We start from the raw sequence: 144,179 nt of genomic DNA, 5'->3' as shown, positions 1-144,179 counted from the left end.
GGTGGAGGCTGCCCCTGGTGGCTGGGGGGTGGGGGTGGTGGTAGACATGGGTGGGGGCCTGGTGGAGGCTGCCCCTGCACTGCTGGGGGGTGGGGGTGCAGGGGGACATGAGTGGGGGCCTGGTGGAGGCTGCCCCTGCACTGCTGGGGGGTCGGGGTGGTGGGAGACATGAGTGGGGGCCTGGCGGAATTTGCCCCTGGTGGCTGGGGGATGGGGTGGTGGTAGACATGAGTGGGGGCCTGGTGGAGGGTGCCCCTGACTGCTGGTGGGTAGGGGGTGGTGGGAGACATGGGTGGGGGCCTGGTGGAGGGTGCCCCTGCACTGCTTGGGGGTGGGGGGTGGGAGACATGGGTGGGGGCCTGCTGGCAGGTGCCCCACAGTGCTGGGGGGTGGGGGGGTGGGAGACATGGGTGGGGGCCTGGTGGAGGGTGCCCCTGCACTGCTGGGGGTGGGGGGGTGGGAGACATGGGTGGGGGCCTGCTGGCAGGTGCCCCACAGTGCTGGGGGGTGGGGGGGGTGGGGAACATGAGTTGGACATGGTGGCTGGGGGATGGGGTGGTGGTAGACATGAGTGGGGGGCCTGGTGGAGGGTGCCCCTGACTGCTGGGGGGTAGGGGGTGGTGGGAGACATGGGTGGGGGCCTGGTGGAGGCTGCCCCTGGTGGCTGGGGGGTGGGGGTGGTGGTAGACATGGGTGGGGGCCTGGTGGAGGCTGCCCCTGCACTGCTGGGGGGTGGGGGGGTGGGAGACATGGGTGGGGGCCTGGTGGAGGGTGCCCCTGCACTGCTGGGGGGTGGGGGTGGTGGGAGACATGAGTGGGGGCCTGGTGGAATCTGCCCCTGGTGGCTGGGGGATGGGGGTGGTGGGAGACATGGGTGGGGGCCTGCTGGCAGGTGCCCCACAGTGCTGGGGGGTGGGGGGTGGGAGACATGGGTGGGGGCCTGGTGGAGGCTGCCCCTGGTGGCTGGGGGGTGGGGGGGTGGGAGACATGCATTGTTGATCAGTAGTGCAAGGTGACATGTGGGTTGGCTGGGGGGCATGCCCATGGTGGATGGGCTGCCTGCGGGACATGAGCAGGGGTGCATGGTAGTCCCCAGTGGTGTGGGCTGCCTGCAGGGGCCGTGGAGGTTGTAGAGCGAACACCTGGGAGGACCCACACGGCCAATTCACGTGTAGTACTCCCCAGAACCCCTGAAATATACGTACCCTGCTGAAATCGCATGTGGAACTTCCCGCGCACCCATGGAATACACGTACCCTGCTCGCACTGGGCCAATCGCGTGTGGAACTTCCCGCGTACCCCTGGAATACACGTAACCTGCTGAAATCGCGTGTGGAACTTCCCGCGCACCCCTGAAATACACGTACCCTGATGGAATCGCGTGTGGGACTTCCCGCGCACACCTGAAATACACGTACCCTGCTGAAATCGCGTGTGGAACTTCCCGCGCACCCCTGAAATACACGTACCCTGCTCGCATGGGGCCAATCGCGTGTGGGACTTCCCGCGCACCCCTGAAATACACGTACCCTGCTGAAATCGCGTGTGGAACTTCCCGCGCACCCCTGATGCACACGTACACAGGACAATCGCGTGTGGAACTTCCCGCGAACCACTGAAATACACGTTCCCCGCTTGGCGTTTGCTGTTTGCCAGCCCTGTGAACTGGTCCAGGGTTAGCGCAGCCCTTTGTGATTATTTGGGGATTTTGAAGGCTTTTCCTTGCGCAAGGGCGTTCTTGGGGGCGTAACTGGCGCTGCTGCAGGGTCGCTGCGCCACGCTGCACCACGGCTGGTTTTGGATGCGAAAATCCATGAATACGCTGTGCGCGGAAATCGATTTTAGCGCACGCGGCTGGCGCAGACATTCGCACGGGCATGCTGTGCGCCAGTCGCGTGCGCCACTTTTGAGCGAATTTCTATGAATTACCCTGATAGTGTTAAAGGTAAGTCACCTAAAAATACATATTACATAAAAAGAAAAGAAGAAGAAAAATCTATCAATGATTACAATGCAATCATTGCCCACTTATGGAATGCAAACATAGATGTGCAGTACATTGCAAGCAATTCTACTGCAGTTGCACGATATGTCACAGCATACTTAACCAAAGCAGAAAAGACAGAGCTGCAAGACCTCTGGAATGACCTGTCATCAGATAAAACAGTGTCTCAAAAATTATACAGCTTGGGCATAAAAATGCTGTCCCATAGAGAATGTGGATCCTATGAAGCAGCTGATCGTTTAACTGGTACTGCACTGTATGGTAAATCTGAAAATATAGTATGGCTAAATCTTGGTCCAGCTAAATCTAGAAAAAGAGTTCTAAAATCATACGAAGATATAGAAACAATAGCCAAACATGATCCCAACAGCCAAGACATTTTGAAAAACAATTTATTGGACACATACTACCCAAACAGGAGTACCACTTTGGAAACCATGTGTCTATACCACATAGCCCAAAACTACACATACAAAAATAATATAAAACCTGATGAAAAAAACGGTAAATACAGAGTGACAAACTGTGAAGGCAGCTTAGTAAAACTCACCAAACCAAATTTAATTAATCATATCAATTTGTCATTAAAGACTCCTCAACATAAAGAATATTACATGTCCCTGCTACAACTCTTTAAACCATGGAGAAAAGAAGAAGAAATACTAGAGAACTATGACTCATATGAAGACGCTTTCAAAGCAAATGAAAGCACTATAACTGATGTAAACTTTACACAGTACAAAACAATGTTGCACAATGAAGAACTCCAGGCCCAACTAGATAAGGACACTCCTGACAGTAGTCAACCTTCTGTAATAGGAAGACAAGAACCACTGGGAGAGCCACCAATAACAAATGAGGCAGAATTAGCTATGATAGAAGTAGAAAACACCATGTGTCAGTATGAAGATAAAGAAGACTTAACTATACTACAATCAAAACTAAACAATGAGCAACGTAGCATTTTTCAAGAAGTAACAAAAGAAATTGCACATGGTGTACAACATGAAAACAAAGAATGCACCTGCCAAAATTACAAACCTATACTATTGAACGTCAGTGGTGAAGCTGGTTCTGGCAAAACACTCCTAATCAAAATCATCAGTAAGTTCCTTCAGCAATTGACAAACAACAAACTGTCAGCTGTTGTCACTGCCCCCACAGGTTTAGCTGCCTACAACATAGGTGGTGTCACTTTACACCGATTACTACTCCTGCCAGTAGAACACCAAAACAAATTAGACTATTACAAGCTTTCTACAGAAGCTGCAATGGAACTACGCAGAGTATTGAAACATATGAAAATGCTTCTAATAGATGAAGTGAGCATGGTGTCCAACCTAATGTTGGCTTTGATTCACCTCAGATTACAAGAAGTACTCAAAACAAACTATGATGAGCTCTTTGCAGGAAAACACATTATTGTTTTCGGAGATCTTCTTCAATTGACACCAGTAAAAGGTGAGCCTATTTTTAAAACATTAGGACACAAACTCTGCCGTAAAACTGTTGGCAGCATTGGAAATGTCAACCTTTGGCAACATTTCCAATACAGAGAATTAACAGAAAACATGCGGCAATCTGCAGATCTCACTTATGCCAACATCTTAAAAAGTATCAGAGTTGGTATACTTTCTAAAGAAGCAGAAGCAATATTAAAAACCCAGCACATTCATGCACTTTATGGTGATAATGCATGTCCTACAGATGTTATGGAACAATTAGCCCACAAAAATGTCAATTGTATGGCCTTAATGCCAACTCTTGCAAGCTGTTTCAAATTCAATGAAATAATGTTAAGTAAAGAAATGCAACCAATAATGGAAATTAGCGCCACAGACAAACTAGATGTACATGGTATGACACTACCCATGTGTGACCAAGCCACAACAAGACTAAATAGTTTAGAAAAATCAATCACAAACAGAGCAGGATTGGAAAAGATATTAAAATTATCCTTAAATTGCAGAGTAATGCTTAAACGTAACCTTGACGTAGACCAAGGATTAGTTAATGGAGCACTGGGTACAGTTGTTGGCTTTCAAACAAACCCATGTGACAACAAAATTCAGTTTGTCAATATTCTCTTTGACAAACTTTCAGAAGTAAAAAGGATAGGACGCTCAACAGCTCGATTCCTTCTCTTCCAAGACATGTATATATGCAGAGAACAATTTTCTCTAACTCTTACGTACGCAGTCACCATTCATAAATCACAAGGTCTTACCCTAGACAAAGCAATGATAGACATTGGTAACACAGTCTTTAAAGAAGGCATGAGCTACGTAGCACTATCACGCTTATGTATACTTGACGATCTATTTCTAATCAACTTTCATGCAAGTAAAGTAAACGCTGATATTCCTTGCATTTTAGAACACAATAGACTTCGCTCACTATACACCCCCCATCTAAACACATATTCTGTACCACAAAAAGTAAAACGTTGTAAAAGAAAACTAAATCAAACAGAAATGCAACAGGATGTCACTGCAAATCCTCCAAAGAGAGTAAAAGAAACTAAAACTTCATCAAGTACCACAAACATAAAAGAACCCATTAGGGAAAGTAAACCAGGTACTTCATCAAAGAAGGAAGACAAACTAAAAAAAAATCAATCAGATACAGAACTACCTGGTCCATTTAAACTCTCATATATAGTTGGAGTAAGTTGCTACGCAAATGTAGCAATGAATATTCTATTTCAATTGCCACCAATTGTTGACAACATTTACTTACACAGTAAAGACCAATTGTGTTTGCAAATGTTAGTACTTCACAGAAATGCAACAAATAATCCTGATAACACGTATAGTGTTTATGGAATAAGACAACAATTGGACTACTGTGCTGGAATGGTTAAATTCACTATAAACTCACAGGAAGATCCACAAGAATTTCTAATGTACTTACTACAAGTACTGGAAAATAAAAACATACCTGTAAATGAAATCTTCCAGATTGTATACATGTGGAAACATACATGCACTCTCTGCAACAATGTGACGCAAGAACAAATCCCCAATGAAAGCTTTGTATATATATCAATACCTAATTGTGAATCCATTCCATTTCAGCAACTTGTACAAAATGCAAACCATGGTAGATTATGTACTACCTGCAATTTGGATAATCGCTCCACGTTAGTAATACAAACACATAGTAAATACGTAATACTAATGCTTCTACGTTACAATGCAGATGGTACCAAAAACAACTGCAAGCTGACTGGATTCACACATGGTCAAATATCACTTGGTAAGAAAACCTTCACAACAATAGGTATAATCTACCACGCAGGAGCCACAACCAATTCAGGGCACTACACTGCATATATAAAAAAGAAATGTGGATGGTTTGAATGTAATGATAGTATCATTACTCTAAAGCAGAGATTACCAGCAAATCTTACAAACACTTATTTAATGTTCTTAAAACCAAAATTTGATAACTAAACTGTACTTAAACTTTAAGTAAACTTATAGTAAAAAAATATAAACTGTTAGAATATTCCAAAAGCTATCTAACGGCCCAAAGATTCTATAATAACTAATCAGATAAACGAATACCACTAAATTAGAGCAAAAAATAGACAGTTAGAATACACCAATTGGTATCAAACTGTCCCAAAATTTAACAATATCCAAACAGATAAATCAATACCACTAAAATATATAAAAAAATAGACAGTTTGAATACACCTACTGGTATCTAACTGCTCCAAAATTTTACAATATCCAAACAAATAAATAATATGTTACTGCTCCAAAAAACTGCAACAAGCCAATGTATAAAGCATTAGCCAGAAACAACAAGTGAACACTGAAAACAAACAAACAAATAAACTGTAGCATAACAGAAAAAGGGTTTATTTTAAATCCAACATGGATTTTTTTTTCTCCCACAAACCCAATGATTTTAGCAACAAACACAGAAACTGAGCAAATTGCACAGTACTCTGGTTTGTAATCTACTAAATATGAGGGTCCAAAAAAATGTGTTGATTATACAATGTAATAAGTCATTACAAAATACTAATACTAACATGCTATTTTCTTTTATCACAGAAATGAACAAGAAATACATGTACTCCAGTTACTAAACCAAACAGTAAGTATATTATAATAAGTACAACCATCGCAGCATATCACACCCATAGTGGCTTATAACTTTGTTCCTTATACATTTTTTTTGACTCAAAGTTATAAGCCACTATGAGTGTGATATGCTGCGGTGGTTGTGGCCAGGGCATAGAGTGTTGGGTGAATGGCCAAATGGCCATGCACCCAACACTCTATGCCCTGGCCACAACCACCGCAGCATATCACACCCATAGAGTCAAACATTTCAACTATGGCCTATGGAAACTTTTAATGTCCACGGACATTATAAGTGTTCTTAGAACACTTTAAACTTGCCAGCGAACAATACGGACAGCGTCCTCAGAACACCCCCATTTTTTATTTGCAAACATTTCAGGACACCGCGAGTGTTCTTAGAACACATTCAATTTGCCAGCGAACAATACAGACAGCGTCTTCAGGACACCCCCTACGAACATTTCAGGACACTGACAGTTCTTAGAACACTTTCAACTTGACAACGAACAATACGGACAGCGTCCTCAGAACACCCCCATTTCGTTTATTTAAGAACATTTCAGGACACCGCGATTGTTCTTAGAACACATTCAACTTGCAATGGAACAATATGGACAGCGTCCTTAGGACATCCCCATTTTGTTTATTTACGAACATTTCAGGACACCACGGGTGTTCTTAGAACACATTAAACTTGCCAGCGAACAATACGGACAGCGTCTTCAGGACACCCCCATTTTCTTTATTTGCGAACATTTCAGGACACCGCGTCCTAAGAACACCACCATTTTTTTATTTGCGAACATTTCAGGACACCGCGAGTGTTCTTAGAACACATTAAACTTGCCAGCGAACAATACGGACAGCGTCTTCAGGACACCCCCTACGAACATTTCAGGACACCGCAAGTGTTCTTAGAACACTTTCAACTTGACAACGAACAATACGGACAGCGTCCTCAGGACACCCCATTTTGTTTATTTGCGAACATTTCAGGACACCACAATTGTTCTTAGAACACATTCAAATTGCCAGAAAACAATACGGACAGCGTCCTCAGGACACCCCCATTTTGTTTATTTGCGAACATTTCACGACACCCCGAGTGTTCTTAGAACACTTTCAACTTGCCAGAGAACAATACGGACAGCTGCCTCAGGACACTCCCATTTGGTTTATTTACGAACATTTCAGAACACTGCGAGTGTTCTTAGAACACATTCAACTTCCCATCGAACAATACAGACAGCGTCCTCAGGACACCCCCATTTTGTTTATTTACGAACATTTCAGGACACCCCAAGTGTTCTTAGAACACATTCAACTTGCAAGAGAACAATATGGACAGCGTCCTCAGAACACCCCCATTTTTTTATTTGCAAACATTTCAGGACACCGCGAGTGTTCTTAGAACACATTCAACTTGCCAGCGAACAATACGGACAGCGTCTTCAGGACACCCCCTACGAACATTTCAAGACACCGCAAGTGTTCTTAGAACACTTTCAACTTGACAAGGAACAATACGGACAGCGTCCTCAGGACACCCCCATTTTGTTTATTTGCAAACATTTCAGGACACTGCGAGTGTTCTTAGAACACATTCAACTTGCCACCGAACAATACGGACAGCGTCCTCAGGACACCCCCATTTTGTTTATTTACAAACATTTCAGGACACCACGAGTGTTCTTAGAACAAATTCAAATTGTCAGAGAACAATACGGACAGCGTCCTCAGGACACCCCATTTTGTTTATTTACGAACATTTCAGAACACCGCGAGTGTTCTTAGAACACATTCAACTTCCCATCGAACAATACGGACAGCGTCCTCAGGACACTCCCTACGAACATTTCAGGACACCGCGAGTGTTCTTAGAACACTTTAAACTTCACAACGAACAATACGGACAGCGTCCTGAGAACACCCCCATTTTGTTTTTTTACGAACATTTCAGGACACCGCAAGTGTTCTTAGAACACTTTCAATTTACCAGAGAACAATACGGACAGCGTCCTCAGGACACCCCATTTTCTTTATTTACGAACATTTCAGGACATCGCGAGTGTTCTTAGAACAGTTTCAGCTTGCTTGCGAACAAAATGGACACATATTGCATCCTCAGAACACCCCCCCCATTTAGTTTATTTAGAACATTTCGGAACAGCCGTGGTGTCCGCAGACAAATCGAACACAAGAGCGTCCACCACATAAAAAAACACAACATTTAACCTATCTCATACTCTCCCACCCTCCCCAAACACTCTTACACACCAACACACTCTACTAAATACAAATTTTAAACCAAGTTTCACCGCGCTGTCCACAGACGTCCGCGAATCCAAGATGGCGGGCGCTACCAAAAATCTGACACGCTTCACACTGTCCAATCAGCGAACACGTTGCATGTCCGGGGACATCACGCAAGCCGATTGGCCAATCAGGACACTGTCCGCGGAGCGAACAGGGAAGTGTTTCCGCGGACCGAACACAGATATCACTAATTCTTTATGACCTACTTTTTGGTTATTTTAAAAAAAACTACTGGACGGATTTTCACCAAATCTGCAAAAGCACGCTTTCGGGACCAAGCCGCTACTCCTGGTCCAAATTTGGTGAAAATCCGTCCAGCGGTTTGGGCTGTAGGCGCGAGCAAAGTTTCTTCCCCATTCAGTGTATGGGAAAAAAAAAGTTCTGGGACCCCCCCTATAACTTTGCCCCCCCTGGACGAATCCTCACCAAACTTTGCAAAAAAATTCAGAGTGGGCCATATACTTTTTTTTGCAAAGTTTGGTGAGGATTCGTCCAGGGGGAGCGAAGTTATAAGCCACCCAAAAAGTGCTCTTCCTATGGAAACACAACTTAACCATAAGGACCTGCTCCTGAACCTCGATTCCAACACTCCCTGTGTTCTCATTCTGCTCAATCTCTCCTCTGCCTTTGACACTGTCAACCATGCCATCCTGCTCAACTGTCTCCGTGATAACCTGGGTATCACTGGTCAGGCTCTGGCTTGGCTGACTTCTTTCCTCTCCGGTCGACCCTCCCAGGTCCAAATGGGCTCCTTCCTCTCTGACATCTTTTTCTCCACCTGTGGTGTCCCCCAGGGATCCAACCTCTCTCCCTGGCTTTTCAACCAGTATCTGGCACTCCTTGCTCACCGCATCGCCGCTCTCTGCCCCTACTTCCAGTGCTATGCAGACGATACCCAGCTCATTTTCAGGCTACCCTCGGCCTCCTCCTCTCCTTCCCTCATCTCCGACTGTCTGTCTGCTATCCAGGAATGGTGTGCCGCCAATGACCTCTGCCTCAACGCCAGTAAGACTGAGATTCTACTCATCGGCACACCCACTCCCTCCTTCCCTGCAGCTCTCTGGCCGGCCTCCCTTGGCCCCCTTCCTGCCCCTACCTGCAAGGCTAAAAACCTCGGGGTCATCTTCGACTCCACACTCTCCTTCTCTCCTCATATATCTGACGTCTCTAAGAAGTCACACTACCAGCTGCACCTCCTCAGAGGTATTCTTCCCTTCCTCTCCTTCCCCCAGAAGCTCACTGTCTCCCGAGCCCTGGTTCTCTCAAGGCTGGACTACTGTAACAGCCTCTATCTTAATCTGCCTGCCTCCACTCTCCGCCCTCTGCAACTTATCCAGAACAGAACTGCGAGACTTGTCCTTGGCCTCAAGCCCAGGGACCGTATCTCTCCAGGACTGAAATCTCTTCACTGGCTCCCAGTGGCTGCGAGGATTAAGTTCAAAACCCTCTGCATTGTCCACAAGGCCTTCTGGGGCCTGGGACCTAAATACCTTCAACTCTCTCTTCCTAAATATCTTCCTTCACGAGCCCTTCGCTCATCCGTCTCCAACTCCCTCATGGTCAGCCGCTTCTCGAAGCAACGAGCTGGGGGTAGATCTCTCTCCGCAGCAGGGGCCTCCCTCTGGAACAGCCTTCCTGCCTCCCTGAAACTTGAGGAGAACCATCTCCGGTTCCGGAAGCACCTCAAAACCTTCCTCTTCGCTTCTGCCTTCTCTCTCCCTCTCCCCTGCTAATCCTGCTTAACTCCCCACTGAATTCAGCACTAAACCTGCATCTGGGCCACTCTCAGCAACCTCGGTCCAGGGCCCAGCCACTCTCCACTTGCACTGCCTCCCTGGCTCCCCCTGCACTGTGGGACTGTCACTGTATCCCTACAGCCCCCTTCCCAGCACTTGCTCTGCACTTACCTCGCACTTGCCACCAGCTGGCCCTTTTTATTTATTATTTATTATTTTTGACGCTACTTGTACTGCACTTCCCTCCCACCTCCTCCCCCTGCACTTCCTCCTTTTCCCCTTACCTCTGCACTTACGCGATCTGAATGACACCTGGCCTAGTAGGATCGTTTGTCTGTCTTCCCCTTGTTTCCCTCCCTCCCTGCCTCGTCGCGCCTTGAAACACTTGTGTATAGGCGCGTTACAAATACCATATCATATCATAACTACATGGCCACTAACGTGGCCATGTAATATATATATATATATATATATATATATATATATATATATATATATATATATATATATATATATGTATATATATATATATGGGACATTTGTGGATATGTGTGTGCGTCTCTTCGAAATGTTTGGCGTACTTCCCATCCTGCTACAAACCTGAAATTAGACATGTGGGTAGGTTCCATGGTGTAGACAATGGAAAAGTATAAAATATACTTTTTTCAAATATTCTTTTTTTAAGCAGTCTGCAATGCTTGGATAGGTGTGTGTGTCCGTTCGAAAAGTTCATCATACTTTCCAACATGCTACAAACCAGAAATGTGTCATGTGGATAGGTTCCATGGTGTAGAAAATGTAACAAGTATAAAATAAATCCTTTTCTGTTGTTTTTTTAAAAGCGGTCTGCAATGCCTAACCCTGCTATATGGCTCTTCGCGCTGTAGTTCTGCCATAGTTCTATGTTCGTTGTTCCTAAAATTCAGCAGTTCATGAAAACGTCAGCAGTTCAATGTTCCTACACTTTCCACACTATCAGCATTCTAGATGACATTGGTGGCACACACTTTTGAAGTCATGTGGGTGACACAAAACAGTGCTTTTGTAGTAATGTGGGTGACAGGAAACGGTGCATGTCTCTTCAATAGTGTCTGCAATGGCGTTGTCCCTCACATCGTGACCAATCTCTCATGATAATTACAGGAACTTCATTTCCCACGGAAGTTGATGAATGTATACCATCTCAATTGTACGAAGCTTACATGCTTCAACCGTACACGCCGCGTACAGCACTTCAAGCTTACAAGCTTCAGCCCTAGGAATTACTGTGCAAAGCACAGTTACAACTGGTACTTGGTTATAAAACCAAAGCAGCTTAAGCGGGTGATGGGTTCTCCTGCCTTAATTATAAACGTTGAACTAAGAAACCAGGACTCAAGTCCCAGCTCCCCACTAGAAAAATTAAGTGACCCCGGAGAAACCCATACACTTGACTGTGCCCTATTTTCAGTGACTTTTAACATTTCTAACACATAGCAGTGGTTTAGTGCAGTGTGTGCTATTGGAAAAGGGCTCACTCGTAAAATAGACTATATTTTCTGCCAAATATGTAGTGTCAATTAACAACTGGTGGTATAACTTGCACTTCAAAATGAATCATAGCGACAACAAAAATAATAATTATGATAATTTGTGAGGGGTTCCTCTCACTGCTAACCACTGCATTAATAAGCGTTATTATTACCCGATATAATGCTACTGAAGGTATCATCCTAGGAAGGATGACGGGCTGAATCGGCCCAGTGGCAGGATTCAAAGTCGTGAAGTGCAGGCTGGCCTCATGTCTTAGGCAATGTGCATTTACTTGTGCCTGATGGAGTTGGTGCAAGTAAATGGAGGGTCGTGAAATGTGTGCCAAGCCAGTATATCCCTTTGGGAATATGGGCTGTGCTGCAATAACTAAATGTCACTTTTGTGAATTTCAAGATGTAAATGTTCTGAAGCAAATCCAGTAATGCGGTTTGTGAATCGCTAAATATTTACACGTGTGTGCCAACATTAATTTGTGCTTCACAAAGGAAGCAGAACGTTTTTTAGTTGGCATGCAGTGTTTCAGTGTTATTGTTTTGTGGCAGGATGTGGTGACGCTTACGGTGGGAGGCTGAATGGTAAGTTGGTAGTTCATATTGGCAGGGGCGCCTCCAAGGGGTCGAAAAGGGCGGCCACGGCCACCCTTATAAAAACACTGGCCCCCCCCACTGGCCCATTCAGTTATGTGTGTTTGTTTTGGTGTGCCACCCCAAGATTACAAGTGTGGCCACCCCTATGAAAAATGTCTGGGGGCGCCACTGCATATTGGGTTTATGTGAGGCTATGCCCCTTCCTCCACCGCACTGCCAACGCGGGCCTTCCAACTTCCTTGTCCACCAGAGCACAATGATAAGTGGCAGTGAGGAAGAGAAGTGCAGAATGGTCAGCATTTGGGTAACATGATATTGTTTGCAAACACCAATTCCTTAACACCATCCCAAGAGGAAGGCTGAAAGAGCTGCCGCAGCGCCACACACAGAAAGTAGATCTCTGCAGAAACAGATGGCCGACTCACCGAGAGACTAACATGGCGGCCAGCTTCCAGCCCCACCGCCGCTTAATCTGGCGCGGGCACGCACATGAAAGGAGGAAGTGACTCAGACCAACATTAAAGAGAGCGGGCCTTGGAAATACAAACACGGCCTTAATCTTCCTGCTGGAAGGAAAAGACACATTACTTAATTATAGCATGACTACATTCATAAAGGACATTCTAATTATAAAGCCAAGCAAGCGGCAACTTAAATAATAGCAATCAATCACCTCAATGAGATTAAGCTTTTCACAGGCTCAGGCAGAGCACTCGGTACTCTATATTCTATTTTATCCAAGCCTTGCACGGACTAATGCATAATGAAATATACGCTGTATGGCGCTGTAACACAAGGAGGGCATCCAAGCGCTAAGTAGACAGGAACACACGTTTGGGGCTGTACCATTTATTTTGTCTATTGCTTATGTAAGAGGGCATGATTTGGCTGCGACTCTGCTCTGCCATCCTCTGGATCCAAGTAGATGATTTCAAAGGTCTGTGGGCATATGAAGGACACTACCCGCACGAGGGGAACACTAGTTTTAATATTTGCATTTTTACTCCTTGGCTGGCAGTGATGGTGCTACAGCTGAACAATTCTAGATGCACATTTCCAGGTGGTGGTCTAAAGTGTGGCAATTATGCCTGAAAAACCTCAAAAGGATGCAGGGTGACAAAAGAGCACTTTGCCAGAGGTAGTTTACGTCTGTCTTGCACCTAGATGATTCACAAGCCACGTTTGAATGTGCAATGCATTTACATACAAAAATGTATTGATATGATATGATAGTTTATTTATATAGTGCCTATAAACAATGTGTTTCAAAGCGCTTCAAGGCAAGGGAGGGAACAAGAGAAAATACAATGACATTCTTACAGGCCATGAACAGTAAGGATGTGAAATTAACTATCGTACCGGCCTGACGACAATTCAGATAGTGCAAGAGTTAAGACATAGATAAGGAAGGGAGGGGGAGAGTGGGAAGGAAATGGAAACAGACAGGTGACTACCGTACTAGGCCTGAGGACATTTCTGGTAGAGCTGGAGAAAAACAAAAGGTGAGGGAGAGGGGTGCAGAAAGGGAGGGGAGGAACAAAACAAGCGACTATCGTACTAGGCCTGACGACATTTCAGATAGTGCTGGAGGCGCGGGGGGGGGACAAAGGGGTGGGGGAAGGACACTGACGAGGTCGCTATCATACTAGGTCCAGGGAAAATTCTGAGTAAGTGCATAGAAGAAAGTAAGGGGAGGAGGGGAGGAGATAGGAAAACGGAGAGGAGGGGAGAACAGAGAGTAAGTAGTCAAAAAGAGTGGAGAAGCAAGAGGGGTGAGCGAATACAATTCCAGAAGTCAGTAGTAACACATAATGTTGCAAGCCTGGATACAAGATGTAGATGGGAACAGCATGATTCAGGGCCACCATGAGAAAGTGTGACGCACCGTGAATCAATGAAGTCCATAAAAGTCAAATCCAGCATTGGCCACAAGACGATGATGGTGAAACCGGAATGTATCAGGACAGACTCCTGCAGAAAGTAGGCTGGAGGTGGGCAGGGGGAGCAGGGTAGAAGAATCAATTAAAACAGGCAACGCCTGTGTGCGAGAAGGGGGGGGCACAAGGGAACATCACAGGAGGAGCAGAGAGGTGGGGAAGGCCTGCGAGGATAGCATTACCTGCTGTCTGAGCAGGTGTTCGGGCCCTGGATCCTCCTGGTCCGAACAGGTCCAAACAGGAATGACCCTTTTCTTTGTCTGCCCTTCGCTTTGGGTGCCCAGACGAGAGATGCTCTTGATCTAAGAGTTAAGAGCAGGAAGGAAGAGGCAGGGGGGCTAAGAAAGTGGGTGGTGCTTGATCCACTTGCACCTGTTCCACATCTGTAAAGGAAAAGAGGCTCGAGTGCTCCTTAAGTGGGGAAAAGAGCAGCAACCAGGTGGGCGGGCCTTGCGAAGTGGGGAAAAAAGCAGCAACCAGGAAGGCACCAGGTGGGCGCAGCTTAGGCCAGGTGTTCAAGATCCACTTGAACCTGCTCCCCATCTGTAAAGGAAAAGAGGCTGGAGGGCTCCTTAAGTAGGGAAAAAGAGCAGCAACCAGGAACGCACCAGGTGGGCGGGCACCACAACCACAAAGCATATAGCATGCATGCATGAACCAGAATAGGTGACTGGGACAAATTGACTTCTGCCCTGCACAAGTATATGGATGAGTAGAGTCTAAAACACCCACTCAGCCCTCACACTTCTACGAACCAAGAACCAACAAAATCATATAGGTAAAACAGGCACAGTCAAGAGGTGTACCTCCTTTAGTGGTTCCGTGGGATGAGGGAAGGCTATACTCTTAAGAGCGCAGTGAATGGGATTCAGTAGCAACCCAAACTGTGAAGTATAACTGTCCAAAATAAAGGAATGTTCAATCAAGGTCCTATAAAAATATATACACTTTAATTAAACACACCATGTACAATAATAACTAACTAGAAAAATACCACACTAAACCCACCCATGAGGAAATAACACAGAATAAGGTGTGAGGCCTGGCTCTTTTTGAATGAGTGTGCTCTTTGATTCCTGTTCCCATGCCAGCATCCTGAGGAGTGGCTGTCCCTGGGATAAGGGTGTTACCTGCCCTTACAAAGGAACAATGAGAGGCAATCCTACCAGGCTAGCTTCTTGCCAGAGGACAGCTTCTCGACTGTCAAGAGAAATACACATAACCCTTGATATGATATGGCATTTATAACGTGCCTGTACACAAGTGTTTCTAGGTGCGACAATACAAGGAGGGGGAAACAGAGGGAGGACAAAACAACAATCTTACTAGGCCTTGCGTCATTCAGATCGTGCAAGTGCAGGGAAGTGGAAGGGGAGAAATGTCGAGAGGGGGAGAAGTGCAGTTAACTCAATAAGTGCAGCCAACCAGTGGCTCATAAGTGCAGAGAGAAGGGACTGTAGGGTTACAGATACAGACCATAAGTGCTGGAGGAGCCCGGGGGCAGTGCAAGGGCAACTGGACATGCCGGACCCTGGGCCCGAGTTCAGAGGGTATCCAGGTGACCAGTGCATGGAGCAGTTGGGACACCAGCAGGGGAGAGGAATTGAGAAAGTGGAAGCGAAAAGCAAGGTCTTGAGTTGCTTCCAGAACCGGAGGTGGTTCTGTTCAAGTTTGAGAGAGGCAGGGAGGCTGTTCCAGATGGAGGCTCTGGCCGAAGAGAGAGATCTGCCCCCACCTGTCTGCTTGGAAAAGCATCTGACCCTCAGAGAGTTGGAGGTGGATGAGCAGAGAGCTCGAGAAGGGAGATGTTTAGGAAGAGAGAGTTGGAGTAAGTGCTGGCCCAGGCCGCAGAAAGCCTTGTGGACGATGCAAAGGGTCTTGAATTCATCCTTGCCGCCACATGGAGCTAGTGAAGAGATTTCAGAGCTGGAGAGATAGGATCCCGGGGCTTGAGACAAAGAACACGTCTTGCAGTCCTGTTCTGGATATGTTGAAGAGGTCAGAGAGTAGAGGCAGGAAGATTTAGAGAGAGGCTGTTGCAGTAGTCCAGCCTAGAGAGAACCAGAGCTCTGGAGACAGTGACCTTCTGGGGGAAAGTGAGTAAAGGAAGAATATCTTTGAGGAGGTGCAGCTGATGGTTTGACTTCTTAGAGATGTCTAAGGATGTTATTCGTTTTCATTTGAAGGACTAATTCAAAGCCAAGGAAGTATACTATAATATTATTTCGAAAAAATCACTATTAGAACAATGTTTCATGAAGATAAATAACAATGAAGAAGGAAGGAGACAAAAGAACAATTTCAAAGCACAAAAATAACTTGTGTCATACTCGGTTGAAGTTCAAACATATTTTCAAACGGCCGATCTGGGCGTGGGAACGGCCTCATTTTAAAATCTACAATTGACATTTTCGTAATGTATTTTGCTTCGCTGACTGTTGCTCAAACATTACTTGAAAAAGAAACTGTAGAGTTATTGGCTGATGTGCCAGGGGTTTTGTGTCAACTCTTTCAATTCCCTCTGCTTATCTCTGCATTAGAAGCAAGCAGCAGGGGGCATTCCTAGTTTTAAACAAGGTGAAGGTTAACTCTAGCTAGGGGTCTGCAATCTGCAGCTCGCTAGATGCTTTGCACTACAACTCAAATGATCCCTCAGCATTGATTATGCTCTATAGGGCTAACTCGACATTATTCCGAGAGATCTGGGAAGCCAAAGATTGCAGGCATGTGCCCAAGGGCTATACTCCATGCTATACCATTGCCTCCGCAAGCAGATACTGAGGAGTAGTGGCGGCGAGGAAATCTGTCCGATTTCACACCATACATTTGCCTGGCAGAATCAACACAATGTGCACAATTTTGGTTCGCTCCAGCTTTCCGCTTGTGCTGCGGGGCGCAGTGGAATCGTGGACTGAGATTTGATGAAACGCAGCGAGCGTGTGAAATTCCACCCGGCGTGTGCGCATGAACCCTTTTTGGCTTACTGCACAAAAACCCAGACTCATTTAAAAGTGGAAAAGGTTGCTTTAATGTGACAGGCCAAAGCTTACAATTAAACGTTTATCTGGCTCCATGGCCTTACAGACTAAAGAAATATTTTAAACAACCAATTAAATAATTAAACATTTTCATTTCCCCCCAACAATTAAATAATTAAATAAAGCCACTTCCTCCCTAACTATCCCTTGGACCCTACCGTCTCCTTACCCCTTTTCCAGGCGTCCCGCTTTCACCCCGGGGCCATGCCCCTCCAGGCTCAATACCTGTTCCCCCGGGGTGGCCCACTTGTGCAAACAGCACCACCCCATCCTTTCCCGTGCCATTCCCCCATTGTGCTTCCCTCCCCCCACATCTAAAGAGGCCATGCCCCCGGAGACCATAACCACTTCAAGACCCCTCAAACTCCCCTCTACACCAATCTCCCCCTTCCTATGACCTGCAGCCAGTCTGACCTGCCACATCAGCAACAGAAATTTTACATTACAACTTAACTAATGCCCAGACTTGTCACACAAAACTACCAGACAATAGCTCCTTTACAGACACCAAAAAACCCGTAAAAACTTGACATGGGAAATAAAAACCCCGCAGAACCCAAGTACAATGTCCCCCCCCTTTTTAATAATCAGATAGCAGACCTAACCCAAAAGAAAGGGGTGGGAGGGCGGGACAACCACCAAGTCCAACCGTCGCCTGCCTCCCGAACCTTCCCTGGACCCTTAAATACCCTGAGGAGGCGCTCTGCCCCCCACAGCCACTCGCTGGCCGTGTGCAGCGCCAAAATTATCCCCGGGGGAAACGCTTTGCGTTCCCCCCAGGCCCCCCCTTAGCACGTAGGTTTTCCCAAAGCGTGCATGGCGTTTCTATTTTGTATTCATGCACCTAATGGCATCCCTCATATTTCTCTTGTAGGCACTCACGCTTTGTTATGCTTCAGGCGAAGCGTCTCATTTTCCTTTTGTGTGTGTCTTACACTTCGTCTGATGTTAGGCATTCTTTTATCTTGCGTGATTATACATCGGATGCCACACTTCAGTTCCACTGACACAGCATGCATTTTTCTTGCGCATGCATGGGCCTTGAGTTTCACTTTGAGGGGACGTGTTTCATATGTTTCTCTTGCATGCGCATGCGCCTTACGCCACGCTTTGGTTGGGGGCGACGCATGCATATGGTTGTGTTACGTGCACACGTGCCTCAAGCCGTGCTTTGCTTTGGGTGATGCAAAGCTTATGTTTTTCTTGCGTGCACATGCACCTTAGGTAACACTTCACGTCAGGTGATGCAAAGCCTGTTTCTCTTCTGCATAAAAGCGCAACACTAAGTGAAGCAATTGGCTAGCTTCTTTAGGGGTTGCAGGTCATTTGGTCGAAAACCAAATGATCGAATGCCATTTGATCGAGAGTCAAATGGTCGAAAAAATTGTCGAATTTTCCTTTGTTTTAATTTTTTTTTATGGGGGGGTTCCCTCCCAACCCCCCGTTTTCTATATTAATTTTTTTTTACCCGACAAAACTAAATATATACATAAATAAATAAATAAAAAAATTTGACCATTTTGTTTCGACCATTTGACTTTCGATCAAATGGTCATTTGATCTTTTATTTTCGACCATTTGACCGGACACCTCTTTAGGGCTATGCCCAGATCATTGAGCCTTACCTTGTCCAGTGCACACCAACTACCGACATCCCATCACGGCGAAGACCCTGTGAAGCCAGCCTCACTGTGACAAGTCCACACAGACCATGAAGGAATCCATACCCACGACTACACACTCAACCCGAGAGGATGGAGTAATGAGGCTCACGCCTTGGTATCCAATAATCACCACAGATGGATGAAATCTGTCAGCAAGAAGGAGAAAGAAGCCATGCAGCGAGTGCCCACAACACTACTACATACGGGGAGAGGAGCCACCGCTTCCACAGCAGGAACAGGAGCAGGGGCTGCAACAGCAGGAGCAGAAGCAGGAACTTCAGCAGTAATACCATTAGCACCACCACCACAGCACGACACCAATGTCTCTGTTCTCTTCCTGTTCCCTTTCCCTCTCTGCTTTTCCAGCCCCTCTCTTCTCCCACGTTCCTCCCTCCATTCACCCTGCTTTCCCCGCCTTTTCGGTCTACGCTCATTTTTTGTATTCGTTTGCCTAGGGCTAGAGATGGCAAGGAGGATGTGATTCCCCACTGTACGCACCCAGCAGTGGGTGCAGCGAACCACCTGGAAAGGAGGACAACCTGATGCCACCTCCATGCAGTGTGCCACAAGCAGCAGATGAAAGCCTTTGGGTTCCAGTTTTTAGATGTTGGAATCAGCGGGAGCATGTTCAACACCAGCACAGCAGTGCCTGCATTCCCCTCTATGGCCACCAAATGGGACTCAGAGGAAGCCACCATCAATTGCCAGGAGGACGAGAATGAGGAGGAAGGGGCATACCAGGGCACCATTCCTTCTACATCATACTTTGTAGAGCTTGATCTTCAGTCAACAGTCATGGGTCATGCAAGCAGAGTCTGCATCACTGCCAGGATCAGGAGGAGGAGGAATACCCACCACCAGCACGTAAGTGGAGGATGTAAGCAGACACCACCCGATCAACAGCAGCATCGACTGCGGAACCAGCAGCAGCCGTCCCCCAGAACAGCAGAAGAGAACATGGGGTAAGTTGCAGGAGCAGTCACAGTTGCACATTGAGGAAATGAGATAATCAAGCAAATGTTTGAGTTCGGCCGAAATTACATGGAGGGTGCCTGTTACTTTAACACTTTTGTGCTGGCGCGTCCCTTTGCATAATTTTTCACTTTTCCACAGCACAGTGCAAAGTGGAATGGAATGAGGGGGCTTGCTCGCGTATACGCCTCCCTTTTACACTCGTACCCTGCCATGAAAAATTAGTAAATGCTGTATGCCGTTTATGTATGGCTGGCAGCGTTTACAAAGGATTCCTGCACTCTGCCTGTTTTTTGCTGGTGTAAAATGCAGGCAGAGTCCATAGGAATCCACAGCACTTGCGACAACAGGAAAATATATGAGGGCTCACGTTTTATGATCACGTAGCGCAAATGGATGGCATGAAAGCCTTCGGTAAGGCTTTGAGGCCATTCATTTACATTAAGGCTCACATTGAGTCATTTGTAAGGCAGAGAGGAGGGACAGAAAGAAACTTGCATTTCCGCCCCCACCCTTCCTGTCCACCATACAAATGCTGCAGCATCTGTGCTGGCATTGATTTTCATCCTGGTGCAAATGCTGGTGATCCCTATGTGGTCTACTTGCTTGATGCACCAGCATAAAGTAGGCAGAGGCCATAGGGATCCATATTACATGCTCTGCAGCATGTACCCTTGCATGTCGGGAAGGGTTTAATTGTATTTGTGAACACTGCTTACCATGCATGCATGGTGAGCAGTTTTCACAACTAAAATTAAAATGCTCTCTGAAGCATTTGATTGCAATTGTGAGCACTGCTTGCCATGCTTGATTGGCAAGTGGTGTTCACAATCAAAAGTAAACGCTGCCTGGCATGCCAGGCAGCGTTTACTCACTTTTAACTGCTGAGGGCAAATTTGACATGCAGAAGGCGGCATGCTCACTTGTATGCCGCCTTTTAACCTTTACATTTGCACTCTGCAGTGCAAATGATGAAAGTCTGGCAGCGGGGAGCCGTTTACCTCACAGTGCAAACATAATGGCTCTGCGCCTCCAAATTATGGGGAACTCAAACATGAGCCCCATCCTGATACAAATGCTGGAGTATTTGTATGGTAGAGAGGAAGGGTGAGGCAGCTTTTTAACTTAGGATCTGGACCTTCCCTCTGCCAGTCAAATGATTGAAAATGAGGTCTAACTTAAATCTAATGTGGTGACTACAGGCAGGCACTGACAGGCTAACAGTTCCTAACATTATTTTGAAGGGGTGGACCACCAATTCTCAATAGACCTCTTATAATTTTATGGAATTCGACTAATATGTCAAGGCTGTTATAATTTTAATTGTGACGTTGCCAGCACTTCTCAAAAGAGCTAATTGAACGATATTGCTTCATCTCAGCAAGGATGCTATGCTCTACTACTTAGGAGAACTGCTATACATTTAAAGGGATAGAGTCAGCGCTTCTCATTAGGACTGGTGTGCGTCTTATGGGACATTGCCAGCAGTACACAATAGAGATGCTACACTGTTAATACGTTGATACTGCAGTTTTTCAAAAGGGCCCCTATACATTTGAGAGAAAAGTATGAGCTCCTCTCAAAAAGACCTGCTTCCCTTGTCATGAATTATTACCAGTCATTTTCAGCAGAACTGCTATACTTTTGATGTAACCTTGCTGACACTTACTTGCGGTGGCATAGCACAACATTTGGGGGCACCCCTGCGAGCCATGCTGAGGTGGCCCCCTTGCTCTCTAGCTCGGAAACAAATCACGGGTCGCGCCACACTCTGGGCCAGCCTAGATGACCACACTTGCGCAATGCGCACAAACGTGCTGCTGCAGGGGCACGCTGCACACTGCACACTGCACTAGGAGAAAGATATACATATGTGTTTTTATGCATTATACAGCACACTTTCTGGAAAAAAAAATAGCTAAAAAGCCAGAGCGTTTGCAATTGTTTTGTAGGGTAACACCAATCCAAAAATCCAATACATGCAAGTCACCAACAGTGCACAGGAACATTAATACTTCCATTAATGTAATGCTTTGCTATTAAAAATGCCATGCCACAATGAAAACATGTCCAACTGACTGCACAATGTAGACCAGCCTAGACATGTAATAACATATTACAGTAAAGCATGCCAGGCTACATTTAGACATACCTAGACTGGTTGCACCAAAATGCTAGTTGAAGCAATAACACTTATCAAGTTTATTTAATCACAAATGCCCAGAAAAATATATTATGCCACAGTAAGAAATGGCTGGACTGGCAGCACTCAAATAAATGCCAGTCTAGCCAGGTAATGACACTTAGCAGGACTGCTTTATCAAAGATGCCAAATAAAAAAAAAAAGTCAAGCCAAACTAAGGCATGACTAGACTGGCTGCACCAAAATGCCTCTCTAGCCACTAACGTCACATACCATGCCCGCTTAGCCTGGACATGGATGACATTAGGATTTATTACACAATCCACGCCCCACCCTAACTGCCCACACATCCCCTCTGCCTCTCAACCCCTCCCCCAATTCGCCACACATCCCATCTCCCTCCCACCCCCAGTCCCAAACCCCAAAATTAGCTCCTCTGCCCAGAATTACCTCTTCCTTGCCCCAGTGCTTACGTATGTGGCACCTTGCTTCATAGGTACGCACTGGTATGAGGAAGAGTGGGACTAGGAGTAATGAAGATTACAGGTAACTAAGCCGAGCATTACCTCCATGTCCCTCTACCTCATCACAATACTTGTGTATGAGTCAAAGTGCCTCATACAGAAGTACTTGAACGAGGAATATTAGGGCTGGGAGTAATGAAGAATACCAATAAGTCACAAAGGCCCAGCAATTACTAACGTAAAGCATTTCACTGTTAGTACATGCATTGAAATGCTTAATTTTTAGGCAATTGAAATTGTGATGTGGGTTTAGTACTTGCATACCAGGGGAGTGATTCGAAGAGTAGAGAGGGGACAGTAGACTGCTCGTTCTCACAGCAGTCTATAAGGTGGGGTGCTTTCATACTTAAAGGAGAGAGTTAACTGCTTGTAATATTGAAGCTGCACTAAGTCTCATTAGAATGCGTAAATAAGTTAGATGCCCCCACACAAATAAATATGTCCTTCCCCTACCATCTGTGAAGTTAGCGCCTCTCCCTACATTTGAAGGGTTAGCCCCCCGAAATATAGGTTTTGTTGCGCCCCTGAACACAAGCACACACACCATTCACCATATACACCCAGACACACCCAGCACCCATACATTTAAGTGTGTATCCTTTCACCATACAGGCACACCCAGGAAGCCACCCATACATCTAAGTGTGCACTGTTTCACCATACAGGCACACACACAAAGGCCACATTTAAGTGTGCACCCTTTTAACAAACAGACACAAATGCGCACCCAGTCAACCATACATTTAAGTGTGCACCCTTTCACCATACACTCGCACACACACACAGCCTCCCATACATTTAAGTGTGTGCCCTTTCACCATACACTCACACAGGCACACCCAGGCAGCCACCCATACATCATGCACTCACTCATTCATGCACATTACATCATATACATAAATACACACATTTAAAGAAAATACATTTTCTTACCTTTAATCCTTTGGTCCAGGGAACGAGGCCTTCAGCTCCATGCACCAGCCATCATCTGCAGACGATCTTGAGGCCTCCATGTCTTGGGGCGAAGGGGAGCCCTATTACTTCAAAAAGAAATAGTTTCTTTCTGAAATCACTGTGAATTATTTTCGTTAAAGGACCGAACCGCAACGGAAATAATTTCTTTATGAAGGCAGAGTGACTGCAAAAAGGAACTATTTCCTCTTTTTGAAAACATTTTTTGGCATTTTTTCTTTTGCATTTTTTCAGGGGTTCTTCCCAGGACATATTCTGGCAGGGCCCCCTGCACTGCAAGGGCTGCAGGGGCCCCCACTATGCCAGTGCTTACTTGTAAAGGTCACGTATGCTTAATAAGCACTCTCCCACACTTATGACCAGTACTGCTATATTTCATGTGCCAGCATTGGAAAATCTCAGATGCTCTGTAATGGCTTGAGTGATAACAAATGTGCACTTTTTTTTCTTTTATTTTTTTGCCTTGCCCGCTTTTCTTTTGACTGGAGAGTTCTAAGATTTCAAAGTGCTACTGCCATACTTTCAATGAGGCCATACCAGCACTTCTTTTCACAAGCTAGTACAGGCACTTCAAAGAAGGCTTAACTTCTGGCAATTGCCCAGCACCGCTATCATTTCCACCAGGGCTGTTTCATTTTTAATGGGGCAATGTTTGCTTTTATTAGCAATACTATTAAGCTTTTATTGGGATAAGCTTCTATTTACAGCACATTACAAGGGCTACAGGATACAGCTCTACCTCTAATTTCCAATCAAACCTGGCAATTTTATTGTTAGGTGAATCAAGTATGCTCAGTTCCAAGGCAGCTTAATTATAAGGAGTTTGATAAAAGGAACATCGCATGTGCTTTATCTTTTTATCGCTTTATTTCCTACTTGTAATTTTTTAGAGAGAGTGATAGTGCCAGAAACATTGTTCTTGAAAAGCAGATTGCACACATTGCTATGTAAGGAACATCAAATGTGCTTTGTCTTTTTATCTTTTCTTTTTCTATTTGTATTTTTTAGAGAAAAAGAAAGTGCCAGAAGCACTGTTCTTGATTAAGCGCTTTACTGTACAAGGGACATCTAATGTGCTTTGTCTTTTTATCTTTTTTTCTATTTGTATTTTTTAGAGACAGGGGTAGTGCCAGAAGCACTTGCCTTGATTGAACGTATTACTTTAAAAGGAACATAAAATGTGCTTTGTATTTTCTATTTGTATTTTTTAGAGAAAGGCATAACCAGCAGTACTGTTCTTGAAAAACAGATGGTACGCGCTACTATACTTGTTATCTATTTATTTCAATTTTTTTAGAGAAAGGGATAGTGCCGGAAGAACTGTTCTTGATTTAAAACATTGCTACATAAGGAACACCAAAGGCGCTTTTTCTTTTTAATTTCTATTTGTATATTTTAGAGAAAATGATAGTGCCAGAAGTGCTGTTCTTGGTTGAACACATTACTATATAAGCAACATTAAATGTGTTTTGTCTTTTTATCTTTTCTTTTTCTATTTGTATTTTTTTTAGAGAAAAAGAAAGTGCCCGAAACACTGTTCTTGATTAAACGCATTACTGTATAAGGGACATCAAATGTGCTTTGTCTTTTCATCTTTTCATTTTCTATTTGTATTTGGTAGAGAAAGGGATGGTGGCAGCAGCACTACGTGGTAGGAGGCATACAGAGAACAGAGCATTTCCATAATTAGATACTCCACAATGGTGGGGGTGTGATTGGATCAGGTGAGGGAGGAGGCACCTAGATGTGTGAAAGTACAGACGGCCACATTGTTGGTCATTATTTAAAGTTATGCCCAATATTTACAGAGCTATACCAGGGAAAACATCAAGTATCAATGGGGGTCGGGGAGAGAACCCACATGGCAACGGTTCCATGTGTTAAAATCACACCAAAAATGGCTGTTTACACAAAAAAATCGCAGCAAAAAGGCTGTGGTTTTGCTGCCGCAATCCATGTAAAGCATGCGGGGGACACCCCCGCAACCCCCAGACCCATTATACTATTGCCCCCACTCCCCTTAAATGGTATAATGGGGTACACCTTTACTGGGTCAAACCACAGCATTTTTGCCGCAATTTTTTGTAAAGGCAACATTTTTGCCGCAATTTTATTACTGCATACCCATGGCAACAGGGTCATGGACAGTAGTATTATTTTCAGAGCCTTTAAATCCTTGGATTGTGCTAATGTTTTATTTTCTGGGGGGAGCAAGTTCCAGTTTTGTTTTGAAACAATAAGATAGGGACGGGTAAAGGGTGCTGTCACATTTTAATCAAAGTATATTGCACATTTCCCTTGTACTCAGTAACAAAATATTTAAAAAAAAACACTTATTGGTAGGTCTGCTGTCAATTTGATAGGTCCCTATAACAGCACTTCGCAGCAGGTGTGACTAATATAATTTAATAGGGCATGACGTGGGGCGGCAGTGAGGGTGTTGCAGCTCTCGCCTTCCTGCTATCAAAGTAACATACACACATTTGCACAGAAGGGGGGAGAGGAGATTAAAGCAGAAGCTTTAATGCGTATGTGTAATTTACAATCCTTATTTCAATTACTGTGCACAGACACACAAAATAACAAATAATAAACACACAGAGCTGCCTTGCTAGGGTTGAGCCTGAAGTTTGTTTGTAGAAAGTGCTGCTTTCTCAGCTGACTAATTGAGTGCTCTGGCATCTGTCTTAGATCTGTCTTACAGTTAGACAAGCCTTTTGTAATTCACTGTGGGCCAGGTCCAAAAAGCTTCATGCTGTCTCGGGTTCTTCCTTACACCCTGGGGAGGGGGTCTGGTTCCAATCCCGGTATTCTTTGTCCTCCCAGAGAAGCCCTGAGAAAAAATAGAGATGAGCAATTTTATGCGTGGCAGTCCTGCTAGCCAGGGCTTGTGCAAAGATGTATGCTGCCTCAAGAAAATGCCATTTTGCCCACACTCATGTTGCAATGAGGCCAGATTTGATATTTCAACTGTCAAAATGGTGACAGTATGCTGGTTGCGCAAAAGACTGCTGATTTAGTGTAGCACCCTCTCCCTCTGCCTAATTTTGCTGCGATCTAGTACCTGGGACCCAGAGGTGTTTGATTAATGGAGAATGTGTCATCACCATGTAGGTGTATGTGAGAGCACTGAGTAGAAGCGTGGAGGGAGCGCTGCGCGTCCCGCCTGTGCGCAGACCTCCAGCATACAGACACTCACGCGGTGATGCACTGAGGCGTCACTGCACCCAATAAAGGCCCTTATTCACAGAACATTTTCCAATGGGGTTTTGCCATTATAAAACACTTCTGTGAATTAGGCCCAAAGAGTGGATCTGGTGTGCCCGCCGTGAAGACCACACTCTCCAGCTCGCATGTGCTTATTGTACCGGAGCAGCCAACATCTATCATGCTGCTGGGCCTAGCTCCTGGGACTGCCATAGTCACCAACCCTGGCACTTGCTTGCCAGCCTCAGCAAGAAGGCTGCACACTCGACTACAGGGTTGCTCCACAACGCTGCAGAGAGACCTGCAAGGTAGGGCCCAAAAGTTTGCCAGACAGAGAGCCCTTTCTCAAAATGGGTTCTTGTTTCAACTCTCGTGCTAAAATATTCCAAATGCAGATTCCAGAGAATGCGTGCCAGGATATAGCCCTACCTTACATCATAGCTCATTAGACATGGACCTCTGGTCTTCTTTGCTGCATCTCACCACACTCTGGACGCTGCATATGGACTACTCAACATGTTCACCTTAAAGACACAAGTCGACCTGGATGTCACATAATCACCTCCCCCCTTAACCCATTAGTTCCCCTACACCAGTGGTCTTCAAACCTTTTTATGCTGAGCCCCCCCTTTGACTAAAAGTATTGACCCCCCAACAAGCCATTCATGCTTATATTTTCTATTAAATGCTCATATTTTCTATTAAAAATACTCATCATAATTTTGTTTTAAAAAGTGCGTGCTCCCCCATGGCATCATTCAGGCACCCCTAAGGCGGCCAGCCCCACAGTTTGAAAACCACTGCCCTGCACCCTTCCACACAACTCTAATTTATGTGTTGGTCCTCAAACAAAGATTTTAGGCTTTTTTGTATTGTGGGTCACCTCGGAACCCACTTCTCGACTAGCTCAATGCGCTGCACTCCGGGCGCTCCCCATTTACCATTTCTTTTTACATTTTTTAACAGAGATCCGTCTATGGCATATTTTGAGGAAGTCCCCCTGAAGCTTCCTTACTGGCCTGCTCACTCCCCTGCCCCTAATGCAACCTCAACTTACCATTCCTTTTTTTCTCTTTTAATAGATTTCCCATCTCTCTCTTCTAGTCCTCTCTCTTCTTATCTGCGCATCCATCAGGCCCACCAGCCCCACCAGCTCCTAAAACCCTGAATTTGTCCTTAGCTGGTTCGGCAGGACTGCAGGGCAAATCATGCCTGCGTGGCCTCCTGTGGATACACAGGTTGTGCTGTGTGTTCCCGGCAACGCCCTCCGAGTCAAAGAGCACACCAGCATATTCATCATCCTGGTAGCCAGTGAGCCAGTACAAAGTACCGGCTTCAGATTGTATTATCCTCATTAAAACCACCAAGTTTGACCAAACACTTCTACTGGAAATGTTAATGCAAAATTACACTTCATCAGGTGCATTGCTCAGCAGTTGCATATGTTTTCTAGTGACACGTGTTGAAAAAGATAAGGTGGGGACCAGAATTGGCCAACCAGGAGGCAGCATCGATCAGTTGCTTGCTACTAATTAGACCCAATGTGTCTTCGTCTTCATCGTCAACACCATTCCTACAACCTAAGGGGCATTCCCATTGGGTAGCTCCAGTGGTATTACCTATAGAAGTCCCATATATTAGTCATCCCATTGGTCTACCATGTCATGAGGCTTCGCCTGAGACTTCTCCAAAAATGAAATGATCTATTACTTTGTTGCAGGGTCACACGATGACTATGGGCCCATGCAACATTCTACAACACCCCATGATATCAGCATCTGGATTAGCTGGAGCAAGTGCCCTGAGACCTGGGACCCTGTTCTGTTCACAGCGCTCAATGTACCTTTTCAAGGTAATGAGAAAGACAATGTGTCCTTATTGTTGCCACTGGTCTGATCACCTAGCCTGGGAGAGTGCCTGCAGGTTGCAGTGTTTGGTGGACAACGCAGGTATCACTCTCGTCTGCTTCGCTGGGAACATCTCCTCTTCCCACCATGAGTAAATAGCCATTGTTTGGCTCTGCTGGGTCACGTATGCGAGGACCACAAAACGGAGCCTTTCTGTCTACAATTATGAGGATTTTATTCTGTATTTTGCAGGTGGATCACCGCCTCCGGAATTTGGAATCTTCCACCCACCCTTTGTCCTTGGCTGCGAACACAGTCTCTGTGATTTGTGCTGCAGGGACAGCACCTTTTACTCCATGTATTTGAGGCCTGTGGTTTTATTTGTATTCACTACAGTCATTCTAAGGTTTCCCGACATGTCCTAATATCTTCTTAGAGGTTAGTCGAGATAGCACTCTATAGGTCCCTTATACCTTCCCGTAGCTCCTTATGTTTAGTTGCAGTAAAGCGGTTGCAAGCTCAGTCCATGTGTGCTTGGCTTCCTTGTGTTTCTGCATTTGGCTAATGAAAAGGAAAAGCTCTTGACAGTATGTACATGCATCTGTCCTCTATAGAAGGTGTAAGCATGTTCTTCATGTATGTGCGTGTGCGTGTGTCTGCGTATCTTCGTGCAGGAATGCGAGCTTGCTTCGTGACTAATGCTGCTATGTCGTGCTGTCTCTGGTGAAATAATCACAGCTGGATCTTGTCATCGGTCAACCTGATCTATCGATGAAGCACCTGTGTCTTTGAAACTGTCAACTGGATATGGCTTAAAGGGTCGTCTGAGTGAATATCTCTTTGTATATGTGGGATACACTGGCGCACCTGCTGATTGGCCGAACAGTGAGTTGCATCATTCGTTTCTGATCCTTCGGGGTGACATTCGCATAGGGGACATAAGGGCCATTCCAGGGAGCCCCTCTTCAGTCCCCACTCTGGTCAACCTGTCGACCACTTCTCCAAACATGTTCACCTTCAGTTTCAGGAGCCAAATCTTCGTTACTTCCTCTAGGTGTCCATAGAATCTTGCATGGTCATCCAAGCTCCATGCCTGGTAACAGCAATCTCCTCCAGGGTTGACTAAACCCATTTTCCCCAATAGTCTCTGCAATCATTAGGGTCGTCAAACACTACTCCAGTCTGGAACAGAGGACAACCAGATATCTGGGCTCTCAGGGTATCTCGAGTTACTATTATCTTGTCGTCTTCGGAAGTAGTTTCCATGAGTACTGTCATCTTTCGGCATTGTGTGATGCATATTCTGATGATGCTGAATGTCAGCAACACTAGTGCTAATGATGCTAGTAATACCTTCAGTCCCATCCATGTTGGCATCCATGAGAAGATATATGACAGCCAGCCTTCATCTTTTCCCATGATCTTTTGCTTCTGCCTCCATTTTGGCATGCTCTTCTGATAGTCTGGTAATTGCTTCAGTGAGGGCCCTGTTGTCTTTGTCATTTGCTGGGCTGACTGTACAGCAAGAAGACCCGATCTTGGTGTACACTCCTTCCTCCGTGGCTGTCAGGAGGTCCAAAACATATCTATTCTGGAGATCCATCAACCTTACTGCTCGGAGCTCTTCTTTTATAGCATTGTCATGAGCATGGGTCATGCCCCTAGATTAGCCTCTAAGAATTCGTGGACCACGGCTTATCATGCTTGGTCTGTAACAAGGAAAAAACCATGTCTAGGCTATATGGCAGAAGACACTTCCTCATTACCTAAGATGGCGGCCTAGTGGTCCTATGGGAAGTGATAGTGATGGTCTAGTGCTTTACACTCGCTGCATATATAAGCCCCTCCCTGCTCCTGCTTCGCGCTTCATGTCGTCTGCTTCGCAGTGTACGCTTACCGCGGTGCCAGTTCCAGTCACAGTTTTCCTCAGCCCATTCTTGAAATATCCTTTACCGTAGTTTCCATTGTTCCCTCTGAAGTTAGCCTTGTAACTTCCCAGTCATCACCACATTATTCCATAGTGTTCGTTTTTTAGTCAGCATTATCGGAAGTTGCCTTCACGTCTGCCGCAGCACTGTTGCCGCGATCATTCCTGTCAGCGGAATATTTTCGTTGAATCTCCTTCAGCTGTTTGAAGTTCGTTGTCTTGTCAACCTACATTTATCGCAAGTATTGGCTGTTAATGTTGTGTGCGCACTTGTTTTAGCGTGCATTTTCCAGTCAGTTGAGTTACCTTGTTTTTGTGTCAGCTGTAAGAAGTTATTCCCCTGTCAGTCAGCCATTTATACACACTATGGGGTACTGCAATCCTGTGACAAAGTTTTGAGTTATCATATATCGGGTGCTAAAATTTTTCCAGTCAGTGGAACTAACTAGGGTCATATTAGTTAGCTGTTGGAAGTTGTCTCCTCTAGTTAGCATAGAGCACATTACGCACGAAGCTAGTGTTTCATGTAAAAAAGGGCAAGCACATTATTGAGAGTGTAAAGGTGTGGTTCGCCTTGGTTATTGATGTCCAGAGGGGAATCATAATACATTTTCTCAGCAGTTGACATTGTCTGGTCACTTGTTCACACGCACATATAGTCGTTCCTCATTTTTTGGTTTAGGAAGGTTAGGAGTTCCTGTTCTTGCACATTCAATTGTTAATGGAACGGCTCTAATTGTGCTATTCTTGTCAGGGATAGTTTCTAACGCCTACCTTCTCCCAATAGCTCTCTCTCTCATATCACGCACACTAGTGGTCCTTACTCCCTTCAGAAAATTACATTTCATCTCCATTCTTCAGAACAAGCCCCCCTGCGTAGAAGCAGGATGGAGAGCTCACCAACAATTAACAAAAGGTAAAGACCCTGGAGAGTTAGAGAAGTAATTACTGAATTGGTGCATTTGACTAGCATATTGAGGATTGCTGAATGTTTTTTCTTAGATAACCTGACTACATAGATTAACAACGCACACTAAGATTAGTACAACCAGATTTTCCAGAGAAGTGCTCCCGCAGAGTTTATGAGGTAAGCGTTACAAACATTGAAGCCCTTGACGGTGGAGTTTATTGTCTGTACCCGCTCCCACCTCGTGATCTAGAGTAATTTAGTGTTTGTGTAGGCCTGTACTGCAGGAACAATAGATGCAAAGAACATTTCTGTCCTGCCGAACAATCTACTCTCGGGTGGTAGGGAATACTCCATTGCAGATGATATATAGTTTCCCTTTTCACCCTTCTTAGTTCTACATACCTTGTCTTCCTTCTGTTAGAATCCATTTTAGGAAATATGTCAATTTCGATGTCATTCTGTGGCACTACTAATGCTGGTGTGTTGATGTGCAGCAGTTAGCACACCCCTCCCCAGTTGGGTGGTAACTTCTCATACGCCTTTGATCGCAGACCCAATAATGATCCATTAATACCGCTGTTCCAACCTTCATTCCTGAAGTTTTTATTGTCTGCTTGCACTCTTTGTTTTCACCAAGCTTTATTGCACCGTTGTTCTGGAAACATAATGCTGCTCCTTTGAGTGGTACTATGGGCAGGGGCCCAGTCTCGTTCTCTACCCATGTTAGTAGCTTCGCACTAGCTTCCCATTCTTTAAGACATTTGTCAACAATACAACTCATCATTATCACACTTTTAATAATGGAACCCATAACTAACTCCGCTTCGAAGACTTGTGTAGTTCCAGATGTAATGATGAACTTCCTGCCGGAAATTCACTAGAAATGCATTATTATGTTGTTAATACATATTAGCTCAAGCTCTGCTGGCATAATATTGTGCGAGTGCGATGAAAAATAATCAATCCCAGACAATGATTATTCAAGGGTCACAAAGTATCTCAATTACTGAGGGACTTCCTCAACAAAGTCGTGAGTATTGCGAGAAACCTGAGGGTATTGCCCCAAGTAGACATTGAAAATCCCTTATTCACCTGACCAGGGAAGGGCTGGTGCTCTCAGACCCCAAATCTGTAGGCAGACGAGTGAGGAGGATCACCTGGGTAGGGGAGCCCGGGGTTATGCTCAGGGGAATATCCCAGGTGAGACGCAATATTATACTAGAGGCAAAGGCGAGAAGGACAAAGTCCCTGAGGAATTTGTAGGTTGTTCTACATCTACCCCCCTTTTACCCAGAGAATCTCCCTTATCTATAGCCAACAACCCTTCCACATCTGGTGCATCTCCTAGAAGCCCAAACCCTGTTGCATTCAGAATCCACATCCCCTAGAATCCCTGTTTTCCTGTTTTCTACCCAAAGACTCCCAGTCATTCTTCTCTATGTCCCACTGATTATTATTTCCAAAATTCCTAGTTTGCTGTGACGAAACACTACCATTCCCACAATTCCCTTTGTTCATTTCACGCTAACAGTCCCGGTTATTCCTGCTTGTTTCACCAACCCTACCCGTAGAATGTTTAGAAACTATAAACCCCCCTTTCCGACACAAACACTTTCTAACACCGTGACAGACAACGGGCTAATAACAAATTCGCTCACCTGACTTGTACCAACACAGGGGTCAGGCAGAGTCAGGAAATTGACAGTAACCACACACACCTGACGACACTTTCCTTTCCCCACAGGGATAAAAGGCAGAGAACGAGAGCACATTATGAGCTAGGCTGAACGCACAAGGAAACAGCTATACCAGACCGGCAGTTCAAGCGGAGAAGAAAGGCGGCGAAACGTGAAAGGACGATGACGACGAGGGGATTGCCCTTGCCCTTTCCAGCTCAAGCCCCCGAAACCTCAGAAAAGGGAAATCATACGAGTGGGAGTTACAGGTGGTGTGTGGAGGAATAGATGTTAATGGTGCACGGGGGCCTCCCGCATTGATAGCGCAGGCGAGGAGGCTCACTGGTTACTGTGTTGAGCGCAAGGTTGCAAGTGGCAACATTATATGAATGTAAGGAACTTGAGAAGAAAGAACTTGTGTGTTTGAACTTTGGGGAAAGCCCAGATAAGGGCCAGCTGAAGAGTGGTCAGGCGCTGCAGGTGTGCTCATTCGAAGGATTCTCGCTGGCCCCTTGTAACGCTTACCTAGACTCCTCAGGAGCGTAATGCCTTCTCAGCCAGTGGATCTGTTAGTTGGGCACTTTTAGGATTATTTTTCTGTGTAAACGACAATAATAACAATAGAACAACTATAATATCTATTTTCTGGGAAATTACTGTATAGCAGTGTGCCTTTGGTAATCCCCCCCTTCTCACCTGTGTTTATGTTTTGTGGAGCTCTCCATCCTGTATTCTACAGGGGCGCATTGGTATGAAGAACTTTTAACCTGGAAGGCTGCAGTGTTCAATAGACTCTTGTCTTTATAATGTCCTTGCTTTCCTAGAGTTGTCTTGGGTAAGTATTTGGTGAAACTATTATAGTTCGTTAGATTTTGAATAATCCCTACGTTGGAGAGATCTCTCTTTCTAATATTTTCCCTTAATCTTGCAGGTTCTTGGATTTCGGAAAGGTTAATGGCTGTGGAATGGCTATGGCATCACTCGGAATGACAAAACGTTTAACAAACGTAAGTTCGTCTATACAGAGTAATTGCAGCCTTCAGGCAAGAGCGCGGTAATAACTAAGTGGCGAAAACCTGAAGAAACTTCAGGTACGTAACTTATTTAAACTTCTTCTTTCTTATTTCAGTTAATGTTTGTTTGTTAATGAAATACCTTTTGTTTGCAGGTTTTCGGAAAGCTGTAGAAGAAATACCTTCGGAAGATGCAGAGTCTGCTGAGGAAAACCTCTGAATGAAGGTACTGCGAATGAAGACTGCTGCGAAGAAGATGGTGCGGCTGTGAGGGAAGTTGTGACAGAAGATGCTGCAGCTACGGACAAAACAGCTGACTGAAGAAACGCTTCGGAAATACTTTGGTTTGGTAAGTCTTTTTAATAACTATGGAATTCTGTTGTTTTTTTGTGAAAACTAATGTCTCTGGGCCTCATTAGACGGTAGGCGGTAACAGCTAATAGCGCCATGGTTGCCTCCGGTATTTTACTGTGTCCGCCTTGGTGGATAGCGGAATTACCGCCCTACTCCAAGGTGAGCGGGGGCGGTAATTCCCCATTCACCAAGGCACTTCCCCATTCCCATTTTTGTCCCCATAGGGCATAATGGGAATGGGGAAGGCACTAATTACGGTAACGCAAATTGCGGTACCGTAATTAGCACCAAGGTCCCTTTGCGGCACCCTACTTTAACGGCTGGTAAAACCAGCCGTTAAGGTCGGGTCCCGCAAAGGGAACTCGTAGTAAGGCGGTAAGGGTTTGCCGGTACCGGTGCCCTTACCGGTACCGGTAAACCCTTACCGCCTACCATGTAATGAAGCCCTCTGTCTTTTCTCCTTTGACAGGTTCTGTGAGGAGAGACGCTAGTATCGTTACCCGCTGTCAGCGGAGCAGACGCGAAGCGAGCGCTCCAGCTCAGGCGGGGCTTAAGTAGCTCCCTCTCCAATGGGTATAGAAGGGTGCTGTAAGTTTTCAATGGACCTAGCGGCGGCCATGTTTAGTGTATGAAAACCACTGTAAGCACTATGAGAGCCTATAGTCCCAATGCTATGAATGGTACAAATGCCATTTGTGCCAGGCTTGTCCCCACTGTTGACCTGCTGACTGATGTGCTGTCCCTTGCTTCTCCTGTATGCCTGAATGGGAATTATGTTCATTTACTGGGATCATGACACCCCTTTTTTTGTATTGTGTTGAAACTGTAAATACCAGAAGGCCCTAGGAAAGTGTGGCGTGAGACGTCAGAGTGGTCCTACAAAGGGTCACGTTAAATCCCTTGTACAATCGAAGGTCTCTGACCCATTGCCGAAAGAAAGCAAGGAGATGGGAACCCACGCTTTCTGATCAAAATGAGCAAATCATGAACTGTTTTTGAAATTCATCACCTGTGTTAAAGATGCCTATGTGAACCCGATGGTGGGATACGAAGGGGAAAGCTACTGAGAGTGAATTCTGCATTGAGATAAAGCAAAGTTAACTGTATTTTTGGCAAATGTGAAGCTGACAGAGATGCCTGAGAGTTGGGGTGAAGAGTAATACACCCGTGAACATAGTGTCGGCAAGAATGAACCCGGCTGAGGGTGGTCCACAGTAATGGTTGTTTAAAAAAGACATTAAGGCTGTTGAATGTTGCAAGCTGTATTTGAAAGGACGTAGTGAACCCGACGGAGGCCCTTTTTGCAAAGAGTATCCGACCCCAGCGGAGGGAGATCCTAAGGGCGAAGAGCAGTTGCCCAAGGTGTAAAACCACCAAAGGAACCTTTGTTTGTTTGTTTGTTGTTTTGATCCAACAGGCATTCTATGGCAAGAGACTTTAGAGAAAAGAGACTTGGCCCTTGAAGGTTCTGGTATCATGGAATGGACTTGTGAGCCTCGTGCTGGAAAAGCCCAGAAGTGGGCTGTGCTCAGGAGTTCCGCCTTGTCCCATGCTTAAAACATGGGGAAGGGAGACCCAGCCATAGCATCCTGACATATCATTTTGCGAGCACTTCTTTCTTTTCTGGTGAACATTATCCCACACTCTTTTGTAACTTAGTGGTAAGGATTGGCAATATTTTTATTTTAGTATAGGCCCTTTTTTATTTGACAAGACGGTACTAGGACTGCCTTATTATTATTTGGTGGTCATAGCTTGCTTCCATTTTAGCTTTAGGTTTATATTAGGCTTTTTTCTCACCCATGCATACAGTTTAATAAACACCCTTTAAATGTGACCACTTGTGTCTGTCTTTACTGTTGCCACCATGAGTTCCTTAAAGTATGTTTTTGTCAAGTGAATTAGGAAAGCACGAAAGAATAAACTGGGAGATGATTTTCTTGCTCGCTCCGACCTTCTATCAAAATGGACAAATTGGCCTTCATGGGTCCTGGGTAATCATGGGACAGTAGAGAAATTACAGTCGCAACTTTCACTATGAATACCTGGGTGAAAAGACAGGAAAAAACAAATGTCCTCACTCTGGATGTGTAGGAAGTCCTTTCCCTAACTCTTTTGCGTGTAATCATTGCTTGGCCCTTGCTGGGCTGGGCCAATCCTTGCTGATCTCCTTGTTTTTCTTCTTGAACGAAGTTGGCCCCGTCCTTGTCACTGCTGGGAGAGCCACTGCTCAACAGGGCTTCACATCCCCAAGAAAGTTCCAGGCCTTCTTCCCTCGTATTTTAACAGATTGTTCAATTACTTCTACGACCGTGTGGGGTTCTGTGAACCTGGGCTTGTTTCAGGTCTGGGTAAAATTCTGTAAGAGCACTGAGTCACCCGGGTAGAGCAGTGGCTGCGTGAGTCTATTTTCACCGTTCTCTGTATCGTTATCTTCCCCGTTCCTTTTGGGTCTCTCCCGTCGTGCCTGCATTTGGCGAGAAAAGATGCACTAGCCATCAAGGCAGCAGTGAAATCATACATTTCTTTCCCCAATACATTAGATACTGCCTCTGTTAAAGCTCCCCTAGTGGGAGGAGCCAGGTGAAGTCGCACGAGCCACCCGGTTACCACCTCATGTGGGGTTAAGTGGTGGTCGGATCCTAGTTTATTGCGCAATGCGAACAAGGCTAAAGGCAGGTAGTGGAGCCAACTCTTATTCAGGGTTACTTTTATTTTGGCGATAGTCTCCTTGAGCAGCCTGTTGATGCGCTCGCACATTCCGTCTACTTGCGGGTGATCCCACAGCAATATTTGTGTTGAATTCCTAGCAAAGTGGTGATATGCTGAAACATCTCGTTGGTGAAGTGAGGGCCATTGTCAGACCACAGGACCTCACACACACCCCATCTTGGGAACATTTCTGTAACCAGGAATTTTGCCACTATAAGGGCATTGGGATGGGAGCAGGTATCGGCATGATCCATCAGGAAAATGGGCACACAACCACTATCATGTAGCGCTAGCCCTGGCATACTTGGAGCATGTCAACATAGTCGACATGAAGGTGTTGGCATTGAGCAAGTGGATGAGGTATGGCTCCTCTCGCTACCTTCAATGTATGGCATGCTGTGAAACTCTTACAGACAATGCAATTGGTCATAAATTCTGCCACACGTTCCGCCAGGTTGGAACGAAACCAATCTTCTCCAATGTGAGCAGAAAGAGCATCCTTCCACATATGAGTAGGATGGTGTAGTTGTGTTAGTGCTGCGTGTAACAATTATAGTGGCATCACGACCTCACCTGTGTTTCTTGTCACCTTAGGGCAGTGGTCTTCAAACTTTTTATGCCATGGCCCCCCTGAGCAGAAAATAAATTGTTCGGGACCCCCCCTGCCCCGCCCCTCTGTGTTGGTGTTATTTTTTTTTTTTATAGAGAGGGCTGCAGAATGTGTGGTGCCATAATTATGAAGGGATATGCTGTTGGGGAGACATTCCAAGACACTAGGACAATCACATCCAATCCAAACATAGAAACCGTGCAAGTAAACACAAAATTCTCCAGTAGGGCTTTTATTTTCTCAAAATACATTCCTATTAGAATATTCAGCAGAAGGCAATTTGATTTTACAGAGCAAGCACTAATGGGAAGGGTGGGCCTGTCTCTCTGCAGAAAGTGAGTCAATGTGTGGCTTTATTTTTGAGACCGCCACTCTGAGGTTGTCCTCCACTTCCAGCCTTGTGCGGTATTTAGTTTTCAGTACAGCCAATGCTGAAAAGCCTATTTCGCACAAGTAGGAAGACCCAAAGGGTAAGAGAGACTGTATAGCAGACCTTGCCAATGTAGGATACTCCAGGATTACCTTCAGCCAAAAGTCACCCACTGCAATGTTCCTAAATTCAGATTGCAGAATAGTGTCCGACTGAACCTCAATCAGCTCCTCCAGGGCATCAAATGGAAGATGCACCACCTCCTCTGCCAGAAAAGGCTGCATCACCCAGTCATTAATGCCAGCATTTTCTTCAGGGAAGTATTTATCAAAGCTGGACCTTAATGTTGTTAGGTGACTTGTGATTGGTTCTAGGACATGCAGCAGGTTGTACTCTGTTTCCTCAATTGCTTCTGCAAGCAATGGGAACTGAACTGCTACCCCAGCTCCAATTGTTCGTTTCCAGAGGTCTAGCTTCCTCTTGAAGGCAAATACTTTTTTATTCATTGTAAATGAGTTGGCATTGGCTCCTTGCAAAGACATATTGAGGGTATTTAGCTTATCGAAAATATCAGCAAGGTATGCCAAGAGCACAAGCCAGCGGGGATCACACAGATGGTTTGCTTTGCCAGTGTCCACATCCAAAAGGAATTGCCGCACTTCATTTTGGAGTTCAAACACACGTTGCAGCACTCTTCCCCTGGACAGCCATCTGACTTCTGTGTGAAAGAGCAAACCATCATGTTCTGTCCCCATTTCTGCACACAGAATTGCAAAGAGACGTGCTCTTGTTGGCTGTGCTTTGATGGCATTAACTATTTTTACAGCTGAACTGAGTACATCAGAAAGTTCATTGTCCATATTCCGAGCAGCAAGCGCTTCACGGTGAATTATGCAGTGTGTCCATACAACATGTGGAGCGACTGCCAACACTTTGGCCTTCAATCCCGATCTATCTCCACACATTGAAGGGGCACCATCTGTGCAGATTCCTACGCAGGCTTCCCATCTCAAACAGTGGCTGCTCATAAAATCATTTAAAATGTCAAACAGTTCTGATGCTGTTGCCCTGGTTTTAATGGCCTTACAAAACAAAAAGTCTTCCAATATTGTAGTTGCCCCACAGTACCTTACATAGGCTATTAAATGAGCCTCTCTGGATATATCTGTTGCCTCATCCAACTGTAATGCAAAGAGACTCGTTTGCAGCTGTGTGATTAACTGAGCAGTGATATTGTCTGCCATCTCAGACACACGTCGGCTGATGGTGGTGTCTGACAGAGGAATCATTTTTAGCTTGTCCGCTACACTTTCAGCACCCATTCTCCTGCACATTGCGATGGCTGCTGGTAGAACGACTTTCTCGGCATCGGTGAACGGTTTTTTATTTTTGGCAAGGAGGTAGGCAACATCATAAGATGCCTTCAGTGCACTGGCTGGAGTAGAAGCAATATTTTGCACTGTACTTTTCTGCTGACTGATGACTTGTAACTTGCGAGCAAAGAAGTCTCTGCTCTTGCCAATGAGCTCCCCATGTTTTGTTTCCAAGTGGCGTCTTAATTTGGCTGGTTTCATGCTCTCATTGGCTAAAATTGCTCCACACACCACACACTGAGGCCTCGTTTCACCTCTGATCACAACGGAAGTAAATCAAAGGTCTAAATATGTGCCATCAAACTTTCTGGCTTTTGCAGGTTTTTTTCCTGTGTCAATGTCTGCGTCTGCCTTCCTTTTCACACTACCGTTTTTGGGCAAAAAGAAGTGCTCCATTTCAAAATGGGTTCCTCACCTATGAAAAAATGTAAACTCCCATATTAATGCCTTTTCATATGCTTTGTTGATAACCTCATTTACGTACCGAATGAGGTACAGTAGGATTTGAAAACGATAATTCAAAAACAAAAATGCAAAACATGTAGCTGTGACAAAATCACACATGCACTAGAAGGCTTTTGAGCAAAAATGAGGGGCTGAAAAAAACATGGTCCTCCAATAGTGCACCACATGTTTTGTGGTGTTCTACATGTACTATGGGTCCCGACTTGAAGATCTGGTTAGTTTGTAGAATCCAAAGAAAGGCAAGGGACATTGCTAACTGCTTGTGCTGGCCACAATCCATTGGGGCATTATGTGGTGGTCCTCCAAGAAAGAAATTGTACCTTTGCCTCCAATAAGCCTTGAGACAACCATAGCCGCTTCACCCACCCCTTCACAATTCACTATTCACTTGTACAGAGACCTCATTTCTCACCCGCTTAGAGTGGAACCAGTCTGCGGCATACAGCTTGTAATGCAAAGCGCACATATTAAGCAGCATCACAAAAAAACAGGACTGAATACATCACTGAGCTAAATGAATTCTGACTGGCAACATGGGGGCAGTTGCTCCCCCTCCCCGAAGACTTAGTGAAGGCCCCTCTCATGTGAAAAGTTTGAAATGCCCTGGCGACTGTAATTTGAAACGGATGAAATGCCCTGGCGCCTGTAATTTGAAACGGCTGAAATGCCCTGGCGCCTTCCCTGGCCACTGGTGCTGCAAGAGACATGAGGACCATGGGGTCTTTTTTCTATTCACTTGTACGGAGTCCCCACAGACCTCTTTTCTCCCCTGCTTAGAGTGGAACCAGTCAGCGGTATACAGCTTGTAATGCAAAGCGCACATTTTAAGCACCAGCACACAAAAAAAACAGAGCACTGAATATATCACTGAGCTAAATGAATTCTGACTGGAAACATGGGGGCAGTTGCTCCTCCTGCCCCCAAGACTCAGTGAAGGCCCCTCTCATGTGAAAGGTTTGAAATGCCCTGGCGCCTCCAATTCGAAAGGGATATAATGCCCTGGCGCTGTCCCTGGACACTGCTGCTGCAGGAGAAATAAGGACCGTGGGGACCTCTGTTCTATCAACTAGAACAGAGGCCCCCACGCCTCGATTTTCCTTGTGTTTCTGGTCACTTTATTTATTGGTCATGTATGTAAATGCCACTTACCTTTTTGAAAGTAAAAAGAATAGAAAAGCAGGAACCTCGTGACAGCATTTAACTCCGGAGTTGATGGACGCAATCTGAAGCAGGATCACTGAAGCTGCAGGTGAGTACTATTTATTGTTGGAAGACGTGGCGCCTTCCATCCTCATTGGCTGTCAGTCAGCCAGATTGAGCTAGCAGCACAGCTTGAGGCCCTTGCCAAATGCAAGTTTAGAGAAGCTGGCTGTCATGGATTGGCTCACTCTCCCTACCACCCCTCCCATCTGAAAGTAGGGCAGTTTGTCACTAATGTGCCATCATTAGTGGTTTCCTGCTCTGCATTCATATGGGAGGGGCTGGTCATCCCTGCAAAACAAGGTGTGCGCTTTACCTTGTTTCATGAATAGGCTCCTAATGGAGCCTGCAGGGCCTCACAAAAGCCAGGCCCCTGACCTCAGTGTGACAGGGGTCGGGCCTTTGTGGGGCCTCAGGCTCCATTAGGAGCCTATTCATGAAGACAAAAGAAAAAGCGCACACCTTCTTTTGCCGCGATGACTTGTCATCACGGCAAACAAAGTGTGTGTGTTTTTTTTTGTCTTCCTAAATAGGCTTCTAATGCGAGCCTGAGACCTGACAAAGCCCGGCCCCTGTCGCACTAAGCATGTGTGGCAGGGGCCGTGGATCGGGCTGTTGCTCTTTGATGAAGCAACAGCCTGATCCTTTGGTAATGGATGCCAATGTTTACTTTCAAGCTGTGGATGCGTGGACCCCTGGGCATGAGGCTGCGACCCACCAGAGGGCCGCGACCCACAGTTTGAATAACGCTGCCTTAGGGCATCTGAAGGGGATATAGGACACCCCCTTTTCGCTCATAACTCCCTTTCTTCCTTTGGCACACTCCCATGCAACTCCATTATTTGTGTCACTGGTAATGTTTTCTACCGTTCCTTCAGTACCATAGTTTGTGCATAATTATACGCTCGGGATGGGGTATCCATATCTATGATGTTCTCGAAATATGCTGCACGTTTTGCTTCCACGTCTGCTTCTTCATTGCCCCTGGAGACAGGATCCTCCCCCCCTTGTGCAGGCCCAACACTTCGCAACCGCTATTTCTATTGGGAATCGGAGCACCTCTATCAATCTACACAATAAGAGCACATGCTACACTGATGTGTCAGAATGTGGGAAGCCCCCCTCAGCCAGTGTGACAGTCCAGAGTGGATTGTAGACCTCACATAGGCTGAATCCGAATACACTGTCACCTTCTGCTTTTTACTGTGTTCCAATGCCAATATAAGGGTCACTAGCTCTGCAGCCTCTGCTGAAAAATGTGACAATAAGCGTGCACTTGTTACCACTTCACTTATCCCATCATTCTGTACCCTCACTACTGCCATCCCAACATGTCTTTCTTCCGTGGTCTGGTCTATCGTTGATGAACCGTCAATATAAAATACTTCTCACCCTCAAGTGCTTTTTCGCTCACTCTCGGGATGTCATTGCAGCTCTCTATCTTTGTGGTGCAGTTGTGTACATAATCTCCCTCCTCTATGGGCTCAGTGATACATGTCGCCGGGTTGACTTTCCGGCATCTCACTACTTTTATAGCTTGATTGGACAATAGTATTTCGTACCCTGAAGCTCTTTGTGTGGTCAGTGTGCTCTTGGGCCAGTCTAGTATTGCAAAGAGAGCATGCACCACAGAGTGGTGCTGCATCCCATGGTAATACTTGTCAAATTCTCTACTGCAAATGGGGAGGCAGCCAGTGCTTGCTCACAGGAGTAGTGTCCTCTCATTACTGGTTCTAATTTTCCGCTGTAGTAAGTTAGTGGTTTATGACCCACCATTGTTTTCTGTGTGAGTTCTGCAGTCATCAATAGTCTGTTGGAGTGCGAGAACAAATACAATTTGTCCTGATAGACTGGTATTCCTAACACTGGAGCTGTGCATATTTCTGTCTTCAGATCTTCAAATGCCCCGGTCATTTCTTCTGTCCGCTGTAATGTGGCCTCCCCTCTTTGTACTTCCTTTAGTGTGCTCAACAAAGGCCTTGTGTACATGCTGGAATCGAACACCCATGCTCTGCAATAGTTGCAAAGACCTAAAAATTGCTGCCTTTGTCTTATTGTCATGGGTTTTGCTGTCTTGCAGTTTGCCTCTGCTCTCTCTGCTGTCACCTTTCGTCCCTCCTGTGATATCAACTGTCCAATGTATAACACTTCTTTCTGTTAGTACTGCAATTTTGCTTCGTTTACTGTGTACCCTTTTTTCTGCCAGTACTATTAACATGTGCACTGAGTCCTGTCTGCACTGCATCTCTGTTTTGCCGCAGACCAAAATGTCATCTACGTACTGTATAACAGCATTTTCCTATTGCACATTACCTAAGTCTATTTGGAGGACCCTATTGAATATGCAAGGCATCTCACAGTACCCTTGTGGGAGCTTAGCCTGGTTCCACCTCTTATTTCTATATAGAAATGGAAGTCAAATCTTGTGAGTCTGGGTGGCGTGGTATAGAAAAGAGGGCATTCTTCAAATCTATAACCATAAAGTGGGTAGCTTCCGTAAGAATGCTGCTCAAAATTGTCGCCGTATTTGGAACCAAAGAAAATTCTGCCTCGGCAATCTGGTTTAAAGGGCATACATCCCTTATAAAATGCAACAATCCCCCTGCTGCCTTCTTCACAGGGTACACCGCGGTATTGCACTGTGATTCTGATGGTACCAGGATGCCTTGTTTAACTAGAACTGCAATTGTCTCGTAAATGCCCTCATCTGCCTTCACTGACAGGGGATATTGCCTTGCTCTATGTAAAATTGCTCCAGGGTTTGCGCTTTATCTTTACTGCTACTACCCCTTTCAAAAGCCCCACGTCATAGGGACTCATGGTCCATAAAACACTGAGGACCTTTGCCAAGTCTTCTTCGATTAACGGTGGCAGTGCTGGCAGCATCATCACCATTCTCTGTGGTACCTCCCTGTAGTGTACCTTCACCCAGTATGTAATGCTAATGTCAAATACCATTTTGTAGTATGAGTGATTGTCCTGAAACAGTGCTTCATCGGTCACATAGTCAACTTGTACCAAATCTGTCACCCCAGAAAATCCCTGTACATTAATGGCGTTGCCTGACATTGGATATCTTCCCTTCCTTATACAGGACCTAGTTGCGCCTGTATCTATGAGGAAGGAGAAAGTCTTGTCACTCCTATACGTGGTTCCTCTGCTGATTTGAGTGTAATTGATAGGATGGAACACATCAGGTCCATCAGTGGGATGTCCTATTGTGGCTACAATGACATTCCATTCCCTGTGAATGGGGTGCCCCCACCACAGTCAACCCTCCCAACTTCCGAATGGAAGATACTCCCATTCAATCTGTGTGTGTCAGTGTTCCGGAATTGTGCTGTGTTGTGTACAGTGATTGTATGCAACACTGCATCTGCAACGCAGGTGGTGCCTGTGGATATGATTTTGCAGGTCCCTGCATCTGGGGTGTCTGCATCATGTTCTGGTACACCTATTTGTGTGCGTCCAGGGCCTGCATTTGTCGCTGTGTTTGGTCTAGGGCATAGTAATCCGTCTGTTCTCCCTGATATATGGGCTGATATTGCATTCCCGCATTCTGTTGAACCCACCCCCTGCTTCTAAACACCAGAGAAATGGGCCCATTTGTCCACACACCCAACACTGGGGTGGCCCTCCCATTGGTCTCTGGTAACCACCTGAAAATGCCTCATGGCCTTGCTGCATCTTATACCCATACCCCCTTGCCATAGGTGGCCCTCCTTTCCGCTAAACCTGTGGTACATGTCGCTCCACCCCATAAAACCTCCTACTACGGGTGGCGGTCTATACTACACATGTGGTGTACCTGGCCCTTCTGCATTTGTTAACATCGCCTCTTCCATAGCATATTTTGACAATTTCTTCTGCACTAAATTCTCCTCTTCCTGCTTTCTTTCCTAAAGCTTTTTACTCGTGTTTTCTTGCATTAGCCTACAATAATGTACTATAGTGAATTTCAGACCATGGTATAGCCTCCATTGCCATTAACTTCGTGGGCTGTTTTTGCACCTGCTCAGGTAACTCTTGACATAATATATGATAGAACAAGCCCACTGTTTTATCCCACGGTTCACGCATCTCAAGGCGTCATTTCTCTTAAACAGCCTGAATTTACAGGAGGGGGTGTTCGTCTTCCCCCATTTCGCTTGACATATTCGCACTGATATCCAAAGTGTCTGGGTACTGCACTCTTAGAGCGCGCTCGGGAGTTGTTAAATGGGGAGCCATTGTGCAGTTTATTTTGTGCGGTTACTCCAGGGTAGCCAGCCCTTTTCCATACATCGTCCGCAACCTTCCCAAGAATGGCCGAAAGTAGGCTTTTCATGTCACCCACCGCTAAGGTCATCCTGCTGTCAATCTCTCTATCTCACATATCCATTTCCCAGCTCCCACAGTCAACAAAGGTAATTTACACCTTAAGTTCCTCTTATCGATTATACTTATCTATCTGTTGCCTTGGTAAGTATTGTGGTCATCCCCCTCCCTTCTCTAATAGTGGACATTGGGCCTCATAACAAGGTTGGAGGTAGCCTTGCCGGTTTTACCGGCAAGGCTACCTCCAAACTCGCATCCGGGTCTGGCACCCACAAATGGGCAATTACCGGGCTATTCCAGCCCAGCCGGATACGGTAATTGCCCTTTTGCGGGTGCCGGGCCCAGTACGTCCCCATTTCCATTGAGCCCTATAGGGCTCAATGGGAATGGGGAGGTTGGTAGCACCGGTACCGTTAATAACGGTACCGGTGTTACCATCATGTTCTGCTCGCAGGTGCCGGTATGGCCACCAGGTCAGAACTGGTGGCTGCAAGGGCACCCACGAGCAGAACTCCTAGTATGGCGGTACGGTAGCAACGGTGCCGGCAGCGATACCGGCGCCATTGTTGTCTTACCGCCATACTTGTAATGAGGCCCAACTGTGTCAGTCTTGCCTTTCCCTGTATCTTTTGTGGTGGCGAACACCCTCGCCAATTCTCTCCTCCTTCGCGCTGGGAGATTTCTGAGTCTTTGTGTGTATGGGGCAACGCTGTCTGTGCTGCGTGACATATCCCTGGGATGTTGCAAACTTCCTCCCCTGTCCTCCCTGTGCCCTTATCGTGTCCCCACATTGTGTCTCAGTCCAGGCTCTTCCCTTGGAAACAATGGAAGGACCACCGTACCCCCTCGTCCTCACTTCCCATCATCATCGGTCCCTGTAACCCGATCAGTACTGTCAAAGTTCTCCGGGAAGCTGAGCCTCCACAACACTGCGCCTCCCAGCTGCCTCTCTTCTCTGCTACTCGTACTTCCGCAACCCCCCCCATGAAGGAGGCAATGTCGTCTATATCTATTCTATCCCTGCTATGTTTTCTGCCTCAATCTCGCTCCTGCCTCCCCTGTGCCTCTCCCTCTTCATTATCACTAAAATGTGCTAATCCCTTCTTCACTTGCACTTCCCCAAGAGCAAGCTAATCTTCCTCCTTGCGCAGTCGCTTTCTAAGGAGCCACTCTATTCCAACTTCCTCTTGTCCTTCTTTATTTGCACTTGCCTTTCCCTTTCTTCACCTGCTCTACTTCGTGCCATGTCCTCAATCTCTCTCCGCCTCTGCGCTTTCCGCTCCTCGTGCTCTAGCGCTTCTGCCTTCTGTCTTGCCCTGCGTGCTCTTTTGTTATCTTCCTCCTCCTCTTTCTCTCATCTCTCCACTTCTTCCATTACCGCTGCCCATTTTCTTGCTTTATCTACACCTTTTCAACCCACTGCTTCTTGGTTAGGGCCTCCCATCTTTCCTGCTACCTGCCCAACTAGTTTAACCAGTATTTGTCTGCCTACCCACTCATTCAGAGTTATATGCTCCGGTGCGTCCATATCATTCTTTTTTACATGTGCCAAAATCTGGCTGCGCTCCTTGCCCTCGCTGCCTGCACTTTGAGCTCCCTTAGTCACTTGTTCAGTCTCGTCCTGCCACTCCGTCTTACTATACGCTGGAGGTGCAAATGTGTGATTGGTATACCGTGCTGACGCTCTTAATTTCCTCATTGGATATAATCCCTGGGCCCCCGCTGTTGCGCCCTGGATTTTGCATTCAGGAGGAGGAGGAGGAGGAGGAGTAGGGGCTGAGGGCTTTTCGCCACTGGCCTCCTGTTCGTTCAGCATCCAGTGATCGTCCTGAAACATCTTCCACAGCTCAAATATAGCCATTCGCTTGCTCAGCTTTTCCCACTTGTAAGCCTTGCGTATATGCGCGTGTAATGGTTGCTGCACACATTTGGAGAAGCTCCCTCCTTTTGGCCATGGCTTAGGCAGTGTACCCTCTGTGCGTCGTCTCCATTCTGTGCTATATTTACAAATGTCCTTATAGCGTGGAAGAGATTTGCACATGTGCTGTAGGGGCATAACCCCCAGGGTTTTACCTGAATACATTACTTCGATACTTACTTGACCCCAAGTCTTGGGTTTTCGACACTTCTGCTGGTACCAGCCAAACTCACTTTGATTTTACCTTCACACCAAATGTTAAAATAGCTCTTCGAGGTACAAAAATCACTGGCCTCTCCAGCTTTACACCAATGCCCTGGGAGTGCTCTGCACACTGCCCTTCTACAATTCTTTGGGGGTCATTACGACCCAGGCGGTAAGTACGCCAACTTTACCACCATGGTTAAACTACGTTTACACCATGGTGGATGGCGGATTTACCGCCCCATTCCAAGGTGAGTGGGGCGGTAAATCCCCATTTCCCATTTTACCCTTCCCCATTCCCATTTTTGCCCCATAGGGCATAATGGGAGTGGGGAAGGCGCTAATTACGCCACCGTAAATTACGGTGGCGTAATTAGCACCAAGGCGGTTTAGAGCCATGGATTTTAACGGCTGCTAAAAGCAGCCGTTAAAATCGGAATCAGGCGTTAAGGGTTAACGACGGCATTAACCCTTAACGCCTGAGTTGTAATGAGGCCCTTTGTCTCCAAAGGCACACCCACCACCACCGCTTTACATGTGCCTTCTGTGCACCGCCTCAAAACACAACAGTTCTTTTAATCCTCAGTTGTCGTTTACAACCAGAAAAAAATTCTGCATCCCTCGTGCATCCTAAATCTTATACACAAACCTGATTTGTGATGTTACCTCTACAATACAGGAAAGAGAGAGAGAGAACGAGAAAATCACTGACACCCGCTAGTTATCCCAACATTTCCCAACTGTACCAACATTCCAACAAAGACAAACAACATATGTATATATGGCCATCTTCCTGCCTCCTAACAGGGAATACCAATATGTCACATGTTCAATCTGTACCTACAGCGTCGCCTTGTAGATAATATGCCTCTGCGAGACTTAACCAGAAGAACACCTTCCATGATTCAAGCTAGCTTCATCTGCTAAGCCCTATACACGGGGATACCATCATCCATGACCCGAGCTACAATGCTCAACCCACAGGAAATCCAATATTTACATAACTTCTGTTATTCGTACCCTTGAGCCAATCGTCTAGGCCAACTGCCAAAAACTGGTCACCCAAAGATCGAATGTTCCCTAAACACAAACAATTGACATCCACCTCCGTGCCTCACCAACAACGAAACATTCAACAACACCTAACATCTAGTTACCACTTCCCTTATTTGCCATATGGCTGAGTGTATACTTAAAATCCGTGATTGGCTGATGTCGCTCAGCCACCGGCTCTCCCTCAACCTGTTACTCCGCCTTTCTGGTCTGCTGTGTCTTCCACGGACAGCGTGCAGGAATTTCTCCAAGTCAGTACTTGAGGACTTCTTCATGGTGTGCACCTCCCGTGTATCTCTCGGTCTACATGGGTCACCTAACTGTCCTTCAGGTATTGCGACAGGACGAGATGGCTTTGTGCAGATTGAAGGTAGCCAACCATCCTCTGCTACAACTTTATAACAGTATACCAGAGGACGGGGGCATTTGCATCACCAATACCACAAGTTAGCAGAGTATCTGGGGCCCATCCGGAACCTTCCCCTGGCAATAATGGAGAAATCAGCCATGGGGCAAATACACTGTGATTATTTTCCAAAAGACAACGATCATACAGGAAAAAACAAAATCTCCAGCAATCTGAGCGTTTGAGCCTGTGTCACCCAGTTTTGTATCATGGTGACGCGTAAACATTAACACCATCCCCAAAACCTAAGGGGTATTGCAATTGGGTAGCTCGGTTGGTATTAGCTATAGATTAGTCATCCTATTGGTCTACCATGTCAGGTGCCTTTGCCTGAGACTTCCCCAAAAACGATCTATTACTTTGTTGCAGGGTCACACGATGACTTTTGACCCATGCAACATTCTACAACACCCCATGATCTGAGCGTCTGGATTGGCTGGAGCGAGTCCCCACAGGTCTGGGACCCTTTCCTGTTCACAGCACTCAGTGTACCTTTTCAAGGTAATGAGAAAGACGATGTGTCCCTATTGTTGCTACTGGTCTGATCACCTTGCCTGAGAGAGTGCCTGCAGATTGCAGTTTTTGGTGGACAACTCATGTATCAATCTTGTCTGCTTCGCTGGGAACAGCTCATCTACCCACCATGAGTAAATAGCCATTGTTCGACTCTTCTGGGTCACGTGTGCTTAGACCACAAAACAGAGGCTTTCTGTCTACAATTATGAGGAATTTATTCTGTATTTCAAAGGTGGCTCACCGCCCACGGAATCTGGAATCTTCCACCCACCCTTTGTCCTCGGCTGCGAACACCATCTCTGTGCTTCATGCCGCAGGGACAGCACCTTTCCCTCCATGTATTTGAGGCCTCTGGTTTTATGTGCATTCACTACAGTCCTTCTATGGTTTCCCTACATGTCATAATATCTTCTAATGTGTTCCCGTAGCTCCTTATGATTAGTTGTGGCAATGCGGTTGCAAGCCTGGTCCTTGTCCTGGGAGGATAGCTCAGCAGCAACGTGCGCACCTTGGAAGCAAGACGATACTATGCAACACAGGTTCGATCCCTGGGTCCGTGTTTAGAAACCTCTGGGTATTAAGCGCGTTATAAATAACATTTCATATCATATATCATATCATGTATGCTTGGCTTTGTTGCGTTTCTGCGTTTGGCTAATGAAAAGGAAAAGCTCTTGACAATATGTACATGTATCTGTCCTCAAACTATAGAAGGTGTAAGCATGTTCTTCATGTATGTGTGTTTGTGTCTGCGTATCTTCTTGCAGGAATGCAAGTTTGCTTCGTGACTAACGCAGCTATGTCTTGTTGTCACTAGTGACATCATCTCTGCTGGATCTAGTCATCAGTCAATCTGATCCATTGATGAGGCACCTGTGTCTTTGAAGCCATCAACTGGATATGGCTTAAAGGGTCATCTGAGTTTATATCTCTTTGCATATGTGTGATACACTGGCGCACCTGCTGATTGGCCGAACAGTGAGTTGCATCGTTCGTTTCTCATCCTTCAGGCTAACATTCGCATAGAGGACATGAGGGCCATTCCAGGGACTCCCACTTCATTAGTGAGCAACTGGAACACATGAAGGAAAGAATTTAACCTGGTGAACCTTTATAATAAGAATGTTTTGACTTTCTTTCTAAAGTTATTTTGATCTTTGATGCTTCAAATCTCTTCAGGCAGCTTATTCCAATGTTTTGCGGCTAGGACAAATCCAACTCTGCCCAGGGCCCAGCCTTGGGAAACAGTAGAAAGATAGTTGTCCAATGGCACCACTTTGTGGGTGACAGAATGTATGGCATTTAGGATGTTGTTTTAAATACACAGTGTCATGATCACCAGTCTGGGCCACAGCAGCCGCCACATCACTGTGCCCACACCTGCTCACAGCTGCACCCTGGGCCACATCAGTATCCACACCACTGTGCCAGGGAAGTCCCTTAAAACCCACCAAGTACGGGGAGGCTGGATCACCCTCATGCATCATTGGCGCTGCCATGCTCTCTGCAACTATTGACTTTGTATTATAAGAAGACCTTCCAAGAAGGCTGCAGTATTTGCAGCCAGTTTGGTTAGTAATATGGCCTACAGGAGGTCCATGGTTATTAAACATGAGCCTTGCGCTAGGCATGCAAGGCCTTCTTCTACTTATACCATCCCCCAGGCTTCCCTCGCTGCTTTGCGTTGAATTGTTTTACACAGCGGACGCTTACCGTGAGCTCTGCTTCCACGTGCCCTGCCCTGAAAGAGAAGAGAATAAGTTATTAGACAACTGCTCTCCAGCACCCCAGCCTAAAGCTAGTAAGAGCCTACTCACCTGATTCCGCCATCCCGGAGCGTCTAGCTTCTCCTTGACACCGTCCGTTACTGCAATCACTCTCTCTTCTCTGCTTCAGTCGCTCCTCAGTGCCTGCAAAGGAAGTGAGGGACAGAGTCACAGAGGAGAGTGCAAATGGCAGCCAAAGCAAGTAAAGCAACACAGAGGAAACTAAGGACAGATAAGAAGGACACTTAAGACTGAGAGGCAAGGAGACATTTACACAGAAGAAACTCAGGAAGAGAAAGTCAAGACAGGCAAAGAAACAGGAAAGACAGGCAAGTAAAGAGAGAAGAGAGGAGACATAAGGGAGTGAGAAACAAAACACAGCATCTGGCAAGTCACAGCCGGCCTGGACAAGCATTCACCAGTGACGTAACTGGCAACAGATGCTCTGCAGTCCATCATGTGCCTTCATCAGCATACCCCACATGTACGTCCAGCCTTCCCAGGGCAGAGGGCATCAGGATTGGGAGGGGGAAATGTCAGGGATTTGGGGATACTCTGACACCAGTTCTGAGACCTGTGTCTTGGTTGTAGGCACACATCTCTGGCAGTCCCCTATCCAACGCAGCCTCCAGGCGTCTACAACCACACAGCCTCAGGGGATCATCCAATCATCATCCCCATCCCTTCACCCTCAAGACGGTGGGAGGGTCACAGCAAATCTGCACTGGCTTGGGGTGGTGTGGGTCGCACAGCGGGGAGTCCCGGCGCTTCTGCAAAGTCTCCAGGTAAGTGTCTCAGAATGCAAAGCCCACAATAACAACTCTGCCTGAATGTCATGGAGTCCTCTGACGTGCACCAACTAGCCCAGGTTCTGGGAGATTTTAGAGCCGAAGTACAGGCTGCTTGCTTCGAGACTAATGCACTACAACAGGAACTGGTGGTCAATTGTAAGCTATTGTACTGCTTTGGATATAAATTTAGTCTTGGTTTGCCTGGTCCCAGTCACAAATCCCTTGGTCATTTCTGAAGACCCCGTGACATTAAGGCATCCACTCGTGCATTTGTTGCCTTAGAAGCAACTGAAAGCAGCATGAGTAAAAGCACACGCCCACAGCTGCACCGAACTACAATCCCCATCAGGATTGTAGTCCGGAAGGGAATTTCTGTAGAAACCCGGCGCGAACGTGCCGGTGCGGATGAGAAGCAGCCAGTCCGTGCCAGTCTGCGGCAGTACACGGCCATCCCCCTTGCCGTTCCACCGAAAAACTACACCAGCACTGCAGTGATGTAGAAGAGATCACCAGCAATACTTCGTACTTAGGTGAGTTCACTTGGCTTTTACTAGCCATTAGGCTACATAGAGGGAAGGTTTCGGGATTGCTAAGTCGGAAAAACATAGCACCGCTCTGAGTATGATACCCACAACAAGGGAAGAGACAGGGGCCATTAATGCAAACACACAGCTACCTACTCCGAAGCCCCTATAACACTAGCTAGCTCCAAGAAAAAGGAACAAAAAGACAATAGTATTGAGCAGATTAATTCCCAACAGCAGGTTTTGGGGACTCTTAAAGTCTGCCTATTAAATACCCGGTCCCTCAGCAACACTCATAAAATATCCATGACCTTATTATGGAAGAAATGTTAGATATGTTATTTCTCACAGAAACATGGCTTAAGACCCAATTGGACCTGTGTGTAATAAAGCAGTCCCAGAAGGATACATCTTATACCACCAGAACAGGGAAAAAGGGGTAGGAGGTGGAGTGGCCTTAATTGCAAGAGAATCATTCAGTCTCTTTAAAGCCTCAATCAGGGGCGTAGGAGACACATATAATCTGGGGGGGACAGGGGACATCTTGGGGACTTTGCTTTATTTATTTATTTATTTATTTATTGTGTTTTAGTCAAAGAACTTGACTTTTCACAAGATTAGAATTAAAATAGCAGTATGTATTAAATTACAAATTTCACTGTCCCCCTACTTAAAACATCATAATGCGGAAATCGTTCAACACTAAGTCGTGCGCAACACTGTGCCACAGTCGTTTCCTTTATGTTTCAATTATTATTGTAAGTTGTTCCTTAAATGCTTAACCTCAAAAAGTATGTAGTGCACTCTATTAATAGATCTTCTGGATCACTCCTATTTTACCATAGATTATTCTTAAGTACATGTAATGGTTAACTGCATTATGTTTTGGATATTATGACGTTACAAATGTATTCTATGTACCTTAATAAAAATTATTAAAATAAAAAAAAACAAATATCACTGTATAAAGCAAGAGAAAAGAAGAAAAGAAAACAGAAGAAAATTAAAGGATGCAGCAGCAAAGAACATGTGTTTGTATGTTGCATTTCTGGATTCATCATCTGACTATGAGCTCATGGTAAGAGAGCGGAAATAACAATTACTTCCAATGGACCACAGCTAGGACGCCAGCTCGTTAAGAGGCAGATCACCTGTAAGTGGACTCCTGCCAAATAAAGGAGTTGCAGCCTTTTCTACCAACTGCAAATTGCTACTTTTTTGTGTGGGGCAAGGAGATGTGCGTGTCTCTTGGAATGGAAGGATGGGGGTTTCAAAGAAAGAGGAAATCTTGTTTGTACCTCTGAATAAGCCCTGTTATGGGTGTAGAGGGACCATGTGTGTGATGTTGCTGCTTTGACTGTCCTCCGGGGGGGGGATACAGCAAATAAGGAGGATGAGCGATCGCAAGCCCACCCTCTTACAAGCACTCCCGAGGTCCGCGGCCGGATGTGTCGGACCCAGGGGATGCCTAGTAGGTGGGTTGTATGAGGACCCAGGGGGGTGGCCAGAGGGGCAGCACGCTATGTGGGCTGCCCCTCTAGCGCCCCTGCGAGGGCCGGGCCAGCCTCTCACGATGAGTCTGGTCCCTCTTATTCCATCTCATGCTGGCTTCAGAGCCTAGCCTTTCTTTGCCTTTTTTATTCTGAATGCAGAGCTGGACTCTGTTCCTTTCTCGTTTAACATTTGCTGCACAGCCTGATCTATTTGATTCTCTCATATGTTACTAGGACGGCAGAGCATGGGTCCTCTGCCCTGTTACATTATTCAAAGAGCCCCTCTGGCCTTTATTTGCCTCTCCCTTGTCTCACTGCTTGCTTGCTTGCTTAATACATACCTCCTTGCTTGAACACTGAACATATTCTCCCTAACACAGCAATGGCAGCTGCAGTCTGTCTTAACTTCTATTTGTTCTGTATCTTGAATTGGCCTCTTATTTCCGCTTTTCTGTCTGCAGGGGAAAGGCATTTGCCAGTCAATGCTATGATGGTTCTACCTGGCCATAAGAGGGCAACAGCTAGCCAATATTGGAAGAACATGGGCATATTATGCCAGAGGCTGGCCACTGCCTTCCTAATGCCTACACAAGAGACAACTCTTTCCTTTGTTTCTAACAGTAATTCAGTGGATGAAGAAATGCGAGAACACACATATTGCTTATAAATGAAGGAGATGATGTCACACTTGGTTAAGGCATTTTGATCATGCAAAGAGCTAATTTCCAGCTGCAATTAAGCATTTACGGGGCCTACTACTTTTGGTTGTACGTACCCTTTGAGGGTGGGCAGACATTGCCTCCTGCTTTAGCCCACTAACAGCTCTGCTTTGCAACTTTATCACACATACCTGTCAGGTGGCATGTAACTCAATGCTACTAATGTTATCAGCCTCAGAAGTATGGAATCCTTTGCCACATCAACTAGGGTACAGGCTTGCTACCTGAGACTTGCCCATGTCTGAGTCGGCATCTGTCACCCTGTGGGGAAGACACACGCAGAAAGAGCAAGGCACAGTGCCCTTGTGGGTTTTTCACACTTCTTCCTTGGGATGGGCACAATTCACTCCGCAGAGAAAGTGGCACATGCTGGGCAACATTCTCCCACTTTGACAATTTCACCCAAAGAGCGAAATTGGCCTTTTGAAATACCTCTGTCGACTTATTATTGCGCAATCCACACTGATGGGTTTAAGCACCTGCTTAACGCGAGATGGCAATTAAGGGCATTTGCCAACGCACTCAAGAAGCACAGGACACCCTCTTACCAGCGACATGCCATGCTCACTCTTTCTGATCACAAATTGCCATTTATCTGGGGTCATGTTAAATGTATTGATTTATTTATTACATGTGTAGCATCACGTAAAACCCCCAAGCATCAAGGCGCAAAGTAAACTGCATGGAGTGGACCACTTCCATTGGCCCACGTTTTTACTTTTCCGCCACAAAATGGAAGATTTTAGCATAAAAGGCAGGTGAAATCACATTGCTTTTCCACTTTGGAAGAGTGTAAATACCTTGCGTAATTAGCAATTGCTGGCAGATTTGAAAATGGCTTCCTATGGACTCTGCCCGCTTTCACCAGGTTTCATTTCCAAGCAGATCCCAGAGGAATCCCTTTCCTAATTTACAGCATGAGAATCCATGCTGGCAGTAAGGCCGCATTTGTCTGGTCGAGCGGGAAATACAGGGGGTCCTGGTATGTCCACTCGGCTCCCGAACTCCACCTAGAAAATGCACGAAAATCTGGCTAATTAGAAAAAGCGACAGTAATAGTGTTTTCCACCACTTTTTCTGAACCAATTGACCTGGAAAATGCTGTGTTGAATCGGAAGCTGAATGCATTCACTCTGCCTATTATCCCACCGGAAGATTAAGCCAGGTGCTGAACACAGGTGTTACATATTCCTGTGCACAATCTGCATTTGAAGCATTAAATAACTGAGCTACCTTACAAATGATATCTCCTCTGGGGCTTTACCATCTTAACCCCTTAACTGCCATGGGTATTTCCCCCCAGTGCCAAAGCCTTTTTTGGTGATTTCGGTATGTCGCCATTCAATCCCTTGTAACTTCTTTGTTACATGAGATATCTCGGCCAAAGTTGGCCCCTTTTTTCCCACATGTAGGCGGTCGTAACGCCACCCAAGAATCCTGGTTTGCTGTAGGGGGGTGAGAGAAAATAACCAAAAAGGAGAACATTTGTTTTTTTCAGAAAATGCCAATAAAATGTTGTACAAAGAAGCCTGTGGTGTTTTCCTTGTAAAAGCTAGGAACAAATGGTTTGCTGTGCTAGATTCGCCATTTTCCAGGCTTTCAAGAACAGCTTGAGTGGAAACCAAAATAACATTTTGATATGCTAATCAGCCATTTTTCGAGAGGTAGGTGATTTTGGCGTTTTTTTGTCCAATAGGACATGAGTGAATGGAATGGAAGAAAAGGGTAGGAAAGCTGAATGGGAAGACAGAAAGGCATAGATTTCTGAAAAGTAGACAATATTCCAAGTTTAGGGAGGGGTGATTTGCGCAGGTCAGGCAACAACTATGTATGGAAAGATTCCATAGTTTGGGTAGAAATCGGGAAAATGACAGAAAAAAAACACAATTTCCGCACATTTCACTCTGGTCACCCACCGAAACACGCAGCCAACAACACATGGCCTACCTTCCCATGTTCCCACAGGTTTCCCAATGAAAACAGTACCTCACATGTGTGGGTGCACCTACCTGGGTGCAAAGGGGAAAGCCTAAAACACTGGTAACCCCAAGTCTTTTCGCACAGCAGATTTTCAGGAATTTTGCTCATGTGGACAACCTACAGATTTGGGCCTAGGGTGTCAAAGCCACAAAGGAAAATAGGGAACCCCATGCATTTGCGAAAAGAAGACACCCGTGGGAATCCACAGAGGTTTGACTTGCGCGAATCGCCCATAATTTATGACCCACAATCCCTGAGAAAGTCTGAAATTTGGTGGAAAAAACACAATCTTCACTTTGTCTGGGATTGTGGGTAATAAATTCTGGGGCATTTCACGCAAGTCAGACCTCTGTGGATTTCCACAGGCGTCTTCTTTTCGGAAATGCATGGGGGACCCTGTTTTCCTTTGTGGCTTTGACACCCTAGGCCCAAATCTGCAGGTTGTCTCCCCAAGCCCTTTGGGGGTTACCAGTGGTTTAGCCTTTTCCCTTTGCAACCAGGTAGGTGCACCCACACATGTGAGGTACCGTTTACGTCGGGACATCTGTGGGAACGCGGGAAGGTAGGACATGTGGAGTTGGTAGCGTGTTTCTGTGGGTGGCAAGAGGGAAATGTCTGAAAATTGTAGTTTTTCACTAAATTTCAGACTTTGCCAGGGATTGTGGGTAATACATTCTGGGGCGATTCGCTCAAGTCAGACCTCTGTGGATTCCCACGGGTGTCCTCTTTTTGGAAATGCATGGGGTTCCCTGTTTTCGTCGGGACACCTGTTGGAATGCAGGATGGTAGGACATGTGTTGTTGGCGGTGTGGTTCAGTGGGTGGCCAGAGTGAAATGTCTGAAAATTGTGGTTTTTTCCACCAAATTTCAGAGACATTTCCCTCTGCCCACCCACCGAAACTCGCCGCCAACAACAGATGTCCTACCTTCCCGCGTTCCCACAGGTGTCCCGACGAAAACGGTACCTCACATGTGTGGATGCACTTACCTCGGCGCAAAGGGAAAAGGCTAACTCACTGATAACCCCAAGCTTTTCGGCAAAGCAGATTTTGCTCTTGTGGACAACCTATAGATTTGGGCCTAGGGTGTCGAAGCCACCAAGGAAAACAGAGAACCCCATGCATTTCCAAAATGTAGACACCCGTGGGCACCCCCTTTGCACTAAAAACATCCATGGTGGTTTAGTGACCCCCACACCCACTCAAAACAAGTTATCTTTTTTTTAATTTTTATTTTTGTTTTGCCTCTTTCCTAGGTGCAGATTGTGCTAGCAATCTGCCCCCAGGGAGGGCTCCATTAGATGCCCCCCATCCATTTGGGGTGGGGGGAGAGGGCCACCCCCCTTTCCACTAAAAACATCTATGGTGGTTCAGTGGCCCCCACACCCACCCAAAACAAGTTATACTTTGGTTTATTTTTGTTTTGCCCCTTTCCTAGGGGCAGATGGGCACATGTGTGTGGCCATCTGCCCCCGGGTGGCAAAATGTACTGCCCCAGGCTTGGGGGGTGGCTCTGCCAATATTTGCAGTGGCCCACCCCACCCCAAATGGATGGGGGCGTCTCATGTACCCCTTGCTAGGGGCAGAAATCTGCCCCAGGGAAGGCTGCATAATGTGCCCCCATTCACTTAGGGTGGGGGAGAGGGCCACCCACCCTTTCAAACACAAAAAATCCTTGTAGTCTAGTGGGCCCTCCACCTCCACCCAAAACAAGTTATAATATATATATATATATATATATATATATATATATATATATATATATATATATATATATATATATATATATATTTGTTTTGCCCTTTCCTAGGGGCAGATGGGCACATGTGTGTGACCATCTGCCCCCAGGGGGGTGGCAAAACGTACTGCCCCAGGCTTGGGGGGTGGGGCTGCCGCCAGGGAGGGCTACATAAGGTGCCCCCATCCACTTAGGGTGGGGGGGGGCACTCCCTTTCAAGCACAAAACAATCCTGGTGGTCTAGTGACCCCCCTGCCTCCACCCAAAACAAGTTATAATATATATATTTTTGTTTTGCCCTTCCCTAGGGGCAGACGGGCACATGTGTGTGGCCATCTGCCCCCAGGGGGGTCAAAATGTACTGCCCCAGGCTAGGGAGGCTCTGCCAATATTTGCAGTGGCCTCTCCCCTCACCCCAAATGGATGAAGGGCATCTCATGTACCCCTTCCTAGGGGCAGAAATCTGCCTCCAAGGAGGGCTACATAAGGTGCCCCCCATCCACTTAGGGTGGGGGGGAGAGGGCCACCCCCATTGCAAAAATCCCTGGTGACTAGTGGCCCCACCCACACCCACCCAAAACTACGTTTTAAAAAGAAAATATCTTTTTTATTTGTTTGCCCCCCTTCCCTGGGGGCAGATGATCACCCATCAGCCCCCAGGGTATTGCCCTATGCGTTGGGGCCATGGGGGAGAGAGAGCAGCTTACATAGTAAGCAGCCCCTCCCACCACTTCAAAAACAGATCCCTGCATGGCACACCAAACATATATTCTTGGGGGGATAAATGACATTACATCCCCCCCACTTAAAATTGAGGGGGATTTGTCCCCCCTATTCCCCCCATGTCCTACGCCCATGGCCTCAATGTCTTGCACTGGCTGCGAAACCCTACACCTCAAATACTCCCCAACCCCTAGAGTGTGCATGAATTTTATTGTACTGTATAGACCCCCCTCGCTGGTATCAGACTTCAGCTTTGAGATTACCCAGCAGCTCAATGCACTGACATCTACTAACTCCTCCTCAATTTTAGTTGGCGACCTCAACAGATGGTATCAAAATCCCCTGGATAAAGAGGCCATTAGCCTTGAAAAGTCTTTAAAAAATATTGATTTCTCAGTCCAGAATAACGACCCTACTACTCAGAATATATCAACCCAGCCGTGTATTTGGTCGGATCACTTTAAAGTTCTTTTTGAGATCTGTGTAAGAGATGCTCCTAGCCACAAACATAGCCCTCACATTAAAACTATGAGCAGAAACTTTAAAGGTATAGGCCCAGAACAGCTAGAACCATGCCTCCGCCAAATAGGTGAATGCTTCCAAACTGGCGACACATGCAAGCAATTGCTACAAATCTACACTAACCATATATCAGAGATTGTAAATCAATATGCCCCCCTTAAATCTAAAATGATTAGGAAAACCAGTAACCATCAAAGCTGGTTTAACAGTACACTCCGGGACCTCAAGGTAGAGAAACGACAATTAGAAAGAATCTGGCAAAAAGATCTTTCACCCGAAACCAAGGAGCAATGGAATCGGGCGAACGTTAAGTATAGAAACTGCATCACAACTGCTAAAGCAGAATACTACAATAAGCAGACTGAGGCCGCACCTAATGCAGCCAGTAAGCTTTTTGATATTCTCAAATCATATGAGAAACCTAAATCCATGTCTCCCTCATACACTCCCACAGAGGAGGACTGTGAAATTGTAAAAAAGGCCTTTGAAAACAAAACTCAAAAAGCCAGAGAAGCCATCATCCTGGCCAGAGAAACCGCTAAGGAATTCCATCTTCCTAACGCGGCTAACTTACAGCCCTATGAATTGGACGATTTCAATTTTCGACCAATCTCAGAGGCTGAGATGGTGAAGGTGCTGGCTAAAATGAAACCATCTTCCTGCGTGGGAAATTTAATCCCCCCCCAAAATTATCGTGGAAAACAAAGAACTGTTCTCTCCAGTGCTATCCAAGATAATTAATGCATCTTTCCATGACAGTAAGATTCCTAAAGCCATAAAAAAGGTGACCATCACACCACTGTTAAAAAAAACAGGCTTGGATCCTAAAGATCCTAATAACATGCGCCCTATCACTAATACCAATTTTGTACTGAAAATCATGGACAAAATTGCTACAGGACAATTGCAGGCACATGTGGATGCCAACAATATTCTGCATGAGCAACAGTCGGGCTTTCGTGCTGCTCATAGCACGGAAACCGCAATGTTGGATCTCCAAACACGCATGCTTTCCATAATAGATAAGGGCAAAACAGGGATCCTAATGCTGCCTTTGACCTCGTCGACCATACACTTCTACAACAAGTTTTGGAGCAAACAGCGGGGTGCTCCAAGGCAGCCCTGGCATGGTTAGCATCCTTTCTCACAGACCGTGTAGCCAGAATACACTGGGAGGAGAAGTTCTCACCATCTACTCCTATACGCGCAGGTGTACCACAGGAAGCCAATATCTCTCCTCTTCTCTTCAACCTATTCATGAAATATCTATGTGTACTCCTAGAATCCATCGGCGTTCATTTTACTAACTACGCCGATGATACACAGCTGGTGTTTGAATTGGAGGGAAACTATCAAATAGATAAGGAAAAGATTACACCATCTACAACCTGATAGACAAATGGATGGAAGACAATTGGATGTCCTTGAATAGCAAAAAAAACGAACTCATGATTTTCGGTTCCAGTCAAGTGAGGAGTAAGATTTCCAAGAATTTACTATCAAAGACTCATGAATTAAGGTGGTCCCCCATGTGAAAACACTCGGGATGATGCTGGAGGCATCCCTGGGATCAGAATCCCAAACCAACTACCTTCATAAAAATAACGCATACTATATCAGGCTACTGATAGCCATACGCCCTTTACTAACAGAAAACAATGCAGCCACAATAGCCAGGGCCATTATACTGGCACGCCTCGACTATGGCAACTCACTGCTGCTGGGAGCATCTAAAAAAATGCATCAATAAATGCCATATAATGGAGAACAATGCAGCTTGGATCATAAAAGGGATCGATAGAAGAAGCCATGTGACAGAGGCCAGAAGATCCCTCCACTGGCTCAGAGTGGAGGATAGAATCCTCTTCAAATCCATGACTCTGGTTCACAGATGTTTATATGGAGTGGCTCCATCTTATCTTAGAGCCAAGTTTAAACGGTATATCCCTAATAGGGCACTAAGATCCCAAACACTAAGCAAGCTACAGATACCTCAGGCATCCCGAACCACCGGTGCTGGGAAATCATTTCTGGTCTGCGCTGCTCAGCAGTGGAACAATTTTCCAGTTACTCTGAGAGCAGAGCCAAATCTGTTAATTTTCAGTAAAAATTTGAAGACGTATCTCTTCAAATAACGTGCCACCTCCTAGCTGCCCATCCATCTGTTGCCTAACATGAATCTGTCTCTCTGCGCCCTGCTGCCTGCAGGCTACCGACGTATTACAAACAAACAAATTAAAAAAAACAGTGTTGAGCTAGCCAGACCATTTCTACAGTCACAGGCAGTGCAAATCCCTTTACCACCACCAGGCCCGATACCACCAGCAGCCCCGCCAGTCCCGGTCTAGGTCTTTGCCCCTGCCACGGTGCCTTTGGCACAGCCGGAACGCTTTTTTGGGGAACCACATAAGTTTTCTGCCTTCATGAATCAATGCAGACTGCATTTCCTCTGTAAACCAGGAGTCTTCCCTGACAATCAAACCAAAGTGGCTTTCATCCTGTCGTACCTAGGGAGCCATGCGGCCAATTGGTCGATTCCATTGGTAAATCAAGATGACCCTATCCTACGCAATTTTTCTAGGTTTCAACAGGAGCTAGAGAAACCTTTTGCTCGTAAAACCCAAGGACATGCCCTCGGCAATGAGCTGTTGTCCCTGCGTCAAGGGTCACAAGAACTTGTAGCTTATGTCGCCACTTTCAATAGATTAGTAGCAGAAACAAATTGGCCCGAAGACAAACATATCACACTCTTCTACAGGGGTCTCAGAGGAGAACTCAAGGATGTGCTAGCACAAGTTGTGAACCCACCTGGAGGTGTTCAGAATATATAGACCTAGTCATGCAATTAGATCATCGTCTGCTGGATCGAAAGAACGATCGTTCCTGTCCCAAAGCACGCCCCCTGTACATCCGCCCGAAGGAGAGCCCAGGCCGCCACACTGAGACACGACACGGAGGGAGAACCTGACCCTATGCAATTGGGTGGTGTCTGAGGCCCTCTGACCAGGGAGGAAAGAGAAAGGCGTAGACATCAACAGTTATGCCTGTATTTTGGCAGGTCCAGCCACTTCCTGTGGGACTGCCCGGTAAAGCTGGCAAAGAAAACCGTAGGAGCAGTGGATGCAACCCCCAATGAACAGTGTTTGGAAAACTTTGTGGCCCGACAAGAATAGAGGCCCACTTGTCGAGCACAGAAAAGGTTACTGTGGCCTTGCATCAAGCTGTCCCTGTCATCTTAATTTGCCCTCAGCAGTCCCAGCGGAGGCATGCTCTTGAAGCTTACATAGATTGGGGGGCTGTGGGCAATTATATGGACTACACAATGGCCCTCCGAATCAGAGTTCTGCTACGACAGAAGTCTACCACAGACAATGTAGTCGCTGTAGATGGCACACAACTGGCTTCGGGATCAGTAACCCAATGCACGGAGGAAGTGGTGCTACTCTGTCAGGATGCACACTGGGAAAATATTGCCTTTGACCTCATCAGCGCCCCGCAGTTCCAAGCTATCCTAGGGATACTCTGGCTAGAGTCTCATAACCCTAGCATTGACTGGCGAGTAAGAACTTAAACCTTTTCCAGTATCTACACATCCCCTAAAGAACAATCACCACAAATGATACCCACAGTTCCTAGCCTGGTGTTAGGCATTATGGGAATCCTACCTCACGAATATTCTGATTACCAGTATGTCTTCCACAAGGAACAAGCAAACACACTGCCTCCGCAGAGGCCCTACGATTGTCAGATTGACCTGATAACATACACCATGCAGCCAAATCTATGCTCTAACAGAACAAGAAATATGCACCTTAGTAACTACCTCGATCAATACCTGGCTAATGGCTTCATCCGACCCTCCAAGTCCCGCGCCGCATTGCCACTCTTTTTCCTGACAATTGAGGAAGGAGACCTGCATACCTGTATAGATTACAGGGCTCTGAACCAGATGACAATCAAGAACAGGTATCCGCTCCCCTTGATACCAGTGCTACTAGACCAGGTGAGGAATGCCAATATCTACACCAAACTGGACCTCAGGAGGCGTACCATTCGGTGCGAGTTAAGAGTAGTGACGAGTGGAAAATGGCTTTTCACACCAAGTTCTGGCTCTTTGAATACGAAGTGATGCCGTTTGGCTTGTGCAACGCGCCAGCAGCGTTCCAATTCTTCATGAATGATGTGTTATGAGAACTCCTGGATATTTGTGCAGTAGTCTACATAGACAATATTTTCATCTACTCAACAACACCTACAGAGCATGTCCATCACGTTCAAGCAGTGCTGGAAAAGTTACGCCAGTACCATCTGTATGCTAAACCCGAGAAATGTTCTTTTCACGTCACGGAAGTGGAATTATTGGGGTTTATATCTTAACACCTCAGGGGGTTCGCATGAACAACCGCAAGGTCAAGGCAATCCTCCAATGGCCCTCGCCAACATAATCTGAGCCCGTCCAGAGTTTTCTGGGTTTCACAAATTTTTATCAGCGATTCATACCTGATTTCTCACACTCGGTACACCCCATTACCTCTCTACTGTGCAAGAATAAGAAGACCGTTTGGACCCCAGAAGCAGAACAAGCTTTCCAAACCTTAAAACAGAGTTCAACTACTGCGCCCGTCCTGCAACACCCGAAAACCTGACTTCCTTATGTAGTCAAAAATAATGCCTCCAATGTAGCTATGCGGGGGTGCTGTCTCAGCGTAGTCCAGACACTGAACGACTCCATCCGGTTGCGTTTTGGTCAAGAAAATTCACTCCTGCAGAAAGAAACTACACAATTACAGACAAGGAACTATAGTTGATTAAGGCTGCCTTCAATAAATGGTGGCATCACCTCTTAGGAGCAAGACATCCCATCACTGTGATCACCGATCATCGGAGCCTACAATATCTCCGGACAGCCAAAGCTCAATTGTCACGACAATTGCGGTGGGCCCTGTTTTTCGCTGAGTTTGATTTCGACATTACTTATCGACCAGGTGTATGAAACGGAAAAGCAAACACATTATCCAGAATTGGGTGCACCAACGAAGAAGGGGTGGCGCCTGCAGAAATCATTCCACAGAGCAAGGCCCTTCGTGTCACAAGCAATGCATCCCGAGCCTTGGAACAGTTACAAACATTGGTCAAACAACAGTTCACACCAGAAGCACTATAACATGGGTTGCAAGAGACCCACAATGTGAAAATCGAGAAGGACTCCCTTACCACCATAATCGGTTGTACCTACCAGACAAGTCTCAGCAAACGCTAGTTATACAGAACTACTACAATACGTTGGTGGAAGGCCATCCAGGAATCACTAAGACACTAGAAAAAGTGAAACAACACTACTGGTGGCCTACATGGCATACATACACTGTGCACTATGTTCAAACATGAGACATATGTGCCCAGCACAAGACACTGAAGAAAAAACCACAAGGTTTGCTCCATCTGCTATCTGTACCTCCCGCTCCTTAGCATACGTTGTCCCTAGATTTTATCACTGACCTATCACCCTGTAATGGGTTAAATACCATCCTGGTAGTGGTTGAACTTCTATCAAAAATGGATCACTTTATCGCACCTAAAGGACTCCCCACAGCCAGCACCCATGCCCATATATTCCTGAAACAGGTGGTCAGGTTGCATGGGTTCCCGTCAGGGGTGATATCAAACCGAGAGAGTCCATTTGTTTCACAGTTCTGGAGCTGGTGCTGCGCAAGTGCTCAAATCGAGATACCATGAAAACAGAAAGACACTCTCTGAAATGCGCCACATGTTCATTTAATGTTGTTATTCATGCCCATTGGTCAACCAATGGGTTGCTGAATACACGTACAACAACACCCTAAATACTACAACAGGGTTTACCCCATTCTATTGAATACACAGCAGGCACCCACAAACTACAATATACGACCCTCCGGAAGCCTTAAAAATACCTGCAATCACGACACTACACAACATGATCAATCAGACCCTGATACAAGCCTCTACACACCAACAGAAAGCTAAGGACTCCTACAAATGTTTTGCAGACAGAAAGAGAGGGGATGGCCCTGCATATCATGTTGGGGAAAAGGTATGGTTAGCCACCAAGTACATCCATCTGAAAGGTCCCCGAAAATTCCATCCCAGGTACATAAGGCCCTATCCCATCACCACACTAATTAACCCAGTGGCTCTAAAACTGGCTCTGCCAGCCTTGTTATGTGTCCATCCAGTGTTCCATGTTTCCTTTGTAAAACCAATGCAGCCAGGAACCCATAGCTCCACACAACCACCACCTCCTGTGCAGTCCAAAGGGAACAACCCCGAATATGAAGTGCACAATGTTCTAGACTCCAAGTGGGTGAGACGCACATTATATTATCTTATTAATTGGAAAGAATAAAGAGCATTGGACAGGTCCTGGGAACCAGGTACAATGTACATGCACCAAGATCAGTGGCCAGATTCCATCAAGATCACCCAGCGAAGCCGGGACCCAACAGAGCACATTAGGGGGGGGACTTTGGAGAGAGTACTGTCATGATCACCAGTCTGGGCCACACCAGCCCCTGCTTCACTGTGCCCACACCTGCTCACAGCTGCACCCTGGGCCACATCCGTATCCACATCCCTGTGCCAGGGAAGTCCCTTAAAACCCACCAAGTACAGGGAGGTGGACCGCCCTCATGCATCATTGGCGCTGCCATGTTCTCTGCAACTATTGACTTTGTATTACTAAAAGTCCTTCCAAGATGGCCGCCGTATTTGCAGCAAGTTAGGTTACCAATATGGCCGCCGGGAGGCCCATGATTATTAAACAGGAGCCTTGCGCTAGGCATGCAAGGGCTTCCTTTACTTATACCAAGCCCCAGGCTTCCCTCACTGCTTTCCATTGAACTGTTTTACACAACAGACGCTAACTGCAAGCTCATCTTCCACGTGACCTGCCCTGAAAAAGAAGAGAACAAGTTATTAGACATCTGGCCTCCGGCTCCCCAGCCTAAAGCTAGTAAGAGCCTACTCACCTGATTCCGGCATGCCAGAGCCTCTTGTTTCTCCTTGACGCTGTCCATTACTGCAATCACTCCCATCTTCTCCGCTTCAGTCGCTCCTCATCGCTTGCATGGGAAGTGAGGGACAGAGTCACAGGGAAGAGCGCAAACGGCAGCCACAGCAAGTAAAGCAACACAGAGGAAACTAAGGACAGATAAGGACACTTAACACTGAGAGGCAAGAGAGATATTTACACAGAAGAAACTCAGGAAGAGAAAGTCAAGACAAGCAAAGAAACAGGAAACAAAGTCAAGTAAAGATACACTGGAGACATAAGGGAGTGAGAGAGAAAACACAGCATCCGGCAAGTCACAGCCGGCCTGGACAGGCATTCACCAGTGACGTAACTGGCAACAGATGCTCCAGAGTCCATCAAGTGCCTCCATCAGCATACCCCACAGGTACGTCCGGTCTTCCCAGGGGAGAGGGCATCAGGATCTGGAGGGGGGAACCTCAGGGTTTAGGGGATACTCTGACACCAGTTCTGACACCTGTGTCTTGGTTGTAGGCACACATATCCGTCAGTCCTCTACCCAGCGCAGCCTCCTGGGGTCTACAACCATGCAGACTCAGGGGATCACCCATTCATCATCCCCAGTCCTTCCTCATCAAGCCTGTGGGAGGGTCACAGCACATCTGCACCGGCTTGGGGTGGTGAGTGGTGTGGGTCGCTTCCCCAGGTAAGCGTTACATGCAGGTCCTTGACCAAAGAATGTTTTAAGTGGGGAAGCTGCTCCTCACTGATGATGCCCAACAAGGCTGAAACACGTTGGAGAAGCTTGTGGTCTTGTGCAGTTCGGGCGGGACTGTCCCTTTTGGGGGGGGACCAAGCCTGATTTGATTATGGTCTTTCCCCTTTTGTAATGGCTTGGCAGGCGAAGAACAATGGTCTGGCATTTTGCCCAGAGCAATGCCAGAACTTAAGATTATTTCAACACCTTCCAAACATCAACTCTTTTATTTTGCTATGTGGGAGGATAAGTACACATGATGTGTGTTACGATAAATCAGTATATTGCAACAAAACCCATGACATTCGGCGGAAGCGGGAAGTTTATTTATTTTAATTATTATAAAGTGCCACAAGCCCGTGGGCATCAAGGCGCACAAAAAGCAGAACAGGGACAAAAGGGGTCAGGAAACAGGAAGTGGAGGACAGAAGAACAGACTAAGTTCATCCTGGGTTAAGGCTGAACAAGTAGGTTTTTATTTCCTTCTTAAAAAGCACCAGATTATCAGCCAGGCGTATGTGCCCTGGAAGTAGGTTCCACTGCAGCGAAGCCTGAGTGTCGAAGGAGGTCCCTCCAAAGCGCACCAGCTTGTATCTGGGCTGGATTAGTGTGGGATATGCGGAGGAGCGAAGCTTCTTTCCACCTACTTGGGGCTTTTCTCAATCGATAAGATATTTAGGGTAGACATTTGAGCGACATTTGAAGGACAGTGTCAGGATCTCGTGTTGAAAAGGCAACCAATGAAGTGCCCTCCTTGCATCTGAGAAGGCGCACATTTAGGCATGCCCTGAATGGCCGAACTGGATTATTCTGTGCAACCTGCAGAGCTTGTATGTTAAGATGTGTAGTGCCCGCTAGGAGACTATTGCAGTACTCAAGTCTGGCATTAACCTTTGCAGAAGCAATTAGCGCACAGGCGTTGGCAGTGAGAAAAGGGAGACTATAATGTATTCGGTTTGTAATGCGGCCGCAGGATGATCGAATGTAAGCAACATGTGGTCTCATAGATAATTCCTCATCTAGGACAACCGCCAGGGTCTTTTTTTTTCTGAAACCGGGATGATATTGCCAGAGATGCAGAAATTGGCATATGCCGGGGCTAGTTTGCCGAGCCGAGCTCGGGATGCCACGATCAGGAGCTCAGTTTTTTTACAATTCAATGTAGGAGAGGTGCCTGCCATCCAAGCCTGGATGGCGTTGTAAATTGTGTTTATGGCAGTCAGGTCCTGCTCGTACCTCCCACTGAGCTCGAAGACGACCTGGGTGTCATCAGCATAATTTATATACCGGACACCCAGGATGTCTAACATGTCAAGGAGAGGCCGGATGTATATGTTAAATAGTGTAGGGGACAGGCAGGAGCCCTGAGGAACACCCCGTGTTTGGACAACAGGGTTGGAACTTTCCTCAGCAATGGACACCCGGACTGTTTGAGGGCCAAGAAATGAGGAAATCCACTGGGATGCTTTAACGGAACAGTGTCCAATTTACCCCAGCCTTGTCACCAGTAGGGAGTGGTCCACCAGGTCAAAGGCCGCGGAAAAGTCTAGAAGCATCAGCAGGGCGGGATGACCTTTGTCCACTATGCTGGCCAAGGTGGATTTGAGGTCCAGCATGGTGGTTTCCGTCCCATGCAGAGCTCTGAAACCCGATTGGCCTGCACCAAGGATCTTGTGGTATTCGATTGTGCCTCTGTAATTGAAGATTAGTGAGTTTGTCCATGATCTGTAGGAAAAATGGCACATTTGCAATGGGTCAATAGGTGTAAATAGCATGTGGGTCTAGGTTGGGCTTTTTAAGCAATCTTGTAATCCAAGCTTCGTTAAGAGAGGAAGGGACCACACCATCATCAAAAGAGAGGTTGATGAGTTTGGTCATCCACAGGGCCAGCATTTCAAGACATCTACAGGACAACAGTCACCCGGGCATGAGGTGGGTTTGAGGTCACAAATGATCTTGGTGACTTGTTCTTCCGAATAGTGGGAAACATTAAAGCATGGAACTTTGTTAGTATCAGAGATAGGGACTTGGGGACTGGTCAAATGAGTATTGTATTTCTGAGAAGAGGTCTAGATGTTATCGATAGTTTTCCTGTGGGTTGCAATCTTAGCCAGGAAACCATTGTGTATTTCCTGGCACCAAGCAGAGTCCTTTGAGATCTTGGTTGGTGGGGGGAGATTCTTGAGAATCAGTCAGGATCTTAAAGAGTTTGCTGACATTAGAGCGGGCGTTATTGATCCTATTGTTGTATTCGGTAGATTTAGAGGAAATAATTGCAGTTTTGAATTCCTTCACTGCTAGTTTATAATGTGACAGGGTGATTGCATTGTAGTTCTTGTGCAAAGTTCTTTCTTGTGCTCTCTTCATTTGTCTGACGGCAATAATATCATCCGAGAACCATGCGTTTTGATGTACCTCAGGCTTAATGGTTTTATGTTTCAGCTGCGCCAGGTCACAAATGGCCTGTTTTATGGATGTGGTAAGATGCTCTAACAGAGACGAGGACTCAGAAAAACTAGTAAATGGTTTTAAACTAGATGATAGGTGAGCCGTAAAATTGGCAGCAGTAATGACAATATTAACTCAGAGGCACCCACGTACATGTCACCACGAATGTAATTTTCTATCGCATTGTTGATCCTTTCTGTGATCTCAGGTATTTGCTCACGGTCTGAGCAACAGGGGGACCAGGGTTGTGGGGTGGCTCTGACCCTAGAATGCAATCACTTTGCACACTGGCAATGGCTCAAATCCTCCTGCCTAGTAAATAACAAGGCGCCTCCGGGCACTGGCATTTTGGCTGTGGCCACTGTCCACTCCACAACAATTCTGATGAAAGAACATGCCCCATATCCTCATCGCTAGTAAATAACTAGGTTTCACCAACCAAGGCCTTCACCAATTAGACTAAATGACCACAGTCTTGCGGTGGACCGGGGTACTAATATCAATAAGCCACTTGCCGCAGGGACATTACCAAGTCAGGTAATGCCTCGGGGCCTTTGTTAAGGCCCTCGCTTCGCTCAGGCCTATAACTGTGGGCAGTGGGGTATTACCTGACTCGGTAATGCCCCTGCGGCTCGGGGCTTATTGCTTAATTCATTGCACATGGTTCTTGGATTTGAAAGAAAAGTGCATGATCATTTTGAATATTGGGCCATAGAAAATATCTTTATCACTGCAAGAGTTCATCATACTGCTATTGGAAGACACTTACTGAACTCAAACCTGTGCGAAAGGTAAGATTTTAAGACCACGCCTTGTGTCCTCCTTTTCAATATTCCTGGGTTGCTAACAAGCTGCGGGTCTAAAAGGACTTACCTATTAGAAGTCTTGCACCCTCTTGAAAAACACTGGCAATTTAACACCCCTGTACACAACATATATTGCGAAGGAAGTTTATGATTTTTTTTAAACCAGTCTTTCTTACTGGTTTTTAGACATTTAGAATGATAAAGAGAAGACAACATGGAAAGCCTTAGACAGAGTACCAAAGCCAAAGGGATTCCCGATAAAACTGCCTTGTTCTTGAAGATCCTCTAATTTCCCTTGCCCTTCAAGCGACCAAACGTCCCACCACTCCAGTTATTCCCATATGTGGACGTGTCTGCCTTTGTTGATTTTCAGTGTCCCGGTTTTCGAACCCTCACCTCTATGTGGACTACAGTAACTATTTGTTTATCGCTGTGCCTACAACACACAATAGTTTGCCAAGCATTTTTTCAAATGTAGATAATAGCCTGGCTTACGATATGTCTTTTTCATAATGAAATATTTGGGTTTAGCTGTCGAGGAACTCTTTCTTGCACTTCTGGCGTTTAGCCCAGTGCATAGCCCTGGCACTCTAAATATGGCCACCATTTTGTCTGTGTGTGTTAGTCCTGTGAATAATGAGACTAGACTGGTCAGTGCTGGTCTTGGGCATTTGTGGATTAAGACTTCCTTTGTGCTAGTTAGAGGGAATTTTCCTATTTTGTTTAAATGTATTTAACTCCCTTACATTCCCATTACATGTGAAACCTGTTTTTCTGCACCCCAACCAGCATTTCACAGAGATCTGTGCTCCTGTGTTTTCTTGCATTACGATCACATAATATTTGATTATGTACAATGTGTCTCTCTTACGTGTTCTTTCGAGCCAGTGGTCACAATGGTTCTTAATTTGAAAAGTGGCTATAACACATAATATGCACAAGTCGGTTACAGATTACCCACAAGGTGCATGGAAAGACCTGTTCTCCAGGGTGGATCATTTTTTAGAAATGCCGCACTCCATCTAAATGGGAAGCATGACAGACCCGCAAAATCCTCTTCAATCAGTTCTGGAGCTCCTCCTGAAAGAAATCAATGTGATGCGACTCACAATGAACTCCTTGGACAATAGAACAATGGCAACCCACTCAGAGCTGCACACCATCGGACAAGAGATATACATGCTGGTGGGAGACCTCCCTTCCACAGAAGACCGAATTTCAAAGACTGCATAGAAGGTCTGCAAAATCTGTGATATAAAGATGTCTTAATATGTTCTCATTACAGACCCATCACCAATGCCCCTCTTCTTTTAAAAGTTTTGGACAAAGTTGCTGTGGAACAGCTGAAAGACCATCTGGAAGACCACCTTTTTGGGTGATCAACAATCAAGATTTCACTTTCACAGAGGCATAGAAATGGCTCTTGTTGATACGAAACACAAATAATACCAGATCGTGGATGAGAGAGGTGCTGGGCTTATCATGCTCTTGTACCTCTCAGCAGCTTTTAGAATCTTGGATCTCCCCCGTTTTACTATCCCGAATGAGGGAGATAGTGGGGGTGTTGGAGTCTTTTGTGAGTAAAAGAGTATCAAAGGTCAAAATAGAGACTTATGTATCAGAGGCTGTTATGATAGACTGGGAAGTCCCCTGGGGTCTTGCATCCAACCGTTAATTTGTAATATCTATATCAAGTCCCTCCATGATCTGCTTCGGACACAGGGGGAGGAAATTCAGAATCATGCAGATTATACCCAGATTGCTTTCTGTTTATTTGGGAATTCGGATCTTAACTCCACAATTTTAGAAGATAAAGGCAGGAGAGTGGTGTTCTTTCCTTGAGAGACAAGATCCGAATTTCAACCCAACATAAATTACTGTTTTATTAGCCTATTTTTTCACAAGTAATTGTATCAATCCGAGGTAAATGATAATGCCGATGGAGAAAAGTCATTCTTGTATAATCTCCAAATCCCTAAATTGGACCATGCTAGTATATCATGCTCAGAAGAATCCAGACAAGACAGTACCCAATTGACCTGGAAAAAGGGATTCCCATTCGAATTTGACACACTATGTTGGGACCCATTGGCGTGATTGCTTGCAAATGTATTCAGGGAAGCAGAAGCTGGGGCAACAGTTTAAGATGAATTTAACTGAGAGTTAATAACTGTAATCTCCAAATGAGCGACCAATCTTTTTTTGCGCAATTTTGGCCAATGTTGCTAAAAATCGTGAACATGAAAAGTTTTGCAAAATCCTTGCCAACAAGCTTAATCACTTGCTGTCTGCCTTGATCCATAAAATGGCTCCTGCTTTCTGGCTCAAGCCTATTATGGCCCACAGAATGCAGGCCTAATATGTAAATCCACGTTTGTGTTTCCATGGGCTGCTACTGACTCCTTCCTGCTCGCAGCAACTCCTATCTGGTGCTTCCAGGCCACAATCAGTGCCTGTGCCTTCTCCCCGGCAATTCTGCCTTGAACCGGCTGAAAGCCCTCTCAATGTGGCTTCTACCACCAGCCCCCTCGGTGTCACATCCTTTTGCCCTGCTTCATTCTCTTGGTGGATTGGTGCCAAAGCCCATATAAATCAGGCACTTTTCCTTTTCCTCCCTGCTGATTGTCCGGCATCTCTTCTCTTCAGGGCCAACCAGTCACCTCCTTTGCTCTTCCAGGTCCATTCTCCCTTGTTCAATGTCTCCACAACAAGTTCTTTCCCGAAGATGGCTGCATCTCACCAACAGACGGGTCTCCTGTTCCCAAACAATACTGCTCATGGGTATTGGGCCACTCTGGATGCTTTATCTTCAGCAAAAACAGAAGTCTCCATCAGGTTTGCCACCAAATAGGATAGGGATGTTTCTTAAAAGCGGGCTTCTTCCAAATTAGTTAGACGTGCAATTCTCAAGGACAACGCAACCACCTTCAAACTATGGTATATTCCTGTTATGGCCTCAATCTGCATCTACTGGTCATGCCATTTTTTTTTATTTTCAGCCTGAAGTATAGTGGCATTGTTCAGCTCACCAAACATGGCTTCAGGGCCTTCATCAAACAGAGGTAACATGTCGGCCTTGGCACCTCCATCTATAAGCTGCATATTAGTTCTCTGGATCTAGCCTTGCTTCACTATTCAACCATATTCATCCTGGATTACCGTACCACACCTCAATATATATTGTGGTTCAACCTCAAAGTCAACCAAAACTCCCACCTCACAATCAATCAATCAAAAAAATAGCTATACGTATAGCGCACTGTCACCAAAGGCATCATGGCGCTTTAACACAGATACCGGATGGGGAGACGGAGAGACCACCTCACAAGAAAAAGAGAATGGTTTTGAGCCTTTGCTTAAAGGATAAAAAGTCGACAGTAGTTCTTCACTGGTAAGGGAGGGAGTTCCACAGCTTAGGGCCAGCCACAGAAAAGGGACAGCCACCCAGCCGCTCCTTCCTGTATTTAGGTATATGCAAAAGAGCAGCGTTAGAAGATCGTAAAGACAGGCCAGGAGAATAGGTCTGAAGCTTCTCCAGCATGGATAGGCATTCTTTGCCATTCAGTGCCCGATGAATCATACACAGGGCTTTGAATTTTACCGTAGCCTCAATAGGCAGCCAATGAAGGGATTGTCAAGCCCCGGTTACTCCTACTCCAAATGGAATATGTTTCATCAGACGCACTGCTGCATTTTGCAGTACTTGCAATCGCTGGATGAGGTACGATGGTTGTGCTAAATAGATATCAATGCAATAGTTAATGCTACCATTTACGCATGCTGCCACTATCTGTGCATGAACATTTTTGGGCACACAAGGGAGGACCTTAGGTTGTTTAAGTTTAAGGAACCCCAATCCACATACTGTGTTAACCTGGGCCTCCATAGACAGTGTTTCTGGTATTTTGACACCCATATTTCGAACCGCTCTGGCTGGTTCTGGCAGAGGACCAGGTGATAATGGCCAGAAATCATCGGTCCATCTTCTAGCAGCCTCAGGCGGACCAGTGATCAGGACCTCTGTCTTCCCACTATTCAACTTGAGCCAATTTGCCTCCATCTAGCCCCGGACGGAGTCCAGACAATTTTTTAATCTTTTGCTCACGTCTGCCTGTTTTGGATTCAGTCTAAGCAAAATCTGGGTGTCATCAGCATGGGAAAAAACCTTAAAACCAAACAAATGAATAAGTGCCATCAGTGGCCGGATATATAAATTGAAAGGTAAGGGGGACAAGGCAGAGTCCTGTGGAACCCCACAAGTAACTGCCACGAAGGCGCCCAATAGGGATAAAGAGAGACTGTATGGGAACGTGAACTTGGGAAGGCACAGAACCAATCCAGTACTTCCCCTGAGAACTCTGCTTCCTATAGCCTAGATATCAGAATCCCATGGTCAATCATGTCAAAGGCGGCCGACAGGTCCAATAGAACAAGACCTGCCAAGACCCCCTCGTCTCTGAGCATGATAAGGTCATGAAGTACTGATACTAGGACTGACTTCGTGCCCATCAATCGGTGAAAGCCCATTTGGCAGCTATCTAAGATGTTCTTCCCTTTAAGAAATGCCCGCAGTTGCGGACCGATCACTGCTTCTAATACATTCATAAGGAAGGAAGAAGCGAGACAGGGTAATAATTCGCCAAGACTGAGGCATCAGTCTGAGGCACTTTCAAATCACACCTGTTGTGCCCACTGTGGAGCAATGTTTACAACAGCCAACATTTCTTCTCAGTCTGTGCGCGGTTACTTGAACTGTGTATTTCCAAGTAGCCCCGAGATACCCCATGTTTTTTATCGATCCCTTTAAATTGCATCAATCTAGTGTGGTACAGCTGTAAACCCCTCAGCATGAGTCTTTTGGATTTCCTTGTGCAAACCATTCCAATCAAACTGAAGCTCCTGAACGTCTACACAATATACATGCAACCACTGTTCAAGCATTCGCCAACACTTGAATGGAAATGTGTGAAGATATGGCCATCGCTGGCCTCTATTAACAATTTACAGAAACCCTGCCCCACAAATTGTTGCCTTTGGTCCTCTGTATTGGCTCTTCATCCACATTTTGTCCACCTACCACTTTCTTTGCCTATCCCACCACATTTTCAGCCAGTCAATTTTCACTTGTATCTCTCCTCTCCTACTCACCCTACCATTTCTGCACTTCGGCCATGTTTTTAATTTTTAACGTTTTAATGTCCAATTAAACTGCATATAATTGCCTTCTTATTTCTGCTCTACCCACATCCCTTTGCATCCCCCTGTTGTTCAGGAAAAGGTTCACACACAACTCTGGTGGATTGGTGAACACTTTATTAGTAGAAAGCAGTGACAGCACAAACCCAACAGTAACATGAGACACAAAGATTTGGACATCCATTCCATCTGTGCCCCCCGTGCTTATATCCACCAGGGCACATGCTTTGTAATGTAAAGGGCGGTCCTAACAGGCCAATGTTGCACACTAAATTCATCCTGCTAGCAAAGAACAAAAACTCATAATATCAGCCTTTTACACCAGTTGTGCTCTTTCATGTAAACCAGTGTTATCAATCAGGTCACCTTGTCCTAACTCAGTTAATCAAGGTGCCTACACTCCTTAAAGATTCCCATATGCTTTGAGGCAAGCAAGAGCATTAGCAATGTGACGACTTCCACTCTCCTGTGCCGACTTCCACTCGAGAGCCTAGATCCAGCTTGCACAGGCCAAAAGGGAAACACGTCAGAAGCGAGAGATGAGAATGCGAGCATTCCAACAAGCTAAGCAAGATGCTTTCATTGCAAAGACATGCGCAGAGCGTCTTACAGTGTCAGCCTCACATAAACAATAAAACACACTGTAATACTGCAGTGTCAGGCTCAGGGAGTACATCATATTTTCATTTCTCAATTTTCCTCCACAGTCCCCTCCTATGAGACATTCACCCCAGTCTCATAACAATCATCTCTAGAGGAACAAACATCACATTCAATCAGGTCATAACACTTTAGATCTTCTTCAACATGACAGTAAAGAACTTGAACAGGTTGTGACACTTCAGAACAGGTGTTACAAAACTGATACTAAAGGCTTTTGCCCACCATTGACAGCCCCAAGATTATGACAGTGATTACGAGCAGGATCGGTCTGATAAACGCCCCAGGGATCTCTGTTATCCCTCTATCTATGTACCGAAGGACCACAATGTCTCTGGTCTAGTTTGCAGGAGGCTTACCGTGTTCCGAATGTGAGTAATGATGTCAGAGATATTGCTTGTGCAATCTGGTATAAAAGTGCAGCACACACTCTACGACTGCACTGATGCCTCCATGGGAGGCCAGAACCATGTCTAACGCTATACAGTTTGGAAGAACCATGGTTCAGAGAGCTACCTGCTCCAGGGACAGCATAGACAAAGAGAAGGCTATTGAATTGGAAATATCCTCCACCAACAGTGAGAGCTTTGTTAACCGATTTCTGTTTATTGTAATCCCCAGGTAACCCTGACCTGTGACAAAATATTCCCAAGAAAAGCTTTGCTTAGGGCGAGCCGGTGCAGAGATTGTAGAGGTGTGATGCACTGCAGGCAGAACATATCCCATGTAGCAACTTCCTGTGCAATTGATGGGTAAGCACAGGTATGCCTTATATCCACAGATGAAATACATTCTGGGATAAGTAGCATATTCAGCACAGGAAAATGTGACATTCCAGTCGGAGGCAAATGTAACATTATTAATTATCACACTGGTGTTAGTGGACAGGTAATACTGGCATCAACTGTTTCCCAGGAACATGGACCCTTGGTTAGTATAATATAGGAGACCCACTGCCGGAGATGACAGGTGGAGGGCAGCAGGTTTTCGGCGTACTAAGTTCGGTTCAGGGTAATGTGGAGGCCTTGTCGATCCCAACAGGGACTGAGCATCCCTACATCGTTTTCGGCCCTTTTACTAGGTGACCAACTTGAAATCCAAGCATCGATCCCCCCCATTGAAAGGGGACTGGTGCAATATGGAATCAGGAGGACAAATCATGGGACAAGTGGACACACACCCAGCAGTCAGTTACCTTAAAGACACATGTATACCGCCAGGAGAGGTGCAGATATGTGTTTTTGCTGTGTAACCAGGGCTGGGCTGCAGGCCTGTCCTTCTTGTGACATGTTGTACGAAAAGCCCCAGTGACTGTAAAATGCATACATATCAAGTTTCCAACCATATTTATACTGGCAGACATAAAGTACAACATCCTGCCCCTGGTGCCATTCGCCAATGGTCTTCCTGCTTGGAGCCAGGTCCTTGGGACAATAGTTTGTGGGTTGCAGATAAAGTTCTTTTACTAGTTCATTGAAGTAGATATAGTACAACACCCAGGCTGAGATTATTCCCTGGACTAGCCCTCCAGTCAAAAATCCTTAGGTTCTGTAGCACAACGAGTCTCAATGTTCCAAAGTTCCACCTCGTTTGTCAAGTGTCCAGCAGTGAAATCTACAGTTTACAGTTTTATGGTTGACAGATCCACCCTAAATCAAAACTACATATACTGATGGTACCAGAGCCACACAAATATCAGAGTCATGATAACAAAAGGCATGACCAATACATGGTAGCAGCAAGGTCCATAACCTGCAGACGTTGGGGACTTCGCTGCAGTGGTGAATGCTCTCCGCCATTGCCCCACCTCCTCAGAGGGGCTCATCATCATTGGGGAGACGAATCCCGAGGTGAGTAACTCAGCAAGCTGTTACTAGTGACTCTCGAATACCATCTCGCAGGATCACAGTGCATACCTCTGGATGATTGCGTGGTGAGGACCAGCGGAAGGGGATGCTGGAGATGTTATGCCATCAGAAGAAACTGGCTCAGTGCCGTCCCTTCCTGGGCCTTGACTGCCTGTTGGAGGAGCCTTATCAACAGCTTCCTCTGAGACCTTACTGTGTAAAACAGATTTTGCAGCTGCGGATCCTGGTTCAGTATCTAAGCATATTGCCTTATCGAGGGCCTTGCTCTCTGATACTTATCACTCTGTCCCAGGAACACTAGAACTATCTGACACTGACACACACTTAGCGGCAATACTGGCAGTGGTGTAATTGGTCGTGGGGGAGCTGTAGCCAGTCCGTGGAAGATCGGTGACTGGTGAGGTGATGTCATCAGCTAAGGCGTTGACTTTGCAGCAATGTGCCGTGTGAATCCAGGCCAGGATGCTGGCGCACTTCACTGCTGAGTTGGTGGTTAACAAAACTTGAATGGGACCAAGCCACCTCAGCTGAAGTACAGACTTTCTCTGATGGACTTTCACCAGGACCCAGTGTCCTGGGCGCCATGGGTGGCAGGGTTCCAGAGCCAGTTCAGGAAGAGCTTCCTGAACCTGAGCATGGAGAGATCAAACTGTTTTAATTAACATGCTTCAATATTTCATTAAGGTATCATCCTCCAGCGATAGGCTCTGCATGTGGGTGATTGCTGGAGGTGCAGTTTCCATTCTCATTGGGTGACCCGTAGGAATCTCTTGGGCCTACAACCTATGTTTACGGTGGGGATTGTTTCTCATAGCAAGCAAAACTAGGGGCTGAGCATGTGGCCATTTTAACCCAGTCTCCTTGCACACTTTAGACAGCATTAACTTGAAGTCGCCATTTCGTCATTCTACATGTGCACTGAAACTAAGATAAGCCCGGTAGAATTGTTGTCTTATCTCTAACACTTTTCACTCCTCAGTCACTGTCTATGCATAAGGGCAATCCAAACTGAGGCATGCATTTGTCTAAATGTTTCTTGGCCACAGTTACTGCATCTGCATCCTACAAGGATAGGCCTCCACCCACCCAGAACACATATCCACTATGAACAGCCAATACAGATATGACATGGACATGGCTGATCTACCGCATGCTGGAGTACATGCATGGGTGAAAACCATCAGTTCAGCTACTTGAGCTGACTTAGCCACAGGTAACTGATATGCTTCTAGTACAGCATGGGGGTACATATAGAAACACCTGATTTCAATTCCCCCGTTTCCGGCACACAAATGCAGGAGCGATCCACAAACGGAATCAGATCAGGATTAAGCAGTACTTAGGAGTACTTACGAGGAGACAAAAGGGTTTCCAAAACAACCTGACAATCATGGGGCTTCCCATCCTCCAGGGTAGGTAGCAGGGTTTAGAAGTGAACGACGATTCACAGTGACATTGGCAGCATAGATGAGCAACTTCTCATAATGTGTAAAGCAGGAATTTTACACATGCTGTGCCTTTCCCTTAAGTACCAGTGACAATACCATATGAGGAACCAAAACTGTTACAGGATGATCCTGTACCAGGGAGTCTGTTTTCTCCACCAGTAGTGCAGCAGCAGCAACAGCTTGCAGACACACTGGAAGTCCTGTGGCTACTGCATCTAGTGCTACACTATGATAAGATATAAGCCGTTGCTTGTCACTGGGTAACTGAGCCAACACACCTTGAGCAAACCCTTTACATTCATCGCAAAACAAGACAAAGGGCTTGCTATAATCCGGCAAACCTGAAGCCAGGTCCATTGCGAGTGCTTGCTTAATGGTGACAAAGGCATCTTCAGCTTCCTGAGATCATGGAAGAGGTTTGGAGATCGAATCCAGTGTGAGGCTCTGAAGGGGCTTAACTATGGACACATAACCGATGACCCACTGCCTGCAGAAACGTACCATTCCGAGGCATCCTCTAATCTGCTTCTTGGTTTGAGGCTTAGGGACCTTCTGGATCGCTGCAATTCGACCCTGTGACTAGTGTCTTTACCCTGCAGGCATAACTGTGATTTGTTGTTAGATGCCATGGGACCATTTTCAGCGAGCGCTGTCAATAAAACCAGTGTGTCTTCCTCACATGCTTCCAAGGAGGGGGAAGCTGCAAGCAAATCATCTACATACTGCACAAGCATTGGCCCTCCTGGAAACTGTACAGAATCCAAAACTTTCTTCATAATTTGGGGCAACAGAGAAGGGCTTTCAACGTATCCCATTGGAAGTCTCGTGAACGTGCATTGCGTTGATTTATGGATGAATGTGAAAAGGTACTGACTGTCAGGATGTATAGGTATAGCGAAAAATGCTAACACAAATCCACAACAGCAAAATATTTGGCTGTATATGGAATATGTGACAGTACATCCTACAGTGTCTGCCTCACATAAGCAAGAAACACTGTTGAAACATGGCATATCAGAGGGCCTAGTCAGTCTAATGCACCAGTGCCAGGCATGAGCAGTACATATCATTTTCATTTCTCAATGTTCCTTCACACTGTGTTTCCTTTATTGCCCCTGGTCTTGCTTCCATAACGACTTTTCCCTCTTTTTGGCTTTTTTCCCCCACCTTTTTTCTTGGCAATTATCTATTATCTGTCTTTACCCAGTTCTTTGCCTTGATTATTGTAATGATATTACTTACTGGTTCTGATCATGTTTCCTCTATTGATTTTGCATACCATTTACTGAAATACATGTTTTTCATTCTTAGATACTGCCTTTGGCACAGATTCTTTTAGTGATTTTCCGTGGTCGAAGTGTACGAAAAGAAGTAGTGGAACTAAATTCCCTGCTGGCCCGCCCCAATTCCCCACACACCCCATCGCCATGCCCCCTATTGCACGCATTACAAACCACATACCTGGGTACTGCCTTTCAGCTCCACTACTGTGTAAAGGCTGAAAGAAACACAGTGAAAGAAAATGCTAAATGCATTTGTTCGGACCCCCATTACCTTTATTCATTGTCCCCCCACAGCATGCAGCTTTATGCACCCTCCTCTTTCTAATCACCCACCATTCACACCTAAATTATAAAGCCCCCTGCCACCTACCCATCAACTGCATGCACAGCTGTGCCTGTAGTATTTTCAGATTAGGTTGCTTAAATGCAAAAGAAAAATGATGATTACTGTGTGAGAAGGGCTATGGTGGAGTTTGGGAGAGAACTTTTCCCCAAGCAGGCCACTGCATAAATAACAGTAACCTAGCCGTTCTATGATGGCTCACCGTGATGTGAGGTTGTAGCTGCTCCAGCAGGTCCCAGGTTCAAATGCCCCCAGTAAGGTGAAAGCGAAATGTAAACATGCCTGCTATTTAAGGGGATGTCGTACCTCTGGCAGCGTGACCCCCGATGCATTGCGCTGAAGTGCACGTTTCAACTGCTTCCTACACTTTTATTTTCAAACGAAACCATTCAGGAATTGTTTCTTTTCAAAATAAAAGTATAGGAACAGCAGAACCAAATTTAAAAAAAGGGAATGAGCACCGCTCCCAACCTCTCTCGCCCACTTCACCACTGGTGATTTTACAAGCGGACTATTAAAATATATTTTTCATTCGACCATGTGTTTAATGATCTTAAGTCTGATTGAAAAGAAAGGCTCTACGTTGTTTCCAGAAGGACAGTAAAGTGGAGAGGGCGTGGCCACCCTATCTTTCTATCCTGTATCTGGGAATAGCTAACTTTCTGTCCATGTTCGATCTTAGGAGTCTTCATGATGTAGGTGAACTTAATTTGGTGAAGAGCTAGGATACTGAAAACTTTAAAAAGCCAAACACACACTTTTAAATAGTATATTTTGTTCACATAAATCCAGCGTAGTGAACGCAGAGCAGAGGCCATATGATCAAGTAACCTATCCTTCAGTAGGATCCTCGCTATGATGTTTTGTACTTTCTTTAATCTTGAAATTACATATGTTTGTAGTCCTAAATTAAATCTATTGTTAAAATCCAGACTGAAGGAAACCAGGAAATCTAGACCCGTGGGAACGATAAAGAAGGGAGGGTGCTTTTAATTTTCTTGACCATAAAAAAACAGATTTTTGCAACCTCCACCACTTTGTTGTTAAGGGTTGACTTGCTATCCAAAATGATAACTCGATTCTTGAAATCTTAATTTTGCCCAGTGCTTAATTCACAGTTTGGGTTTGTTCTTTGGGGACAATATGCAGACGTTGTTTACAGTTGCTCGGGCAGAAAAAAAGACTCCCTGGACCCCAAATATTCCCCCTCGTTGGACATAAAGAAAGCTTTGCTAAGATTAAGTGTGAATATATATTTAACGTCATGATCAGCTATGGAATTGCTGAGTCTTTCGTTAATATATTACGATTGTTACAGAAACAATGGACTCCTTCTATAGGAATGTTATCCCAGACGGTCATGTTTCCCTGGTTCCCGGGCCCTTGAGCAGCTCTTCAGCTAAGAAGTAGCTGACACATGCTGCATGCACCCATTTAGAGGCCATTGGAGCATGCCTATGTGCCTTGCAACACCATTGTTCCCATTGCCTTGTGCCGCCATGCTGCTGCTGGCTGTTACCGCTCATTTGCATGGACTCCAGTGACATCCTCTGGTGTCCCCAGCTGCTGAATTAGCTCCATAGCCTCCCTTTTCTTATTCCTTCACAGAGGCCCTTTCTAGCATATGCAGCCGCCATTTTCTTACTTCCCCACCTGTGCTCATCTCTTTCCTACTGGTGGTCCCCTGCTTTGGTCTCTCGGTCTGCGCTGGTCTGATTTTTGTGAACTGTTGCTTCTGACAAGTGGGCACCCTTTCAAGGGTTCCTCGACTTTGACCCGGCTCCATTACTTGTCAGCATCCTACTCTTGCAGCCGACACTCTGCTCACACAATTTCTTGTTGTCCTGCCTAACCCACTCATGCGCAGTCACTCCTAATTTCAGTGAGTCACCTGTAATTGGTACTCTAGCACTGAAGTCTCCACAGTGCACGCTCCTGTATGAGTGCCTATGTGGGTAGGTATGCCTAGACAATTGATACCATACAAGACTATTGTACTCTGCTGTGTAGCCCTCCCTTTCTGTTTCTCTTGTTTTTCCTTCCCTGAGCTGTGTAATTGTAGGCAAACGTTCTTCCTTATTCCAATGGTTGACTTAATACCCACTTGAATGGTATTAAGTTTCTTCTATGTATTGGGAGGAATCACAGCTTCCTCATTGGGAATTATTTGCCCCGATAAGGTAGAGGGTGAAGGTGCCACTCGAATGTCTGTTGCATAGAAGCAAGTCTCTTCGGAGGCAGAGGTCATCCCAAAGGCACAGACCCCTTGCTAATCTGTTGGGGCAGTTAGGGCGACCTGCACGCTGGTCTGACTGCCACAGTCCCAGCAAATGCCAGGGAATCTTGGAATAGTTGAGGACTCACCATTTACTTTTGGGGCAGTAGTGGCACCCAGTATATAGGCACCACCTCAGGGGGCTTACTAACCCAGCGAGGGCTTACTTTGTGCACTTGTGGAGAGAGAGAGAGACCTGACCTAATTGACCTTTTGTTCTTGTGGTTCACTGTGCGTGACATCCACAAGTCAGCAGTCTTTGCCAGCTCCATAGGATGTAAGAACTTGGAATCAGTTAAGTGCTGATGCAAGTAAAGGGGAAGAGGAGTCCATGATGTACTGTGGTATTAGCATAATTGACCAAAAAAAACATTTGACCTAAAACATTTGATCACATTTTTTTTACTTTTTTTTGGTCAAATTGAATTAAATATATATATGCGGTGGGTAAGGGTATAGATTAGGTTGAGGCGAAGTGTGGGGTGGTTGCGAGGGTCTCCTCCCGCATTTTAGACTGAAAAAAAGGTCAAATAAATATGATCAAATGTGATTAGGTCAAATAGACCCAAATCTGTGCTCCAGCATGACTAAGTGAATCATGCCTTCAAATGAGTCCACCTTCTGCCCATTCGCTTAACCATACAAGTTGTTCAAGGAATCATTCACGAAGACACACGCTGGACAGCATCCTTGTTTTTTAGCCCCCAAAAGTTCTTCTGAGCTTCAGCTCCTGAATGTGAGTATTACCAAATCTCAGAATCAGAGCTGCTTTCTTACTTTTATACTTCATTCTCTCCATGTTGTTCAATTCCATTGTAGCACTACTTGCACTCAGGGGAGGATGCGAAAGAAGAAATACAGGCTGGCCCTGGGCAGTCACCCTCTGCAAATCACAAGCAAATCCAAACTCATTCCACCAGTTGAGAATACCATTGACCTCCCCATAAATACTGGCCAAGTTCTTAGGGGGCTTGGGAGTCAAGGGGGAGCAAGTACCAACCCCAGAATGACAAATAGAACATTTGACATTGCTCCTCTGAGCAATCCCTAAATCTTGAGCAATCCCAAAATCCAACTTCTTAAATTGTAACTGATGGGTTCATTCCTTAGTCTGCTTCCAGTTGGGCTCTTTTCAGGTCTAACTTTATAGATCTAATATTGTGCTTCACCCACTCTAAGGCTAAAGGGACCACAGCAGGATATGGTGGGGCATGGACAGCGTACCCCTCCTGCTTCATCAGCAAGATTCTTCGTTAAATACTCCTGAATGACGTTAATTAGCTCAGTTTTTAACGTGACGCATGAAATCCCTTGCAGTAAAACGTGCTGATAATTTGTCAGCAATAATTTTGTTTCAAGGCATGTGGTATGTCAGAATCAGGAGACGCATATGGAGGCATGCTCCTTTCATTCCTTCTTCAACGTAAAATGCCTAACCTTTCCCTAAGCCTAAGATTCCAAACAAAGAAACAAGGAAAAGGGTGCTCATCAGGATGTCAGGATGTCTTACATGAATAATGTCCTCGGTCCAGAACCCTATTGTAACCTAGTTTCTCTCCCTAGCTCTAAAAAGGAAAACACAAATACAAAAATACATATTTGGAGCATTGCCCAAAGACTCCCACCACTTTTGTCTCTTTAACATAGGTCCTTGCCTATGGTCACAGTTCCAGTTTATAAATTGTGTGTAGTGCTGTGGTGCTGTCCCGGGCTCCTAGAAGGTCTCTCTCTCTCTCTCTCTCTCTCTCTCTCTCTCTCTCTCTCTCTCTTTCTCTCTCTCTCTGTCTCTCTCTCTGTCTCTCTGTCTCTCTCTCTGTCTCTCTCTGTCTCTCTCTGTCTCTCTTTATGTCTCCTTCAAATTTGTGAGTCTCACAGTCCTTCTCACTATGGGAAGACTTTCGTCTTTCTTTTGTCTTCCTGTCTTCCCCCGGGTCTGAGGTCCTATCAGTTTGTTCCTTCCCACTCTGGGGATCCATTCCTTCTCATTCCCCACTCTGAGGTTCTTTTGTCCTTTGCCCACTCTGGGTCTTTGTTCCTCCTTACCCTCCTACAAATGTGCTAATCTTTTTCTTTCTCCCCACTCTGGGGCTCCACCATTTCCTCCCCAATCCGGCGCTCCCCCCTCCTGGGGTTTTTCTGTTCTTTTCCCACTCAGGGGCTTGTCTCTTTCCCTCACCCCACTCTGGGGCTTCTCTGCTCTCTAGGGGTTCTCTCTGTCTTAGTCCCAGCTCTCTGGCTTCTCAGTTCTCTCCCCACTCTGGGGTTTGTCTGTGTCTTTCTCACAGCTCTAGGCTTTTTCCGTTCTTTCCCTAGTCGCTGTCTTCTCTTTCTTCCCACTCTGGGACTGTTCTGTTTTCTCACCGATTCAGGGCTCTTTTCTCTCTTTCTCGCTGCCTGTCCTTTCCCCACTCTGGGGTTTCTCTCTCTCTCTCTTCCTTCCCACTCTGGGACTGCTCTGTTCTCTCCCTGCTCCGTGACTCTTTAGTTCTTTCCCTGCTCTGGGGTTTCTTTCCTTGCCACATGCCTCCCGTTCCACTGGAGTCTTCACGTACCCGCTTCTGAAGAGTGGTGCTCACTGGAAGGGGTGTTGTGACGAATCCTGTGATGTTGTCACTTCTTTCTGGGAGGAGGACCCTTCCCATGAGGCCAGGGAGGTGAGGCAGCTACCGGAAAGTCCCCCTGGGGGTGGTACTCAGTGGGAGGAACCCATGTGAGGGGACCCCCTCTGCAGGAGAAGGGAAGACTATCAAGGGAGTACGTGATATGTCAACCACCATTCTGCCATACATTATCCACCACACCACACGGATAGGGTACAAGCACCCCCATCCTCTATGTCCCCTCTATCTTCTGTTAGTTACTTCATGCATAGTAGCCCTGTGTATAAGATTGGCAATATTGTGACGAGGAAGAGTGAGGCAAGTATGGGAATAGATGGCTCCACAAATACTCGCACAAATACTGGCATGAAGCAGAGCAGGGCAATCAAGAGCCCCAAGCGGAACCAAGACAACATACCAAGAGCCGACTAACCATAAACACTTGCGAAGGACTTTCCTCAGGGTCAGCCCTGCCCCAGAGGGGCATCGTGCTGGGAAGTGACACCGCACAGAGAGGACGCGCTGCAGACCCGGGTGCCTGTAGACGGAAGCCGGCATCCAAAAAGGTGTAAAGAAGCCTAAATGTACCTGAAGGCTGGGGTACCCAATGTCCGGTGGCAGGAAGGAGACCCGATGTGTGGAGAGAAGCCAGCGTGGCAGAGCTGCCAAAAGCAAAGAGCGACCACGAGAGCCAAGGGGAAGCCAGAGAAGCAGAGGACCAGAACCCTCATGGACCAAGTTCAAAGCTACGTGGAGGTGGACCAGAAATGTGCTGGAAAACCTTTGAGGCTGTTGTTGGGAAGAAACCAGAAGAGAAGACAATGCCTGGCAGGATAGTGAACCGGGCCAAATTATGGGATATTCTTTTTTTTTTAATCTTTAATAGCTTTATTTGGCTCAACGCCATAAAAAGTATACATTTCATCACACACAAATTATAAGAATCATCAGTCCGAAACTTTAAAACTGTAACATAGAAGATAAATATATGAGATTCAAAATACTGTTAAATATATAACCTAGAAGACAGACAATAATTAATTAAATACAGTTTAAAAACATCAACTGCAAGCATAAAACCATGAAAACTATAAATTCAGAAGGGAGAATAATCTCGCAGCCCTTATCAAATAGTCAATATTTTACATTTAATAGGATCCTCAAAAGTTGAAGACTTTCACAGTGTAGCCTCACTAGTCTATTAGAAATATAATACAGTATCGGACAACCCTTTACTTCTCAGCCGTGCTCTATCGATATATTTGATAGGTCTGCAGACAATATCCAATTTTTCTGTTCATCTGCAGAGCACCAATGACTCTGAGGTAGTGTGAATAGCTGCAGATCTTAATAGTGACTTTAAATAAAGTGCATACAAGGCCCTAAAGTTGGGGCAAAAAAAGAGAAAATGCACAACTGTTTCTTCATTCATGTTACGAAGAGGACAAATACCAGAGCCATCCCATCAGAATCCCAGGACTTAGTAAAAGAGGCCAACATAAGGGTCCCCATTCTTAAATTCATACAAAGGGCACGGGCAACAGGGGGACCACACAGTCAAGATATTCCACAAAACCAAAATCTTGTTTAACCATAAGATTACCTGGGTCTAGTTTTAAACTAGGCTGCCACCATTTTTGATCTAGAGTGTGCTGCCAGTGATCGAAGTGCACGGAAAGAAGTAGCGGAACTATGTTCCCTCTTGGCCTGCTCCTGCTCCTCACAAACCCATCACCACGCCCCCTCGCACACACAATACAAACCCCCAAACACATGCATCTGCTGTTTAAGGGAACGTTCAGTGCAGTGCAGTTAAAGTGGAAGTTTCAACTTCTTCCCACACTTTTATTTTAAAACAAAACCATTTCAAAATGATTTATTTTTAAAATAAAAGAATGGGAACAGTAAACCTAATAAAAATAAGTAGAGAAGCACCACTCCCAACTGGTCCCATTCACTTCGACCACTGTGTGCTAAAAACAGCCCTTTCACCCAGGTATACGTAGCTTTAGTGATACTTTTGGGGTGCTGCCATATTTCATGCTCATCCATAACTGAAACCCATGGTAGGCCCATTTAATTAGGTCAGGGGTATGTCATAGCCGTAGCCAGTACATAACTGGCTTCATAGATACAAGGTTCCCTACGGAACACAAATCCGTTTCCATATGAATTAAAGCGTTAGGTGCACCTCTAGGGAGCATGGGTAACTTCTTCAAAAAAAAAAAATCTACAACAGCCAAACCTGTGTTGTTAGTGTATCCCCATACTTGTGCCCCATAAAGAGCAGAGGTAATGGCTTGTTTTCTATACAATTCAATTGCTGGGCTGAGTGCCACCTCCCGTGATCATTAAAATAAAGACAGGTGGCTCCACAGGCTTTACTCAATTGGGCAGTACAAGAGCCATTCTCAAGAAAGTGAATGCCCAAATAATCATACGAAGTGGCCTGCTCCAATCTAAGGCTCTCTATCCTGTTATGAATACCTTGATGCTTTGCAAAGTTGGGTTTAAAAACCATGGTCTTAGTTTCGCCAACATTTAAAAACAACTGTAAATCCTCACATTTCTTTTAAAAGGATGCTATGGTAACTCTGAGCCCTTGTGGCAGATTAAACAATAACACAGCATCATCTGCAAAAAAGAGCTCAGGATAAGTATCAGAACTCATTTTTGGATGATCCAGACATTCCAAAGTAAGTGCAGAAATAACTTCTTCAATAAATATAAAAAATAAAAGAGGGGTAAGAACGCACCCCTCTCTTACACCTTTTATTACATCACATTTGGGTAATGTCACCTGCTGGCCCAAATCGCACAGCTGCCTTGTTAAAACTATAAAGTGATTTAATAGCCAGAATTAGGCTATGAGGCATTGCCTTACTGTTCATAATTCTCCAGAGTATATCTCGGTGGACACAGTCGAATGCCGTCTTAAGGTCTACAAAGACGGCATAAAGTTGAATTCTCTTTAAGACTGTGTACTTCTGTACGAGCATGAACAAACAAAAACTTTGGTCAATTGTTCCCTTTCCCTTTTGGAAACCTGCCAGGCTTTCACTAATAATCCTATTCTCACCAACCCATGAGTGCACCCTGCTAAGGATTACCATGGCAGAAATCTTCCATGTGCTGTCTAACAGGGAAATTGGCCTGTAAGGGACCACCTTTCTTATAAATTGGCATCATTTCTGCATGGCGACATGACTCCGAGACTATATTTAAACTAGTACATGCTATAAGAAGATTCCAAAGTACAGACGACCAGATTAAAGGCTCATCTTTGAAAATGTATGTCAACCGGGATCTTATCAGCTCCTGACGTTTTCCCCCCTTCTGTGAATTAATAGCATTGACAATTTCCTCAAGTCCAAATATCAACCCACCCCCCTCCAGCCGAGGACATTTGCAATTATCAAAAGGTAAAACATTGGCCATGCCTCCACCATCTAGGCCAGAAAAGTGATTAGACCATGCATCTGGAGACAACTACACTGGAGGCTTACATCCCCATTCACCTCTGCACCCAAAATTAGTTTCCAAAAAGCAACATTATCTACATTATCATAGACAGTCACTTACGGCTCCCACTCTAAATTCAGATGCTTTTCTTTCCTCCTTTTAATTATACTTTTATAATTCACTTTACTAGCATGCAGGAGTGGTTTATCATCTGAGATCCCATATTAAGACAAGTTATCAAGGCTTGTTTTGCTTGGATACATTCTTGATCATACCACTTGACTTTCGCTAATGGATGCTTTTTTTTTTTTTCCAAATATATTTTTATTGGTTTTATACATACATTGCATTGGATGTTTGCAAGTACATAAAGAGCGCTGAGCGCTGCGCGCCGCGCGCTTGAGTTCAGTTGTGCAAGTGTTAAATCAACAAGGACAATGTCCTTCATAACAGAACAACAGTCATAACAACAACGGGTCAGCGGAGAGATTCTGGGGTGAAGCAAGCGAATAGTTTAGCCCTGGTGGGCCGAGATGGAGTAAACGTGGATGAAAAGAGGACTTTGTGTGAGCTTTTAGGCCCTTGATCGTTTTCAGCTCGCAGTGCGTTAGATTGTTTAGGCCTTAGAGCCACATTCCTGGGTTCGCTGACAGGCCAGACCCTAGGCCACTTTGTACCTCTGCACGACCTTGGCCCCTTTTGTGTTTAGTCGGTTTTGTCCATCCATCGTAGGGAAGGGGGTTGTCGTGCTAGACCTGGAAATTGTTGGGTAAAGTCTAGAAAGGGAGCCCACGTTTGGGAGAATTTATCTCTGTTTCCGAGTCGTAGGGCAGTAATTTTTTCGGCTGCAATTATGTCCCAACATTTTGTCCACCACATTTGTACTGCCGGGCCCTCTGGGTTTTTCCACAGCCTGGCTATGGAGATTTTTGCCGCCGTGAGCAGGTGGGAGCATAGCTCTGCTCTATGCCCGGAGAGGGGGAATTGGTCTGCCCCGCTTGATCCAAGTAGGACGATGCCTGGGTCCCAAGGGATGGTGAGGCCTGTGATTTTGTTGATGTGGTCCAGCACTGTTTTCCAGAACTCCGTGGCCTTGGGACATGTCCAGAGTAGATGAAAGAGTGTGCCTTTGTCTGGGCACCCTCTCCAGCAGGCCGGGGGAATTGCGGGATTGCATTTATTGAGTATCTCTGGGGTCCGATACCATCTGAAGCATACCTTAAATGCACCTTCCTTGTTGGTAACGCATTTCGAACTCCTGTTCGCTCTAGCCCAGATGTGGTTCCACTCCTCCACCTCGATAGGTCTCCCTATGTCGTTTTCCCACTTTAGCATATATGGCTCTTTGCGTGATGGGTCGGTTCTGTCCAAGAGCTTATAGAGGGTGGAGATTCCGCCCTTTGGCGGGGGACCGGTGAGGGTGAGTTCCAGGGCGGTAAGGGCTCTGCTTCCATGGCGTTTCACCTCCCTGTTCGAGAGCCAGTGGCGGAGCTGAGTGTATCTAAATCTCTCGCTCTCTGGCACATCAAATTTTTCCTTGCAGGCCTCGAAGTCCAGGGGGTTTCCCTCCTCATAAAAATCTTGCAGTCTCTCCAGCCCTCCATTCTTCCATCTCCCAAAGTTCTTGGGGTTACAGCCCGGGGTGAAATCTGAGTTACCCCAGACTGGGGTGAGGGGGCCCGTCGTGCTGCGGAGATTCCAGAGTCGCGCTGCTGCCTTCCAGCTTCTTACAGTATTTACAGTCGCCGTTAGAGGACCCATGTCCCCGATTGCACTGGGTTCCTTTAGGTGTGGCAGCGAGGTTATTGGGCTTGAGCTCCAGGCCTCCTCCAGCTCCAGCCAGCGGGGCTTGGAGGTGGCAGGGAGCCAGGCGAACGCTGACGAGAGCTGAGCAGCCAGCACATATCTTGCCACATCGGGCGCTCCCAGGCCTCCCGTCTCACGGCCCCGGAGCATGATCCTTCGCGGAATGCGTGGCTGTTTCCCCTCCCAGATATAGCTCATGACATGTTTTTGTAGCTTCTGGATCTCCTGTTTCGGGATCATGGTGGGTATGGCAGCGCACTGATAAAGGAGTCTGGGGATGAGGTTCATTTTCAGGGCCGTGATTCTTCCGAACCATGAGATCTCCTGCTTTTGCCATCGTCTGATATCAGCTCTGAGTTCTCTCAGGAATGCCGGGAAGTTGGCTTTGTATAGTCTGCTGGGAGCGCTGGGGAGCTGGACCCCCAGGTATGGGAGGTTCCTCTTGGCCCAGGGGATCTGGTATTTTTCCTCCAGGTCTGCTACTAGCTGGCTAGGTAGGTTGATGCTCAATGCTGTAGATTTGGTAAGGTTGACCTTAAAGCCTGAGGCGTCCCCGAATTCTAGCAGTTCTTTCCATAAGGCCTTCATGGATTCCTCTGGTTTGACTAAGGTGAGAAGGACGTCGTCGGCGTAAAGGGCGATTTTATATGTTTGGGCCTTGATTGACAGCCCTTGGATCTTTACATTGCGGCGAACTCTGGTCGCAAATGGCTCCATGGAGAGGGCGAATACCAGGGGGGAGAGGGGGCAGCCCTGTCTAGTGCCCCTTGAGATTTTGATCGTGTCGGATCTGACTCCGTTCATTCTGAGGCTGGTGGAGGGGTGTTGGTAGTTAGCTAGTGTCCATTTTATAAAGTTTGGGCCGAAGCCGAAATGAACGAGTGAATTTCGGATGTAGCCCCAGTCAACCATATCGAAAGCTTTATGTGCGTCCAAGGATAATACCATCGCTGCCTGCCCCCTCCTATTGGCTGATTCAATGACATTGATGGTTCTTCTTATATTATCGTGGGTGCAACGGCCGGGTATAAATCCCGTCTGGTCCGGGTGGATGATAGACGGGAGCAGTGGGGCCAGTCTGTTCGCTAAGGTTTTAGTGAAGATTTTTGCGTCATAATTCAGGAGGGTGATTGGTCTATATGAGGTGCACTGGCTCCGGTCCTTTCCAGGCTTCGGCAGTAGCACAGTGATTGATTCTTCCATGGAAGGAGTGGTCGTGCCTGAGGATAGAAATTAGTTAAATAGGGTAGCCAGGTGGGGGGCTAGGATGTATGCAAATTTTTTATAGAATTGGGCAGTGAGCCCGTCTGGGCCGGGGGTTGAGTTTTTCAGTTTGGTTATGGTTTCACTGACTTCTTCTGCCGAAAAGGGGGATTCCAGGGCCTCAAATTGCGGGCCTGGGAGGGGAGGTTGTACTTCAGCTAGGTATTTGGCTTGTGCTACTTCGGAGGTGGGAGCACCTGACATAATCGATCTATGATGAGAAGCCATGATTCCCATTTTCTCTTTGATGGAGTAGCGAAGAGTCCCTTGTTCATCAGCGAGGCTGTGGATGAGGTTTCTTGTTTGTAGCTTTTTTAATTTGTGAGCCAGGAGCCGGTTTGCTTTGTTGCTGTGCACATAATAAAACTGTTTTGTGTAAGTTAGAGCTTTGACAGCTTTGTCGGCCAGGTGCATTTCTAGGGAACGTTTCGCCCTTTGGCGGATGCGGCTAGCTTTCCTGTTCGGGCCTCGTTTAAGGGTGTTTTCCGCTTCTGCCACCTCTGCTTCGAGTGCGTCTTGTTGTACTTTGTCCAGACGTCTGAGTCGGGCTGTGCAGTCGTTCACCGTGCCCCTGATGACAGGTTTCATGGCGTCCCAGATCAAAGCCAGCGATGAGTCTTTGGTGGTGTTTTCCCTGAAATAATTCTTAAGGGCTTCCGCAATTTCAGTTCTGGTTGCGATGTCTGAGAGGATGTGCTCTTGGAGTTTCCATTGCCTCTGGGGTGGCTCCGGGAGGCAGGATACCCTTAGGTTCAATGTGACTGGAGAATGATCTGAGAGGGCTCTGAGCCCGATTTGGATGGCTTCGACGCAGGGAATGAGGTTACTTGAGATTAGAAGGAGATCGATCCGTGAGTATCCCAGGTGCACGTGGGAGAAGAAAGTGTAGTCCCTCTTTCCCATGTTGGCCAATCTCCATACATCTATGGTGTCGGTTTCCCTTAAGAATTCTGCCATGGCCAGGGCTTTGCTGAAATCATCATTCGATGGGGGGAGCGATTTGTCAAGATTTGGGTCGGGAGTCAAATTGAAGTCACCCCCTATGAATAATTGACCCTCTCTGAAGGCAGACAGAGTTGGTAGGAGATTCCGCAGGAATTTGCTTTGCCCGGTGTTTGGGCAATATATGGCGACGATGGTGATGGGTAGTTCTACCAAGAGGCCTTTTAGCAGGAGATAACGGCCCTCGGGGTCCCGTTTGGTGGTGATATTGGTCAAAGGTAAGTCCCGATTTAGCAGGATGGCCACCCCCCTCTTTTTGAGATCCGCTGAAGCGAAGAAGCTTCTGTTGTATCGGTGGAAGGCAATGCGACGTTCGTCGCTCCTGAGGAGATGTGTCTCCTGTAGGCAAATAATATCAGGTGCCAGTTGAGCAAGCCTGTGCTCCACAGACTTTCTTTTCCGGGGGGAGTTCAGACCCTGGACATTCCAGGTCAGCATTGAGAGTTCCTTATCCGGCTGAGACATTATTAGGTAGGATTGATAGCGGATTTATGTGGCATCTTTTGGATTGTGGAGCTGGGGCCTCCTCAGCGCTGAGTGGACCCTCCGCCACTGCCTTGGAGCCGCCGTGCAGGGAGGAGGGCACTCCGATTACTTGTATTTTGACCTTCGTTTCCACGTCACCTCCCGCCCGAGCCCAAGCTCCGAATCTCATTTTCCCCCCGACCAAGGAGAACCAACAACATGAACTAAAACATAACTTAAAACAGTTAACATGTAAAGGTATCCAGACCAGCCTTCTACCAACAGGGCTGTCGGCTGGGTCACGGACGCCATTTGTGTCGGAGACCACGGGGTCTCATGCTGTAGTGGTGAAGATCTTGCAAATCGAGAGAACACTCCGCCGGCAGCTCTGGCCCACCCGGCTGTGAGGACAAAGGGTAGGTCGGCGGCGGCCCGAGTAGGCCAGATAAATGTGAGTATTTAGGGTAGCCCTCTGGCCCCCAAGAAGGCGGTCCAGTGTGTGTTGACAGGCTCTGAAGAGGACCAGCATGGAGCTGGGGAGATCGGCCTCTCAGTTGGTATTGGTTTTATTCCCCCTAACAGGAGGGCCGCGCATCCTGCGTCGGCCAACCACCCGGGACCAGGAGCAAGAAGCCCCCCCCCTCGGCCCCCTCGGGGGAGCGGGCCGGGCCCCCTGGGACCTCCCCCTCCAGGTCCGGATTCATAAACACTGCAGCCTCCCGTGGGGATGGAATTTGCTGAGTCTTTCCCTCCCAAGTGAAGGAGAGGCCTGAAGGGAAGCTCCAGCGGTAGGGGATCTTGCGCTCTCGTAGCCAGTCGGCCATAGGTTTGAGAGCTCTTCGTTTGGCTAGGGTGGAAGCAGCTAAGTCTTGGAACAGGGCGATCTCCGAGTCCCGGAAGTGGATCTGGCCCATGGCCCTGGCTTCCTGCATGATCTCCTCTTTGAGTTTATAGAAATGAATCCTGACCAGGACATCGGCCGCCCCATTGGACCTCTGCCTGGGCCTAGCCCTGTGTACTCTGTCCAGCTCCAGGGGAGAGTTGTCTGGGAGGGTGATAATGTGGCGGAGAAGGTCGGAGACGTAGGATGGGAGCTCCTTCTCTGAGACTGCAGCTGGGATTCCCCGGATTCTAATGTTATTCCGCCTCGAGCGGTTTTCAGCGTCCTCTTGTCTGGCCTCAAGCGCCTAGCACCTGCACTCCAGGGCCCTGATCCTGTCCGCCCCCTCTCCGATCTCAAAGTTCTGCTCACATAATGTAGACTCAATCTCCTCGGTTCTGGCCTCCACCTCCCCCACTCTCTTGTCTAACCGGGTAATTTGGGTCTTGACCTCTTCAGTGCCCTTCTGGAATTCCCTGGTGAGGGCCGATAGAAGCTCATGGAGGTCTGCTTTCGTGACCGCCTGTGATACTTGGTCATTGGGGAGGCCGTTCCCCGTCCCCGCGTCCATGCGCTCACCCCTCTTGCTTTTTTCCCCCGCAGGAGGCATTGTTAATAGAGTAGAAATATCAGTCTGTTTGGCGGCTTTGCCCGATTTGGACATGGCAACCCGGGGACGCCCCTGCAGCTATGACGGGGGCGGAGGGGCCACCAGCCAGGCCCGGGGGGCAGCAGAGCGTCCAGTTAGGGCGAGATGCGGCAGGTGCCGCCTTACCTTGTAGCAGTGCTTTAGGGAGGCTACCTCCCCTCTCTGGAGGTGTGCCCGAAGCGTGTGGCGAAAGGAAGTCCAGGGGCTCAGGAGAGTGAAGAAGAAGCTGATGGGGGCCCCGGCGCGGGCTCAACCTGCAGGGTAGGAAGCGTGGGGAGACCCCGGGGTCGTTAGTTGCCAGGTTTACCTTACTTCCGGAGATGAGCCCCCCCTGGGAGGTATGCTGGGTGATGGGACCTCCGTGGCCCCGAGGTGAATGGGCCCCGTCCACACTGAAGCGGGCAGATCCAGGCGGCTATGTAGCTGAAGTTGAGGCGTTGTGGCCGAAGTTGAGGTGGAAAGGGTGGGAGCTGTTGAGGAATAGGCTCCTTCCGATGGCAGTGAGGCAAGGGGGGGGCACGGTGAGCAGCGAGCTCGTAGCAGCCCCTGGGCGTCTGTTCAATTGCGGCCTCTGTCCAGGCCGGAGGCCCCCCCGGGTCGCTCCGCAGGGATGCTGGTCTGGAGGCCGGGTCCCCAGACGGCCCGCCGCGGCTGGATGTCCTCCGGATCGGCTCAATTTGCTGGTCTGCCCCCACAGGAGACAGGAGGCAGACGGGGGCCGCCGAAGTAATTATCCGGGAGGGAGGAGGGAGGAAACCAGGAGGCCCCCCGGGCACCCAGCCCCCGTTCATACACCGCGGCCCAGATCGATCGGCTGGTGTGCGGGGCTGGCGTGGAACGGCAGACCGCCGATCTCCGATCCCCGGAGCAGGAGAGGCGGGGGAGGGGCCCCCGGAGCCGGATTCACCCTCGGGCGCAGCCGGGCCCCAGAAGGGAGCCGGCGAGCCTCCGGGGCGATGTGATGGCCGAGTCGCTGGATTCCGCCGGCCCAATCCCGCACCCGGGGTGCTCCGATCCCAACCCCTAGGCTCCGGGCTTAGTGCCGGGCTGGGGAGGCGGCCGCCATCTTGCTACGTCCCTCGCACCCTATTGGTGTGTCGCAGGCGGCAGATCTCTGCAATCCGCGTCGGTAGGGCTCCGTCATGCCGCCCAAGTGTTCCGCAGCATCTCAGCTGTCGATCGCTGAAGAGTGGGTCGAGAAGATCTAGTGTTCACCGGGCATTTTCCGTGGCGACGTGACACCAGCCGGGAGCTCTCACAGAGCACGTCCGACTGCCATGGCTCCAAGCCACGCCCCCCTAATGGATGCTTTTTATCTATTGACTTAGATTGGGTGACAAAGGGGTAAATCGCATTAGTAATCTTCCCAAATGCATGGAAAATGTACTGATCGAGGATATTTGGCCTGCACATTTTATCAGGGATATTATAAACCTGTGAATGGGGTCAGGGAACTGGTTCTACGTTATTTCGCCGAATGATTTTACATTGTGGGACTTTTCATCGCCACCCTTTCATCGCCAAAAACTCCTTTTTTTATTTTTTATTTATGGGGGGCTTCGCCCCCCCAAACCCCACCTTACTTAAATAATCATACCCCAAATCGCACCAAACACCCCCCCCCCATAAAAAAGTTTTTAAAAAAAGTTTTTGGCGATGAAAGGGTTGGCCATGAAAAGTCCCACGATGTAAAATCATTCGACGAAATGCGTGTATACCCAGGGAACTACACAAAAGTCAAGAAAAGAACAAAGGAAAATAGAGAAATATCCTTTGGCGTAAGTCAGGAGAAGACCAGGGGAGGAAAGATATATCCTCTAATAAAAATCAAGACATCATTGAGACTATTGAAGGAGAGCCCAAGAAAGGTCTGGGGAAGGGAGATATTTCCCCCACTTTTGTGGAACTGTTAAGAATCACCTGAGAAGGCCTGGGGAAGGGAGGCTCCCCCCCTCTTGTTTGGACTTTTACAGAAAAGCCTAGTGAAGGCCAGGGGAAGGAGGATATTCCCCCATCATTTACAAACTGCCTAAAAACCATCCATTAGCATGGAGCCATCCTTCTGGAATCACGGCGTAATGCAGTCCTTAGTTTTCTTTTGAAGTGTAAGGGATGGAAATAGGTTTGGGACACAGGAAAGTGGACTATTTTGATTTTGACGGATGTCCTGATATCGTCCTTAGTTTTTTTTTAAGCCAGAGAAACCCTTCTTGATTACAGGGACAGTTAGGGTATTCCCTTATTTTTCTGTTAAATACAACGTTATACCAACAAGCATGCCACATTTGTGTCCCGTGTCTACTTCTGCACCCTTACAGTGTATAGTCTGCCCGTCCCTCTATGCGTTGTGGATCCACTTACGCGACTCGTCAACTGGACTCTGTGTTGGCAAAGTTGATGCTCCTCTTCCCCTTACTCGGAGCCCGCTCTGTAGGCAGCTTCTCTTCAAGGCTTTCTTCAGCCTTAAGATGTAGTCCGTTATTTGCGGCCACACTGGATTGTCCCTGTTACTTGTCCATGGGGTCCACTTGCAAATGTCTAGTGCACGCCGCAGTCCGGGACACCATAGCTGTCATTTACTCTCTGTTACTAGCCACAGCCACTGTGTGCGCTGCGGCACAATTGAACTCTGGTTCGGGCAATCTCATTCCTGGTTGGCTCTTCAAATGACCCTGCCCTGGAGGCTGGATTTCTCGTCTCTCTGCTGTCTTCCATGAGCACTGGGTAAGGTTCGATCCAGAAGCCAACTCACCCATTGTAAAAAGGTTTTTAGGGGTCTCATATACTTTCACTTCTAACACCCCATGAAAGTGTTAGTGTCTGGGGCGTGGGGGTTGGATGGTGTCTGAATTCCCTCTCTGGGGTTTTCCTGTCCCCTAATGGGGAGTCATCCCTAGAATGATCCTGATTACCCTGTCCCGTAGGCGGTGTTAAGTTGGGCAGGCTCCCCTCCTAGTCCCAAAGGGGTGGATGCCCCTTTGGGAGAGGTGACATGCCCTTTGGATTCGTCACAGGCCCCATTGCCTAAGGATTTCTTTGCTACACAGTTACGTTTTCCAATTGAGAAGAAAACTCACAACGGGTAAGTTGAGAAGCTTTTGCCTAGGGCCTAGGGTAAAACTAACCAAAAGGAACAGTATCTAACTTTGCAATGTTAAAGGAGAACTGCCTGAAAGGAATGTTAAATCTTAAAACACGGTCTACAACTGAAATAAGAAATGGGTAAGTTACTCACCCTAAAAATATCCCACTCATCGGTACGTGTAACAGTTTTTCTTCACAGCTACCTACAGGAAAGCAAGGTAAGTTATCATAAACAACAATGTACACCCAAGTAAAACAAGGCAGTCTCGGTATGAAGGGTTGATAAGTACACTGAATGTAAAATTGCTAAACCATTCTAGAACATACTCAGAGGTAACTATAGAGTTACCAGCAATTTCCAGAAAGGAGTTTGAAGTTAAAACACTCCAGGAAAACAATGTATACATTGGTAAGTAAACAGTTTTTATACTTCGAAGTAACGCACAAAAATTAAGTACCTTTCTTTTCTTTGAGTACACATGTGAAGAAGTTAATCTTTTGAGCACCTGCAGGTAGTTCATCCATTCCTTGCCAGAGTGTATCCCTGGGCTGCCACCACGTGCTAGGGATAGTTTTCCACACACCCGGTGAAGGGTGTGAAATCATCTATCCTAAGGGAAAGCCATTGTACCAATAAAAGGATAGACCAGACTCTTGACTCTCTTTATTAGTTGCTCTGGCATAGCAGTAAGGCTTCACTCAAGGGGCGGGAGAGGACTTGTGAACAGGTACATCTAGACCCAATAGTTAACCCGAGAGAATACACTACACAGATATGCTGAAAAATATACACTTTATTATAGGGTAAACCAGAAGGCAGTAGAAGGTCAAATAAATCCTCTCTGTTTTAAGACACAACACACAGTGTAGGTAGAACAATGGAAAAGCGCCTAATATAGAGCCTTCCCACTCTAAATGCAAGGTCTACCCTTGGTAGTTGGCCCTAAGAGATTACCTAGACATCAACAACATGTGTTATACAGTTATGTTCAGGACTCAACGGTAAAGAGCATGTTAAATTCTCTAAAAAATTAAAGGTAAACGCTAAAAACCAATTCAAACCAATCTTTGTTGAGAAACTCAAGGAACTCTAAAAATGTCAAATGTCAGCTAAGTGACCCGTTTAGTCACTTCCCAGGAATTCAAAGGTTTTTACAAAGATTCCCCATAGGAATACATTGGAGGAAATCCATAGGCAAACCACTACATGGGTCACATCTAAATATGTATCAGGTCTACCCCAGTAGGTCACAAAAGCAGCAACCAAGCCCTGGGAAGGCTAGATGAGATCACTTGAAGAGCCCCAATTCCAGGTTTGAGAGCCAGCTAGCCAGAAAAACATGGTTGGCAAGCGGGATTTGGGCAGATGGAAGTCAATGGCGATTCATGGTGGAAGGATTGGGGGGCTGAAAATCCCTGCTACTGCTGGACCCAGGGGACCTCCAAAGATGATTCTGAAGGCTATATTAGGACCCAAGTACCGAGGAATACATACATACAGTGCCAGTCACAGAAGATTCAGTTCAGAGACCGCAGGAAAACCGGGTAAGTACAGGGCAGCTTTTACAGTGCTGGGACAAGGATATTGTACTCCAGCACTCAAACTCCAGTCCAGCAACAACCCAGGAGGATAATAATATGTGTTCCCAAGATGCAAATCAACCAAACAGAAGCAAACAACCACAAGCCACTAGGAAGATAGAGGAACCTGACCAAAGACATCAGGGAGCACCAGGGATAAGAAGGAGCAGCCATCCAACATAATGAGAGAAATGGTTGGGGCAGCCCAGGACAGCCCAAGGCAGAGCTGAGGTGGAGTAGCGGTGTCCCACCACTTTTCTGGGAAAAGGAGGCTCTTGGTCCAGGAGGACTTAACCAGGAGGCAGCACACCAACAATTTAGAAATCGTCCCAGCACTTGACAGCCAGTTCAGCAAGCAAGGAAGGCAGGGAGGTAAATGAAAAAAGCCCAGGAAAGAATTCCAGTAGCTATAGTAAAACCCAATAGCATGAACGAAGGGGCCAGAGGCCAGCCAACATGGCAATGGCTGGCCCTTAGCAGCAGCAGATCTTTGTGGACATCCTCCAGCAATTCAGGTAACAATCAAAGGGCAGCATTGTGTCTATGCCAGATGAGCACTGTCACTCAGGGGCTTGCCTAATCAAGTCCTCCAATCACACACCAGGCAGACACACAAAGGTGTTGGCAGTCAGCCAACAAGGCTTTCCCTAAAAACCAGCAAACACTCATGTACACCCACACAGGCTGTGTAATGGGTACATCTGGGTAAAATTAACAGGCAGTTTAAATCACTCTAGTGGGTGTAGGGCTGGGCTAAGGGTGAGCCCATTATGCACAACATTATGCACAAAAGTCATGGTCACCACAGACAAAGGACAAAAACAAAATGGCCAGGAACAGGCCTTAACAAAATGCATTAGAACCCTAGCGGCTACCATACCAGTGCATTGGGCTACTGGTGAAGCCAAATGCAATTTACATCTTCCACCACCTTACTACACAACAAACTTGCATGGAGATACAATCACCCTGGGACCAAAATCGGGTGCTTAAAAGCTGTATGATCTCCCATCGGACAGCAGTTGAAAAGTGATGTAGAGTATGGGGAACTTCACTTATCTATCTGATTCATTTATTATTGGAAAAGATATCATAAATAGCACATTTGCATGGGATGCTGTAGCAACAAGAAATGGGTGACCTGACATCCCCTACTCTCTGCTACCCTGCATCACTATCCCAAAATGCCCAGATTACTGCCATCAGACTCCCATTTGCACATATCGGTGTCCAAGTGTGGCTAGTGTAAACTGAAAAATGAGGGGGTCTCCCTTTGATGCTATGTAATTGTAATTGTTTTTTATATAACTGTTCCAGGAAAAATGTAAAATGATATAGTTTAAAAATGGACACCAAAACTTTCAATTAGATGACAGTCGTGCTGGTAGATACATGCAGTTGAACTCATGTCTCGATCGAAGGGTCGGTGGTGGCACATTACTGATAGCTGCAGCATTCAACAGACAGATACTGCAACAGGGGAAATAAGAGGCGTGAATTCAGGCTCCTTTTCTGTAGCACTTAATCCATATATCGCAGGACCATTTCGGAGTAACTTGGACCCAAATATGTTATGACAAGGCATTTATAACGCGCCTATACACAAGAGTTTCAAGGCGCGACGAGGCAAGGGAGGGGGAACAGAGGGAAGACAGAGACAACGATCCTACTAGGCCAGGTGTCATTGAGATGGCGCGAGTGCAGGGGATTGGGACAGGGATTTTACTGCGCTCCTTTGTAGACCCTCAGTGAGCTAGAGCTTTACACAGTCATATCGAAGAGTTAAGGGAAGCGCAATCATAATCTGCCAATTTGAAGCTCCTGTGTGGTTGACTTTGGTCCCCCATGAATTTATAAAATTCGGGCCTGAAGAACAGTGCTGACCACTGCAGTACTGGTGTTGCAGGATTTCTGACTCGGGCACAATCACGTGCCGAACGTGGATGAACAGACTAGTCCTCATTGCTTCCTATGAAAACATCACATATAGACTACCAGATATGAAACATGATAAGGAAATGGTGGTCGCCCTCTCTCGCAAGTAGACCTTGAAGTTCAGACCTTTGTGGCCATCAGGTGAAGGGCGGTTATGACTACAGAATTGGTGCTCCGGTCTTGCACCAAGCAGAGTAATTGCAAAAAAACAGGAAATGTTCCTGAAACTAGGGAACCTCTGTACATTTTGCAAAATACTGTAAAGTACTCTTAATAGACATCTTTGAGGCAATGCAGAACAATCAGTCAGGCGGTAGGTCAATGTATATGTTAGCTCTTTTTATTGCACATCCATCAGTTCAGCATACAAAAAACAAACTGAGAAAAATATAACAGAAGCTATCGCGTTTCATGCCTTACAGCAGTTTTGCACGGCTATTTATCTGCTTTCAGAAAGAAGCTTAAACTACTGCACTCAATCTGTGCAGCATGCTTATATAGGATGAACCAGTGTGATAGCTGGGGTCTTTAGATCAGGTTGCCTCTTTTGCAAATGCCAGACTACAAAAAACTACCAGCACTTTGGGAGAAATATGGGGTGAATTTATTTTCAGGGCATTGGCTAAGATGATATGCCCTCATGCCTCTCACCCCAATCCTATATTTTGCACTGACAGTAGCCATTGTTTGAAGCTCCTGATTTATCACTCTCACCTTTGACCTATACAATTGGTTGCAGGTACAAGAGACAGGCTCTGTGACCAGCCTGATGAGTTGGGCACCCCTACAAAGTCTGGTCCACCCCCCATCCTCGCACTTAGACGGTAGTCCGCCCCTGGCATCCCCTGCCACTAGCCCCCCCCCCAGCACTCCCCAGCACTTGCCTAACCCCTGGGCCGTTCTTCCTCCTCCCCCCTGAATATTATGCGCCCTCCCCTAACCATCTCTTATTCCTCCTTGAAATCCCCTCTGCACCGCTCCCCCCTGCACCGCTCCCCCCTGCACTTATTGTTACTGCACTTGTTTGTACAATCCGAATGTCACATGGCCTAATAGGACCGTTATTGTTGCTTAGCCCCCCTGTGCCAGCGCTTTGTTTGCCTTGTGGCGCCTGGAAACACGTTTTGCTGTATAGTGCACTGTATACATATTCAATAGATAAACAAAATAAGACGGCCCGTTCTTTGTACACCCGAAACACTGCAGCCATGTAATGTTATGGTCATTTATCCATAGTTCTTTTCATAATTTCCAGCATAATTACATGATGATCTTGTAAACCAACCCTACATATTAGCACTTCCACCTGGGAGAGGTGCATTACCGGGTGGTAATGGCACTACAATAATGCCTGTGCTTCTCTCTGCCCTCAAACCTGGGCCCAAGAGCTGTAACCAGCAGATAACGCCCCCTCATCTGTGTGTGTGTTGCGTAATCCATGCTTTACACGCATTATAATAGAGTGTGCACTGCCTATCCTCTTCTAAAATTCCGGCTCAACTGAGTTTTCAGGCCTCAATGGATTGATAGATGTTGCAGCCATTTTATCAAAAAATACAACTTTTACGGCTGTCCAAATGAGTTTATATGGTTCATGGTTGCAAATATGTTAACGTTAGGGTGAGTGCTGTGCACAATTAAATGAGAACCAAGCCGAGTGTTCATTATGTACTTAGTAATTCAGGTATGCAACCCTTTTATGACAGACATATTGGTCAAATATAAAGATCTGTGCTCATGCATATGCTCTTATGTTCCCAAAATGATCTTTGATTTTATGCAAAGCTGCCAAGGACCCTTATTGGAGCTCACGTTAAAAGCAATTGCATGTTTCTTCTGTGAGTACCAAGGTACCAAGGGAATTGTTCATTTTGTGTTCTGATCACTAATCATTACCAAAACATGGAAAATAACCAGCACATGCGTATTCCCTGCCGTCTGAACCTTTTGGGGCTTAGAAGGTCTTTCAGATGCCCAGCACTGCTGCTGAGCCGATCTGCGCCCCTCTTCCTCTCCTCCATACTGATAATGGACCCTCATTGTGATGGCCACATTCAATGGACACATGCAATGTGGTTGGTCCTCATAAGGAGGGATGCCTCTGTCATTGCTGTTCTCAACATTCTAAAAATCAAAAATCACATATACCTCTCCCTGCCCCTACACTGGTCGTGCTGCTGTCTGTAAGAACATGTGAGGCTCAAGCCTGCACACACCTGGCAGTGCGATTCTCAGCCACAGAGAGAAAGGGAGAGTCTGAGAGAGTGAGAGAGAGAGAGAGAGAGAGAAAGAGAGAGAGAGGAGAGAGAGAGAGAGAGAGAGAGAGAGAGAGAGAGAGAGAGAGAGAGAAAGAGAGACTTAGACCGAGACCGAGAGATCGACATATGATATGCATCTACAGCTTGAGGAGTGCCTTTGGGTCCGTTTTAACATGGGAAAGCCCCATTGAACACATTTGTGTAAATCAGACCCTTTGCTTCTCTATCATTCACATTTTGGACACTGTCACCTCCATGAGGGGTCATCCCATCTCAACAAGTTCGTTTTAAAACTATTGTCTCCGTTAAGTGATGGCACAGAGACTGCCTTCCAATCAACGCCAGTAAAGCACACTTTAGCAAAAGGCCTGAGTCCAAGCTCTCATTCACTCCCTCTACTGTGAAGAGACGGAAAGGCAATTTGTAATGAGCAATCAAAGCAAACAGACTTCCACTTTAATCTCCCAAATCAGGCCCAGTATCCTTACTATTAAGCCACAGTCGAGCTAAATGCGGAATGAATGGGACCTGCAATGACCCCATATCTCCTCTGCACTAGGAGGCCATTGATCACAAACACCAGGAGCCCTAATAGCTTGCACCCTGGATGCAGTCAGTCCAGTGTAATAACAGGTTCAGTGCCTGGCTGCTTGTCATTTCCCTTACACAGTCTGCAAGATCCCTCACTTTTTTCCAGGCCAAGTCTATACTCATTACGCAACAGGAAGGACATTCTAAAAGGAAGGATTCCTCACACCCAAGCTCAGGCTGATGATGTATTTATTGTTTTGATTTAGATTGCGCCGAAACACATTGTTAGGCACGCTGTTTCTTTCTTCTGTTTTTAATGTTGTGGGATGGTTATCGTTTTACTGTACTGTGTATAAAGGATGTTGTTGGCTGCATTATAATAAATACAAACATTATAATCTATGTGCATTAATGTCTGAATAATTCTGCAAACTTGCTAATGTTTTCTCGTGTTGTATTTGTTTTCTTTTCCGAACGAAGCTTTCGGTTATACTTGCAAATTCTAGGGAGCTTATTCTTGGGCGTGAAGGGTCTCAATTATTATTTTCTTGAAGTTCTTTTCTGTTTTGTGTTGGGGAAGACATTTTAAGCCCCAATGCGGGTCAGAGATTTACAATGCGCAAAGTTTATTAGGCCCCAGCGCACTAGAATTGAAAGGCGATGTAGCCACTAAAACATGGGGTTCCATGTAGTTAGAGGATTGGAGTGTTACTTTGTATTTACAGATTACAGGTACAGTAGGTAGTAACATTATTAGTAGATGGAGAATGTATTATGCAATGTACCATTTGTATCGCTTAGAGGCACTAAGCGGGAAGCTCTCTGCACATGGGAACAAAAAGAAGTTAACATATGGAGTGTGAGGGGGTCAGAAATGTGAGCCGGACAACTTGGTAAAGGTTTTTCATAAAATGCCATTTTGGTCCAATCTACATTTACAAATAACACCCATAAATTGTGGAACATAATTAATGGGAATCAAAATCACCTTATTGATATTAACAGGGTTCCTGAGCCTGAATGGATTGCCTATATTGGAAGTGTTCTTGGAGGATCAGAACTTGGAACGCCAATGGCCGATTTTGCATCAAGGGTTTGGTCCTATACAAAAAATTGAGAAAAAGTGGAGAAATGCATCAACTCCGGCATATCCTCCAGGGCTCCAGGCCCTGATGGTCTTTGCAATCTAATTTTAAGAAGTGGTTCAACCCTGTGGGCAACTGTTCTACATCAATTATTCATCTGTATTGCCAAAATGCAGCCCATTCCTCCATCCTGGCGATACAGTATTCTGGTCCCAGTATTTAAGAAAGGGTCCCACGCAGACCCCCAAAACTATAGGCTTCTTGCTATGCTTGATGTCTTGGCCAAAGTCTTTGTTTGTTTTCTCCTTGAGGAGCTGAGCTCTTGGGCCACGGCCTAGAACAGCATACCATTGAATCAAACTGGTTATCGCAAGGGCTGTAGTACTACCACCAACATGCATGGCTAATACGTAAAAGACCAGTTTACGTGGCATTCATAAATCATAGTGCCACCTACGACACTGTCAATAGAGCCAGACTCTGGGGTAAACTCCTAAGCTGGGAGATCCCTCCAGGATTACTAAAAATGTTGGTGATGCTGCACGATCAGACCCAGGTCAAGGTAAGATTGGAGGCAAACTGGGGGACCTCTTGCTGGATTTCCACACATGTGGGAGTCAAGCAAGGTTGAATTTTGGCTCCCATGCTCTTTAATTTATATCTTTCTGATATGGGGAAAGCAGTGGCTGACTGGGAATGTATACCCCTCAAACTGGGATTGGTGGTCCTTCAGTGGATGGGTTGTGCGGACGACATTGGCCCTCATTACAACTTTGCTGGTCTGGAAACTCCGGTGCTGGTGAGCTTACTGGCACCGTTGTTTCCGGACCGGTAAAGTACAATTCTGCCGGCAGGTTGCCTTACCTGGCGGGCAGAACGGCACCCACCCGCAGACTTTCATGGAAGCACTTGCGGCGTTATTAACAGTGCCGGTGCTTCCATGGTCCTCATTCCCATTGAGTCCTATGGGACAATCACCATCTGAGGTTAATGGGTTTCGGTCACATAATATGAATAATGATAAACTCAGTTATTTATGAACAATATCTGTATCATGTGGAAAATACATCATGTCTGACAACCGAAGAAGATCGCATGTCAAAAAGGATCTAACTTATGAAAGAATCCAATGGGAATTTTAGAGTTGGGAGATTAAGTTACTTTGTCTTAGTGTTAGCCAATGGAGGGTTAGAGGATGACTTTGTAACAAAACATGTGTGATTATTTAAATTGTTAAAACTGTATAGAAGTTACTTTGTATTGCTCAGAGAACTGGGTTAGTTTTTCAGCTCTAAGGAACTGACTAGCCCCTCCAAATCGTAAGCATGCAATAAACCTTTTTCAGACAGAATTTTTCTCTTCATGGAAGCCGTACTCTTGCATTGGAAGTGTTCAGGCATGTCTCAATAATTGTCCACCTCATTGCTCACCCGGGTACTGAAAGAGGTAAATACTTCTTAAGTTTTGTTCCTTAATTTCCTTAATATGATCATTCCACTGCACCGCAAACAAGTCGTTTTTGACAGCCTGTTATTATGGAATCCATGTCACAGGGCAAAATGGGACTAAGCATCCTCTGCTCCGGCACAAAAGCCAAGGAAGCACTCTGCTCCGACACAAAAGCCAAAGAAGCATACCATTATTGCAGAAGCTCAGTCCAAGTCTTTTTGCAGTGTGAGTTTACAGTTTTGTGGGCACTGATCATCTTTAGTGTAGCTCCTTCTGAGGAGCTCATTTTTGATCAGCATGTAACGTAAATGAATGACGTAAAAGCCTTGCATATGGCATTTACACCATTCATTCACATTACGGGTCATTTTCCTGGATTTGTAAGGCAGAGAGGTGGGATGGAACACAACTTGCATTTCCGTGGCCTCCCCTTTTCTCTAACATACAAATGCTCCAGCATTTTCACCGGCATGGATTCATGGCAGGAAGAGTTACAATTACAATTAAATGCTGCCTAATGTGCTCGCATGTTGGCTGCATTTAATTGTAATTGTGAACACTGCTTATCATGCAAACATGTTAAGCAGAGTTCAAAATGAAAAATTAAACATGTCGGGCAGCATTTAATAGCAATTGTGAGCGTTGCCTGTCACGCAAACATGACAAGAGGTGCTCACTATTAAAAGTAAACACTGCAAGCATGCCAGGCAGTGTTTGCTCACTTTCCCATAGCCTAGTCTTCACTTTTGGCATACTCTTGTCTTCTCGCAACTAGACTACACCAACTCTCTATATCTGGGCACCCATGCTTATCAACTCAGAAAGCTCCAAAGTGTCCAGAACTCTGCAGCTAGGCTCCTCCACGCCCTCGGTCCCAAAGAGCACATCACCCCTCGATGTTTGTCCTCCACTGGTTCCTGATAGTACGACGGGTCGCTTTTAAAGCCTGTACATCACTCACCCAGCACTCACCCAACAACCAATACCATCCCAATTAAAACTTCAGATCATGCACTGCTCTCCACTGGGTGATCCCCTCTTTCAAATCAACCAGAAATGGAGGCCCCACCTTCTCTGTCCAAGCCCCCACTGTCTGGAATTCAATGTCACTTGCCATCCGACGCATAGAGGAACACCTGACCTTGAGGAGGACTGATGCCCGCGGGCTTTTGGCGTGTTAAAAGTAGGTACATACAAACATACAAGACATGGCTATTCCGCCCACCCCGGCACCCTGACTAACCCTGTCCTCTTAAGCTAACCATTTCACCCGAGGATGACCAGGGCAGGAACAAACTCCTATACATCGACCGAAGGACGATAAGAATCGAGAACTAACCTGAATAGCAATTTGCAGTAAAACACAGGAGGGCGTCAACACCGCAAATACGAGTCCAAGAGGCAGGTACATCTCTCACTCCATACTTGTGGAAGTTAGCCAAAGGCAGGGCCACTCACCCGCACACGTCTAAAACCATTCACCTATCCCAACAACATATTGCACAACACTTCTGCCATTAGAATGCAGCTATCCCCCACGACAAAAATTCAGTCTACCAGGACACATAGGGCCCGATTCATGGAATATTTGCCCTGTTTAAGGTAACTTTGCAGTGCTGAAAAGTGACTTTGCACTGCCGACACAAACCATGATTCATGGAACAGTATATTTTTGCAGTGCAAAGTCCTGGCAAAGTCAGCACATAGTCATTTTTGCAGTACAAAATGTCTTAGCCCAGACTTTGCACAGCAAAAATATACTTTGCACGGTTCCATGAATCAGGGTTTGTGTCGACAGTGCAAAGTTACTTTGAAGCATGCAAATATTCCATGAATCAGGCCCATAATGTATCTATCTGATGAATTTTCCCAAATCTGGACTCGGGTCCCTGAGTACATTCGACCTACAGCGCATTGGGACCGTACCAATGGTGAAAGGCGCTATACAAATGATTTTGATGATGACTTTGCAAGGCATAGTGCAAAACTGCAGGGCAAAAGGCAATGTAGACACGTGTATGCCACTAATTGCCCTACACGTTTGCACTCTGCTGTGTAAATCAAGACAATTTGTCAGCTGGGACCTGGCTACATCTGAGTGCAAAACGTAGCAGGTACCAGCTGTCAAATTACCTTATTGAGCAAAATGAGTTCCTGAGAGTTGTAGTCTGGTTTTAGGATTATATCAATTGACATTGCCATCAGAATTGATGTTCCTTATTTTCGTATTATAACCTTATGTTTTTCAAAATTTCTAAATCTTTATGGCTATTTTCCAATTGCTCTTTGTGCTATATCAAGGTTTTGCCCGTCTGCACAGCTTCAACTGTACTGTTAGTGACTCTTTTTCTACTTCTGCAAATCTATTTTGTTCATGTTAGAGGGATTGTCTCTGCCTGTGTTCCATAAGGTTCCAGCTTGACCTTCCCTTCCCCTTTTCAATCCAGTAGTAACTGTAGTGAGTGCCCTTTAAGGGCGTACACGCCCAGCAGAGTGACGTTGCACTTCGCTGCGTGCGCTACAAATTAAGGGGACGTTCCCGGCCACGACAGAGCGAACGGGGAGGCCGAACCATGCACACGTCTCCAGAGTGTCTCTGTGTGCGGTGGGGAGTTCACAGGGTGGCCCGGAGATACCGGAGACCCACAACAGTTGTGACAAAGCGGGACACCGATAACCCAGGCACAGGAGATATGGGGCGGTGAATTTATTTTTACAATATTCCTCTGTTTCCGAATGCCGCGGGGACAGAGGTGTTCACGCGGCCTGGCCGCCATTTTGACCACATGTAGATAAAGGTCACGGCTCGAATAAACAGTGCCTGTGCGCCCATATACATGTAATTTTTGGAATCCCTGATGGGAGAACAGATGATACTACGGATTTGCTGTATTTGAAGTACATACTTTCGTATGTCGAGTTTGAGGCGCAGAGCTAGGGGAGGCCCACCTTCTTTGTTCTCAGCCCTACGCCCACCCAACTCTGTGCAATTCCTTGCTGATTTGGACAGCTGATGTTGAGGATTACTGTGGTGGAAGCTAGGTGACCCTAATAAAGTAACCATTTTGGGATTTTTTCAACAATTTTTGTACGCTTGAAGAAGGTGCCTTGGGAGGCATTTCTGGCTAACTGTGAGGTGGTGGAGAGTGTCATCAGAAGTATTTCTGCAAAAAGGGGTCCTTGAGCAACATCATTACACTCATCATTTGGGTGCAGCTATACTAAAGGAGCCGGTCCGCGAGTTGTGGCCCCTTTTTCTTTTGTGTGGGGTGCCTGTGCGCTCGCTGCCATGAATGACGCCAGGGTGCGGCTGCGCCTGTGCCCCCTGTTGCTGCACCTGTGCCACCTGTCCCCCAAGCACCACCAGCACTGAGACAGCAGGGGCCCTGACGATTATTCCCGAATTTGACATCTCAGGTGCCCCATTCAGCCTGGGTCCCAGATGGAGGATGTGGATAGACAGGCTCGATGGACATTTACTTCAGGGCTACTGGTGAAACTGCCCATGACAGTAAGTTAGTGATGCTATTGTACTCGGCAGGTCCGGCAGTCCATGAGGTCTTCCAGTCTCTGCAGCCATCCAACGCCACCTATGATGCAGCGAAGCACGCACTGCAGGAGTACTTTATGCCACTGGCCAATGGCCAATGCTGATTAAGAAAGGTTTATCATGTGTAGCGCACGCCAGAAGGATGAGTCGTTGGACAATTTCCATGGCAGGCTGCGCCGAATGGCCCTGCCGTGTGCCTGGGACAATGCAGAGACCATGATTCGAAACCATCTGATTCAGGGGTGTTCGTCCGGAAAACTGCGCAGGCAGGTTCTGCAGGAACCTGGGCTCACACTGCCTCGTATACTAGAACTTGGACATTGCTAGGAGGTATCCGAGGTGAGGGCGTCCAGAATCGAGGTGGCTGTGTGCCCAGAGAAGATGGAAGATGTATGCGCAGTGGGTCGTGGCCAGGGCGGCAGAGGCCGAGACGTCCAAGCGGCAATCAACGAGACTGAAGTGCAAGTGCTATGAATGCCCGGTGTGGGGCATTGGACCATTACACCCGGATGTGCAGAGCTCTGGTGCCTGTGGTGGTCCCCAGTGGGCCAGTAAGAGCAGGATTTTTTAGGCAACAGCGCCCGCCCAATGTCGCCCAAGTTGATCAGGGTGACGATGGCACCCCTCAGGAGGATGATGACGAGGAAGAGGAGGAAAATGCGGCCCAACAAGAGAAGACAGCCACAGTGTCTAATAAAGGTGAACAAGTCTACGGTCCCGGTGCTGGTGGAAAGAGGGGCATCTGTCAATGTCATGGCGTGCGCGCATTACGATGCTACGGTGGTGCCGCTATAGCTACAGAGGCCGAAAGCCCACATCTTCACATTTGGGGGTGCACAACCCATCCCGCTGGCTGGGGCATTTGTGGCCAGAGTGGAGCACGGAGGGTCATCTATCAGGGCCTGCCTTTATGTCACGAAAGTAAGCAGCAACACCCTGTTGAGCTGTGTGGCAGCGACGGAGGCACTGGGCCTTGTGAGTTTTGCTTACACTGTCTATGTGGAGGATGTGCAAGAACTCCTGCTGAAGTACAGTGAACTGTTTGAGGGCATCGAACGCTTGGCAGGTGAGCCTGTGAGGCTCCGCATCCATCCAGCCAATTACCCTAAAATATTGCCGGGCTGCATTCCATCTATGGGACCTGGTGGATAAAGAACTGAACAGTCTGGTTGAGCTGGACATCATTGAGAAGGCGGAGGATCCAACACCATGGGTTTCACCTATTGTGATCACCAGGAAACCCAAATGGCTGGACTCTATGCACATATGCGTGGATATGAGGCTCCCTAATAAAGCAATCAAGTGGGAGTGGCACATCACCCCCACGATAGACGACATTATTGCTGAGTTACAAGGAGCTAGTTTCTTCTCGAAGCTGGACCTCACAGCCAGATACCATCAGGTAGTGCTCCACCCAGAATCACAGTATATAACGACCTTTAGAACCACACAAGTGCCTGAGTTTCGTGTTGTTGCCGGCAGCTGAAGTGTTTCAAAGCATTAGCCCTCGCTGATTTGGAGGGTGCCCTGAACATCAGCAACGACATCCTGGTGTTTGCGAGATCAGAGGCGGAGCACCTGGACAGGCTGGCCAGGACATTGGAGTGACTAGAGACTCTGGGGTTAACACTGCACAGGGACAAATGTGAATTCCTGAAGAAGACAATAGAGTTCTTTGCTTTGTGTTCAAGGAAGGGGGCGTATCACCGGATCCTCAGAATGTGAGGGACATCATTGAGGCCCAGACCACGGAGAATGCATTGGAAGTCCGGAGCTTCTTTGGAATGGTCACATATTGTGGCCGGTTCATTAGGAACCTCGCGTCCCGATCAGAGCCTCTGAGGGCACTGACCAAGAAAGACGTCACGTAGCAGTGGGAACCCCTGGAGCAGGTGGCCTTTGAAGATGAGAAGGGGGCGTTGACTGCAGAGGACACCATTGCCTTCTTCGACACGGCCTTACAATCAGAGATTGTGGTGGACGCCAGCCCCTTTGGCCTGGGGGCGATGCTCACACAGGTTCGCCCAGTTGCCTATGCCTGCCAAGGTGCTGTCTGAGACGGAACAACTGTACTCTCAAATGGAGAGGGAGGCTCTCGCGGTCTTGTGGGGATGTCATCACTTCCGTCTCTATGTGCTTGGAAGACTGGTAACAGTGGTCACGGACCACAAGCCTTTGCTGCCTATACTGACAGGATCGTCATCCAAACTGCCCGCTCGCATCGAAAGGTGGATGTTGGTCCTGCTTGAGTATGGTGTTTCCCTTGTGTACTGACCTGGCAGTAACAATGCGGCCGACTATCTGTATCAAGTCAGTGTCTTTCGACAAGGTTGCGTCACGATGGAGAAGATTTTTGCCACTCACGGCCTGCCCCAGACGCTATGCTCGGACAATGGTCCACCCTTCCAAGGCGAGAGTTTTGCTCAGCTAATGGAGGAGTACGGCATCCATCACCACAAAATCACCTTTCTGTTGCCTCGGGCGAACAGTTAGGCGGAGCGCTTCATGAGGACACTGAACAAGGTGTTCTGCATCGCTCACGGCCAGGGACAGTCTGCAAAGGGCCCTATACCAATTCATAAGTGAGTAACGTGCTACCCCACACACATCTAGTGGAGTGGCCCTGGCTGAAGCCATATTTAGGTGGTGTCCCAGGGGCCTCATCCCGGAAATTGGTGAGAGAGAGCCGGCCGTCATCGACAGCGAGCAGGTGAAAAGAGAGATAATCATCAGGATGGAGCAGGAAAACACCAGAAGAGGACTACGGCCCCAGAAGCTTGTCCTGGGCTATGAGGTACTGGTGAAGAATTGACACCCTCAAGGGAAGCTGTACTTGACATATGAGACTGGTCTGATGGACGTGGTGGCGTTGCAGGGCTATATGGTAACACCATCGGATGGGGCTGCTTCCGTCACTCGAAACGCCAGCCATTTCAAGAAAGTTGGGGAAGCCAGACCAGAGGGGTTGCATAGAAGGGACTTCAATGACGTACCGGATGAGGGCGGGCGCCTGGCCCATCCTCCAAGCACCCCAGCACAGGGGTGCACAGGTGAGGAGGGCCTGATCCAGGAGGCGGGCAGGAGTTATCCCCAAAGTGTCAGTAGGGGGAAGCCTGCCCACCTGAGTGACTATGTTTTGGACCCTTGAACTGGTGGGACCAGCCCATGGACTGGAAGTGACTCATGGGGCTGGGGTGGTTGTGATTAAAGGGGTCATTTGTTTGTGTGCAGTACCTTCTTTGTTCTTTTGTTATGAAAAAGCAGGAGTGTGGTGAGTACCCTTTAAGGGTGTACACACGGGTCGGAGTAACTTTGCACTCCGCCGCTTGTGCTATAGACAAAGGGGTGTTCCCGGCTGCGACAGAGCGACGGGGGCGCCCGAACCATGCACATGTCTCTAGAATGTCTCTGTGTGCGGTGGGGGAATCACGGGGGGGCGGAGATACCGGAGACCCAAACAGTAAGAGCTTTAGGCAAACCTTGTGTTTTGCACATTTCCTCATCCAGGGGTAGTTGCGTGCCTGAATCTTTTCACTAGCATGCTGCGTTTCTCTATTTCACTGTGTTGTCAATTTTATGATGTGCATTTTTTGTCTTATCCTGTGTGTAATTCGACTTAGTGTCAGTGTTGCCTATTTTTCCTCCTACTCTTTTCCCGCATCTTTGCACTGGGGGGATTTCTGTTATGTGGGGGTGTGTATTTGGGATTGAGAAGGAATTCCCCTTCACTTGTTTCTTTCATTGAATCTACTGCAGGCGGCTGCAGTTGGGATCCATCTAATCGTGCTGCATGTTCACCTTTGCCTGACCTTGTGTTGCAGTTGGTTGGATTCACAAAGAACATCTCAGTCATCAGAGGTTCCTCTGTTCTCAGGCGCCTGATGGCGACGAGTCACGTTGCCTTACGAAAGCTTCGTTCTGACGTGGCGCGTGCGTCTGCGGGACTGGGAGCTGTCATGGCGGCGAAGTGTTGCCTTCATTTTTAATGGACTGATTGAATAACCTTCTTTTTTAAATTGGAAGCCTTCTGGGGGCGCCGGGCTTCTTTTCGTTTGCTGATTGTGAGGAGGCATGTAAAGGCAGCATGCCTAATTTGATTTCAGATCTGCAGAGCCTGTCTCTTGCTCTGTCTGGCTGCAAACTGATATTGCTCAGTTCTCTGATATCCCTGATTTTCATTATTTCCATTAAAACCATGACTACCTGTGCAGAAATTAGAAGCGTTTAGGTTTACAGAATAACCATCCTGCCGGGCATGCTTTACGGGTGTGGGAAGGCAGCATTCAAGCGGGTCTAGGAGCCTCCACTCTATATATAATTATTAGTTCATATAACCCATCAAACACTAATAATACACTAACCCTAGAACGGTCCGGCTGCACCACCTCCTGCATGGAACCTTCCCAAATTCTGCCTACTAAGTGTTGGTTAGCATAATTGCTCCTTTGAACCTAAAAGGTATAGCTCTTTGCACATGTACCCACGACTACAAAGAAACGTAACATGTGAACGCAAAAAAACTCCTCTGGCACAGAGTCTGCTGTATTCAGCAGAACAACATGTTGTCTGTCATTCCACATTCAAACAATGACTATCCTGCTAGACGCTTTCTTTTAACCACACGAAAACATAGACGCACACATGACTGTACATTTCCTGTGGGAAACACCAGTGAACACTTAATCACATCCAACAAGGGGTTGAATGACTCATTCAAAAGAACAAAAGGCAGAACAAGAAAAGCAGGAAGGTAATACTAGCGTTTTTAACAATGCTGGAGTTAGCATCAGCAGTGTTCAGTAAGCTGCTGAAACGCCCACTCAAACCCACCCCACCCCCCCAGTCACTTGCTTTTGGTGCTGCGGTGTGGGGTTCTGGATGTCTCTTGAAGGGACACCAGCATTTTAAATGACTCATGGTCAGTGGTGGGTGGTGAATATTTATGGTTGTGGAGAGTTCATATATATTTCCCGAATTTGTGCAAGCGACCGGGCATAGCGAGGGTGTCCCAAGTTACGCAGGGGCCTTCAGACATTTTCCCACATAGAAAATGTTGAAATAATGGGTTGAAATAGCCAATTTTATAGAAAACAATTTGAGAAAAATTAGGTAAAACTAGTGACAAATTAGAATCAGTTCTGTGCCAATGCCTTGTCTTTCTTCCTCTGTCTGGGTCTTCTAGATGGATCCTAACCTGCGGTCTCCTCTCCCACTACTCTCTACTATTAATCTCTGCTACTCTCTCCTCTCACTACTCATCCCTTTCCCCTGCCACTACTTTCCACTCCCCTCGCTTCTGACCACTCTCCACTTTCCTCTTCCCATATTCTCCAATACTCTCTCCTCCCACTACTCTCCCTTCCATCTACTCTCCATTATTCTCACCTTTCACTACTCTCCACTCTCACTACTCTTTACTACACTACTCATATCAATGTGTGGTCACAATGTTGTCTGAATGACATTGGAGCTCATTGTCAGCTCTGCATACCAGAAACAAAATTCGTAAAAGCCTTGTGAAAGGCTTTTCCTCATTTGTTTTACAGTATGCCCCATTTACATTCATTTGGATGGCGGAGAGGAGGGATTACAATTCCGTCGGCCGGTTCCTCTCCGCCATGCAAATACCACAGCATTTGCGCCAGCATGTATTTCCATGCCGGCGCAAATGCTGTGGCTTTTTGCACCAGCAAGTGGACTCTTAAGGAATCCATCGTAAACGCTACCTGCCATGCGTCTCTGAAAGTATAAATGTAACAGGTCCGTCCAGCCTTTTTACGTGAGATTAAAAAATGAGCTTTTATTGAGGGGATTTCAAAAGTCAAATAGTGGGTCTTCTGGGCCAGGAGCCTTGTTTAAGAGACTGGAAGGGTGACCACACACCCTGCTTAGTATCTGACACCTCTAGCACTTGTGTTTGCGCCAAGGTTACTCAGTGGAGGACTGGAGCTAGAAAATAAATAATTGCTGTTTATTTGTATCCCTCTCTAAAGGCAATATCTCTTTACATATCTTTAGACAGTAGCTTTGCTTTAATATAGTGAGCTGCATCCTGTTTCATTTGTTGTTTTTTCATTTCCAAAGTTTATTAATATTAAGTAGTGCCAAATCTGACTGTTGGGAAGTACGAATTGTAATTGTCCTAGAACTTCTCTAAGCTTGTAGTATACCTTTGATGCATAATTCACACAATAGTAACTGGTGTTAAGACATTTCTTACTTTTTTCATTCTGGAAATGTTTTTACCCTGAGCCTTGCATCCAGCCCTTAGTATAGGATTAAAAATATTCCAGTTACAGTTTTGAAAGTGACATGCATTCTCAGGGGCAAATAATCAATTGATTTAGGAGTCTGTTTAACAAGTTCTCACCAGCCTATGGGGCAGGTTAACAGGGAACCTTCAGTATCTTTGATGTGGCCTACAATAAAAGGGAGGCGGGCAACTCAAGGGACTAAAAGTTAAGCAACAAGTATTGATGCAAGTATTGAAACTGCATAGGCGGGAGCATTTTACCATCTGCTCTCCTCTGCTTTCTTCTCTATCCCCTGGGCATGTGAGAGTTTAAGTACCGACAAAATCAGCAGCTTTCCTTTCATAGAGCACTAAGCGGGACTTTTCCCATGTCGACCGATTCATGCAGCGCGTATGTGCTCACTTATTTGTGGGCTTCATTCTAAGCCTAAAAGCACTACCCCTTCATCTACCCGGACTATAGTTTGACACCTGCATCTTGACTCGCTGATGTCGTGTTAGAAGACACCTCTGGGAGAAATCATGAGAGACCAACAACTAATTCAAATTATTACGCAACCGGAGGTAACTCTGGAATGAAGCAGGTTGTTTGGCTTACACCATGGTAAGCGGCAAGGGCAGTCAATGCATGCTAGGACTACGGTGAGACCGAAGAGGAGCTAAAGGTCTGGGAATGTTGTAGTCATAAGGGCTAAAGGCCAAACCTGCAATAATACTTTACCTAGGGTTGCATGGGGAGATCTGACAGGTCTGTCCAGTTCTTTCCCAAATTTTGAGGACTGATCAGTCCCCTCAAACCTTCTCCTCTACTCTTCTGTTTCCTTTTGCTGCCCTCAGATGTCCTATGACTTTCACAGCCTCCAGCCCACCCATTCCTCACATAACCCTCATTCTCTTCCAAGCGCCCTTTGTGTCTATAAGGACTCACCAGCGAATCTTAGTCTTATAAGATGACATAGGCTTACATACCCTGAGAAGCCTTTGGAGTCATCCCTGGGGGATGTTCCCTTATCAACGACCACTATCATCTTGATCACCATGATTACCGAACCCTACGTAATGTGATCACTTAATCAATGCCTGGCAGCTGATATCTGCAACATCAATATTGTTATGTTATGTTTGCTACATGTAATCTGGATCATCTCTAGGAACAAACCTCAAGAGAAAATCCTCATAGCAGGGGCCACTGTGAATGTAGAGAAGTATGGAGGTGACAGTGAAATGGGCTTGATTTTCCAGATAGTGAATTAGATGCTAGGGAGGACAGTCTTCTTGCATCCAGTGGTTGAAGTGTGCAAAAAGAAGCACTTGAACATTCTTGCATGCTGACCTGACCCCACTCCCAACAATGCCCATCACTACGCCCCCTTCCACGAGCAATACAAACCCCCAAACAAACGCGCCTGCTCGTTAAGGGAACATTCAGTGCAGTGCACTGAAGTGCAAGTTTCAACTTCTTCCTACACTTTTATCTTAAAACAAAACCATTCACGAGGTGTTTCTTTTTATAATAAAAGAATAGGATCTGTAAAACTTAATTAAAAAAAGTAGAGGAGCACCGCTCCCAACCGCTCCTGCCCACTTCGACCACTGCTTGCATCTCAGGATCTGAAGGAGACATTGGGCCTCATTATGAGTATGCTGGTCCGGTAACAATGGTGCCAGTAAGCTACCGGCACCGTTGTTACGGGACCGGCATACTCCGAGTTCTGCGAGCGAGTGCCTTTCCGCCCGCCAGGTCTAGGACGGCACCCGCTCGCAGACCTTGATGGTAGCACCAGTACCATTGATGAATGGTGCCGGTGCTACCCTCCTCCCCATTCCCATTGAGTCATATGGGACTCGAATGGGAACGGGGAGTAATATTTTCCGGCGCCTGGCAATGGGGAATTACCGGGCCCCGGTAATTCCCCATTGCAAGGCGCCGGAAAAAAAATTACTCCGGCGGCAGCCCTGCCGGTTTTACCAGCACGGCTACCGCCAGAGTCATAATGAGGCCCATTATGATGAAGGGTCAAAACGGAGTCAGAATCATTCCATGAAACCCATGACCTCTACTTTTTGGTCGTTCTTTTCCAGTCCTGTGTGATGCCCATTTGATCGCAGTGTTACATCTCTTTCTCGGCCCTCTGACCTCTAAATGTGTTTTAACTTCGCATTTCTTTGTGCTGCTCTCAGAGGATGTGCGCAGCGTTCCTCGACAAATGTTGTTAATTCATGCACAATTTGAGAGTGACCTGGTGAGATGAGTGTATCTCTCGTGAGATTTGCAGAGGTTAGGCAAATATGTAGCGGGTGCCAAAAATACGTAATTAAAGCTCCCCTTTATTTGGCAGTCTGACTGTGACCTTAAATGTTTTGTGATTCTTAAGGCAAAGTGTATTAGTGAAAGGAAAGCACTGTTGGGGAAATTCTCCAACCATGGTAAATGCTTTTATGGTGCAGTTAAGTTCCTTGTTTACAAACATCAGGGAATGACCTGAGACCTCCAGGAATGAGCCAGACGGTGAAGACTCGTAACCGTTCATGTATCAAGGTCTGCCGAGCACATGCGGGCCAATCACACGAGCCAAGGTCAGCGGTTACGACTGCAGAGATTATGTTCTCAATGACCACAAACAGTGCCTGCATTTATCCATTCAGGCCATATAAGGAGCAATTACAACAAGCAGCGAGAGGATCAAGGGCTCCAAACAACCCAGGCAGACATAATCCCAGAAAGGCTATCTGTCAGACCTGCAATACATTGTGTGCACTAGTGTGCCAGGCAGTATGTTCATCAATGCCTCCTAACTTCTGCCATAAATTGCAGTCCGATGCCCTATTTAGTCATGAGATTCCATACTAACTTGCCATAGCTTCATAGGGTACGGTTGGGGCTACTTTATTTGTTGTATACTGTTATCTTCTATATGGTTTGGAAATGCACCACATTTTCCAATATGACCCGAGCACCATACAATCATAGTTTCTATTTGGTTTGGTTTGCATACTAAAACAAAATGTAGGCTGCACAGTGAAAATAAATATATCAAATCTGTATAATTGAATTGTTGTATGTGGTTCGAAGAAAAACTGCAGACACTTAGAGCCAACATCAGGAAAGAGCATAAAAAGATGTTTAATAAAGTATAAAACCAGCATGGGAAGTAGCCTGAGCACAGCTTCTGGTTAAAGGTGTTGTAAACCTGCGTATAATGGTAATAGAAATCAGTTTTATAGAATTTGGCATTCTATTCTAGCTCACCTGCTTGCTTCATAACCCTGCTACATGAAAGTTCAATATGATTTCCTGGACTGCTGCCCAAGATCCCACAACCTTTTCACTGCTAAATGTTGGAGCTGAACGTTCAAAGCCCCAGACATCCAGCTAAAAGCAGCAGTCACAGCAGTAAATGCAAATCACGTACCTTTTCCAGCAGATGACTTCCAGACTGCCTCTGTGCAGAGGCGTTGCTAGGAGGAGGGGGGGGGGTTCAGGGGCTATAGCCCCGGGTCTTTGGGTGGTAGCCCCGGATAGAAGCTCAGGGGTTACAAACAAATAGGCTAGCTAGCCCGCAGTCCCGACAATCCCAGAATGAGAGTAACCCCAGATCTTTTACAGACCTGGCAACACCCCTGCCTCTGTGTATCATCTTTAGTTGCCCAGGTGTCTCCAGGAAATGATCAGTGTTTTCTTCAGTGACCAAGAGTCTAAACGCTGAAAGCATTATGTGTTCATTAAACATATATTCCAAGCTTGCACCATAGCTGAGGTAAGCTGTTATCTTTGCTTACCCCACAAAGGCCTGTGAACCATAACCTTTGACTGGAAGAAGTGGCTCACCACATAACCACCACATACGTATGGATAGTATCTGTAGATCATGTCCCATGTTCAGCACGCAGGTTTTACATCCGTAGATCATGGCCCATGTTGAGCGCGCGGGCTTTACATCCGTAGATCATGGCCCATGTTCAGCGCGCAGGCTTTACATTTGTAGATCATGGCCCATGTTGAGTGCGCGGGCTTTACATCTGTAGATCATGACCCATGTTGAGCGCGCGGGGTTTACATCCGTAGATCATGGCCCATGTTCAGCGCGCATGCTTTACATTTGTAAATCATGGCCCATGTTGAGTGTGCGGGCTTTACATCCGTAGATCATGGCCCATGTTGAGCACGCAGGTTTTACATCCGTAGATCATGGCCCATGTTGAGCACGCAGGTTTTACATCCGTAGATCATTTCCCATGTTCAGCGCGCGGGCTTTACATCTGTAGATCATGGCCCATGTTGAGCGCGTGGGGTTTACATCCGTAGATCATGGCCCATGTTGAGCACGCAGGTTTTACATCCATAGATCATGGCCCATGTTGAGCACGCAGGTTTTAAATCCGTAGATCATGTTCCACAGCCGTTTACAAATGAAACCCCCTTTTTCCCCGCAGATGTTACCAGGAACTCCGTATGGCACAGCACCTGTAAAAGACCAAAACAGGATCACAGCATTCACAAAGGCATGCTACCGGAGATTCTTTATCACATGTAACATGGCCCGGCCAATTATCAATTGGCGACAACAGGAAAAGGAAGGAGATCCAACCCCAAAATTCACTGAGAAGCTCCTTGAATACCACAATTGTATCTCAGAACTCCAACAGTTGGATCAAGTGAATATCTGTTTCCCAAGCATTTTAAGCAAAGAATCGAAGACCCTCTCTGAGAGGAAAGCCATGCTGGGAGTGGCCATGAGAAATGTAGGAATGACCACCGGCAGGTGCTCTGTGTTTTTGGGAAAACCTTCAGTAGGGAAAGGGGATTATAGTATGTTCTGTGTAAGAATTTAAAACGCAGTAGCTTATGCTTCTAATTCATAGACACCTCTTTGATTTGCTTAAACACATAAACGCAAGATGCATCAGGAATTGTAAACGCTAAATCGCACTCCCATTAGGTTTTGACATGCTGAATAGGAGCACCTACCCTTGAGAGCACAGCCCTATGTAAATAAGAAAGTAACCACCCTTTACCTTGCATTACCAAACAGGTTACCTGGGCCAAATATATGGGGGAAGTAATGGGGACCTAGGCCATATTGATTGTGTCATAACCTATAATAAAGCAAAATATCTAAACCCCTCATACAGGCACCCATCATGCCTTGAATTCCTCATGTGGAAAATACCCTTTGTCCTTAAAACGATCCCTATCCAAGGTTATACCCACTCTACTCATAACTATATCAAATAATGTTTCATGGGTCAGACAGAATCTAACGCATATGAAGCAATGGGCTGTAAGGAAAAGCAAGTGTCTGTCTTCCGGGCAAGTGATACCACCGTCTATGCGAAAGTTGAACCACCTCAATTTCTTTAGGTATCGAAGGTGCCCTCCCTAGAAATAGGGAACACAAGTCATTAGGAGCTGCCATAATATTCGTGTTTAGAAGACGGTGACGATGAGACAAGGGATTAAACCAGTGTGAAATGAACATGGCCTGGGCCATCCAGTAATATATTTCTAGATCTGCGACTGCCATATGGCTTTATCATCACATGCCCTTTAACTCGCTGCTGCTTCCCCATCCAGATGTAGGATATTAAAGTCAGCATAAATGGATTGAAGAATATTTTAGTCACGCATATGGCAATGTTAATGAACATGTAGAGAAAACTTGGAAGAACTAGCATCTTAATGATGGAGATTCTATTGGTCAAGGACAGCAGCAATTTAACCCAGGTTTTCACCTTATCACCAAGCCGAATTCAGTGCACTAAGATAGTTGAGTGAATAAATATCAGCTAATGGCATTGACATCCAAACAACCAAATACCGGACACTTCCTGAACGCCAACCTCCACAATACCTCAAACAAAAAAGCCCACTCCAATGAGCAGGTGCCTTTTCGGCATCGAACAAAACAGAAAAACAGCCATCAATGGGAGCTCAGGGTCAAATTGGTGTAGCAACGAGAAAAGAAGAGGGAAATGATTAGTAGATCACTCGAGATAATCTCGACTTGATCAGGCAGAACCAGTGCTGGCATTAAAGGAAAAATCATATTAGCCGCAACTTTAGCCAACATTTTATTGTATGCATTAGTTAATGATAGTGGATGATGTGAGTAGAGCTGGGTGAGCCCGGTGGGGCATTGGCCGGTCTGGGTCAAAGCCTGGGCTCTAGCTGGACCCTGCTCCAGTACCTGCCCATAGCAGAAGCCAGCCACGATTCCCGGCGGCTGCTCCCCACCCTGGAAAATAGTGTTTAAAAATAAAATGTACTCCTGTAAGTGTCCACAGCACTTACAGACATGTACTCACTTGACTTCTGGTTGAGACCTCCTGACTTCCTGTCCCGCCCCAGCCACTCAGTAATTGGCTGGGGCAGGACACAAGTGCTTTCCGGTGTGATTGCGCAGTGGCTGACGGCGAATTTAAAGGTAAGTGAGCACAAAGAGTTGGTAGGCAGTGCCTACGAACTCTTTATGCTCCTCTGGCCTCCACCCGTCCTCCCACCATTCCAAGAACACTTGTGCTGCCGCTACCCACAAAGAGCGACCATTTTCTTTACCCTGTCCCAGCTCCCCTCCTCATCCCAAAAACACAAGCGCTTCCCCAACCACCCAAAATGCCACCACCCCCTTTACTCTAACCCAGGCCACACGCCCTCCCCAAACACCAGCGTTGTCCCAACATGCCAATCTCCAGACCCTTTTCTTGCTCCAGCACCCTTTATCTACTTTTCTTGCCCCAGTCCTGTTTAGGCCCGCTTCTTGCCCCCTTTAGCTCTGTTTCTTTCCCAGACTCCGTTAGCCCCTTTTCTTGCCCCTCACCCCATTTAGCCCCCTTTCCTGACCCCTTTAGCTCTGTTTATTGCCCCAGTTCCTTTTCACCGTTTTAATTGCCCCATACCTTTTTCCTGCCCCCCAGCTCCTGAACCCCCGTCTCCCCGTATTTTGTGTGACTTTTCCCTGCTCAGCCCCTGTTTGGCCCTAACAACCAGGCCAGACCCCCCAGGCTCGGCCCTGGCTCAGCCCTACCCCTGCCCCTGAATTCCCTGGCTCTCCCAGGGCTAGCTATGAACTGCAGAAAGCCACCAACGTATCAGGCTTCTGCAGAAGCTTTAACACAATCTCCTGCAGGGTATTGGGAAGAAGACCAGCCTGGATGGATTCAGTTCACATTTCAAGGTGCTGCAGTAGAAGTACATGTAAAACATGTTTATAAAAGCCAAGGGAAAGGCCATTGGGACCAAGAGCTTTACCCCATGGAAACTCTCGCACCGCCCTCCTGATCTCAGCTTCTGTGATCAGTCTGTTAAGAACCTTCCTATCTCCCTCACTTAACCTAAAAAGATGGACCCTATCAATGTATTGTCTGAGTAGATCATCCGGGATACCTGACCGAGCTGAGTAAAGATACTTATAAAAGGCTATTAATTTGATCCTCGTTAAGGGTAACTCCTTCAATATTATCTCAAAATCATTCCCGCCTTTAAAGCGTATACAGCCTTTGCCCTGACTTATCAGCTTCCCTACAGCAGCGAGCAGCCAACATCCTCCCCGGTAATCTAATCCCACGATCTGCCTCACGCCTAAACTCCTTCACCTTCAAAGCAAGGTCATGCAAAATGTTCATAGCCTTAGATGCTTCATTCAGTTCCTCCAACTCTTTAAGGGAGGACTCAAGCTGAGATAAAGTTCATTGAAGGGATTTAGGAATGCCTACCTCATGCAAATACCCCCCCTGTATGAACGCTTTCAACGTCTCCCAAATTAGGCTTCATGATTTAACAGAAGAGGAAGTAGTCTCAACGAAGGCTTCAATTTCTTTTTTTTTCCCAGACAAAAACAGTGCTAGTGTATATTCTGCACTATGGAAAACAAGCAGAATACCACTGGCAGACAAAACCTGTCCTGTCTAAGAGTCTTAAGGTGTGTCCCCTGAATGAAAGCTAGTTTGATTTGACGCCTTTACAAAAGAGACATCCTCCTAGCTTTTATGGGGTGATTTAGCCCATGAACATTTCAAGACCTCAGTCTAAAGGAAAGACTGGCTTCCAGAGCTCCATTGTCAGTGCTATATTTTAACCTATTTGTCAGGTCCCGGAATGTTTAACCCTCCTATACGTTATGCCTATCTACCGCTTGTTGAACTTTCCAGACACACCTAGCTGATATTTACCATAGCTCCACTGAATCTTCCACCCACACAGGCCCAACCCTGGCCTGTGTTACCCGTAGCTTCCCACATCCGAGAATAATGTCAGAGCAACATTAGGCAATTTCCGAGCGGGCTGTATGAAGCGTTCTTGACCTGCTGCCTGAAGTCACTAATATATGAAAACAAAATGGTGTCCTCTAATACAACCAGTCTATTGACTGCATTGAATGCAGACACAGAAAAAATATTCATAATATTGAGCAAAAACCTGATAGTCCAAGGGGAAGTAACAAGAGGAAACATAAATTATCCAGTTCAAAACAACCCTCTCAGCCTTCTTCCTGCTGTGGGTGCCAGAGCAGCTCAGTCTCCACAGAATCCCTTTTTCGTGGGGGTGGGTCATCTTGGTTTCTTTTCTGGGTGAGTGTACAAGAACGTGCTCGTGTTGGCTGGTGTGTTGTGCTACAATCACAGTTGGAGATGGGTTTAAAATAGAATATTGCAGCTGTCTCCCTCAAAAGGATTTTCTTGATGCCTGCAAACGACTTCCCGGAGGCCTGCCTTGCCTCGTAAAGAGCAAAAAACGATCTGCAACCCCCTGATATTGTAATTGGTCCTACTCTCTTGCCATTCTCAGAACAGCAACTCTGTACTTGAATAGCAGCATTTTTGCTATAATCGACCTCGGCACCATGTCGTGTATCAGTCTAGGGCCAAGCGAGTAGTGAGCTCTCGCCATCACAAAGAAACAAGACAACCTTTCTTTACCAAAAAGATCAAACAGCATGATTGCCACAAGGCTCTGCATGTTCAGGGTCCCCAGAGATTCAGGCACCCCCACAATGCGCATATTTATCTGGTGATAGCAGCTCTCCAAGTTTTAGCCATTAGTGCTTTGGCCATAGCTTTAAGGCACAAGAGTGTAGGGTCTGTCGAGTCATGAGAGCCTTTATGGGCTGATAGCCTTCTGTCTGGTCAGTCAACCATGCTTCTTCAGGTTTGATTGCAAAAGATCTACTTTGCATGATAAAGATCCTGCAGCCATAGATTCCCACCTTAAGTACTGTAAACATTTGTTGTAAGTGCAATCCACACTCTCAACGTAATCACGGAGGCCGCACGTACATGACTCTCCCACCTTGGTTGGCACTAGATGCCTGCTCTGATCCACAGGCCACTTACACAGGCCACCTTGAGGCAAACAATAGGGGGAAGAGGGTTAGGCAGAGGTTGTGGATAGGCACGGCAAACGTCCATGATCAGCAAATGTTCATCTAAAGAAAAACAACAGAAACACAAGATCAGTCACAAGATCAGTCTCTCGCTCGCCTCATCTTCCACGTGTTACACACACTTTAAAACATACAGCATTCTTTATGGCACTTATCTGTGACTCCTGGACCCATGTATGAGCCTCGAGGCAGCCAATTGTATACAACACTGTAAGAGCTGGCAAGTGGAATTCCTTTTTTCTGTATCTTCCAAGGCGTCATTGCTTGGCACTCAGTCCTTACTGCTGCGATCCGTGTGGGGCGCTGTAAAGCAACAAAAAGTGTTTCCCAGAAAGCCTTCTCCCTCGCACTCTATGTCCATCGACCAAGCCCTTACTCGCTATGCCACCGTAACGACCCAGCCTCGGTCCAAAAACAAGCAAAAGGTCCCCCTGCACACACTGTTCCTCCTGGCGGCATGTCTCTACCACGCGCAAGGTCCTAGCCTGATGACATTAATCACAAGCACTGATGAAAGGGCAGAATTCTCTTTTCACCGCTTGTGTGCCCCTCTGGGTGTGAAGCCTTAAGTGAAAGTCGCCCTTAAGAGGATGAGAAAGGGTAAGTGGGAAGAGGGAGGAAGAGGAGGGTCAAGAGAGGAAAAGGGGATTACTGTATGAGAAACAATAAAGAGAAGTTGCATAAAACACAGGCCCGAGTTGTTATTGTGTGAGAGACATGATCTGAACCGTAAGACCATGCTGTAGAGCAAGCCACGTCCCCATGAGGTGCCGATACAACAACTGACGACAAAGGGACAAGCCAAAAAAAGAGAGGAAATGAGGGTAGGTTTCATACAGGTAAATTATCAAAAAGTCTCATTTAATAATTCCAAATCGCCGTAAATCGCCTGCTTCAACACATACATGTTAAAAAACAAATGGTCAATACATATTGAATAAAACACATAAGGCACAGGGAAGAAGAAAAGGAATAGTAACAGAATATGAAAAGGTTTGAGGACAACATACAAAGGTACATAGAGAGTAAATAACATAAATGGCCTAAACTGTTCAATTGGGTTCTAAACAAGATACTCCTCTTGAATCACAATCTAAGCTATGGTTACACAAATGTTAACCACAAATGCCCGATCTCAGGTTGTTACCATCAATGATTTCCAAATGGTACAGCATAAACAGAAATACAGTCATATGCAGTGGATACTATCATATGCATTCTAGTAGGTGAGACAATGTCCAAAAATTAAATACGTTAAATGACCTAGTTTCAACTAAAGCGCTGGCCGGGTTAGTTTTCTTCAGAAATAGGTTTCTTTTAACAAATGAGATAAATGTGTGTAAGAAGCCAATCGGTGTCAAGGAGTTCCCCCCTTCTCACCTGAATCCGTTCTTTACCGGTGTCCTTGGTTGCTGCCTTCTTTCGGATGGATCGGGTTTTGAAGAAGGCGGCTCGTGTCTCTGCCGAATCCAGAATGCGTTCAGATTTCCAGGAGGCCGAATCCAGGAATCCAGGAGGCAAGGTAAGTTCGCTAGAACTAGAATCCAGGAGGAAGAAGAAGGGGGGGTTCGAGGAAGGGAAAGCGGAGTGGAAAGGAGAAGAACCGCAAGCTACGGAGCACACGTCTGGTCGCTACTTCACAATAGCATTGAGACGCGCAGAGCCGCGGAAGGCGTGGTTTAGATATAGAGAAAGGTTACGTCCAATGCATGGAGCGAGAAGGGAATGCGTTGGACGGCCATATTAGAGGTATTACTTTGTATAAGCCCGTTGTGACAGGGACCATGAGGCCCAAAAGGGGCGCACCCTGCGATTCATGACAGCATGCCTCCTCCGAAGACCCTTCCCTCCTGGTTTGCCCGGGTGGATGAGGTGGAACCTTCTGAGCAGTCGTGGCGCCTTGATGTTTGAGAGAGGTTCCCAGGTTCTTTCTCTAGGAGGATATCCTTTCCATTCAACCAGGTATTGAAGCTGGCCCCTTCTATACCTGGAATCACAAATCCGAGAGACCTCATATTCCAATTGGTCATCGACCAGTATAGGAGGAGGTCTGGAGGGTTTTTGGGAGGATGGATAGTAGGGTTTCAATAAAGATGTGTGAAAGACTGGGTGTATCTTCTTCCAGGATTCAGGCAACTCGATCCGATAAGAAACAGGATTTATAATTTCTTTAATGGAAAATGGAGTATAGTACCGAGGGGCCAGTTTACTAGGCCGTAGATGTCAGGGTAGCAACTTTGAGGACAACCAGATCTGATCTCCGACTGCATAAGAAGGGCCAGGTCTTCTTCTGGAATCTGCATATTTCTTGGTCTGTTCCCTGGCCTTCTCCAAAAATTCCTTGGCTTCTTTATGTATGTTGACAAGGGTTTTGATCCAGGCGTCAACTGTAGGTACTGGTGTAGATTGGGGAAGAACAGAAGGTAGGACCGATGGATGAAATCCTTGACTGCAATAAAAGTGGCTGATCTTAATTGCCTAATGGTCATAATTATTGTAATCAAATTCAGCCACGGGTATCAGGAGCGACCAGTCATCCTGGACCTTGGTGGCGAAGCATCAAAGATATTGTTCCAGGGTTTGATTGATACATTCTGTGATTCCGTTGGTTTGAGGGTGGTAACCTGACGAAAGGGCACGTTGGATGCCTGACGACTGCTCCTACACTCCAAAGACTGTACAATCTGGAGGTTCCGGTGGTCAGTACGGACCTGAACTGGATGTTTAGCTCCCAAAAGTAGATGTCGCCATTCAGTGAAGGCTTGGCGGATGGCTAACAATTCTTTTTCCAGGACTGAATAATGTGTTTCACTAGGAGTCAGAGTTCGTGAGAGGTAAGCAATTGGGTGTTCCAGTTTATCTCCTAATTCTTGTTTCAGGACTGCGCCAATGGCATAATTTGAAGCGTCCGTTTCTACCAGGAAAGGACGGGTAGTGTCGGGTTGAGCCAAGATAGGCGTTTGCGTAAACTCTGTCTTTAAACGCTGGAATGCCATATCTTGTGGTGTTGACCGGAGGAAAGGAGTGTCTTTCTTCAGGAGAGCAACAATCGGTTGAACTATCTCGGAGAAATTAAATATGAATTTCCGGTAGAAATTGGCAAGTCCCAGGAAAGATTGAATTTGTTTCACGGAAGTAGGAGCAGGCCAGGTCAATATGGCTTTTACCTTTGAAGGGTCCATACCGATTCCTTCTGGGGTAAGAATAAACCCTAGGTAGTGAACGGAGGTCACATTAAACAAACATTTTTCAGGTTTGGCCAGGAGTTTATGATCTCGGAGTCTCTGCAAAACTGCCTTCACGTGCTCTTCATGTTGTTTAGGATCCTTGGAAAAGATCAGTATGTCATCTAGATATACAATAACAAAAAGAAACAGCATGTCAGAGAACACCCTATCCATAAAGTGTTGGAAAATTGCCGGGGCGTTAGCCAATCCGAAGGGCATGTCTAGGTACTCAAAATGACCAAAGGGTGTTCTGAAGGCGGTCTTCCATTCATCTCCTTCCTTGACACGGATCAAATGATAGGCGCCCCTGAGATCCAACCGGTGTTCTTGGATGCTGCCTTCTTTCGGATGGATCGGGTTTTGAAGAAGGCGGCCTGTGTCTCTGCCGAATCCAGAATGCGTTCAGATTTCCAGGAGGCTGAATCCAGGAATCCAGGAATCCAGGAGGCAAGGTAAATTCGCTAGAACTAGAATCCAGGAGGAAGAAGAAGGGGGGGGGGGTTCGAGGAAGGGAAAGCGGAGTGGAAAGGAGAAGAACCGCGTTCTACGGAGCACACGTCTGGTCGCTACTTCGCAATAGCATTGAGACGCTCGGAGCCACGGAAGGCGTGGTCGTGGTCTAGATATAGAGAAAGGTTACGTCCAACGCATGGTGCGAGAAGGGAATGCGTTGGACGGCCATATTGGAGGTATTAATGTGTATAAGCCCGTTGTGACAGGGACCATGAGGAACAAAAGGGGCGCACCCTGCGATTCATGACAATCAGAGGATAACAATAGTGCTGAAGAAATAAAATAAAAATGAAAATAAGGGGTTTACCACAGCTGGCATTTACTTCATGGGGTCTGAAACAATGTGCTGGGATAGTCTGTAGGAGTCCGGAGATCACCCATGTGGCCCTAAGAAGAACAGAATGCCGAAAATACACCAATGACTGTTGAGGATTGGCATAGAAAAAATGATGAGTTAACTTTGCCTGGTTGGTGTTAATGAGGATGATAAAGCTACTTACACGCCAAGGGGACTGCATTGTCCTAGAGGTAGGCACCTGGTTAGTCCAACGGTGCATAGGCTTGTCATGGGTTTTGACCCATGTTGAATCAATAGACTGGGTAGATGTGGGGATGAGCTGTCGCCGCCCATTATTCTATCCCAGAACAAACTAAATCAATACACTGGGTGGATGTGGGGATGAGCTATCGCCGCCCACATTCACGCCAGAATAGGAGAACTGCGCAGTTGGCACGAGACCACTCCAAAGATACAACCTTCTTGTGGGGGGTTCCACATCACCACTCTACTGTGAGGATGCCATCAATACAATGTTAAGCAAGGGTCCTATACTAGCAAGCAAAAGACCACTCTATTGAAATGCAGTAGTTCAAGACAACTCAAAAAATGCATGCAGTACCCACTTTGGACTCAAGGCGGCGCTAGCTGTCTAAACTCTGACAGGAGAACTGCTACTTCAGAAGCTAATCAGCCTTCTGTGACAATTGGGACTTCAAAAGACTGTGGGTTAATTGAAAATCTAACCACCTGCTGTTCCCAGAGACAATCTGATTTGATTAACAGGCCAAAAGGCTGGGAAACCTTCTCACCTCAGAAAGCCCAGGATATCACATGGTCATGCTAACCAAATGCAAAGTGGCCCCCTGGTCTGTTGACCTCAGCTTGCTGGAGCCCACACAAAAGACCTTTTCCCCTGAGTAGGATATGGTGATTTTGACTGTTTCCTGTCAACAAAGATCTGCCAGCCAGGAGAGACATGTGATCACTGTCATCCCCAAACTTTGGGGGCGGACTCAAACACTGCAGTACTTTGAATTGAAAGCAAATATATATTTTACAGAAATACTGATAACTCTTGGTAACCAGATGACAGAAATGTGAAATTTGGGGATCCTTAAAATGAAAACTTTGCCCACAATTCAAGCCCAAACTCCAATTTGTGTGATGTTCTGGGGCAAAACTCCGCTATTTATTGATACTACAGACTCTGTGTTTAAGCTAGAGACATGGGAATTTACTGGAGTATGTATGGACAGGCCGTGTATATGTGTATACTTTTTAATGAAAAACCAATGTTGCATAACCCACTAAAATCGAAAATAAATTGCCATTTCTTTACCCAAGCTCCTAGAAACGCCAGAGTCGGAACAGTGCCTACCTCATGTGATATATGATGTGTGTAGGTGATGTAAAAGCAACTGTGTAGTTGGGAAAGATGTATTTGGATCAAATATAGATTTGTGTGTAAAGATGACAGGGGGGGGGCCCTCTGGCCATAAAATCTACCTCATCACTCTAACTCACAACTCAGTTCCCCCAATCAAGGGAGAAAGGAAAGCTTGGCCAATGATAAATTGAGAGAGTGGCTGGCTTAGTGATGCTGCGCACACACCCACTTTCTAAACACATAAAAGCAGACAGTGCAGGACAAGTGGAGATCCCTTTTTCACACTCCGCGGAACGCTCTGCCGGGAGACTTCAGACTTCAATCCATCAATCTTCAGAGACCAAGACTTTACTTCAGAATTTGTAAAGAACAGGCCTAACCCACAAGCTGAGTTCTCTTCAGCAGGCCTCAAAATCATTTGCAGACTATTCACAGCCGGGCTGAGCTGTTGATTCTGGCCTGAAACCCTGCGCCAGAAAGATCCAGAAGCAGTGTTGTACCCAGAGAAAGCAGAGACACCCAGAAAGCAGACCAGAGATCCAGAGAACCACAGGCCGCTGTATCCGGGGAGCTGACCCAGACGCTGTGAGCAGAACCGGCGCACGACAGACCCAGCAGAGCGGAGCTGACCCAGGCGCTGCGCGCAGAGACCGTCCGTGGCGAGGGAACCGCAGCCAATCCTGACCCGATCCGTGGAGAGGTCCAGTCCTTTCAAAGCTAGGAGTGAGTACTTAGATCAGATTGTGACAGAAATAAGCTCTTAGTTAAAATAATTTAATCCAACTATTTTAATCTGATTAGAACTGTCTCCTAGAAATCGTGTCACCTGTCATTTTCAAAGCTGTCACCTGTCAATTTGAGTTACTTTAAATCCGAAAAACGACCTTTACAAAATCATTCATATCTCTGGAACCGTTTGTCCTAGGAACTCGGTTTAACTTTCCTCTGATAGCTTAGAATTCCAGCTTTCCAACAAGCCTAGAACCGACTTCCTAATCCTTATACCTTTTCCGCAATCACGATTCACGCACTCGCGGATTTTGCCGCAATTTGCGATTTGGCCTGATTTCTTTACCTGTAAAAAGATAGCAGCTTTTTGCTTTCCTTTGCTAAAAATGTGTTTGCCTCTTAATAGCCATCCCTGAATCATTGCTAAAGTGAGCCTGAGCTCATCCCCAAGTATCTCTCACTCACCCTGAACCTCCTAAAGGGAATTAAAAGCATTTCAGCATATTTCTCACTTCATTGCCATCACATTTAAAAGCATTTTGGGCCTGTGTTTCAAACTCCTACCTGTTTCCTCTAAGCTTGCTGGGGGGGAACTGAATTTCGTATTGTATTTGATTGCATTCCTGAGAACTGTGTGCTCCTCTTTCCATCTCCTTCCATTTCTTACATTGCATAGGGGAGGGGGTGAATTGCCAGAGAAAAAGTGATTATCTTATCTTTTGCTAAAATCATATCAAGTATTTCTGTACTGCATTTTGTTCCTCATTGCTTTTCCCCTGAAACCATAAAAGTATTTTTGCTACTTTATCCATCCTATACTAACTCCTCATTGATTATAAAGAAGTGTGCTAGTGTCAGATTACCCATTGTTGATTAACATTATATTTATAAGGGCGATATCGATTATTAATTTATTATAAAAGCGTGGTATCTATATTTTGTTTTATTTCTCAAATAAACCTTTTCAACTTGCAAAACAGAACTACTTCTTGGCTCAGTGGGGACAGGGGGATTCTAAGAGAGGGGTGTTATATAGGGGTAGTCATCCAGAACTCATGAACTGGACATAAAGATCTATCAATAAGGGTTTCCATTCAGTATCCCAGACTAGGCATTGACTTAGCTGTAGTGTTGAATTGAATCCTCTTACAAAGTGGGGGCTCGAGCCGGGATATTCTGGGTTAGATTTACCATTTGTGCAGATTAATACAGTGTGCCAACTGACCAGATACGCATATCCGGTTAGATCACCACGCTGTTTTACACTGTGAAAGCACCCCTCGAAGGAACGCTCTAAGGAAACAGTCTGTTTTGCATACAAACTTCTGTAAGTCAGGAAGGAACTCAAATTCCAGAATGACGACCTTGGTAGATATGAAAATAGCCAGAGAGCACTTCTTACATAAACTATTTGTGAGAGGTGAGTGGACTCATCAGGACCAAACAGTCTGGTTGCAGGCAATCGCGCAACAGGTCACTGAAACAGGGTCAGATATATGGAGAGATCAGGGTCCCCTACATGTGGCCCTGAGTGAACTATATATGGCCCCTAAAGCCAAAGAGGAACATAACAAGATTGCCAGGATAGCGGCATACTTGTACCTGTATATTGGAGGCATACAGAATAAATGTGCTGAAGGCCATGATCTGGCAAATAGGCAACAGATGGCGTTAGAGAAGGCCCAATCTGACCTGGTCTCTTCTGAGCAGAGGCTGCAGAGGAGCCAGGAGTCAGAAAATGAGAGCAGACAGTATCTCATTAGAATCAAAGAGGACATGTGTATCCCGCAACAGGAAAAGTCTGACCAGGATACCAGATTTCTGGCCTTGCAGAAGGAGTACCAAGAAGGTTTGGACTCCCTCCTGCAGAGCCAGAAAAAGCTGGAGCAACAACTAGACTTTAACAGGGCATGCACAGAGCAGGTAGCCACCCTGCAAAGTCATTTAGATAGAGTGAAGGCAGAGAGCAACAAACTGATTCTGAAAGACCTGGATACCCAGGCAGAGTTTGATGAAGAGCGCCAGAAAGCTGGTGCCTTTCAAAGGCAGAGGGACGACCTGGCGTCACAAATTCAGGCTCTTGGTCAGGAAAGGGACACCTTAGGCCAGGAAGTCTGCCATTTAAAAAGAAAAATTGAAGAAAATCACCTGGCCCTCCAGGGACTGGGTGACCTCCAAAAAGAAAACCAGAACTTGTTAGAGCACACCAGGAGGGTGGAGGAGGCTCTGGCAAGAAAGGAGCAGGCCAGTAGGGAAGGGACTCAGGAGGTAACCCTCCTGCAGCAAAGACTGGCCCAGTACTCCAAGACCAACCAGGAGGCACAGAGAGAAAATGAGGCTCTCTGTCAGCACAATGATAGGCTCCAGAAACAGGTAGCCATGCAGGAGAGACTGATAGAGTCTAGTAAGGCCTTAACTGAGGAACTGAAGGCGCAGGCTCTTGCATTGCAACAGGGAGCAGGGGCTGATAGAGACGAGGTTCGCTGGGAAAGGGAAGTACCGGAAAATAACCTCGGGAGCCCTAGTACCGGAGGCCTTCATCTCTCTCAGTCCCTGGACTCTGCCACCCCCATGTCCCCTGGCGCACATGAGCACCGGGCCACAGGGATGGCAGATTACTATCCAGCCAAAAGCATGGGGCTCATAGGCCAGTACCACCCAGGTATGGAGGGGCGGGCATCTGGGTATGGGCACCCAAGCACAGTGCAATTTAGTGGGGAACCCCAGGAGAGTAGGCCCATTAATGGCATCCTGAAAACCTCTGCCCAGTTAGGTCAGTGGGGGGGGTACCCATCAAATCCTGGCAGCAAGGAGGGATCTGAAGACTCCTCTGAGCATTACGGGACACAGGAGAGCAGGTCCCCACATTCTGCCAGCCATTCCCAGGCTCGCAGAATCCGAGAAAACCTGGAAGGTCAGACGGGCACCTCTGGGAGCAGTGCTTCTGAGTCGGAGGATGAATGGACCAGGGTTACCCGAACCAAAAAGGCCAATAAGGCAAAAAGGGCCTTGCTTAAGGACCCCTTAAAGCAGATCAAGGCAATCAGGAGTGTCATCACTCCTTATCATAAGAACGCCAAGTATTCCGTTTGGGAACACTTGGAGCTCTATGAGCAAATGATGGAGACTTTCCATTTGAAGGACAGCAGTAGCTGCATCCAGTACGTCAAATGGACATTCTCCCCAGAATACTCCAGTTTCTTTGCGGGGCTGGAGGACCAAAATCATTTAAGATGGTCCACCTATAAGGCGGCCATCTTGAAACATTTTTCTATTCACAGAAATCCTCAAGAGGCTCGCAAGGCATCCTACAATTTGCAATGTGGGGAGGATCAGGCCCCACAAGAGTTTGTGCAAGAATTAAAGCGTGCTTTTGCGCAGACCACCAGAAGGGTGCGCACGGATATACGTTTTCCCATGCCTTACGCAAATACATAATGACCCAGCTCGTGAGAGATTTTCATGAGAAAAGATCTTTAGACTGGGTCATTGAACAGACTACCTGGATCTATGAGGTGCAGAAGCCTATCGAAAATAAAAATAACGCGCCGAAAAACCCCAAAACCAACAGCACCCCTGCTGCTGCCAAGGTTGCAGAGGTAAAGGTCGCCCCCGTTTTAGATTTGGAGATGGGGGGGCCTAAAAACCTGCCTGCACCAAATAATTCACAGCCCAGAAGGCCCTCGAGCCAGTCACAGACAGGGAGTCGAGGAGGTAGTCCCACAAATGGGGTCCCCCGCTCCCCTGACTATGTAAGTCCCCGCTACAAGGGAAACAGACCAATCCTGGGTTATGTTTGGACTCCTCCAGCCCAAGGGGGGTTCCAGCCAAGCACCTGACCCGGGGAACTTCCCTCCTAACTTCCCCCAGGAGGGCAGAAATTCTCCAAATCCTGGGCAGAACTTTTTCCCCAGGTACCCGCCCGATTTCCAGCCCCAAAATCATCCATCCTTCTTTCCCCAATTCCCTGAGCCCAGACAACCTAATCCGGGAGAGGGGAGGCCAAGGGTGGAGGGGTACCAAAATCTTCCCAACCAGGGGTACTACCAGAGAAGGGATAGCTACCCTTCCCGGGATCAGCCCAGGGGAGAAAATAGAGCCCCACATCAGCCTGAGCGGGTTTAACAACTTGAGCGCCAGGTCCAAAATATGGCACGAGATCTGGGTCACATACTGAGGGCTCAACAGAACCCTCAGATGAGCATGCCACCGCAGAATGCCCCAAACTCTGGACCTGGTGCTCCAGAACAATGACGGGGGCAGCACCCCGATAACCCACCGGTTCCCATGGAGGAGGCACAAGGGGAAGGGGGGTGTAAAGCCTTGGAGGAAGCTTCCTTCCCAACTTGTAAACAGCCCCTGGAAAACCAGGAACCAGAAACAAAATCTCCTGCCCCTGAAAGCCTGCCTCCCAAGGAGCAGAGGGGGGGTAGGAGAAACAAAGGACCCAAACAGACCCACTTTGTGGAGGAGGTACAGGTCTTCCAATTTGAGGGAGAGGGATCTGCAGAAGATCCTGGGGAAAGGATCTTCCCCTTCAGAGATGGGGGAACTCCTCCCAAGAAAAAATGGGTCCCAAGGGACGCCAATTCAGACTGGGGAGATGTGGAGAATGAGCTACCGCCGCCCACCATCTCATCCCAGAACCCACAATAACGAAATCCCCTGGTTCAAACCCATCCTGGTGACTGCCTCCAAAAGGGGGGGGGTGGCCCAGAACCGGAACCAGGGGAACCCACAATGGCTCTGATCTCCAGTTGCCAACTTTTTCTTTCAGATTCCCAAGACTCTCCACAGAATTCTGCCCAAATCTCTTCTCTCGCCATCTCCAAAACCAGAAAGTTAGCCCACCAGTTGTCCAAAAATGTGCATTATCTGTGCCCCCTTGAGGAGAAGGAGGGAAGATACTATGCCCCGGTACAAGTACAGGGGCAGGGTACAATTTTGGCACTGGTGGACACTGGATCCCAGGCTACCCTTCTGTCCAAAAGGGCCTTTGAGGAACTAAATGCAGTAAGGGGGGAGAATTACCGAATTCCTCTCACCTCTCTTCCTGGACAACTGCAGAACTTTGACGGGAAGGAAATTCCTGTCGAGGGGACTGCAGATTTGGACATTAAAATTGGGCGACACAAGGTGAAACACCCGGTCATAGTAGTGACTCCAGAGGGCACCCCTTGTTTACTAGGGAATGACCTCCTGAGAAGGTTGTCACTCCTAATAGATTGTGTAAACAAGGTCCTCTGGACCCAGACTAGCCGACCCATAAAATTAAAACAGAGTGTCAACCATGTTAGTTTAAACGGCACCTGCCACATGGTTGAAGAAAAATCTGACCAAGTAGAATTTCACTTCCAGAACAACCAAACTCCAGACGTGACAGTAATAGCAGTAGGACAACAGACTGGTGATGGGGGGTCCTCTCTATTTCTGAAAATCAACCTTCCTTCCAGTTTAAGGTGGTATTCCACACTGGAAGGAAACACTCTGAAATTCTTCACCAATCCACAATCAGAAACTCCCACTCGTATAGTCCAGAAAGATGTGAAATCAGCTCAGAGCCTGGCTGATATTCAGCAAATTGGAGAGCAGTTGTTCATCCCTGTTCAGTTTAATGATGGGAAGGACTCTGTTCTCGCTCAAGTGTGTGTGAACAACGGTAAGAGCTTCATCAGTGAAGCCATGTTCTGCCAACTCCCAAAAGATCCAGCCATTCCCGCATTCAAACTGATAGACAAATGGGAAATGGACCTGGAAGCACCTAATGCCAAACATCTCCTGCCCAGCAGGTGTATGCTCAAAATCTCCATTGGCAACAAGAGCATGGTCCATAATTGTTGGGTCGTGCGAGACGTCACTGCCGCCTTTTACTTAGGCAGTGACATTCTCAATCGCTTTGCCATTAGTTTGGACCTAATAAAGCTTGGTCCCGATTAGCGGATAGTCCCATGGGCTTTGATGATCCAGAAAAAGCAGTTAGGTCAGCTCAATTGCTACCTTATGCAGTTGAAATTCAGATTAAAGAGGAAGTCACCATCCCAGAAAGGACCCGACAATTCTCCCTGGGAGTGAAAGTTAAAAGAGGACAAAAATTGAAAAACCCTGATGCTTATATCCATCTAAATGCTTCTCTCCAACAGCAAGGGTTAGGGGTAAACCCAACACCATTAGTCAAGATAGAACATGACACCATTCCAACAGAGGTGGATAACAGCGACTTAAAGAGTGTTACTCTAGCCGCAGGCACCATTATTGGAATGGCGGTTGATGACCGACATTTCTCCATTGATTTAGGAAATGAACTGTTAGGACCAATCCCCAAGGACTGTTTTGACAGTGACAGTGAGGACAATACAACACCAGACAGGATTTTCACCCGGCATGGGGGGAACTTCCTGGTGTACACTTCTTGCACTTATGGTAAGGAAGATGTGACTTTTGACTTCAGGAGGGATGAGGTGATTTTCCAGGTCCATGAGGGCTGCCTTTCCCACCTGAAGCCTCCAGTTCAAATCAGCACTCTGACCAGGGACTTCTCCACCCAGCTGGAGGAGGCCGCTGAGATAGCCAAACCAGAAGTCTTTCCAGGCTTCAGGCAGATGGTGGAAGAGAGAGTCAACCTAGCTGATGCCTGTGTGACTCTGGAACAGAAGCAAAAGTTGAAACAAGTTTTCTTGGATTTCCAAGATCTCTTTGCGGTGGACTCATATGACTGTGGTCGCACCGACATCCACACCACAACAATTCCCACGGACCCTGGAATGACTCCAGTGTTTGTGAAGCAATATCGCTTGCCTCTCGCATCCATGGAGTCCCTTACTGAAATAATTAAGAACCTTGAGTCCCGGGGAATAATCCGTCCAGTCCACAGCACTTTGAATAATCCGGTGCTGGGAATATTGAAGCCAAACGGCCAGTGGAGACTCTGCGCCGACCTTAGGGAGCTCAACAAACGGGTTCATACTTCCCGATGGCCTCTGCCCTACATTGACCAAGGGCTGGCCCAGATTCAGGGGTCACAGGTATTCACAGCAATAGACCTGACCAATGGATACTGGACCGTGCCTGTCAGTAGGGAGGACCAATACAAACTGGCTTTTACCGTTGGGGGCCAGCAGTACACATGGACCCGGACTCCCTTCGGATACCTCAACTCCGGCAATGAATTCAACATTTTCCTACATAAGGCCATGCCCGACCTGGGTGCGAGGGGTAACCTGGCTTATGTAGATGATGTCCTCATCAAAAGTTCATCTGTGGAGGAACACATAGCGGAGATCTGTTATGTTCTGACACAGTTGAGGGCCGCCAGAGCAAAACTTTCCTTTCAGAAAGCACAGTGTGTAGAACCCGTGTTAATTTCTTGGGGCATGAGATTACTCCTCAGGGTCTCTGTCCCCAAGAAAAGAAAGTGGAAGCACTCCAGAAACTGAAAGACCCCACAACTCTGCGGGAACTAAGGAGCCTCCTTGGACTGACTAATTACAGCAGAAAGTTCATTGAAGGCTACGCAGAGATCACTAGACCCCTGGTTCATCTCTTGAAGGGGGGGTCAAGTGGGAATGGGGTCCAGAACAATCTGAGGCGGTAACACAACTCAAAAGAAGCCTCTCACAAGCGCCTTGCCTAGCTTACCCTGTCAGAAACAAGGAGTTCTTCCTGGAGACAGGGTTCTCTAATACGTGCTTGACGGCAGTATTATACCAAAAGCATGACAAGGTCAATAAAGTAATCTCCTATGCGAGCAAAACTTTATCCTCTGTGGAGGAAAAATTCAACGATTGTGAGAAGGCACTCCTGGCAACGGTGTGGGCATTGAAGAATTACCGCCCGTTTATCCAGGGGGAACACATCATAGTGGAGACTCCACAGCAGCCTCTGCAATATCTCCAAAGTGACAGAATCCGGGCCGGAAATGTGAGTAATTCCCAAATTACTTCCTGGATTCTGTCAATGCAAGGCTTTCCTGTGGAGGTCAGATATGGCCAAAACAAGAAGAGTCCCCTCGTGCAAGGTCTGGCTGACTTGCATGATTGTGCCAGAGAAAACTGTCTCGAGGACGAAAGTCTAAAAATCAAGGACAACATGGTGGCATACCTTAATTCCCCACACAAAGTCTTTGAAGAAGACAAGTGTGAGGGAATGCCCACTGTCTATGTGGATGGATGCTCGCACCATGTTGACAACAACGGGGAGAAAGAACTGGTGGCCGGCGTAGGGAATGCCTGGGTGAAGGAGTTTCCAGAACCCTCCGCTGGATACAAAATTGGTGCCCGAAGTAGTCAGGTGGCAGAATTGATGGCTGTGCATCAGGCCATCCTCACTGCTGTCCAACATCAACTCCACGAACTGGTCATAATCACAGATTCGGATTATGTACGGAACGGGTTCGTGGAGCACCTGGTTAACTGGAAAACCAGAGGCATGTTATGCGCTAATAACAAACCCTTGAAACATGGGAAGTTAATCCAAAATATTGATGATCTGGTCACATCGAATGGGATGACCATCTACTGGAAAAAGATCAAGGGTCATTCCAAAGTAGAGGGACCAGACAAAACTGGAAATGACTTAGCTGATCAGCTGGCCAAAACCGGGGCCATCCAAGGGGATCTAATAGAAATAGAGTTCCTGTTGGGGGAAATCCAGGTCACTGCGATCACTAGGTCCCAGACAAATGCTCACAATGATCTTTCAACTGCCCAATGGAGCAAGGAGACCCCTGATGCTGATTTGATTATAGCTCAGAAGGGGGATCCAATTATTGGTAAGTTTTACCAACACCTTGAGGACCCTGAGAACTTTCCCCTGACGGATACCGATTACATTGGCAAAGAGGACCTAAGAGTGTTGATGAAATGTCCAAAAATGTTCTGAATCCAAGACGGTTTGCTGGTAAGGAAATCCAAAGCTGGCCACGATCAGTGGGTGGTTCCTACCTCATTCCGAAGCCTGATGTTAAGTCACGCCCATGATGCGGCCACCGCTGGTCATAGGGGGTTTCACACAACACTGGAAATCTTAAGAGAGGTTGCATACTGGCCACACATGGGGCAGGACCTCGACCAATATTTGAAGGGGTGTCTTGTGTGTGCACAGTTTCAGCCATCATCCCTCACACACCGTGCGCCTCTCCAAAAGAGGGGGATGACACTGCCATGGTCAGATTTGCAAATCGACTTTGTAGGCCCTGTGATTCGCTCGTCTAGAGGAAACAAGTACATGTTGACCGTTACATGCTTGTTTACCAAGTGGGTGGAATGTCTCCCAGCCCCAAACTGCAAGCCAGAAACCGCAGCTGCCCTGATGATTAACCACATCTTTTCCCGTTTTGGTCTACCTCAAAGGATTGAGTCAGACAGAGGTAGCCACTTCACCAGTGAAGTAATGACAAAGATGTGGGAGATACTGGGGGTCAAAAGAAAGCTACATATTGCTTACCGGCCAGCTTCTTCTGGGGCAGTAGAGAGATACAACCGGACCATTGTGAGCATCTTAAAAAAGTTTGTGGCAGATTCTGGGCCAAGTTGGGATATCCGATTACCTCTGGTCCTAATGGCCATCAGATCTACCCCTTCATCTGCAACTAAAATGTCACCATTTGAGTTGATGACGGGACGCAAGATGGTGCTTCCCCAGCATTTGCTCTACAGAACCCAAGAGCAAACGTTGATAAATGCCTCCACAACTCATGAGTATGTGGAGAATTTAAGGAAACACCTTCAGCATGCTTTTGCCTATGCTCAGCGGAATCTAGAAAGATCAGCCGAGAGCATGAAGACCCACTATGATTTAAAAACTACCCGAAAGGAATATTAAGGTAAGGAATTACCCCCCTCTTCTTGGCCTCCATTGGCCTCTCCCTAAAAAAGGATGCCTAAAATATCTACGCCTTTGCATGCCCCTCTCCCAGTATTGCTCTTGGTCCAGGTCTGAACCTGAAGATGAATCTGAGAAGGTGACCCATTATTTGTGGTTACCCCCTCTTTGACCTCTCTGACCCGGTGTAGAAATCCACTGTGGTGGGCCCATATGGTGGGCCCATGTAGTCTGTTTGTACATAAACGTATATTTTCTGTATATTGAAATTCGACAAGTCAAATGGACAAGCCCCACACCGATCCCAGAGCGAGACGTGCAAAGCCATTGCTGATGTTCCAGTTCCCGAATGGTCCCAAACGTGAGCGTGCACACGTCGCACCGCTGCAGAGCAAATAAAAGGCCCGTCTACTGGCATGCAGCATCAAGTGCCGGTAAAGCAGCCTGAGAGGCCTGATGTGAGCAGGAGGATCTGACCGCCCACAACAAGCACAAAATGAATAAAGAGGACAAGCATGACAGCGCTGGTAAGAGCACACTACCTGCTGAGCAACAGCCAGGCAACACTGATGCTGCACTGCACACTGCACAGCAGCACATTGCCAGAGCCTCCCAGGCTCTCCCAGCCAGTGTGGTCACTGCAACTTCATACAGGCCCACCAACAAGAGAGCCTGCTACAAGGCAAACACTCTAGAGTCCAGATAAAGGTGACTGGCACCCAACAATATTGAAGTGGCGAATGCAGGCACATGCAGGCAGCAACCCTGTGCCATAACTACCAAGGTAACCTAGTAGACTGCCAGGAGACATTCTGAAGAAACTGTATGAGCGCACTGTCAACCAGAAACCCCAGAAAGGGTGACAGGAACCCACACATTAAGACGGCGAGAGAGAGTGCACCAGCAGGTCAGATACAGGCACAAGTGATGCCAGGACAAAGGGCAGTGACAAAAATGCTGAGCGAATATAAGGCCCTGGTACTGGAGTGCAGCATTGAGTGTCAGTAAAGCAGCCTGAGGGTCCCAGATGCGAGTGGG

Source organism: Ambystoma mexicanum, chromosome 5p, assembly GCF_040938575.1.
Source record: "Ambystoma mexicanum isolate Mex_15411 chromosome 5p, UKY_AmexF1_1, whole genome shotgun sequence".
Classification (NCBI taxonomy): Eukaryota; Metazoa; Chordata; class Amphibia; order Caudata; family Ambystomatidae; genus Ambystoma; species Ambystoma mexicanum.
Note: the sequence above shows the minus strand (reverse complement) of the source record.